The sequence below is a fragment of the Oryctolagus cuniculus genome, chromosome 4 (assembly GCF_964237555.1).
Source record: "Oryctolagus cuniculus chromosome 4, mOryCun1.1, whole genome shotgun sequence".
NCBI lineage: Eukaryota > Metazoa > Chordata > Mammalia > Lagomorpha > Leporidae > Oryctolagus > Oryctolagus cuniculus.
The window spans coordinates 113499503-113643681 of NC_091435.1; the positions used below are offsets into that span (position 1 = coordinate 113499503).

The 144179-nt window shown below is 37.1% G+C and overlaps 1 pseudogene; it reads right to left on the reverse strand.

Annotated features, from left to right (window-relative positions):
• Window positions 1-26638: 26638 nt before the first annotated feature.
• LOC127482815 (cAMP-regulated phosphoprotein 19 pseudogene) lies at window positions 26639-104360 on the reverse strand (annotated as a pseudogene).
• Window positions 104361-144179: the final 39819 nt, after the last annotated feature.

A 144179-nucleotide genomic window follows, 5' to 3' on the forward strand; every position in this document is an offset into this window, starting at 1 on the left:
GCCATTGGAGGGTGAACCAACGGCAAAGGAAGACCTTTCTCTCTGTCTCTCTCTCTCACTGTCCACTCTGCCTGTCAAAAAAAAAAAAAAAAATTGAGGAGTTGGGTAAATTGAGGAGTTGGGCAAGGCCATGGGAAGTATTCATTCATAAAAGGAGTGTGAATTCTATTATAGGCATATTATCAATATTAAATGAATCAATACAAATGAAATTATTTGTAAAAGTATATGACACTACAGGATATTAACCTTGTCTAAGAGGAAAAAGATCTCTAGTTCAGTTAAAATTGTTATTTTAAAAACACTGGCAAATCTGTCATGGTTAATAGTAAAATCATGGCATTTGATTAAAAGCCTTAATTTTTATTTAAGATATGCAAACTTTATGCATTTAATAAATGCCAATTTAGGGACACAGTGATTCTTCCAACCTGCACCCCCACCCTTCTTCCTCCTCCTTCTCATATTCCCATTCTTATTTTTTATTAAAGATCTACTTTCAACTAACTTTATACAAGTAAGATTAACTCTACACAAAGTAAAGAGTTCAACAAATAGTATTGAAAGCAAACAAACACACACACAAACTGCTCTTCAACAATTGATACAAGGGCTGTTCAAAGTCATCACATCTCAAAGTGTCAATTTCACTGCTATAGATTACTTTTTAGGTACTCTGTAAGTTACCACAGATAGAGGATAACAAATGGTATTTGTCTTTTTAGGACTGGCTTATTTTACTAAGTATAACGGCTTCTAGTTGCATCCATTTTATTGCAAATGACAGGATTTCATTATGTTTTTAGCCACGGTGGAGTATTCCATAGTGTACTGCAGGCGTACTCCTTCCGGATAGGTTAACGCCTGCGAGACCTCGGAGACACCAGACGCGTTTATCGGCTTTTCAGCTTTCACTTTATTTTTCAGCAGACTCGCGTTACATGTCGCGAACGCCCGCCCTGTTACCGGCATTCATTCACAACTCATTCATTCACAACTCCTTCATTCACCACTCCTGCTTACTACTCGCATTCATTCATAGCTCCCGCCTGTTACCGGCGTTCATTCATAACTCCCGCCTGTTTCCGGCGTTCATTCACAACTCCGCCTGTTACCGGCGTTCATTCATTCCTCCGTCTTTTACCAGCCTTCATTCATTCCTCCGTCTTTTACCAGCATTCATTCACTACCCCGTCTTTTACCAGCGTTCATTCACTACCCCCGCCCACCGTCCACCTATTTATATATATCATTCACGGAAAACATGTTACCAACTAAGTGTGGGAAACATGCAATAACAGGATGCTTAAAGTCAAAACAGGATCTTGCAATTAGCAACGGGCAGGGTGGAAAAAGCCCAGCACTAAACTTCTTGTGCTTGTACATGTCGGGAGGGTCACAGCTGGCCAGGCTGTCCCGTTCCCCGACAGTGTACATATACCATAATTTCTTTAACCAGTCTTCAGTTGACCAACATCTGGGTTGATTTCATATTTTAGCTATTTAGGTTGATTCCATGTCTTAGCTATTGTGAATTGAGCTGCAATAAATGTTGGGGGTACAGAAAAGATTGTGAAATTTTTGTGAAAATTTTTGATCAGTAAAATTCGGGCAATTATAACTGAATGTTGTATGTTATATCAATGTTAACATGTACTGTGTTCTGAATATTTGTGTCTCTCTCACATTCAGTTGCTGAAAGCTTAAGCCCTAGTGTGATGGTTTTAGGATTGAGGCCTTTGGGAGGTAACCAGGTTGTTTAGCTTGTGAAGATGGAGCTCACATGTTTGGGATTTGTGCCCTTTCAAAGAAACTTCCAGAGAGCTAGATGTCCCCTTCTGCCAAGTGAAGCCCGCATGGAGGAGCCGCAAGGAGCCAGAAACCAGCCTCCACCAGACTCCAAGTCAGCCTGGACCTTAGGATTCCCAGACTCCAGACATGTCTTTAAGCTACCTGGCTTATTGCTTGAATGCACTAAAACAGCATGACTATGTTTTCATTGTATAACAATGTTCATAAAATAGAAATTAGTTCAAAAAGTAGATTTTCTGTTTGTACAAAATTACAGAATAAAAAGCATAAGGCTGTGAAGAAAATGAGAAGCTCAGCTTTACACAAATTGATGTCTGTTAGATAAAATGAGAAGAACTATCTGGCTCAAAATATAATTTTTATTTGTTCATTTATTTTTATGTTTAAATAACCCTTTAATTTGAATATACAGTGCAAAAAATACAAATATTATTTACACACTATGAAGGGACTCAAAGAACTCTAGGGAAGAAAAAGCAAGAAGCTCCAAAATTATCACTATTAGTGCCTTATTCAAATATATCAAATACAAAACAAAGACATCAAAGAACTATTCTGTAGTCACTAGGTAACGAAGATACAGACCTACAATATAATTGGGTATGGACTTGTGGAGCATGATGAAACAACACGGAGGCAGTTGGATTGTAGGGTGACATACCGCTCTAGAGAAAAAAGTAGATAAAAAGAACTTATGGAACTATGGATTTATTGGTGAAGCCTATCTAAATTAAAAGAGAAAACAAGGAGTTTTTAAAAATTGTGTAAGTATGTAAAGTTGATTTTGTGTATTTAAGAACTTTTGTTTTATTCTAGGCTTGTTGTTCCTCACACTGATCTCTTTGCCATGTCAGTGTAAATAAATCAAAATTGGCAAAACTTGGTAGTTATCACTTACAAACTGGTTCCTGGATGAGCTTAGGGAAGTCACGTTCCTGAGTGACACCACAGAAGGCTGAGACAGTTGCGATTGGGAGAGCAAAGGAAAGACTCAAATAATCACTGATAGACCTTTCACTTGGCTTCTTTGAAATCACATGAATTTTAACTTTGCATTTTGATGCTAGCAAGTATTGTTGTAAATTCTCACATACATTGCTAAAAAATAAACTCGATAGGCAGGCGCCGTGGCTCAATAGGCTAACCCTCCGCCTGCAGCGCCCACACACCGGGTTCTAGTTCCAGTCAGGGCGCCAGTCCTGTTGCCCCTCTTCCAGGCCAGCTCTCTGCTGTGGCCTGGGAGTGCAGTGGAGGATGGCCCAGGTGCTTGGGCCCTGCACCCGCGTGGAAGACCAGGAGAAGCACCTGGCTCCTGGCTTTGGATCAACGTGGTGCGCTGGCCGCAGTGCACCAGCCTCAGTGGCCATTGGAGGGTGAACCAATGGAAAAGGAAGACCTTTCTCTCTGTCTCTCTCTTTCTCACTGTCCACTCTGCCTGTAAAAAATAAATAAATAAATAAATTCAGAATTTTATATTGTCCACTGTGGCAGGTGGGGAAAGACATTTTAAGCAAGATAAGACTAATTCTTAGCTATGAGTTTATGTTGAAAAACTTTCTTGTGTGTAACCCACTGACATTGTACTGGAGAGACATGTATCACTGAAGAGAGATAAGAAAGTGTCTGTCAGTCCATATTTTCATTTTAATTTAGTCTAAAAATAAGCAATTTTTTCAGCATTTATGCATTTTAAGATTTCTACTTAGGGAGAAATAGACACATCTTTGTCATCATGCATATATCAACCTGTTGGTAATTCTACTTTGAACTTTGGGAAGTTCAGATGATTTCTGCCCCTATATCTGTCTGCATCTAACACATTAGAGACATGTGGACAATAATCTCATGATTTTTCCATGTTTTTAATGGTTTCAGAAGATATATGTTTCAACAATTTCCCTTAGATTTACCCAAGATCTTCTAAAGTACCTCAGAAAATGAGGCTATGAATTAATCTCTCTCTTTCAAATTTTTTTGAGTTTGGACTTTTCCATCCCTAAAGTGACATTTCTGATATCTTCATATTATGGCTAATTTTGAGACCAAACTTGAAAATATGATTATTATAGGCTTTATTTCCAAAAATGTTGAATACTTTCTGAGCAGGGGATAAATTATCTTAAGAATCAATGCTGGAAAAAGAGAAATAATGAAGTATGAATCTCCTTTCTTTACCAACACAGAATAGCCAGATGTCATTACAGGGACTTTATCAAGAGTACTGGGATTTTTCTTCTAGTGAAATTTGGCTGCTACAACGAAGCAAACAACAAACAAACCTCTATGGTCTTGAATAGGTTGACAATCTTGGAAATTTTAAAAAGGAGCTCTTAAAATAGCCAGGCATTTGAAATATTATCAGTAGTACATACGCAGTAAATACAGGAAGTGGCTGAATTGAGAAAGATAGGTATTTTCAAATTATTGCCCAGTGCAGGAAAATGGCAGATCGGCCAAATTCTTTGAAAACTGGCCTTAATGTCAGAGAATGAACTTCAGAAATATTCAATTTGGTGATAGTATGTGACAGTATTATAGACATATGTAAGTACATCCTTTGTTCTTCTGCTCAAAGCTATAAGCAGATTTTACCTTTCCCTGGGCGCATAAATTACCATCCAGCATTATTTTCTGCATTTGCTAAAAGGATCAAGTATAATGGGAACATGGAGTGAGAATGCTTTTGTTTTTGGAAAAATCAAGGACTCAAGTTCCAGGCTGGTCAATTTAAGCCTTGTTATTGTCCAAAATTTCATAACATTCATTCATAGCTATAAAGTGGCCTTGTATTTTCTTTACTGTCTTTTTGTGTTTTTTTGTTTGTTTTTGTATTCTTGCTTCACTGTCAATGATCTTGACATTCAAGACTCAGCTATAAAAATATAGTGGAAAAATAAACAATGATAACAAAGCATAAATATTTTCTTTCTTGTAAAAAATGGGTTACTTGGTACCTTAAATACAAATGATCAGAAATCCTCTGTAGAAATGCAGAGACTTTTGGTCAGGTTAATTTGAAAATAAAATGCACCTGTAAATTGCATATAAATATGCTTAGAAAAAAACCTCTTAGAGAAAGCAATTATGTTACTTTTATATTTTTTAAAAAACTTTTTTTAATTTTCATTTTTATTGGAAAGGCAAACACATGCAAGCAAAGTGAGAGAGAGAGAGAGAGAGAGGAGAAAGAGTGAAAGATAGCTTTCATTCACTGGTTCACTTTCCAACTGTATTCAACAAGTCAGGCCAAAGACAAGAGCTTGGAACTCAAACCAGTTCTTCCATATGGGTGGCAGGGCCTCATCTACTTGAGCTATCACCTGTTGCCTCCCAGGGAACTTGCATTAGAGGCCAAGCTGGGACTTGAATCCAGGCACTCTGATATAGGTTGTCCCAAGTGGTATCTTAACAGGTCTGTCAAGCTCCTGCCTCTCACAGGGTATTTCTAAAAATTAATTTCTAGAAAATAAAAAGCCCAAAAGCAGTACAAATAGTGGGAATGATTACATTGTTCGCCATATATGTGGCAAGGCATTTGTTTGGAGTAAAATAATTTTTAATGACATAGCATTATATAAATAATGAAACCAATTTTCTTAAAGCAACAAGAAAATTTTGCAAGGAAAAATAATTTTCATTGCCATTTTAAAATTATATTCATCAGGATAGAGTGCATTTTTTAAAAAAAAATTTCATTTATTTATTTGAGAGGTAGAGCCACAAATGGTGAGAGGGAGAGACAAAGAAAAAGGTCTTCCATCTGCTGGTTCACTTCCCAAATGGTTGCAACAGCCGGAGCTGAGCCTATCTGAAACCAGAAGCCAGGATCCTCCTCTAGGTCTCCCACATGGGTGCAGGGGCCCAAGTTCTTGGGCCATCTTCCACTGCCTTCTCAGGCTATAGCAGAGAACTGGATTGGAAGAGGAGCAGCGAGGAATAGAACCGGCACCCTCACGGAATGCTGGCGTCGCTGGCAGAGGATTAACCTACTAAGCCACAGTGCCAGCCTCGTATATTCTATTTTATTTTGCTTGCTTTAAATTAGCTTTTTGGAGTAGATATTTGATAACTTTTCAATTAATTAAATTTAATAGCTTATTATTAAAATTTGGGACAGTTTACTTCCCGTCCATGGAAAATTACTCTGTGCTTAGAGTAGAGTTCAACACATAATTATAATTTTTTAAATTCAATTCAAAAATGAAAAGTGTGAGTATTTGCTCAGGATCCATTTTTCAATTTTTTTCACTTTTCTATTTTTTAGACATAAAATATCATCAATAATACTTGAAAAGTTTAAGCATAAATACTTTGAGTTAATTTTAGTGCTTCATAAGAGTTGCAAAATTCAGACAATATATCTCCTTATACCTTAATCTCATGTGGTCTTATGTCAATATCTTAACCATAGTAAGTTCATCAAAACTAGGAAATTAACCTTGGCACAATACCATTAACTGAAATACAGAACTGAACTAGGTTTTACCAGCTTTCCTAGTAATACTCCTTTTTAAAAAAAAAAAAAAACACACATTTATTTATTTAGTTGAGAGTCAGAATTACAGAGACAGGGAGAGAGAGAGAGAGAGAGAGAGAGAGAGAGAGAGATTCCATCTGCTGGTTTACTCCCTAGGTGGATGCAACGGCCAGGAGTGGACCAGGCTAAATCCAGGAGTCAGGAGCTTCATCCAGGTCTTCCATGTGGGCAAAAGGAGCCCAAACACTTTGTCCATCTTTTGTGCTTTCCCAGGCCATTAGCAGGGATCTGGATTGGAAGTGGATCAAGTGGGACTCAAGTCAGCGCCCATATGGGATGTCGGCATCACAGGTGGTAGCTTAATCTGCCAGGCCACAATGCCAGCCCTGCTTTTCTGTTCCAGGATCCAGTTCAGGATCTCACATTTAGTTGCTATATCTCATTAGTTCTTTTCCAATTTTTGATGGTGCTTTAGCTTTTCCCAGTCTTCCTTGACCTTGCCACTTTCAAAACTATTGGTCAGTTACTTTGTACACTGTGCCTCAATTTGGGGTTGTTCCTTTCTTTCCCCACATGCAGATGGAAGTTGTGCATTATTTGGAAGGATGCAGAGGTGAGATGCCTTTCTCAGTACATCATATCAGAAGACCTATGCTGGTGGGATATTTTTATACAGTGATGTTATACTTGATCCTTTGGCTGAGGTGATATCAGCTGGGGTTTTAGCTATAAATTTATTAATTTTCCCTGTGAAATTACTTTTTTTTGGAAAATACACTACCTGGGACTACAACTTAAACTGCTTAAACTTTTAACTCTAATTTTAGAATTTATCATTGTATGTCAAATATGAGAATGTTCAGGGAAATAGCCATCAGAGAAATGCAAATCAAAACCACAATGAGGTTTCAACCAGCCCAGTTAGAATGGTTTTCATACAGAAATCAACAAACAAATACTGCAGAAGATGTGGGGAAAAAGGTACAGTAATCTACTTTGGTGGGAATGTAAACTGGTAAAACCACTATGGAAGTCATTTTGGTGATAACTGAGAAATCCTACTATAGGCCTACCATGTGACCCAGCCATCCCACTCCTGGGTGTACTCAAGGGAAACGAAATCAACAAATAAAGGAATTATCTGCACCCCCATGTTTATTTCAGGTCAATTTATAAGAGCTAAGAGTTGGAATCAACTTAAATTTCTGTCAACTGAAGACTGGATGAACAAATTATGAGATACGTGCTCTATGGAATACTAGACAGCAGCAAAAAATAATACAAAAAATCCAGTAATTTCAAACAATATAGATGAATCTGGAAAACATTATACTTAGTGAAATAAGCCAGTCACAAAGGGACAAATACCATATGTGTTCTCCCTTATCTTTGATAACTAGTAGAGAACCTAAAAGGAAATCTGTAAAAGTGATGATGACACTTTGAGCAGCAATGACTTGAACAGCCCTTGTCTGGACTGCCAAGGAACTGCAGTTACTTGTTTTGTTGCTTAAGTGCAAATTTTGCCCTTTCAAGTTGATTCTTATTTCCTTTGGTCCTACAACGTGTTTCAGGACATGAAATCAATCAGTTCTCCACAAGCCTTGATTCCTTTTATTGCAAAATGATAGATACTTATGTATGAAGACAAGATCAAATTCAAAGTTCTAAAATTAACTTCATTAGGATATAACTTAGATCCACCAAAAGATTTTGTTTAAAACATGCAATTGAGGGGCCAGCGCTGTGGTGTAGCAGGTAAAGCCACTGCCTGTAGTGCCAACATCCCATATGGGCACCGGTTTGAGTCCTGGTTGCTCCACTTCTAATCCAGCTCTCTGCTATGGCCTAGGAAACAGTAGAAGACGGCCCAAGTCCTTGGGCTCCTGCACCCGCGTAGGAGACCTGGAAGAAGGTCCTGGCTCCTGGCTTTGGATCAGCTCAGCTCTGGTCATTGAGGCCGTTTGAGGAGTGAACCAGTGGATGGCAGACATCTCTTTGTCTCTGCCTCTGCCTCTCTCTGTAACTCTTCCTTTCAAATAAATAAATACATATTTTTTAAAAAGATGCAATTGAATCAGGTGTTTGCTTAATTATAAAATATTGACAAAAATATTGTCAAACTATTTTCTAATATGATGGTGCCATTTTATACTCCAACCAAAAATATGTTTTGACTTTTGTTTTTATATAAAATATTATTATACTTATTTTCTTAGCACATTATAAAGAGCAGTAGCATGATGGAAGATCGCTTATTTGTTAAAATGGTTTACTATTTGCTGTGCTACTTCAGGAAGATTTAATACAAGTGCATGAAGAATATGATTAGGAAGTTTGCTTATTTTTTAATCTGGCTTATATTCATATTCTGACTTTTATTTATAACTGAAAATTAATGAATTGTATTCCAAGGCCAAAAGTTGTGCAAACATTAAAAATAGATGGATTGTTTGACACAATTGTGGTAGTATTTGAAACTGCAAGAAATCTTCCATCTACTGGCACACTTGCCAAATGCCTGGGTAGGGGTGGGGCTGAAACCAGGAGCCTTGAACTCCATCTGGATCTCCTTGAGAGTAGCAGAGACACAAGTACTCCAGCCATTATAGACTGCCGCTCAGGTTTCTTATTAGGAGGAAGTTGGATTGGAGCAGGTGCTGGACTCAAACCAAGGGACTCTGATATGAGAAGTGTTTTAACCACTGTGCCAAACACCAGTCTGAGTATTAGGTTTTTCTATTTTTCAAAATCTCTCTAGTTAGCATTTCAATTTTTTATTTATCTGCTGTAAAATTCATTCCTTGTCATGTACAACTCTATGGATTTTGACAAACATATATAGTCATATATTCACGTTTATCATCATGATGACCAGCACTTTGAAAACTGCCATATGATGTCCTCTGATATTCAGACCTGACTCTACTCCCAGTCCCTAGCAATCAGTTATGCTTCCATCCTGATAGTTTTCTTCTGTTTTGTTCATATTTACAAATTTATTTCATTTATCTTTAAGAGACAGAAATTCCATCTACTTCCATTTATTTCCAAATACCCCCAATACCTGGGCCTGGCTGTAGTCAAAGCCAGAGCTGGGAACTTAGTCCAGGTTTCGCACATAGAAGGCAGAAACTCAAGTATTTTGGCCATCACTACTACTGCTTTCCAAGGTTATTGACAGGAAGCAAGAGTCAAGAGCTGGCGCCTAGGAGCAAGCCTAGGCACTACAACGTGCGTGGATTGTGGGCATTTTAATTGGTATGCTAACTGCCTTATCTCTGACTTTTATCTATGAAATCCATTTCATACTCATATGCAATTGGTTAGATAAGAATTGGTTCCTATGATTTTGTGTTGAAACTTTAAAAATTATTATTTCTAAATACTCAAATTTCACAGGCATAAGTTAAAATAAAAGTTGGGCAAGATCTCTTTATTTTTTGTTTTGTGACATATTAACCTTTGTTTTACTGCATGTGAGTACAAATGAAATTTGTTCAGTGAAGCATAGCTTCAGAAAATGAACTCATATTTGTGAAGTAGAACCAGAACACATGTTTCCTAGGCCAGAGTTGTCCAATGCTTTGATTGTTTTCAAATGGAGTCAAGTAGATTCGATCTTAGCTGTCCATGTGAAAAATAAAATAGACTAAAGATTAATCAAAATAAATGGCCTGAATATTGCTGGGTTAAAAAATGTCTATAGAATTTTAAAATCTACAATTTTGATGGTAGAGGAGAATCAGAGCAATAAGAGATGATCACTTTCTTCAGTTGGAGCCTTTTAGAAGATAACACATGAACACCAAATGACAGGAGGATGGGCTGGAAACTTTCTCATTATGGAAGATATGAAAAAGTTGTGCAAAAACACCCTCTTCATGCTGATTACTAATTCAGAGACTTCTGTTCTAATCAATTAAGTTCATTTTATATTTTGAATTTAATATAAGGTTTAGTGCTTTAAAACATAGACATTTAAAGTTGAACTTAATTTAGAATTTAATATGAAGTATTAAGTTTAAGTCATGTGGACTTACAGTATCCACCAGATTCTTTCTGAGGAATTCCACATATTAATTTGAGTTGATAATTTATGTCTTTATATCAATAAAGCAATGCTAATTCAGGAGTCAGTAATTTCATTTTCCTCTCTGAAACCATGTAAAGAAATTATTAAATATAAGGCATGGTACTGAGATGTCTTATTACAATGGAAAATATACTTTCTTTGGAAGAATAAAATAAATAAAAGGAAAACTTATGTTCCAAATTTCTACAAGGATATATTTTTGACAAATATTCTACACTATAGGATTACAACAAAAATCAATACAATTGTAAAGATTTGAATTTCTAAAATATAGCTAGAGAATTCTAAATCTTAAGATCCAAAGTACTAAAATTTGAGAAAGAAAATTTCTTTATGAAAAAGACAAAGTATCCAAAGGGAATAATGGAAAAACAATCTAGTTTTAAAATGATAGATGTGTGAAGCTGCAAAATCTTCTTACTGCTTGACTATTTTATTTATAATGAAATAGTATTCTAAGTGCAATAATATTATTGATTCATTTCAGACTTAATAGAATTACTGATGCAATTATACAGAAATTGATTTCTGAAACAATAGGGGGCAACAATATCAGCTGAGAAATAATGAATCCAATAATGGTTTGAATAGTTGCCCTACATTTATTTCCTCATCTGTGGGCTCTACTTCTCATGGGCAACACAGTTAAGCTAAATTTGCCTATTTCATGAAGAAAGAAGAAAACCCATTGAAGATCTTCCTAAGAATTGTTAAAATTTTCAAAAATCATCAAGCTTTACATATTTTTATTTTTTTTCTGCTGTATTTTGCTTTAAATAACCTAATACCCCATCCATATACTGATGGCTTTGTTTAAAATTATATAACCAGGTGTTTATACTGCCTATATATTCCTTATTTCATCTCCCTCATTATTATATCTACTATTATATTACTGAATGTGACTAAATATTATATGTAGCAATCATTTTTCTTTTTTTAAAGATTTATTTTATTTATTTGAAAGACAGAGTTACAGAGAGAGGTAGAGAGAGAGAGAGAGGTCTGCCATCGATGGTTCACTCCCCAGATGGCCGCTACAGCCAGAGCTGCACCGAAGCCAAGAGCCAGGAGCCTCCTCCTGGTCTCCCACGTGGAGTGCAGGGGCCCGAGGACTTGGGCCATCTTCCTGTAGGACCCCAAAAGCGGTGTCCTTTTGTGACGACCCCAGAAACACAGACTCCAGACCAGACGATGCAAAAGGCAGGAGGCAAATTTTATTTCATTTGCGCAAATGGGCCCTCTACTGCTGCAAGCACCGAGCAAGAGAGAGGAGCCCCGAACAATCATTTTACACAGTTTTTAAAGGGCAAAACCACAAAATTAACATACTATAGGGTGGCGTAAGTTTATTGGGCAACTACAAGGGGAGGAGGTCGTCGAGGAGGAGGAGAAACAGGGGGCTACGTGCCCTACGTGTCTAAGCTTGGATATGGGGAGGGGGTCCTTGAAGAGCAGAAAGGGGTGGCTATGTGCCCTACATGTCTCGCGGTTTCTTTGTTAAGCTTGAACAAGCACAGGGGAGGGGGCTTAGGTGCGTACCAGGATGTTCTGTCGCCCTTATCTCTGGGTAGTAGCCCTTATCTCTGGGTAGTAGCCCTTATCTCTGGGTAGTAGCTATCTGCTTTCTCTGTGAACTTAGTTTACTCCCCATTTCCCAGGACTGTTTTATTAAGGCCATTTTATGGCGACTCTCGGCCGCTCCTTTCATTCCACAGCTTTCCCAGGCCATAACAGAAAGCGGGATTGGAAGAGGAGCAGCTGGGACTTGAACCAACACCCATATGAGATGTAGACACTTCAGGCCAGGCATTAACCCGTTGCACCACAGCGCTGGATCCACAATCATTTTTCTTTATTTCTATTTCCTTGCATTCTTTTGTCCCTGTATAAATGTAATGTTACACAAGATTAAATTCAAATTATTTCAATTATTTTTGATGACTTAAATCTGAGGTGATTATCCCATTTTATAACTTCTTATAGAAATATTTATATGTACATGTCGAAAGGCAATCTCCTATAGTTGTTCTGAATGATTATTTAAGCTTTCTGCTGTTCAAGTTTTATTGTAAACCATGTTGTTTTAAAGAAAACTCACATGTATACTCCAGTAATACCTGGAACATTGCCTTTTTGTGGAATATATTCATGATACATGTCTCAGTTTCATATATCATGTTCTTCAGCACACTTTTCTGAGCTTAATCACATGTTTACCTGGTAACTATATTGGATGTTAATTTGAAAGTATTGTAGGTGTATGCTATTTAAAAATAGCATTATCCCATTTATATTTCTCTAAGCTACATCTATAGTATAAAAGTAAAATTGATATGATACTATTTATCTTCCTATTATGGATTGAATTGGATGAACTAATGACTTGTCTGCTTTCCTGAAGGACATAATATTTCTTATAGCAGGAAATTACACTTTCCTGATTTTTCAATAAGAAGAAACTGTCTAGCTTTTTGGGAAGTTAACAGGAAGGTAAACATAGAAATTGTGGATAATTTGTCCAAAAAAATTATGGATCCTAGAAATATCCTGAAAGTGATATTTAGCTGAACTAAACTCCCAGAGGTTACAAAATTATCTACAAAAGTGGAGGATGATTGAAGCAAAAAGTGAAGATATTATATTAATTTTATTAGATTTTGAATAAAATTAGAAAATCCTGATGGAATTTCAATGTGAAGAAAACATTTTATTTATTTATATGAGGGGAAATGTTATGATTAACACTCCAGTTTTGATCTTTAAAAACAAATCTTGCTTGGCAAAACAAGCCACATCAGGGGCTGTATTTACTTAGATCAAAATTTTATAATTAGATTTTGGGACAAGTGGGAAACTATATAAATGTTTTGATACAGTAAAGGAAATTAGGGTCAGTCTGTTAAAAATGTGAGGGAAATTTTTACATGTACAAACACCCTGGTTAAGTAAATGAAACAACATTCCTTGAAATAACTTTGTAGAAAATAACTATTTCTGCCTACATATTATGTGCTAGATCCTATGACTTCACCCTACCTCCATAATGATCTAACTGGTCTTTGGACTATGTAAATGATCAAAGACATTTACAAATAAATTATATGATTCTGTTACCTATATGCATAATTGGATAAATCACATTTTAAATTACTAAGATAGAGATATTAAAATTTGATCCTGTAAAAAAATAAATTGCATTTTCCATATATAAACTGATATATTTTAATGTTAGATTAATAATAATTAAGATTTTCATGTATTACATAATAGCTACTTCGTTAACTGTATTCTGAATTATCAAAATAAAAATAACCAGATTAAGATATGAGAGAAGTATTTTACAAATATTATCCATAAATTACCACTGTGATATGGCCTTGATTAAACAAGTTCAGAGTTGGTGAACTCAAGGGGCTTCCATAGCCTAGACAGCTCATGGCAAGAGCCTCAGGTGATTGCTGACATCATAAATAAGAGTGCCAATTGTTAAATCAACAACGGGAGTCACTGGGTACAGGTTCCCCACGTAGGATCTCTGTCCTTAATGTGTATTACTATGAAACTTAAAAACAACACTACTAGTCGAACAATACCCTATACCTTGTGCGGTCGTGTGAGTGCAGCCTGTTGAAATCTGTGGGCAGCCACAGGTAGTCGCTCCCTTTGTTTACACTTAAACATATGAATGGAGACTTCCTGGGCACAGACAATTGGGCTAGGGAGATTCCAGAAGAGGCAGGAAGAATGTAAACCTCTCACAAGAGATAATACAGATAATCAGTCACACCTGAAACCTGCATTTATCACCTAAGTGTTTTATTGTAACCTTAAAAGCCTTTTTGATATGTAAATCTTTTGTGCTCCTTCTTGTAAACAACTGGTCTTGTTTAAATACTACTGGATTTGTTCAATAAAGGAGCCTTGATCAGGACTTGTCTTGGCTCCATTCTTTGCATCCTTGTCCCCGCATTCCCACTCTCTGTTTTAGGAAACCCAGTTCATTGTGCTGCAGGCCGGCACAGAAATCCTTGCTTAGTGTATACTAAGCTGATCTTCAGTATAGGAAGGTAATTGAAAATGAAACTCGATGAAGGGCAGGATGGGAGAGGGAGTGGGGGAGGGGAGGGCCGCGGGAGGGAGGGAGGTTGGGAGGGGAGAAGCCACAACAATGCAAAAGTTGCACTTTGTAAATTCACATTTATTAAATAATAAAAAAGTAAAAAAAAACACAAATATTATCCATAAATTAGTTTCAAAAATTATTTGTAAAATAAAGGAAAACAATGAACATAGCTTGCCTGAGTTTTGGTTTTTACAAATGTATGCTACCTACTTGAATTTTCTTTAATGTAATTAGAACTTGAATTTCAGTCTTCCATGATGTTTTTCTTCACTATAAGAAGTATGGTTAGGCCAGCGCCTTGGCTCACTAGGCTAATCCTCCGCCTAGTAGCGTCAGCACGACGGGTTCTAGTCCCGGTTGGGGCGCCGGATTCTGTCCAGGTTGCACCTCTTCCAGGCCAGCTCTCTGCTGTGGCCAGGGAGTGCAGTGGAGGATGGCCCAAGTCCTTGGGCCCTGAACCCCATGGGAGACCAGGAGAAGCACCTGGCTCCTGCCATCGGATCAGCGCGGTATGCCGGCCACAGAGCGCCGGCCGCGGTGGCCATTGGAGGGTGAACCAATGGCAAAGGAAGATCTTTCTCTCTCTCTCTCTCTCTCTCTCTGCCTGTCAAAAAAAAAAAAATTAAAAAAAAAAAAAAGAAGTATGGTTAGATTTTAGTGAAGGCATTCCTAACGGTGAGTGCTTCAAGATACTCTGGTTAAAGAGTGTACACATTTTTGTTAGGTTAGACATTTTCCAAAGATAAAATCTATAATAGCCCAATCTGTGGATGCACCACTTTGTTTTTAAAAAATTCTACTGAGTGTATCCTTAGGAGTAGAATTACTGGGTCTTATGATAACTGGAATTATACATTTAACATTTTGAAGAACTGCGGCTTCACTCTTTTACAATCATAATAACAATGTGTGAAGGCTCCAGTTTTCCATATCTGCATCAATACTTGTGATTGTATTTAAAATTTTAAACATACTGATATGTAGTAATATTTGTTCTGATTTTGATTTCTTTTTGCCTAAAAATTAAAGTGACAGTTAATATTTTTTCACTTACAAATTTTATTTTCATTTTCCCTCTTCCTCTCTAACAATTGTTGCTGGGCAGGCCTGATGGCAATGAATTACTTAAGTGTTTGGTTATTTGAAGTAATCTTTATTTCTCTTCCAGTTTTGAAGGATAATTTTGTTGAATATAGGATTGCATGTTGGCTTCCCTCCTGCCCCAGCCTCACTTTTAAAACTTAATATTTAATTCCACAGTCTTCTTACATGTGTAGTTTTCTTGAAACTACACAATAATAACATTAATAAGAATTAATATATTATAATAAATATATTAATAATAATTATTATTACTTTTATAATTAGTTATTAATAATATTGTTATTATAACAATAAATATAATAATAATATCCTCTATAGGTAAGGTTTTGTTTTTCTTTTTTTCCCCTATGACTTCCTTCAAAATTTCCTCCTTATCCTTGGTTTTCTGAAATTTGAAGACGATTCTCCTGGAAGTGGTTGTTTTTGGTATTTTGCTTGCTTGGAGTTCTTAGATCTCTGGTTTGGTATCTGTTACTAATTTTGGAAAGTTTTTTTGCAATTTTTTCTTCAAAAATTTCTTCTCCATTTGCCTTGTTTTTTTTCCTTTTGGTGTTGCACAGATATATGTATTACACTTTTGAGTATGACCTACTATTCTTGAATGTCCTCTTTTCTCCTCCCGTCTCCTGCCCAACTCACCTCCTCACTCCTCTCCTCTCCTTTATACTCGTGTTTACCCTGAAGTCTGAGATGTTTCTACTGACCTACTTTGAAATCACTATATTCTTTCTTATTCTGTGCCCAGTCTTCCAATGATGTCTTCCAATTATGTTCTTTAATATTGTCTATTTTATCCACTATACTTAATTATGATAATTTAATTTGTTTGGTAATTCTTTCTTTTCTTTTCTTTTCTTTTCTTTTTTTTTTTTTTTGACAGAGTTAGACAATGAAAGAGAGAGACAGAGAGAGAAAGTTCCTCCTTCAGTTGAGTCACTCCCCAGATGGCTGCTATGGCTGGCGCTGCACAGATCCAAAGCCAGGAGCCAGGGTCTTCTTCCTGGTCTCCCATGGGCTGCAGGGCCCAAGCACTTGGGCCATCCTCCAATGCCTTCCCGGGCCACAGCAGAGAGCTGGACTGGAAGAGGAGCAACTGGGAATAGAACTCAGTGCCCATATGGGAAGCCGGTGCTGCAGGCAAAGGATTAACCAAGTGAGCCATGGCGCCGGCCCCATGTTGGGAATTCTAAAATCTGTCTCTTCTGATTCTACTTCTTTTTTGCTCTGTCTCTTCAAATTGTATTTTCTTTTTTAGCATGTGTTCTGCTTTCTGGTTGAAATCAGTTGTATCCAAGTAACAGGATTGGAGGTTAATTATTCTTCAGTGTTGGATTTTATGCTAATCTGATCAGAAGCTGGGCTGAGCTTTGTGTTGTGCTTCCTGTGGGTACCAGCAGTTTTAAAATCATCTTGTGCCCTCGTTTTGTATCCCCTTCTGAGTGTGGGATTCCTTCAGCACTCCTAGTCAGAGTATCTCATAACTCTGTTGAATGTACTCCTTTGTTATTATGCTGGTTATCTATTGGAGTGGTGGTAAACTATAGAGGAAGGGACATATCCTATAACAATTTGAACTTTGTGTGTCAGAACCATGTTTCTGGGCTCTTTTACAAGTGTTTCTTAGCCTTTAATTCTTTAGAAATAAAGAAACTCTAGAGGGGGTGTGAAGTGGGAGAAAACCCTTCAAGAGAAGGGTGTTACTAGGGATGATGTGCTGAGTGTTTTTTGCAAATATTAATTATATATAAATGTTAATGATTTCTTAAAAGTCAAATTATTGCAATTTCACAGGTGTAAGAATTTTTTGTGTATGTATTATAAATTTGGACACTATATCTCCTTTCTTCTCTAGGAATAATGTTAATGATTTTCCAAATTCATCTTTTCCACCTGATTTAGGTTAGAATCTGCCAATGAGATGAACTAATGTGATATATGGCAGACAGAGAAGAATAGAGGATTTTGCTTAAGAAGCTTTAGCTGCTGGAAAATTGTTGTCCTTAGTGTCATGGATCCAAATGGTCATTGAAACTGGTCATTTCACTGGTTCCTGAAACAATTTTGGGCAATTTCCTCCTTTAGTACCATACGCTGAAAATGTTGGTAGGAGTGTCATTATCTTTACCCCCTTGGCTAATGTCCAATGGGTTTGCTAGCATTCAGATCTTTACCTGCATTAAAGTCCTTCACACTTGAACAAATAAAGTAGGTTCTATTTTCATGACCAAACACTGTTTGAAAATATATTTTCCTTTAAATTAGGGCAGATATACATGGTAGAATCTAGATGTGTGTATACATTTTAAATAAACACAAAGAACCTGTGTAGGATCACCATACTTCCCACCATCCTATGCTTGTTGGCCAGAGTTACCGGAGAATCAGAGAAAGAAACAAAGCTGAAATAACAAATCAATAAAAATAAAATAAAATAAAATACTTCTTATATCGGTCTTTGACAAGCATTGTATGATCTGTCACCTCTTCTATGTCATATATACACAGCTAGTCAATTGATTAAATATCTAGGGAATTTTCGCAGAGAATTGAGTTAATACTAGTATATGTTATGTGTCGTGTAAGAAAAAATCTTTTAAAATAGTGAACTATAGGGGCTGGCATGGTGGCATAATAGGCTCAGTCTCTGCCTGCAGTGCCAGCATCCGATGTGGGCTCTGGTTCGTGTCCTGGTTGCTCCTCTTCCAATCCAGCTCTCAGCTTATGGCTTGGGAAGGCAGTAGAAGATGGTCTAAGTGCTTGAGCCCCTGCATCCACATGGAAGACCTGAAGGAAGCTCTTGGCTCCTGGCTTCAGATCAGCTCAGCTTGGGCAGCTGTGGCCATGCATGTGGAAAGTGAACAAGCAGATGGAAGACCTCTCTTTCTGTCTCTCCTTCTCTATGTGTGTGACTATACCTCTCAAATAAATAAATAAAATCTTTTAAAAAGTAGTTAACACTATGCCAGTCAACTGTAAACACTTAAAACAATAACACCTAGTAAAAATCAACTATGATTGCTGGTCTCTGTTTCCCCGGTGCCTTTTGACGGTGCTGAGAGGAGACTGACTTCACACTCACAGGTGCACCCAGAGGTGGTTAATGTGGGCTTTTGTAATAAGGAAATAATTCTTTGCATTGGAAAATTTAGAATTGTTTCTTGCTGAATACTAAATTGAGATATAATCTCTAGGAAATGCCTAAATTTCTTTGTGTGGCGATTCCATTAACAACTAAAGTAGTTCTCCCGGTTCTGAAGTCTTTCTTCATTCAGAGTGAAGACACACCAAGCAGCAGAGGTCACCATGACACAAAGGAAATTAAGAGGTTTGATTCCACAGAGAATTATTTTGGCTTTCTCTGTTTAGAAAATACGTATGCATACATTTCAAACTATCTGCAGCCAAAGAACCAGCGGACTTCCTTCTTGTCAGGCTTCATAGAAAACCAATCACCTTGATATGGTACCCACAGTATCTCCAACGCAATAGAGGAAGACTATGTGATGTGAGCAGTTTTTACTGACTTCTCTAAGGCATTTGCTTTTGCTGTTCATAAATTACCGCTACAAAACTTCAGGGATTTGGGGCCCACTGGTGACTACACAAAACGGTTTGCAATAACGAGGAATTGCACAGGAACCATGGCCATGTGAACATGGATTCAAGGGAGTTACAAATGGGACGCCTGAGGGTATGTTTTATTTTGTCTGCCTGACGATTATCTTACAGTCTAATGTTTTTTGTCTCCCCTGTGTACATGTATGCTGATGATATAGTATGATTTTTTTTTTTTTTTTTTTTTTTTTTTTTTTTTTGACAGGCAGAGTGGACAGTGAGAGAGAGAGACAGAGAGAAAGGTCTTCCTTTGCCGTTGGTTCACCCTCCAATGGCCGCCGCGGCTGGCGCGCTGCAGCCGGCGCACCGCGCTGATCCGATGGCAGGAGCCAGGAGCCAGGTGCTTTTCCTGGTCTCCCATGGGGTGCAGGGCCCAAGCACCTGGGCCATCCTCCACTGCACTCCCTGGCCACAGCAGAGGGCTGGCCTGGAAGAGGGGCAACCGGGACAGAATCCGGCGCCCTGACCGGGACTAGAACCCGGTGTGCCGGCGCCGCTAGGCGGAGGATTAGCCTAGTGAGCCGCGGCGCCGGCCCTGATATAGTATGATTTTACAGAAAACAGTGATGCCCTGGGGTAGCCCCAGCAGCTTGTAGTTCAAGTTACTGAGCTGTGTTTTTTCTCTAGAAAGTTGCCTCAAATGAAACCCGAAGCCAAAATTTCAGTCTTCTGTTTTATTTCCAGGTTTCATAAATTCAGCGTCTCATTAATGATTAACAACTAGGTAATGTTTCAGAATAAGCTGAGTAAGCTTTGGTTCTGGATTTTGACCTAACCTTACTTCAGATATTTAAAAAGCACACCTTTCTGTTTTTCAATGACTTTAAAAAGTCTCTGTCGGAAAGGATTGTGTTACTTAAATGTGATTACATCAGCCTTTCTTTTCTTTATGGTAGAGAAGGAGTTGGCTCCATGCCAGCCAGGGTATTTCATGGACAATTGTGACCCTGGTGCACCTGGTTTGACAGGTGTCTAGGTGTCTCTCAGAGGCTCTTAGTGGCTTGCATTATCTTGCAGCTGTGGAAGCTGACAGAGCCATTGTGATGTGAAAATCTAGGATCTTCAGAGGCAGAATGTATACTAACCCCTGCGACTCACACTAGTGTGCTGGTGTGTATTACTAAGTCAGAGGGGAAAACTGAGAAATTTATTTGCACCAAATGTGGACTTGAAAATCTGTCTCTGATCACTCCTCTAATTATCATAATATATAAACAGCACAATCAAGTACTTAAAGTAACAACTGCAATTGTGATTTTTCATAGAAGAAGGTAATGTATGACATTCCAAATCATGGAATGATACATGGAACAGTTATTTTAGTTATTTTTTATTTAAATTTAGTTATTTTATTATTTTTTCCCAGTAGAATAACTACAATGCAGGAAGTTGATATGACTTCCCAATTTTATAGAGCCTATTTAAATCAATTATTTATTTAAGCAAATATCTTGGTTTCATAGAGTAGAAATATAAGGTCCATATGATTTTTAGCTTCATTTCATTTCACTCTAGTAACTTTTAAATCATGTATAATAGGAATAAAAGATAAGGAATGAAATAAAATAGAGCACAAATATTTAAAGGAACAGTGCTTAGTCAACTGTCAATCATTTCTTTTGTTCTTGAAAATATTGAATTAATTGTTAGCATAAAGACAGAGCATCTTCATCATATTAAATTAAATGTACTACAGTAAATACATGTAAAAATATTTGGTCCTTCATTGAAACTCAGAACTATCTATTTATTTGTGTTGAATCTTTTTCCTCATGTGTGAATTTAATCATAATTTATAATTTCTCATGACAAAATAGAAAGACTAGATATAATAGTAATTCTAGTTTAGAATATTTATAATTCTTGAGTCAATCATAGAAATACACATTTTGCATGATTACCTACTTCTTGTCATTACAAATATGTTTATACAGAACTGATCCTTAAAATTACAATGAACACAGTACTGGTTTTGCTGCTTTTCTGCCTTTAGGCATGGGTTGAACAGGAAAATCATCAGCCTTGAGGAGCTGTGTTCAAGGCACCATCTACTGTAATTTGGGATTATAGAAAAGCAGTTTTGCAACTAGAGCCAAGATCCAGAAAAGATGCCTGAATAAATGTCAAAGATAAACAGAATGAAAGCATTTCCACTGAGATCTGGTACCAGACAGGGATGCCCACTCTCACCACTGCTATTCAATATAGTTCTGGAAGTTTTAGCCAGAGCTATTAGGCAAGAAAAAGAAATTAAAGGGATACAAATTGGGAAGGAAGAACTCAAACTATCCCTTTTTGCAGATGATATGATTCTTTATTTAGGGTATCCAAAGAACTCTACTAAGAGACTATTGGAACTCATAGCAGAGTTTGGCAAAGTAGCAGGATATAAAATCAATGCACAAAATTCAACAGCCTTTGTATACACAGTCAATGCCACAGCTGAGGAAGAACTTCTAAGATCAATCCCATTCACAATAGCTACAAAAACAATCAAATACCTTGGAATAAACTTAACCAAGGACGTTAAAAATATCTACGGTGAAAATTACAAAACCTTAAAGAAAGAAATAGAAGAGGATACCAAAAAAATGGAAAAATCTTCCATGCTCATGGATTGGAAGAATCAATATCATCAAAATGTCCATTCTTCCAAAATCAATTTGCAGATTCAATGTAATACCAATCAAAATACTGAAGACATTCTTCTCAGACCTGGAAAAAATGATGCTGAAATTCATATGGAGACACAGGAGACCTCGAATAGCTAAAGCAATCTTGTACAACAAAAACAAAGCCGGAGGCATCACAATACCAGATTTCAGGACATACTACAGGGCAGTTGTAATCAAAACAGCATGGTACTGGTACAGAAACAGATGGATAGACCAAAGGAACAGAATGGAAACACCAGAAATCAATCCAAACATCTACAGCCAACTTATATTTGATCAAGGATCTAAAACTAATCCCTGGAGTAAGGACAGTCTATTCAATTAATGGCGCTGGGAAAACTGGATTTCCACATGCAGAACCATGAAGCAAGACCCCTACCTTTCACCTTACACAAAAATTCAATCAACATGGATTAAAGACGTAAGTCTACGACCTGACACCATCAAATTATTAGAGAACATTGGAGAAACTCTACAAGATATAGGTACTGGCAAAGACTTCTTGGAAAATACCCCAGAAGCACAGGCAGTCAAAGCCAAAATTAACATTTGGGATTGCATCAAATTAAGAAGTTTCTGTACTTCAAAAGAAACAGTCAGGAAACTGAAGAGGCAACCAACAGCATGGGAAAAAATATTCGCAAACTATGCAACAGATAAAGGGTTGAAAACCAGAATCTACAAAGAAATCAAGAAACTCCACAACATCAAAACAAACAACCCACTTAAGAGATGGGCCAAGGACCTCAATAGACATTTTTCAAAAGAGCAAATCCAAATGGCCAACAGACACATGAAAAAATGTTCAAGATCACTAGCAATCAGGGCAATGAAAATCAAAACCACAATGAGGTTTCACCTCACCCAGGTTAGAAAGGCTCACATTTAGAAATCTACCACCAATAGATGATGGAGAGGATGTGGGGAAAAAGGGACACTAACCCAATGTTGGTGGAAATGCAAATTGGTTAAGCCACTACTGAAGTCAGTCTGGAGATTCCTCAGAAACCTGAATATAATGCTACCAAAGGGACAAATATCATATGTTCACCCTGACTGGCGACAACTAACTGAGCACCAAAGGGGAAACCTGTTGAAGTGAAATGGACACTATGAGAACAGTGACTTGATCAGCTCTTGTCCTGACTGTTGATGTACCTTGTAATACTTTATCCATTTTAGTATTTTCTCTTTGTTTTGTTCTAGTACTATTGGTTGAACTCTGTGATTAACATATAATTATTCTTAGGTGTTTAAATTTTAAGTGAAAAGTGATCCCTGTTAAATATAAGAGTGGGAATAAGAGAGGGAGGAGATGTACAATTTGGGACATGCTCAATCAGACTTGCCCCAAATGGTGCAGTTAGAATCATGCCAGGGGATCCCAATACAATCCCATCAAGGTGGTATGTACCAATGCCATCTCACTAGTCCAAGTGATCAATTTGAGTTCACAATTGATCACACTGACAGGTCTAAGAGTCAAAGGGATCACACAAACAAGTCTAGTGTCTGCTAATTCTAGCTGATAGATTCAAAAAGGGAGAGAACGATCCATCATGGGAAGTGGGATACACAGTAGACTCATAGAATGGCAGATGTCCTAAATAGCACTCTGGCCTCAGAATCAGCCCTTGAGGCATTCGGATATGGCTGAAGAGCCCATGAGAGTATTTTAGGCATGGAAAGCCAAGACACCCTGGAAAAAAAAATATAAGAAGACCTAAATGGAAGATCTCTGCGAGTGAGATTCCAGTGGAAAGATCAGGGCCATCAAAGAAGGAGGTACCTTTCTCTGAAGGGAGGAGAGAACTTCCACTTTCACTATGACCCTGTCAGAATAAGATCGAAGTTGGTTAACTCAAAAGGTTTCCATAGCCTTGGCAACTCATTACTAGAGCCTAGGGAGATTAATGACGCCATAAACAAGAGTGTTGAATTGTTAAGTCAACAACAGGAGTCACTGTGCACTTACTTCTCAAATGGGATCTGTCCTTAGTGTGTTGTCCAATGTGAAGTAATGCTATAACTAGTACTGAAACAGTATTTTACACTTTGTGTTTCTGTGTGGGTGCAAACTGATGAAATCTTTACTTAATATATACTGAATTGATCTTCTGTATATAAGATAATTGAAAATGAATCTTGATGTGAATGGAATGGGAGAGGGAGCGGGAGATGGGAGGGGTGTGAGTGGGAGGGAAATTAAGGGTGGGGGAAGCCATTGTAATCCATAAGCTGTACTTTGAAAATTTATATTTACTAAATAAAAAATAAATTAAAAAATGAAAAAAAGATAAACAGAAAAATAGTATAATAGTATATAAAAATAAAATAATAATAACATATAATTCATATAATATATAATAAAATAATATAAATAATAAAAAATAGCATAACCTCATGCTACCAATCCTCATTGTCATTCTACAGCATTACAACAATTCTTGGGAAGAGCTAAGAGTGGTAAATGCTGTTCTAATAGTCTCCTGAATTTCTAAGTACATAAACTGCATGTAAAATAAGTGACATCTTACTACTGTGACCTGGACATAATATTTAATTATTTTTGATATGAATAACCTTGTCATATAAAATATTCAAGCTATCATTAAGCCATTCCTCTCAACTGACCATACTTACATAACTTATTCACCAGAATAAGAATTGTTTTCAACAATTTGTTTAATTATATTTAAGCAATTATCAATTATTAGTAAAATGCAGGTTAAATCCTAAGATTAATTAGCAACTGATAAATTACACAACCAATGTCATTATTTTGTTATAAAATATAGCATTCAGTACAGCAAATTTCTTACAGAGAAAGGATATAGACACTTATGCTTCCACATAGATTGAACATCCCTATACCATTTGAATTAAAAAAAAAAGACATCCAGACTATAGGGGGAGACAGAAGGCCAAATATGAAAGCCTTTTACTGTAACATTCTCAAAGTTAATTGTGAAAGTAAAAAGTATCCACATTTAAAAAATTTATATAAATTATGTGAACTGTTATTTCTAGAAAAGTCAAAATGAAATGCTCTGCATAGGACCAAAGATAAACCTAAGCAGCATATCATATTTGCACAAGGCCACTGAATGTCATGGATATTAGAAACAAACAAAATTGTTAATTTTATGGCAGACTAAGTAGATTTTAGTTTGGTATTCTGTAAGCCCAAGATTGTAAACTCTTATCTACAGAGGCTGTGCAGACAGGGTTTTGTGTAGTAACTTTTGTGCTTCTGGTTGGCACATTAACTACTTTTTAATATGTGAAATTAATACAGACATTTGTGAAAGGTTGTGAAAAATTGTTGTATTTAGAAAAATGGCACAAAAGTGAATTTAAGTCAACGCACATGCATACGTCATTCATTCATTCACATCTTCAACAACAAAAGGTTTTCTACCATTATAGAACTGAATAAGAGTACTAGCTTCAATAGCACCTGCTAAGTACTGGAGTTACACCAGAATGGGCCAATATTGCCCAAGTAAAATTCTACTGTTAAGGCTGAAACAGGTTCAACGCCATTCAATTTCTTTTCTTTTTTCTTTTTTTTTTAACTTTCATTTAATGAATATAAATTTCCAAAGTACAGCTTATGGGTTACAATGGCTTCCCCCCATAACGTCCCTCCCACCCGCAACCCTCCCCTTTCCCACTCCCTCTCCCCTTCCATTCACATCAAGATTAATTTTCATTTCTCTTTATGTACAGAAGATCAGTTTAGCATACATTAAGTAAAGATTTCAACAGTTTGCACCCACATAGAAACACAAAGTGAAAAATACTGTTTGAGTACTAGTTATAGCATTAAATCTCAATGTACAGCACACTAAGGACAGAGATCCTACATGAGGAGTAAGTGCACAGTGACTCCTGTTGTTGACTTCACAAATTGACACTCTTGTTTATGACATCAGTAATCACCCTAGGCTCTTGTCATGAGCTGCCAAGGCTATGGAAGCCTTTTGAGTTCACTGACTGATCATATTTAGACAAGGCCATGGTCAAAGTGGAAGTTCTCTGCTCCCTTCACAGAAAGGTACCTCCTTCTTTGATGACCTGTTCTTTCCACTGGGATCTCACTCGCGGAGATCTTTCATTTCGTTTTTTTTTTTTTTTTTTTTTATCCCCAGAGTGTCTTGGCTTTCCATGCCTGAAATACTCTCATGGGCTTTTCAGCCGGATCCATATAAGGCCATTCAATTTCAACCACAGAAAAACAAATCTTTTGGAGTTCCCATTAGTTTTGTTTGAATTAAGTGATTTTTCTTAGAACTTGTGGTCTTAAGGTTTTACAAAATCCAAAAGGAAAATACAGAAAAAAATCAATACAACAGAGGTTATGTTAAATAAGAGTAACATACAAATCCATACTGAAGATGAAGTAAGTAAAGCCAAACCATTAAAATTGTGAAAATTGTTACTTGTTGGAACCTACACTAGGATTTAGGTAATATATACAATTATTTTCAAGTAGATGATGTTGCTCTAACGTGTCTTTTTCATCAGTTCACTGTTCAATCAAAAACTCTACACATGTATATTTCTTACTATTATTGCTGCACACAATACTCTAACTATTATTGCTGCACACACTACTCTAACTGCAAAGCTGTCAGTCTCAAATGACTTACAGAATGAAAGGAAATAAGTGGATAGATAGCATTGTAAGAAGAAATAATGAGAATTAGACGATTCGTGAGTTGGCTCTTTTAATCAGCCATCCCAGCTAGCTTGCTAGCAACAAGGGACGGCTTCCAGTGGGGAAGGTCCCGAGGAGTGCCAGTATGGTCACTAGTGACCTCCGTTTTATCCGGGGCTGCAGTAGACAGTTGCTTGTTCTTCATTTTGGCTTTTGCCAGGTTGTAATCCCCAAGAAAGAAAGTAATTTTGCCCTTTCTACAAACATTTCCTTAAGAAATCTGAACCTCCATGCTTTTGTCCCAGATGAGGATACCTTGTTTTTAATTTTGCTTCTTCAGCTTCCTCTGGACTAGTTACTTTATCTTCCTTTTCCTTCTGCTTCTCTGTTGAAGCTATCTCGTGGACTTCTGCAGACAAAGAGGAGACACCAGGAAAACACAGGATTAGTGGGTGGCAAAGGCTGCCAGGCGCCACCTTAGGACCACCCCACCCCCCAGGCCCGCCCTAGCTCTCCCGGCACCCGCTTGGGCCACCTTCCTTGTGTTGAATTTAAAGCACTGTTGAGAGCCGGCGCCGTGGCTCAATAGGCTAATCCTCCACCTTGCGGCGCCGGCACACCGGGTTCTAGTCCCGGTTGGGGCGCCGGATTCTGTCCCGGTTGCCCCTCTTCCAGGCCAGCTCTCTGCTATGGCCAGGGAGTGCAGTGGAGGATGGCCCAGGTGCTTGGGCCCTGCACCCCATGGGAGACCAGGAAAAGCACCTGGCTCCTGGCTCCTGCCAGGATCAGCGCGGTGCGCCGGCTGCAGCGGTGGCCATTGGAGGGTGAACCAGCGGCAAAGGAAGACCTTTCTCTCTGTCTCTCTCTCTCACTGTCCACTCTGCCTGTCAAAAAAAAAAAAAAAAAAAAAAAAAAAATAAAGCACTGTTGAACTGCAATTAATGGTAGCAGAGATATACTCTGTGTGTGTGTGTGTGTGCGTGTGCTTGTAGTAGCATCTAAATTTTAAATTGGCGAGCTTAAACATAATAGTTTGTCTCTAAAATTTGAATGAAATTGTACAATTTTTAAAATATATGCTGTTCTGTTGGTATGCCTTATGTATACTCCCATCAAAATCCCACTAATAAAAATGTAACTGATAAACTCATCTTTACCAAGGTGACAAATATTGTATATGTGAAATGTTGTTTTGTTATGAAGTACTTTCATGAACAGTAAAAAGAATGACAAATTTTGACATTTTGGAAATCTATGTATTGCTGAGGAATAGACCTTATGGGGAAGTTTTGCGTATATGCATGTGTATTCCCTGTATTTAAAAACGTATGGCAAAAGTAAATGTCAACAGCACTTCCTGTAACCAAGTCCAATCTCACTTGAAAATCAAGAAGCAAAATGACAAAAGATACTGGAATGCAGGATAGTGAAGGAAGATATGTTTATGTTTTTGCCTTCTTTTGCATCCCTTGTTTCTCTCTCCCTTGCCTGTACTGTGATTTGGTCTTGATTTTCAGCTTCCCTTCTTTCCAGGCTGCTTCTTAAACATTTTGTACTTTGCTGTCCTTATAAATTAGCTATGGATATTCCATTTGTCAGGAGTGCTCTTCTATTCTTGGGCCCTTATGGAAATCCATCCCATCCTTTAAGACCTGGTACTTTCTGTGCGAAAGCTTCCTCAATCAAATGACACTGAAAGCGCTATCATTCATATTTTCATAGTTATTTATTTTCATCAATTCAATCACAATTATATTATCTGGTAACATAAATTCACTGTGCCTTATTGCCTCTATTAGATTGTGATTCTGTTGAGGAATGGAGATGGCTGTGTATTGTAACTCATGCAGAATGCTCAACAGTGCTATACACACAGTCATTACTCAAGCATCCCTTGAAAGGTAAATGACATTGATTCAACATGAATATGTCAGCAAACTTCAGACTCTGAAGGCAGTATCACTTTAGGACTTTCGAGATAATGAAATCCTATACAGGAAGTCCTATTTCTTCTATATCCTCACACTGCAATGAAGAATGAATATTTTTCTCTATTAACATTTTTGTTAAAAATGCAATAAATAAATCTAATCTTCCAAAATGGCAAACAAATAAACAAACCTGGCATTGTCAGGGTATGATTTAATAGATACCTCCAACCTTAATTGCTGCTTTGTATTATGAGTTACAATTTGAAGTAAAATGTTGTTAGTGTCAGCTAAAATATATGATAAAATGTAGAACATCATAATGTTGAACAATTAAGCCCTTAGAAGAGTCTAAGTTCTGTTTATAGTTTCCATCTGTATTTTTGTTGTTGTTAAGCTAAGAAAGCAATGCAAAAACTATATTCATTTTTGAAATGGATAGAGCTTCTAGATTTTGGCAGCTCTAATTTGTCTTGTAAAATTTCAGTGACATTTAAGTGTTTTGGTTTTGATGTGTGATGTATTCTTGAAAATTCCTTTGAAATGTATCCAAAATGCTTTTTAATGATGTTGGCATTTGCTGAAACTTTGTATACTTGGTATCTATATGTGTACATGTTGAATTTTTCATAAGGATTGTATTTGTTAGCCAATCAAGTAACTTCAGGTTCTTAAACTATATTGTTTGTTTCTGTACGTTTCCACATGGTTGGATGGAGATTTAGCTGAGTTTGTGCAAATGGAGTACAGAAGAGCTTAATTAATTCCTTTAACAATTGAGCCACTCCTTTGAATATATGCATATGCTGCTCTACTAACAAAACTCATGAACAAATAGATCCATTATTCTCACCATATAAAAAAAAAAAAAACTTAAGAAGGATCAAAACCTGAATTTAAGACCTGAGACTATGAAGTTACTGGAAGAAAAACTCAAAAGACTCCAAGACATTGGTGTACGGGATGACATCTTGGACCCTCAAAGTACAGACAACAAAAGCAAAACTAAACAAAATGGACTATATCAAACTCAGAAGATTTTGTATAACAAAGGAAATATTCATTAGAGACATCTAACAGATTGTGAAAAATATTCGCAAACCAATTATCTGAAAAGGATTAATATCCCAAACATATCAACAACTTAAACACTTAAAACAGCACCAAAATAAAGTTGAGAAATGGGCAAAAGACTGCAATAGAAAGTTTGCAAAAGAAGAAATACGGAGGCTGGCACTGTGGCACAGCGGGTAAAGCTGCCACCTGCAACATCAGCATCCCATATGAGTGCTGATTTGAGTCCCAGCTGCTCCTCTTTTGATCCAAACCCATGCTAATGTGCCTAGGAAAGCAATAGAGGATGGCATGAGTACTTAGGCCTCTGCACCCAGGTGAGAGACCCAGAACAAGCTCCTGGCTTCGGACAGGCCTAGCTCTAGCCGTTGTGGCAATTTGGGGAGTGAACCAGCTAATGGAGGACCTCCATCTCTTCTTTATCTCACTGTCTCTCTGTAACTCTTTCATGTAAAATAAAAAAAAAAAATCTTTTAAAAAAGAAGAAATACAAATGGCCAATAAATATATGAAAAAAGGCTCAACATCACTAGCCAGCCATCAGGGAAATGCAAATCAAATTATAATCAGATATCACCTCACTCCTGAAAGAATTGCTAAAATCCAAAACTGAGCGAATAACAAAAGCTAGCAAGGATGTGGACAAAGGGGAATGCTTGTACACTGTTGGTGGGGATGTAAATTAGTGCAGCTACTATGGAAAACACAGTGGAGATTTCTTCAAAAATTAGAAATAGACTTGTCATATGATTTAACAATCCCACAACTGGGCACATACCCAAAATTCTTGAGTATGTTGTATCAAAGAGACACCTGCACCACCATGTTTATAGCAGCACTGTTCACCATAGCCAAAATTTGGAAGTATCCAAAGATGAATGGATAAAGAAAATGTGGTATATAAACACAATGGAATATTATTCAGCTTTAAAAGAAAGAATGAAATTCTACCATTTGTAGCAAAATGAAAGCTTTGGAGGATAATATGTTTAGTGAAATAAGCCCAACCTAAAAAGACAAATATCACATGTTCTCATTTATATGTGGGAGCTAAAATTCAAGACACAAATAAAAAAGAAAGAAAAAAAAAGCAATGCCTGGGTGTATCAATATTGCTGCAAATACATTTTTGTAAAACTTTGTTTTACACCTTTCTCAAACCAATGCTTAGGAATGTTATGCTGTAATAATTTTAAAGATCTGTGACAACTTTAAAATTTAGTATACATGGATGAAATGAAAACTGAGTAGTTATTGTTTATAGTCATTGTCTATATTCCCATTAAACGGGGGTCTTTTTGCTTTTACATCTTAAACTTCTTGTGTCCTATGTTGTGCTGTGCATTGTTTTGAGTTCTCAATATAAAATATATTTGACAAAGTGAATAGAAAAGTGAAATAAGAGCTACAGCCATCATCTACAATTTTTAAATGGACATGCAGTAATTATAAACACTTATTAATATAATGTGATATTTTCATACATATTATACATATAGTGTAATCAAATCAGGGTAATGATCATATCTATCACTCATACTTGTACTATTTATTTATGTTGATGACATTAAAATCTCTCTTTAAGCTATTTGGATATCAAATGCATTACTGTTAACTATATTCCCTGCAGAGAACTAATTATGAACCCGAGGCTCCAAAGGGAAAATGTATTAGGAGAATCTAGGCTTGGTGGGCTTTTAAAACAGTGAAGAGTGAAATATAGTTCTGAATAAATGGTTTACATTTTAGATTCAGTGTAATCAGAGCTTGTGGATGGTGATTAGAACATGCTAGATGCACTTGGTTTGAGATACAGCTGGAGTGTGTGTGTGTGTGTGTGTGTGTGTGTGATGCAGTATTGTGGGTATTGCTAGACTCTTAGATCAATATTGTGCAGGTGGAAGTTGTATGGGAAAGGGGAGAGGCTGAGATTTAGGATCAAGGATCATTCTTCTTAAGGGAGTGATAACTTTTAGTACAAACTCTTTACCCTAAAACACTATGCATTTAGCTGCTGCGAATATGATTTTCCCTTAGTGACACAGACTTTCCTTAAGCATCATGTTCAAACTTCCACTTTGACTATGACCTTGTCTAAATATGATCAGAGTCAGTGAACTCAAAAGGCCTCCATAGCCTTGGCAACTCATGACAAGAGCCTAGGATGATTACTAACGCCATAAACAAGAATGTCAATTTGTTAAGTCAACAACAGGAGTCACTGTGCGCTTACTCCTCATGTAGGATCTATGCCCTTAATGTGCTGTACACTGTGATTGAATGCTGTAACTAATACTCATACAATATTTTACACTTTGTGTTTCTGTGTGGGTAAAAACTGTTGTAAGCTTTACTTAATATATGCTAAATTGATCTTATGTATATAAAGATAATTGAAAATGAATCTTGATGTGAATGGAAGGGGAGAGGGAGCGGGAGAGGGGAGGGTTGCAGGTGGGAGGAAAGTGATGGGGGGGAAGCCATTGTAACCCATAAGCTGTACTTTGGAAATTTATATTCATTAAATAAAAGTTAAAAAAATTCTCAAAATAATTTTGTTATAATCATATTAACATCCTTTATTATTTAAATTTAATTTAAATTTTAATTGTTTCAATATAGTTCATAGATACAATTCTAAGAATATAATGCTGTCTCCTTTCTCCCTCCCTTCTCTGCTCTCTCATCCTCCCTCCCTCTGCCTTTCCCCACTCTCTCTACACTTCTCAGATAACATACCTATAATTTACATTTCAGTCAATGGCTTCATGCTCCTCTAAATAAAGACTTTATGAAGAAAAAGCAAAAGACCCTAGTTAAGTGGAAATATTGGCAGGGCTATAAATAATAATCAAATGGAAAAATAACTGTTTAACCCATTTGCACTCAATGACAAAGCAATCACAGATTATTAAACTATTGCAGTGTACCGTTCTTAACCATTACTTTGACAAAGTATGACACAAAGTTTTACAAAACTATACTTGCAGCAATACTAATACACATAGGAATTTTTTGTTGTTTTTTATTCCTTTTTAAATTTTAGCTCACACATATAAGGGGAGCATGTGGTATTTGTCTTCCTGTTGCCAGCTTATTTCACTCATCATGATGTCCTCCAGTTGCATCCATTTTGCTTCAAGTGGTACAATTCCATTTTTTATAGCTGAATAATTTTCCTCTGTGTATATATGACACATTTTCTTTATTCATTCACATGAATATTTTATTATTCTTAATTTATTTGGCCTGTAACTTAGAACATTGCTAAGATACTTATTTTCGCATTTTTTTCTGTTTAGAAAATTAATTGGAGAAGCTTTGGAAATGATGAGAATATATTAATTAAATAATTAAAATTAAGTAATGATATAATTAATCATATGGTTAACCTATTATATGGGTGAAATTGTGTCTCTTTCCATTTCAGTATTCATATGTTGGAGTTCTACAGTCCAGTAACTCAGGATGTGATCTAATGTGGAAATTGGGTCTTTACAGTGGTAATCAGGAGAAAATGAAATCAGAAGGCTAGATCCTAATCTCACGTGACATTAGACATCTACCTTCCAGAATGGTGATACTATGCATTTCTGTTTAGGCCTCTTAGCTAGTGGTGTTTTACTGTGGCAATCCTTATCAGGACTGGAACTAATGTATTCAGTGCCACTGTATTTTGGAGGTATTTGGTATTTGGTATTTGGAGGTATTTGGTGTACTTCCTTTGAATCTACTTATATACACATCTGTGGGTACACAAACATGCATTCAATTTTATAGGCAACTATCTGTGTTAACATTATAAATGAAGCATTTATCTATCATTTAATTAGCATCCCATACTGAGTTTCACCTAAGTTATGAAAGGGTATAAGAAGGGTTAACTCTAGATCAATTTGTGTCCTGCTGCTTTTCTAGATTCTGATCTGAAAATAATTCTGGCCATTGCTGGGACCTATCACCACATTGTATCAATAACCGCATCATAGTCTATTTATATGAAATGGAAAGAATCACATTTCTTAGGTGTGTCCAGTCCCAAGCTGTCTTCACAGATGTGCCACTTGTGCATGTGTTCAGGGCCCACCCTTTGTACAATTCCTCCTAGAACTCCATTCCTGGTTTAGTGCTATTGTTTTCCTGTCATGCAACTTTTCACTTTGCACTGGAACCAGCAAATTGCATAGTTTATTCTACCCAGTTCCTCACTGTAGTACTAAGACAATCAGTGGATTCTGCCTACTCTGGAATCCCCAAATTCACTTTTGCTGTTCCTTGTTGTTAGTGGCTTCTCTGAGTCTTCTAATGTTTCATTCTTCAGAAAATGCTTCAGATATTCTTTTTTTTTTTTTTTTTTTTTTGACAGGCAGAGTTAGACAGTGAGAGAGACAGAGAGAAACGAGAAACGTCTTCCTTCCCTTGGTTCACCCCTCAAATGGCCACTACGGCCTGCGCTGTGCCCATTTGAAGCCAGGAGCTAGGTGCTTCCTCCTGGTCTTCCATGTGGGTACAGGGCCCAAGCACTTGGGCCATCCTCCACTGCCTTACTGGGCCATAGCAGGGAGCTGGACTGGAAGAGGAGCAACCAGGACAGAATCTGGCGCCCCAACAGGGACTAGAATCTGGGGTGCTGGCGCCGCAGGTGGAGGATTAGCCAAGTTAGCCACAGCGCCAGCCCAGATATTCTTGATTATGTGGCTTCTTTTAAATAGCAATTTCTGCCCCAGTGTTTGCATTTTCCCTAGTGACTTACTCTAGCTATCTTTCCATGATTTGATAAAATGTTATCATGAGTAAGATTTTTTTAAAAAAAGATTCTACTGTCATAATAGCAGAGAGACATAGGCATAGTCTTCAGTTAATAAAATATAAGTAGTCAATTTACTTCTAGTCCTATTATTCTAAGACTTGTTGTACTTTGAATTTCTGCTAATAGGAAAATAACTTATTATGAATTAGAAATGTGAGCTATGTCTGCTTGAATTTTTCTAGTGGCAAGTAATAGAAAATTCAGCTAGTGACTCAAAATAGTTCATGAATGATCTTATATCATAAGAAAATCAGAGACAAGGAGTATCCGCACTTGCTAATGCAGTTGTTCAGGGGCCTTATTGCTGGTACAATGCATATTTTCCAGTCTGCCTTGTTCTGCTTGTCGGTGAGCTCCTCATGGTTACCTGGGAGCTGCAGCATATCCAGGTATCACAGGCAGACTTGATGGCCTATAATGAAGAAGAGAAGATTTTCCTCCTGCACTTCTCATTTTCTTGACCACCAATTCTTTCTTATGAGCCTCACAACAAATCCTTCCATTTCCATTGACTAGAATTATATCATATCCCCATGACTCAAATACTCACAGTTAGGATGAATGAAGCCATCATGACTGGCCTGCCAGATAGAATTCCTTCCGGGGGTCTTGGGAATCCTTCAGATTTACAGAGGTTATAGTAACCTAATAACAGAAGAGAATTTGGGTCTATTGGAAAAGAGAGAAATTGGGAATTACTATAAGTTAGACAACAAACAATGTCTACCACCCTTAAAATTGAATATATGTAAAATCTACAGTAGAGAATCAGCACTCATGTGCATGTATGTGTGTGTGATCAAGCCAGAGAGGTTTTGCTTTCTCCTTCCCATTAAAATGACTAAACTGTTTTAGCATCAGCCTGGTAGATTGGAGCATGCAGTATCATAATCAAGTAGTGAATAAACAGCTGGCAGTGTGTGGGATGTCCATACTTATTTCTGGATGTGATTCCTGTCCTGAGGCACTGCTAAAGCACTGGGTAATGATTGCTGAATGGCCATTCATCCGAAGGAACAAATAATATGTGAATCTGCCTGGGGATACAACCAGCTAAAATTGGTGGAGTCATGTAATATGCATTTAGCTTGGTCAAGAGAGGAAGCCAGTCATAAGCTCAGGCAGGGTGTAATTGGCTCAGGACAAAAGAATAGATGAGATGATAAGGATTCTGGATAATATCCCCAACTCAGCTGATGCTACTTTCCTTCTTGGCCACTGTGTGGTACCTTTCAGGTACTTCCTTTGTTACAACATAGCAGTTGCACTGATGGCATAACAGTATGATACCACAATACAAAATAAAAATAACAAAGAAAAAATCTAGGAACCATGAGAGCTAGGGAAAATGTTAGGTGCCAAGAATTTCATTTTCTCAGTGTGCATTGCAATGCAAGCACTGGAGAGGATAATAGCCCCCTAGTGGCAGAAAGATGGAATGTTTATACTAACTGACAAAATGCAGGAACTACTAGACGTCCTAATTAAAGTCAGAAGCAAGATTTATTAGCAGGAATTTATGAAAACTGGCTGGGTGGCTAGAAGCCTCTTTATTTCTCTTTGTATCTGATTTTCTCTTTTTCAAAACCATAGGGTAGAAAAAAAGTATTAGTTAAAAGTAAAATGTGTAATTGCCAGTCATGACAAACTAAGATAAATAAATTCCTGCAGTAAATGATACACAGTTTATAGGAGAGTATTCCTACTCAGCAATTAATGAAATTGACTTAAATATTAGACCTCTAAATCAAAGGTCTAGGAAATGGCCTGTGAATACTTTTATGAATACTTGTACAGTACCTAGAATCCAGAGGGGCCTTCTTATACTGGTGGTGTAGGGCAGCGGTAGGATAGCAGTTTTATTTTCAGAATCCATTCCAATGTCCATGCTATATTTTTTGGATCAGCAATGTAATGGAGCAAGCAGCATTAAGCTTTCTTGAAATCCAGAATATATAACATAAGGAAATGTGTTTAAACTTGGGTCTAAGCTTTGTCAAGATGGCAGAAGGGAAAATACACAGAGGGCAGAAGGTGATGTCCACCTCTGAAGCTGGCTTTTTCTGAGATCTTCACATGGCCTTTATGATAAATATCTACACTTGTGTTCCACTGAACAAGAATGTGCCTTTGATACTGACATTATTATTTTTATTTCAGAGATCATTGTTGTCTTGGCTTTTGCCAGTGGCAGATCATTTGTTGCCATATCCAACATGCTATCTCTGAGAATTTATTTTTAGCCTTCTCTGTATTACACTGGTTTCCTGTCTTATCATCTCTCTCTGAATGTAATGATCATATCCTAAACCTGTATTCATTGGGCTTTTTTTTTTTTTGTATATTTCACTTATGTATTCCAAACAGCATAATTTCGCTCTTCTGACTAGGTTTGTGATTTTTGAAAACGTGTACAAGATGTCACATCACTGACTAGAAGTTTTCCAGGTTCATTTTTCATTTCCTTTTAAGATTGCATATCTCCTAATTTCTGAATTTGGGCTATTTTATAAAAGTGACAGATCAAATATTAATGTTTCCAGAGGATCAGTCAAAATTTAGTGTCAGAGGTCATAGCTACTTTCCTGCTGGTAAAGAATCTCCCTAAAAATAGAATAAGAGATTTCAGCCATTTTAAAACATGAGAGCATGCATCTTCCACATGGTGGGAAAGTCAAGAGGGGTTGTGTTGGTGGTAATTCCTTGTATGTGCTTCTATTGTTGCTCTTACCATGCTGTAATAATATTGGAACTATTTGCTTACATGGCTAACTTCTTTCTAATTAGTCTGTGTCCAGAGGGAGAGTCCATATCCCATTCATTTTATCTTCTAGAAGCCCAAATCACACAAACACAGTACTGGTAGAAGAGTGGATGTTTAATGAATATGTACCGAATGCATGAAGAATACAGAAGAGATGCTTTGTCATTTTGTGCTCTGGAGGAGAGATTTTGGTAAGGGAAGTATCTCCTGGGACAAAGTCCCAGGTTGAAGCTTCAGGGCGAAGAGGCAAGAGAATGGGCTTAGCCAAGATTATTTCCCACCTGCTATGAAGCTGGTGTGGGGGACCCTCTATCATCCTGAATAGGTCAGAACCCCTGGGTAGTCACCTTCTTGACTTCCTGTTCTAAGCTGACACTCAGTTGGGAGTGAAACTGAGACCAGTTTCTACTTCAACTACTTGTCACCGAAGAGTTCTCAGTGTGCTGTAACAACTATCACAGACAGCAGCTCTTGTGTTGAACCCTTTGCTCTGAAGGCTCCGATAGCATTTACATTGCTACTCAGAGTTACAGTCTCACACTGTTCTCATAACAAAAATCCCTCAGGTAAAGGGGCTAATTAAATATACATGGGTTTTCCTTTTGCCAAAGGACAGCCAAATACCACTTCCTTCACATTTGCTTAAGGACAAGAGTATTTCAGTTTCAAAAAGGAATGTGTTTTGTTCTAAAATAAAATGTGGCACCTATGAAATCATATAAGATGTAATTTAAGGAAAACCAGCTCGGTATTATAACAGGATTTTCTTATCAAGCTCTCTCCAGATGCTGCAGCTGTCACTTAGGCCATGCCAATGTCTGGTGTCATGCCAGTTTGATGCAAGTTGGTTCCACTTGTCACCCCTTCAATTTCCCAGATGGCCTCAATTTTAAAGGGCATATTAGCATTATCATAGCCATCTTAAAGATGTGTCTTGGCTTGACTTTAAGCCCGTTTTGTTTCTAAGCCACAAAGTATAATGAAATACCACTGAGATAAAAAGGATTTTATTGTCTATATATGACATCAAATGCTCTAATCTTTGACCAGAGAAATTGAAGATTTTTAAAAAGGTTGTTCTATGAGATACACTGCAGTGTAGCATCAAAGAGAAAGAGAGATGCTTTTAGAACATACTGGTTTAAATAACAGGTAGGGGGGTGCTTTCCCTTGCACATTTTGAAAAACCCCATGCCTGTTTTGTGCACAGAAATAGTCTGTAAAAGACTACAGAACTGTGCGACAAAAATAGAAAATTCTGAAGACATAAATGCAGTCCAAATTAAATTATTAAACAGTAAAATTACTTGATCTGTCAATTATTAATAGCAAATCTCTAGCTTGCTTAAAATACAGATGTTTACCTCAGCACTTTCAGATGCCTTCCGTTTGGAAGATGTTTTGTTGCCTTAATATTATAACATCCAATTTTGTGATAAGGATGTTTGCTTCAGATGAAAGGAAGTCTCCAAGAGACTATTAATTGGCAATAACATTATCTGGCACTCTAAGTCGTGTTCTCTATGTTTGCTTAGAAATTTAGAACTTTAGTTTTTCTTATACACAGAATGGGAATAATGATATCTCCTTCGTGGGTTTGCAGTGAAGCCCAATGGTAGGTAATAGTTTAACAACACGCAGAGGACTTGGTACTCCATAGTTACTGGACTTGCTCTTGTTATAAGAAACACACGAATATGCCTTTTGGAAATATATGATAGGAAAACTTGTTTACAATTGGTTGCATGGATCCAGTTAATTGGGAGAGTTAATCTAAATTTATTTAAAACTCATTAGGACTCTGAATTGTATTATGTAGAGACAGCCAACCTTTGCCTCGCTAGAGGACAAAAGAGGGCTGTGTGTATTTCCTGTAATACAATCAAAGTGAAGTTTTGAGCTGGAAAATCTTCAGATCTATTAGTCCCCAGTCCACCATTAGAACAGAATAGGTCCTCAATCTGCTGCGTGTATAATTGTGCACTGCCCTCATTTGGTCTTGGAACAGAGAATGGCACCATTTCTCAAAAGGACGGAGCAAGGCAGAGGGTTGTTTGGTCAGATAGCGAAATAAATTTTTACGTATTAAATAATTAGTTTTGCAAGAGACATTAAATTACTTTTGCACAATTGAGTTGTGTGTCTAGATCTGTGTTTTATAAAGATGATGCCTTCAGCTGCACCATGCATGCATGCATGTACTGAAGCAAAGAGAAACACACAGGGGAGGAAAGAAAGTACAAAAAGCAGTTTGAAGGATAAATTGTTGGCACGTACTTTCCACATTCTTCATAGAGAAAAATGGCAGAAGATGGCGATGGTGGTTAAAAGATTTTTTTTTCTGAATGTCGATTTGAATTCTAGTTTTACTATTACTGCCTGTGGAAACTTGGGCAAGTTACCTGAATTCTCTATAATCATGACTCAGCTTCTCTTCTTCATGTTTAAAGCATTGGTAAGGATATCATAGGATTCCTGTGATGACTAAATTCATAGATTTAAATGTATTGAAATCATGAAATGTTTCTTGAATACTCTAACATAAATTGCATAAGAATATCATTTTAGGTGATTGACACTGCCTTTCTTGTCTTAGGAGGGAGAAGAGTAGTTTACATTTTAAATTGGTGCAGAATCAATCTAAATTGCTTACAGTTCTTAAAACATTGTAACAATCCTTTTTTTCTATTTGCAATTTGAGATCTATATTTAAATCATATGATAGTGATTGGTGCTTGGTACAGTGGTTAAAACAATTTGAAATACTTTTATCTCATATTGAAGTGCCTGGGTTTCAGTCCCACCGCCTATTTAAATCCAGTTTCCTGCAATGCACACTCTGGAAGGCAGGAGGTGATGGCTAAAGTATGTGGGTCCCTGTCACCCACATGGAAGGCCTGAATTGAGTTCTGGGCTTCTGACTTTGGACTGACCTGACCCCAGCTGTTGAAGGCATTTGGGAATGGATGGATGATCTCTCACTCCTCTCTCTCTTTCCATCTCTTGTTCTTGCTCTTGTCCTGTATGGATTTCAAAACAAAGTAAAAATAAATAAATTTTAATTATTTTTATTTATGAAAGCAGTAGATTATACGTATTCACATTATGAATCTTGGCAACCCCACAAAGAGAAATTCAACTTTTCCATGTATCCATTTGATAGTTCTGGTCCCGTGGAATTGTTAGCTGGTTAAACAGGAGTACAGTATGTGAAGGTTCCTAAGGAATGAGTACTGCTGTACTCATCTTTATGCCTTGATTTTCACTGTAAGGGAAGAAAGGGTGAAATGCTTAGACAAAAACCTTACCAAATTTGATACAGAGTTACTTTTCAAATAGAGTGGAGCAAGAGTTCCTCCAAGCCATAGGCTCTGTCTGGGCAACTCACGTTTGGAGGGTTCAGCCAGATGGATTATTTTCTTCCATTGGATGTGATTGCTCCAACATGAGCCACCCTAATGTTTAGCATCGTTGTTAGTTTTCACTCTGCTTGTAACCAGCAGTGAGATCTTGCACAGGTCTTGGCTTTCATATTAGGATGTTGTAGACAATAATGCCTTCCTTATTTCATTTCTAAGGTTATTTTGTAAGAACAAAATATTTTGTGAAGCCCTACAAATATCTAGAATTTTAGCCCTATGTCAACTTCTTACCACCAGAGGTCAGAATTGTGGTAAAATCATCTGCTTTCTTCACAAGAACATAACTGCTTGGCGCAAGGCAAAATCAGCAACTTGCAAGCTGATCTTAGTTGAACTTTTTGATCCTTTTATTTATTTATTTTAAACCTATCTCACTCTTATCTTGACATCTGTTAAAAGAAGGTGAGAATATCCACCTTCTGAGGAATGTATAGAGAATTATCTCATTCAGGTATCTGAAAGTGATAAGGAATGAGTTCTCTGTCACGTCTCATTTCAGATGCTTTCTTTATAGAACGATTTTCCACATTCACAAATGCTGATGCCCAAACTGCTTAGATGTATTTGTGGGCTTAATGGGAATGCTCTTAGGATCAGAATGGGGGTTAATATCCACAGTGTTTCCTAGCTATTATGATTATTAATTTTACAGTGCACAACTGTTCATAGCGACTTTACTTATAATATCCCTGAACTGTGGTCAGTCCCGATATTCTTTAAAGAGTGGATGGTCAAACTATGCTTTAGCCTTTTCATGGAATATTGCTTGGTAATTTATAGCAATCAAACTACTGATGTAGGCAACGAGGTGGATGAGTCTCTAGGAAATTATAGGTTGAAATAATCCAGTCTCAAAGGTTTCATATTGTTTTGATTGCTTGATTCTATTTATACAACATTTTGAAATGATAAAATTTTAGAAAAAGAGTATCCACCTACCTTTGATGGTGTTCAGAGACTCTTCAGGGGGAAGGGAGGAACTGGATGGAAGTGGACGTGGTTATAAAGAAGCACAATTGGAGATTCTTCTGGTGTTGGAAGTGTTCACTCTATTGATTGAGTGGTAGACCCCAGATTTGCACACATGTCAAATTGTATAGAACTTAATACACATGAATTCAAATAGAAGTTGGGAATTTGAATAAGACCACTAACTTGTACCAATGTCAATATTCTGGTTGTACTATTATATTGCAAGGATACTTCAAAAAGTTAATATAAAATGGAATTAAAAGATAAATTGGTTTTGGTACAAAAATTTTTGAAATCCACACATAGTTTTTCCATAACACACACTTTCAATGAACTTTTTTTCTTTTTCTTTTTATTAATTTAAAGATAACAGATTTCATGTATTTCGTAGATACAGTTTTAAAAAGATAACCATACTTCTTTCCCTCCTCCTCTCCCTCCTCCTCTCCCTCCCAAAGTCCCCTCCTTCATTCACCTCATTTCCTTTCATTTATTTTTACAAAAACATAATTTTAATCCACTCTATAATCACCAAATTAGTTCATCACTAACCATAACATATAAAAAGTAGGAAGACTACAGCTCCACAGGAGTATAAACAAGGGCTAATAACAACAATCATGTCACAAAGTACCTATCATGCTTAGCTATTTTGATAAGCATCTTCTCTGTTTCATATATCCAGGCTGGCTTTTGAAAAATGTCCTTTCTTGAGTAGTCTAATTCTTCTATAAATAGAAAAGATGTAATAGACTCATTTGTTTATGTTTTCATTTTATTTTTACATATTCAAAGTTCTAATTACAAAACAACAGTTCAATAATGACAAATGGGATTCTGTCCCAGGCCAATTTCCATTGGCAACCATTTTCAACTCATCTACCTGTTAATTTTTATGGAAAATATTACTGTTAAAATGACTTCTATTGTAATCAGATTTTCTTTTTTACTTGATTTGCTTGGCAAATCACAGTCTAGTTTTCTGCAAACCTGAACCTATTTGATAATCATTTCTTCCAGTTTTTCTTTCTCCTGATGATAACCCAGAAACTACTGTCTGGCCTGCAACCAAGTTGTCTCCCAAGTTTTTGTTATGTGCTCTTGGTGATTTTGTTTATCTCCCTTCTTGTATTGGTCCTTGGTTTTTTGATTCCCATGTCTTCCTCATTATTGATTTTCTCTAACTTCTCTAGTTGATGAGTGAAATTTCAGTGCTCTCTTTGTTTTTGCATTCTATCCTTAAAACTGCTAAACCACTTGTTTGTAACAACTAGTGTATGTGCTACTATGATCATTTGTGTGGAAATGGAGAGAAAGAACTAGACATGTCAGTTACAGAAATAATATCTTTCTTGCAATAGGTTATTGATTTGATAATGATAGTAACTATGGTATTCATTTGAGTCTTTATATTGTACCCAAACTGCTCAGTGGATGGGTCCTCTTGTCAAAGCTCTGTAACTTATATTTGTTATGATTTTCCATTTTGACATGATAGTTGCTATATTCTACGTTATTTGTAACTCATCTTGGTTAGTTAAAAGGACTTCTAGAATTTTTGTGTGGTAATACATTGTAGGTGTAGCTACAAAGAAAACATCTGATAGCAAGCAAAAAGAAGGCATAAAGATCTATTTTTGTGAATATCCGTTATGTTTACAGAACTCAAAACTTAAAATGACAACTCTTAATCAAAAAGAGAAGCATTTTTGCTAAGCAATGATAAATCTATCTATAATCTAAAGAATTAATTTTTGCAAAAAGTTGCAATAGTGAATATTATTCTATTGTTTCCATGTCATAGCTTTGGTGCAATTAGAAAATATCAGATTAAGAAATATGAGGGCATAGTCACTAACAATGTAGTGTTTTCTCTTAAATATGTTAAATGCTATTGCAATTTTTAAAATATTTATTTTATTTATTTGAAAGGCAGAGTTAAAAAGAGAGAGAGGGAGAGACAGGGAGAGAGAGAGAGAGAGATCTTCCATAAACTAGTTTACTTCCTAAATGGCCGCAATATCTGGCAGGGCGAGGCTGAGGTCAGGAGCCAAGAGATCCTTCCTGGTCCCCCACATTGGGGCAGGGACCCAAGGACTTGAGTCATCTTCTGCTGATTTCCCAGGCACACTAGCATGGACCTGGATCAGAAGTGGAGCAGCCAGGACTCAAGCCAGTGTGCAAATGGGATGCTACACCACAGCATCAGCCCCAACATTGGAAGATTTTTCTCAGGAATATTACTAGATGCACAGTGTGTAGAGAAAGCCACACCATGAGAGCTGTCTGAATAGTTTCCTTGTATTATTTTTTTCTTTAAATTCTTGTGTAGCTTAGAACAGTCTGACATGTGGAAAGGAATGGATTAAAAACATTTTACCTTTGGGGAAGTTGTTGTGGTGTAGCAGCTTAAGGCACTACTTGGGGAGCCCATATCACATGTTCAAATGTTGGTTCAAATGGGGAGCAGTGCACACAGCAGACTCATAGAATAACAATTGCTTTCAGTAACACTCTGACCTCAAAATCAGCCCTTAAGTCTGATTCAACCCTGGATGGCTGAAAAGCCCATGACAGCATTTAAAGCTCAGAAAGCCAAGACATTGTGGCAAAAAAATGTCCTACATGAAGGATCTCTGTGAGTGAGACCCCAGTGGAAAGAAATGGTCATCAAAGAAGGAGGTACCTTTCTCTAAAGTGAGGAGAGAACTTCCACTTTGCTTATGGCCTTGTCTAAATACTGACAGAGTTTGTGGATTCAAAAGGCTTCCATCGCCTTGGCAGCTCATGGCAAGAGCCTTAAGTGGTCATGGACATCATACATAAGAGTGTTAATCATTTAAAAAAAAAATGGGAGTCACTGTGTGCTAACTCCCGGTGCAGGATCTCTGTCCTCAATGAGTTGTATTATGAGAGTTTACTGTAAAACTAGCTCTCAGTTTTTTGTTTTTGTTTTTTTTTTTTTGTGAGTGCATGCATGTGTGAATTACTGAAATCTTTATTTAGTATGGAGTTGCCATTCTGTGTACAAAGTTAATTGAAAATAACTCTTAATGGAGAATGGAACTGGAAGGGGCAAGGGAGGAGGAGAAGGAGGGGTGGGAGTGTAGGTGGGAGGGCAAATATTGTGGGAAGACTATTTTCCTAAAATTGTGCTTATTAAAGTTGTAATCTTTAAAAAAATTAATTAATTAAAAATGCTGATTCAAATCCTGGAAACATTGTTTTCAATTCAGCCTCCTGCTAATGCATCCTGGGAGGAAGAAGATGATGACTCAAGTGCCTGGGCACCTGCCATCCACATGGGACCTCCTGCTGGAGTTCCAGACTTCTGGCTTCAGCCTTTCCAGCCTCAAATGTTGTGGGCATCAAAGAGTGAATGAGAAGAAGGAAGATCTGTCTTTCTCCTTTTTTTATTTAGTAAATTTAAATTTCCAAAGTACAGTTAATGGATTACAATGGCTTCCCCCACCCTTAATTTCCCTCCCACTCACACCCCTCCCATCTCCTGCTCCCTCTCCCATTCCATTCACATCAAGATTCATTTTCAATTATCTTTATATACAAAAGATCAGTTCAGTATATATTAAGTAAAGATTTCATCAGTTTGCACCCACACAGAAACACAAAGTGTAAAATACTGTTTCAGTAGTAGTTATAGCATTACTTCACATTGGACAACACATTAAGGACAGATCCCACATGAGAAGTAAGTACACAGTGACTCCTGTTGTTGACTTACCAATTCGACACTCTTGTTTATGGCGTCAGTAATCTCCCTAAGCTCTAGTCATGAGTTGCCAAGGCTATGGAAGCCTTTTGAGTTAACTGACTTCGATCTTATTCTGACAGGGTCATAGTGAAAGTGGAAGTTCTCTCCTCCCTTCAGAGAATGGTACCTCCTTCTTTGATGGCCCTGTTCTTTCCACTGGGATCTCACTCACAGAGATCTTTCATTTAGGTGTTTTTTTTTTTTTTTTTTTTTTTTTTTTTTTTGCCAGGGTGTCTTGGCTTTCCATGCCTAAAATACTCTCATGGGCTCTTCAGCCATATCTGAATGCCCTAAGGGCTGATTCTGAGGCCAGAGTGCTGTTCAGGACATCTGCCATTCTATGAGTCTGCTGTGTATCCTGCTTCCCATGATGAATCGTTCTCTCCCTTTTTGAATCTATCATTTAGTATTAGCAGACACTAGTCTTGTTTGTGTGATCCTTTTTACTCTTAGACCCATCAGTGTGATTAATTGTAAACTGAAATTGATCACTTGGACTAGTGAGATGGCAGTGGTACATGCCACCTTGATGGGATTGTATTGGGATCCCCTGGCATGATTCTAACTCCACCATTTGGGGCAAGTCTGATTGAGCATGTCCCAAATTGTACATCTCCTCCCTCTCTTATTCCCACTGTTATATTTAACAGGGATCACTTTCCAGTTAAATTTAAACACCTAAGAATAATTGTGTGTTAATTACAGAGTTCAACCAATAGTACTAGAACAAAACAAAGAAAAACTAAAATCGATAAAGTATTACATTGTACATCTTTGTCCTTCTTTGTCACTCTACCTTTCAAGTAGATGACAATCAACAAAAACAAACGTTTTAAAATAATTAAAATATTTTCATTTTTATTTTAAAAATAATCTTCCCATGATACAAAGTAGCAAAGAAATACTGCCAATATTCTTAGCATAAGAATAAAAATGGAAAGGTGGTCGCTGAATGCAGTCTCACAGCCTGAGGCTTTCATCAATGCAATTAAATAAATTTTTGTTGAAGTCTTACTGCATATGCCTCATTTTTTATTTTCTTAAACTTTTATTTAATAAATATAAATTTCCAAAATACAACTTTTGGATTATAGTGACTTTTCCCCCCATAACCTCCCTCCCACCTGCAACCATCCCATCTCCCACTCTCTCTCCCATCCCATTCTTCATCAAGATTCATTTTCAATTATCTTTATATACAGAAGATCAACTTGGTATATACTAAGTAAAGATTTCATATATTTTATATATAGAACTTTGTTATGTTCTCTACAACAAGAATCACCCATATGATAAGAAAAAATTCTCCACTCTCAAGATGGCTACAATCTAGTGTTGCTGACCAAATGTACACAGTCACAACAAAACAGAAGGCAAAGCTCCATGGTACAGAACTTAGCAAGTATTAGGGCTGCATAGCGATGAGAAAGTTAAATGTTAACCAGGGAGCTTCAGAAAACCTCCAAGGCAAGAAAGATTTAGTGCTTTCAGTGAGTGGTAGCAGGTCATTCACAAGGGAAAGGATGAAGCTTATGAAATGTCTCACATTTACATGACTTTTCAGCCTCCACAGTTCTGAAAGATTGCTTTTACACTATAATTACACTATAATTATTATTATTGTCCATTTTAAAGAAAAGGAATGTGAAGTGTTAGAACGCCTGAATGACTTTATTAAGGTTATAATTGTTACAAGTGGTTAGAGATAGCATAGTTGAAAAACGATTCCCAAATCTAATCTGATGATGGTTTTAAATATAATCTGCTCTTACTATGTTATGGTTGGCAAAGACCTAGAAATGTCAGTCTCACCAAATGTGATTTTGTGTGCAGGAGCAGAGTGTTTCTTTGATTATAAAGTATCCCTGCAATGATTCTTTAAAAATATTTGCTACAGTGATGGTTTATAAGACTGCTTCCAAACCTTCCATGTCATCAGGTAGATTCAGAAGGATATTTTAAGAGTACACATTCCAGCACCAATCATCACTATACATCCCCATCTATTTTATTTGAGAAACTATTTCTAGTGGCAAAAGATCAGTATTTTTAATTGCTTCTCTAGGAGCTAGAATCATCTGCTAGAAATGGAATAGACCATTCAAAAAAGTAAAATGAGAAATATAATTATTTTCATCATCCATTTCCAATATAAAATTTTGTATCACATCACCTCTACATATAACTAATGAAACTTTTTGATGAAACCTTAGGTGACAATGTCACAAGATTTAAAACTGGAAATATCTGATTAGTTACCGCTTTCAGCTAAGAATGCACACACTCATATCTCAATGATTTTTACTGAAGAATTCTGTCAGGTCCAGGAAGATTCTTCAGTTATTTGACTCTTGGTATATCTCATGAAAACTCTTTATTTGTAAATACAGGACCTGTCTGATTTAAGAAGGAAAAACAACTATGACAACATTTATGTAATGCATATTTTTAAAAGCAAATTTTTCTTCTTGCGTATAGTGCAGTTGATTTACCCACCTACATAAATTATAGAAATGATAAGAAAAATTTTGAAGTCACTGGAAATAAAAAAGATATAGAATAAATGACTTCAGAATAAATTATAACAGGAAGTAGCAAGCAAGCAACCCACCACTAACCACATGCTTCCCTCTGATTTAAAATGCATCAGGCATGGATTCAGTCTCAGTCTGGGAACTGTATCATCCAATCAAAACACTTGCATGATATTAACTGAGTGATTTCTTTTCTCTAGGCCTCTTTCCCATGGCTCAAAATATGGATTACATAGTTTCATAAATTGTAATAAGTGATTTAGTGATTTGATATGCAGATAATGAGATGGTAATGATGATGATGTCTGAGACTCAAGATTACCCAGAGTGCCTTAATAAAAATGCAAACACAAAACCTCCCATCAGACAGGTGCAAAACGGATCTGTATATGGAGATGGTATATGAAAAATGGTGTAATTCTGTAACTTCTTAACTATTTCTTTACAAGTATGATTGGTTGATGTTTACTAATATTGAATGATAAACATTTATTTGAAAAAGTAATTTTAAAACTCTTGATCACACTCTGAAGACATGGCTGATGCTATTCCAGACTATGATAAACGACACTTATTCCATTTCTCACTTTGTCATTTTTCTTTGTGATCTTTGATAAATTATTTTGCTTTATTTCAAAAATGTTTTTATTTATTTCATAGGCAAAGAGACTTAGGGATACAGACAGACAGAGAGCCTCAGGGATCCCAAATACTTGAGGCATCAATGCTGTTTCCCTGGATCTGCATTGTCAGGAAGCTAGAGTCAGGAGCTGGAGCCAAGAATCAAACCCAGGCACTTTGATATCCAATGGGGATTTTTCAACTGGCATTTTAGCTATAAGTCCCATCCTGATATTACCCATACTCACTAATGTAGCAGGGTTATCTGGATTATTTATCATTGAATTTAGAGAAATAGCTCTCATTACCCGATCCATAGTAAGAATTCAAGCTAGCATTCATCATATATTTATTTCAAACTCTATAATATTCATTTCCATCTTTATTAAATGTCACTTGGAGTGAGTATAATTTTTTATGTTGGTGTATAATCCCACATGATTATTCTCCTTACTTACTATTATAAACTGAGTTGGGTTATCCTGAAGCATAGATGTTGAAATCTTAAATCTTAACCCTCAGTATCTCAGAATGTGACAATATTTTGAGATGGAGTTTTTAAACAGGGGAGTGAGTTAAAATGTGGTCATTTTTGTAAGCCATAATCCACTATGACTGGTTGCCTCATTTAAAAAAAAAGCATATTTGAGCATGGACACATTCAGAGGGAAACCCATGTGTTGATACAGGGATTAGTCATCTACAAACCAAGGAGAGAGGCCTTGAACAGACCTTTGTCTCATAGCCCTCAGAATAAACCAACTGTGAAGGAACCTTGACGTCAGAGTTTTACTCTTCACAAATATGAGGAAATTAATTTTTGTTGTTTAAGGCACTGAGTCTGTTGTACTTTGTTAATGCAGCTACAGTAGAGATCCAGTTAGACAAGCTGTTTGAGTGCTAAGTTTTGCAAGGCTTAGCTTAGACATTGCAGCAAGCTGTGTACTCATCCTCTCCTTTTCCCATGTGATGTAGCATCCTGGATTCCATGGGCATAAAGGTGCTCTTTGATGGACAAGACCTTCAAGGCTTCCACAACAGTTGTGAAGTACCAGGGAACTCTCACTCCGAGGGCAAAGGTTGTGCATGTAGTCTGCCCACAGTTATGCTCCAGGAATTTAGGCTTGTAATTAAGGCGATCATTTCCCTCCCTTCCTGGCTCAGAGATTAACCAAAAAGTTGAGCACATTATCTAAGCTATGAAGATATTTTCAAATACGCACTGGATATAAAGAGCCTTTATTGACTGGCGCCACGGCTCACTAGGCTAATCCTCTGCCTTGCGGCTCTGGCACACCGGGTTCTAGTCCCGGTCGGGGCGCCGGATTCTGTCCCGGATGCCCCTCTTCCAGGCCAGCTCTCTGCTGTGGCCAGGGAGTACAGTGGAGGATGGCCCAAGTACTTGGGCCCTGCACCCCATGGGAGACCAGGAGAAGTACCTGGCTCCTGCCATCAGATCAGCGCAGTGCGCCGGCCACGGAGGCCATTGAAGGGTGAACCAACGGCGAAGGAAGACCTTTCTCTCTGTCTCGCTCTCTCACTATCCACTCTGCCTGTCAAAAAAAAAAAAAAAAAAAGCCTTTATTTATCTGACTCTGGAGTTGAGTCAGATAAATAAAGGCTCAAGATCTTTTTGCACAGAGGTAGGCCAGTCTCACAAAAGAAGCAACAGTGACAGATAAGACAAAGAGACTCGAATATATTCATATTTCCACAAATTAAGCTTCAATCCTACTCTTCTAGGATTGGTTATTTTAAGCAAGATATATGTCATCATATTCATGAAAAACACAACTAATACAGGGTATACACAATTTTTGGGAAAAAAAAGAGATACTAACATTCCAAAATACAAGATGCTATTTTCTCATTTTACATAGTAATTTACTTTTAGTTTTGCATATATTATTAAATTCATATAGATAACATATATTTGTTGTAAAATAAGTTCATACATTAAGCAAATAAAGTAAAATGTGATGGCTCATTCTTTATATCTCCCCTCATTCCCTATGGTAAGCATGATTTTCCTTTAGTGTGTAACCTTTAAGAAGTTATTTGTCTACATATGTATAGATCTGTTCTATATACATACAAACAATGAAAATTTTAGAATCATTTTCTTATTTTTTAAGATTTTTGCACAAATTTATGCATATTTATGGGGTACCATGTGAGATTTTGATTCATGTATACATTGTGTAATCTTCAAATCATGGCAATAATATATCCTCAAACATTCATCATTTATATGTATAAGGTGAAAATATCCAAAATCCTGTCTTCTGGCAATTTTATTTTATTTTATTTTATTTTAACTTTTATTTAATGAATATAAATTTCCAAAGTACAGAATATTGATTACAATGGCTTCCCCCCCATAACGTCCCTCCAACCCGCAACCCTCCCCTTATCCACTCCCTCTCCCCTTCCATTCACATCAAATTCATTTTCGATTCTCTCCATATACAGAAGATCAGTTTAGCATACATTAAGTAAAGATTTCAACAGTTTGCTCCCACACAGAAACATAAAGTGAAAAATACTGTTTGAGTACTAGTTATAGCATTAAATCTCAATGTACAGCACACTAAGGCCAAAGATCCTACATGAGGAGTAAGTGCACAGTGACTCCTGTTGTTGACTTAACAAATTGACACTCTTGTTTATGGCTTCAGTAACCACCCTAGGCTCTTGTCATGAGCTGCCAAGGCTATGGAAGCCCCCTGAGTTCACTGACTCTGATCATATTTAGACAAGGCCATGGTCAAAGTGGAAGTTCTCTCCTCCCTTCAGAGAAAGGTACCTCCTTCTTTGATGACCCATTCTTTCCACTGGGATCTCACTCATGGAGATCTTTCATTTAGGTTTTTTTTTTTTTTTTTTTTTTTTTTTTTCCCCCAGAGTGTCTTGGCTTTCCATGCCTGAAATACTCTCATGGGCATTTCAGCCGGATCCGCATGCCTTAAGGGCTGATTATGAGGCCAGAGTGCTGTTAGGACATTTGCCATTCTATGGGTCTGCTGTGTATCTCACTTCCCATGTTGGATCATTCTCTCCCTTTTTGATTCTATCAGCTAGTATTTGCAGACACTATTCTTGTTTATGTGATCCCTTTGGTTCTCAGTCCTATCATTACAATCAATTGTGAACAGAAATTGATCACTGGGACTAGTGAGATGGCATTGGTACATGCCACCTCGATGGGATTGAATTGGAATCCCCTGGCATGTTTCTAACTCTACCATTTGAGGTAAGTCAGATTGAGCATGTCCCGAATTGCACATCTCTTCCCTCTCTTATTCCCACTCTTATATTTAACAGCAATCACTTTTCAGTTAAGTTTCAGCACTTAAGAAGAATTGTGTATTGATTACAGTATTCAACCAAAAGTATTAAGTAGAACAAACAAAAAAAATACTAAGAGGGATAACATATTAAGCTGCTCATCAATAGTCAGCGTGAGGGCTGATCAAGTCACCGTTTCTCATAGTGTTCATTTCACTTTAACAGGTTTCCTTTTTGGTGCTCAGTTAGTTGTCACCTATCAAGGAGAACAAGTGGTATTTGTCCCTTTGGGATTGGCTTATTTCACTCAACATAATGTTTTCCAAATTCCTAACAGGGATCACTTTTCAGTTAAAATTTAAACACCTAAGAATAATTGTGTGTTAATTACAGAGTTCAACTAATGGTACTAGAACAAAAAAAAAATACTAAAATGGATAAAGTATTACATTGTACATCAACCGTCAGGACAAGAGCTGATCAAGTCACTGTTTCTCATAGTGTCCATTTCACTTCAACAAGTTTCCCCTTTGGTGCTCAGTTAGTTATCACCAATCAGGGACTGGCAATTTTAAAAGTGTATTATAATTATGTAAAGATACCCTATTGTGCAACATAACAGCAAAAATATAAATCTTACCTAAGTTTCACTTAGCACTCATTGGCCAAGATTTTCCCATTCCTCTCATATTTCCCATTGCTTCCTCAATCCTCCATTAACCTCTGGTAACCACCATTCTATTCCCAACTTCCATGAGATCAAAGTGTTAGATTCTGCACTTAAATTATATCGTGTAATACTTGTCTTTTTGTGCCTGGCTAATTTATAATTTATTTTTATTTTTATTTATTTAATTTTAAGCACTCATTTATTTATTTGAAAGAGTTACAGAGATAGAGAAAGAGGGAGAGATAGAGAGAGACAGACAGAGAGAGAGAGAGAGAGAGAGCTTCCATCTGCTGGTTCACTTCCCAAATGGCCACAATGGTAGAAGCTGGGCCCATGTGGGTGCAGGGGCCCAAGTATTTAGGCCATCCTGCTTCCCAGGTGCATTAGAGGGGAGCTGGCTTGGAAGTGGAGCAGCCAGAACTCAAACTAGCACCCAAATGAGATACCAGCACTAGCCCTGTATTTCTCTTGACTTCATGTTTTCTGGTTCTATCCATGTTGTAGCAAATGACAATATTTCATAATTTTATGGCCAACTAGTCCATTGTGCATATATTACACATTTTATTGATGCATTCATTGGATGATTAACACTGAGGTTGTCTCCATATCTTGGTTATTGGGAATAGTGGATGAGAGCACTCTGTCCATGCCTTGTCACTTTACTACTCAAATAAATAAGTTAAAGGTCCAGTTCAAGCCCTAGCTGCTCCGACTTTGAACCGACTTTCCTGCTTATGTGACTAGAAAGTAGACTATGGCATAAGTACTTGGGCTTTTGCCACCCATGTGATAGGCCACATGGAGTTTCTGCCTTCTGGGTTTCTGACCTGCTTGCTGTGTTCATTTGGGGAGCACTCTAGCAGATGGGAGATCTTTGATTCTCTCCATCAATCTGCCTTTTAAATAAATAAAATCCTTGAAATGTAATTAAGTTAAAAATTTTAAATAAGCTAAAAAATTAAAAATACTGCATCAAATTTGGTATCATCTAAAGGTCATTGATCATTGACAAAGGTGCAAATATCATGCATTGGCAATACCAATCTTTCCAATAAATGGTGTTAGGATAATTGGATATCCAAATACAGAACAATGAACCGGATGCATACTTCTCATCCTATACAAAAATCAACTAACATGATCAAAATTTAACACCTAAACTATGAAGCTACTAGAAGAAACTTCAGGAAATTGGAATATTCAACGATTTTTTAAAAAATAAGAGTCCAAAAGCTCAGGAAGCAGACGACATCACAAATAAGACTACCTCAAACTAAAAAGCTTCTGCACTGCAAAGAAAACAGTCACCAAAGTGACAACCTTTGACAAAATGACAACAACAATGTTTACAAAGTACACAGATGAGAAGGAGTTAATATCCAGAATATACAAGTGGCTCTGAGAGTGGATATTTAGCCTAAGGGTTGATATACACATCCCACATCAGAGTACCTGAGGCCGGTTCCTGACTCTGATGCTGCCTTCAGCTTCCCATCAGTGAAGAATCTAGGAGGCAATAATGATGGCACAAGAAAATGAGTCCTGACCACCCATGTGGGAGAGTTCATCCATTTTACTGAAAATTTCAGAATTTTATTTTTTGTTTGGCTGAATACTATTCGATTTTCTTTACCCATTCATCAGTTGATGGACATCTAGGTTGATTCCATTACGATGGTGCTCTGAATTGGGCTTTAATAAACATGGGAGTGCAGGTGTCTCTTTCATCTGCTGACCACATTTCCTTGGGATGTGCTGCTAGTAGTGATGGAACTGTGTCAATTAAATTCTCTCCCTTTTTAATTCTATCAGTTAGTATTAGCAGACACTAGTCTTGTTTATGTGATCCCTTTGACTCTTAGACCTATCATTATGATGAATTGTGAACAGAAATTGATCACTTAGACTAGCGAGATGGCAGTGGTACATGCCACCTTGATGGGATTGTATTGGAATCCTCTGGTGTGTTTCTAACTCTACCATTTGGGGCAAGTCAGCTTGAGCATGTCCCAAATTGTACATCTCCTCCTTCTCTTATTCTCACTCTTATATTTAACAGAGATCACTTTTCAGTTAAATTTAAACACCTAAGAATAATTGTGTGTTAATTACAGAGTTCAACCAAAAGTATTAAGTAGAACAAAAGAAAATACTAAAAGCGATAAAGTAATAAGTAGTACATCAACAGTTAGTACAGGGCTGGTCAAGTCACTTTTTCTCGTAGTGTCCATTTCACTTTAACAGGTTTCCTTTTTGGTGCTCAGTTAGTTGTCACCAATCAGGGAGAACATATGATATTTGTCCTTTTGGGACTGGCTTAGTTTACTCAGCATGATGTTTTCCAGATTCCTCCATTTTGTTGCAAATGACTGGGTTTCATTGTTTTTACCGCTGTATAGTATTCTATAGAGTACATGTTCCATAACTTCTTTATCCAGTCTACTGTTGATGGCATTTATGTTGATTCCAGGTCTTGGCTATTGTGAATTGAGCTGCAATAAACATTAAGGTGCAGACAGGGGGGAGAGAACTTCCACTTTGACTATGACCTTGTCTAAATAAGATCAAAGTCAATGTACTCAAAAAGCTTCCATAGCCTTGGCAACTCATGAAAAGTGCCTAGGGAGATTGCTGACGCCTTAAACAAGAGTGTCAATTTGTTAAGTCAACAACACGAGTCACTGTGCACTTACTCCTCATGTAGGATCCCTGTCCTTAATGTGTAGTTCAATATGAATTTATGCTATAACTAGTACTCAAACAATATTTTACACTTTATGTTCTGTGTGGGTGCAAACTGTTGAAATCTTTACTTAATATATACTAAATTGATCATCTGTATATAAAAAAAATTAACCACTGCATGGTAATTTATTTAACCACAATTAGTCCATTCACAAGTGCATAGAACAATCACTAGATTTAGTTGCAAAAGATTCCTTGTATTTTAATGATGGCTAGGCTTCTCGAATAAAATCTTCTTGATCAATCGCTTGATTAGGAAAGCAGTTGTTTCTTTTATGATTGAAAAGAAAACCACTGTTTCTTTCTAACTCAGAATACTTTCTGTATGCATGAAGAAAGTAAATACAATTAAAAACTTTGTTCCCAGAAAATTTATCCATCATGTCAGGAAATCATTGTGGCATATTCCTGTAATTACATAATCATTTATATTTTCAGTCTCTATTAAAACATTTTATTATGTTTTATTATTCAGTTTGAATGTATCTTATAATTGAATTCTAGTGGGAGATAGAATTTAAATACAAAACCTTAAGGAAGACATCCCTCATTATGAGGTAGGTACTCATATAAGAGTACTTCAGAAAGTTTTAGGAAAATGCATACTATAAAAAATTACACAAAGATTTAAATGTTTTTGCACCAAAATACTCTTTTAATTCCATTTTTTCCACAAACTTTTAAAAGTACCCTTGTAAAAACCCTGTGCACTTTTATTTTAGTAATAAATGCAATTTTATAGTTGTGTACAAGACCAGGTAAGAAAAATATGCTGTGTATGATGTTTTTAAAAGGTAACCAGATGTAATTCATCTGGTTATTTAGGTTGACTATGCTTTCAGAATTTGATCATTATCATTTAATATCATATTGGGATGTTTTCAAAGCTGCTGTGCCAGGCATAGATTGTTCTCTTTGAACTTGATGCATGTCAAAAGAACTTTGTAGTTAAATATAGACTTGGGATTTCATGGCTAAAATATGCCTGCTGGAACAAAAATAAAAGTTTGCAGAGACTAATCATTTTCCTTTCAGAGTTTAGAAACACCAATCTATTACCACTGTGAACTTTTTCTGTCCTCTCTCTCTGTGCCTCTTTCATTTTATAACACATTACCTATTAAACTTTTTGCACTGCATACATTGCAATCACATTACTGAACTTGAGAAACTAATTGACTCAACATCTTGAAGCTTGCTATTTAAATATGTGGGGAAACTCATTATAGAGAAGATGAAGTGAAAATTATTGAAAGTGGATTTTACTATTGCTTTTGTAAGCACATTCAAACTTAGGAGATGCTTTCTTAAAATATTCTGTGACTAAGGGATGTAAATAATATTGAGATTAATTAAGAAAACAAATGGTAGTTATTGCAACTTTGGGAAAATCATATGTGTGGAAGTATTTTGAATTCTAATTAATTTTGAGGAATTTAAGGAGTAGAAATCAATAAAGGCTGTATTCAATGAACAGTTATAAAAGGATACTGAGGCTCATTCTGATCATATCTCTGAGCCAAACTGACAAACCACGCCGTTGAATGGGAAGCATCCTGAGGTAAATGAAGTGTAAAAGTTGATGTTAAGCACGTCTGTTTTATGTTTCCAAACTATATAAATTAGAACAAAATATTCTAATTTTCTATTCTTCCATTTTGTTACCTGAGGAGTTTTCCTATGACTATTTCCTTTCTTCTGGAGAGTATTAGATAATATATCTGTAGACAAGACATAAATAAATTGCTAAGGGCAGTGCCAAGCTAAGAGAAGATGCTTACAAAATTCTAGCTATTTTACTACTTTTATCTATGCAGCATCCTGATAGTTATTTACGTACAGTTGCTACAAGTTTCGATCATTTTTTTAATGAAAGATATTTTGGATGGACAATTTGGACCTATGTCTCTATTTTTTTTACCTGACCATGGCTATGGAACAAATAATGGTTTTCCATGGTCATGGTTCTTGAAGTTTCCAGCATGTAAGTGTATATCTGTGTATGTGTGTGTGCAAAATCCCCAAATGACTCCAACTTCCATACTCTTTCCTCCCTATTCTCCATTAGAAGCAATTATTCAGCTCCTCCAATCATAAAAATCAGGATATTTTAACTTTGTTTTCTTTTGGCTCAATGTTGATTATATTTAAAGGCATAAGTTTTCATAGATGAGGAAGGTATCATTTCAAATTTGTTAATCTTTGAAATGGAAATTTCACACAAAGCATCTTGAAGATTTATTGTCATCACAAAACAATATCTTTTATCAGATGGACACATATGAAATGACATGAATATTGACTAATAATCTTCACCCAAGCTCAGCTTGAATTTGTTTGCCTGTTTCCTTCCTGAGGAAGCTGCAGTACATGCTTCCTAATTATTTGTGAATTTTCCAATTTTTTGATACTTTCATGCTGCTTTTTCTCACAGCCTCTGACAGCTGTTTTTTCAGGGATTATTTTAAGACATGGCAAACATGAGAGAGTGGAAGAAGGAAATTTATATCAGAGCTTGAGTGTAAGATTTTGATATAATTGAAGGAACTCTTATTTGGACTATAATCTCAAAGGCCCTAAAACACATGGATGAACTCTGGCTGACGTCATCTTTCCTCTTCCTATTCTGTCACAGTTACCAGTCAGTTAGATTCATGTTGTCATAAGGGTGAGGGCCCGAATAAAGCAGCTGACATTCAAAGTACTTCTCCATGATTCAATTGTAGGGAAGGAGAGGTTATTGGGATATTTTTATTCTGTTCAATCTGTGATCACATTTATTTTTATTTTTATTTTTTAACTTTTATTTAATAAATATAAATGTCCAAAATACAACTTTTGGATTATAGCGGCTTTTTTTCCCCCCTAACCTCCCTCCCAACCATAGCCATCCCATATCCCACTCCCTCTCCCATCCCATTCACATCAAGATTCATTTTTAATTTTCTTTATATACAGAAGGTCAATTTAGTATATACAAAGTAAAGATTTCAACAGTTTTCACCCACACAGAAACACAAAGTGTAAAATACTGTTTGAGTACTTGTTACAGCATTAATTCACATTGTACAACACATTAAGGACAGAGATCCTACATGGGGAGTAAGTGCACAGTGACTCCTGTTGTTGATTTAACAATTGACACTCTTATTTATGGTGTCAGTAATCACCTGAGGCTCTCTTTATGAGTTGCCAAGGCTATGGAAGCCTATTGAGTTTGCCAGCTCCGATCTTATTTAGACAAGGTCATAGTCAAAGTGGAAGTTCTCACTTCAGAGAAAGGTACCTCCTTCTTTGATGGCCCATTCTTTCCACTGGGATCTCATTCACAGAGGTCTTTCATTTAGGTATTTTATTTTATTTATTTATTTATTTTTGCCAGAGTGTCTTGGCTTTCCATGCCTAAAATACTCTCATAGGCTCTTCAGCCAGATCCGAATGTCTTAAGGGCTGATTCTGAGGCCAGAGTGAGGACATCTGCCATTCTATGATTCAGCTGTGTATCCCGTTTCCCATGTTGGATTGTTTTCTCCTTTTTTATTCTATCAGTTAGTATTAGCAGACACTAGCTTTGTGTATGTTATCCCTTTGAATCTGGAAAACATCATGCTGAGTGAATTAAGCCAGTCCCAAAGGGACAAATATCATATGTTCTACCTGATCGGTGACAACTAACTGAGCACCTAAAAGGAAACCAGGTGAAGTGAAATGAAAACTATGAAAAACAACGACTTGATCAGCCCTTGTCCTGACTGTCGAGGAACAACTTACTACTTTATTCCTTTTAGTATTTTTTTGTTCTGCTTAATACTATTGGTTGAACTCTTTAATTAATACATAATTATTCTTAGGTGTTTAACTGAAAAGTGATCCCTGTAAAATATAAGAGTGGGAATAAGAGAGGGAAGAGATGTACGGTTTGGCACATGCTCAATCTGACTTGCCCCTAATGGTAGAGTTAGAAATGTGCCAGGGGATTCAATCCCATCAAGGTGGCATGTACCAATGCCATCTCACTAGTCAAAGTGATCAGTTTCAGTTCATAATTGATCAAAAAGATAGGATTAAGTGTCAAAGGGATCATAAACAAGACTAGTGTGATCACATTTAACAAAATTTTGGTTAAGACTCTGTTGCAACCATTTCCTGAGTTTTTTTTTTAACTTTTATTTAATTAATATAAATTTCCAAAGTACGGCTTATGGATTACAATGGCTTCCCCCCATAACGTCCCTCCCACCCGCAACCCTCCCCTTTCCCATTCCCTCTCCCCTTCCATTCACATCAAGATTCATTTTCGATTCTCTTTATATACAGAAGATCAGTTTAGCATACATTAAGTAAAGATTTCAACAGTTTGCTCCCACACAGAAACATAAAGTGAAAAATAATAGATGATTTTTTAAATGATGATGAAATCACATCAGACCTATTGTCATGTTTAATCCCAGCGAGAGTCAAGTTGGGAATTGCTAATTTCTTCTTCTTTTTTTTTTTAACAGAAGATCAATTTAGTATACATTAAGTAAAGATTTCAACAGTTTGCACCCCCATAGAAACACAAAGTGAAATACACTGTTTGAGTACTCGTTATAGCATTAAGCCTCAATGTTCAGCACATTAAGGACAGAGATCCTACATGAGGAGTAAGTGCACAGTAACTCCTGTTGTTGACTTTACCAATTGACACTCCTGTCTATGGCATCAGTAATCTCCCTATGCTCCAGTCATGAGTTTCCAAGGCTATGGAAGCCCTCTGAGTTCTCTGACTCTTATCTTGTTTAGACAAGGTCATAGTCAAAGTGGAGGTTCTCTCCTCCCTTCAGAGAAAGGTACCTCCTTCTTTGAAGACCTGTTCTTTCCACTGGGATCTCACTCACAGAGATTTTTTTTTTTTTTTTTTTTTTTTTTTTTGCCAGAGTGTCTTGGCTTTCCATGCCTGAAATACTCTCATGGGCTTTTCAGCCAGATCGGAATGCCTTTAGGGCTGAGTTTTAAAAAGATAATCTAAGTACAAAATTAAGAATTCCATAGGATTTAAAAAATTATTTAAGACCCTTTTCATTCTCTACAATTATCAGCATTCCAATCACCTATGTAAGATGAGTCTTTAAAAAGTTCATGGAAAAGGAATATAAAGAAAATGCATGGATTTCAAAAGTTTTTACAACCAAATATATTCTCTTGTATCTTATTTATTTATTTGAGTATGAGACAGAGAGAGAGAGAGAGAAGGAGAGAGGTTCCATCCCCTCCCTAAATGCGAAATGGCAGGAACTGGACTGAGGCAAAGGCAGGGACCCAGCAACTCAATTTTGGTCCTCCATGTTGCTGGCAGGGACACAACTACTTCAGTTTTCGCCACTGACTTCCAGAATGTGCATTAGCACAAAACTGGAATCGAAAGCTAAGCCAGGACTGGAACCCAGGCACTCTGATACCGGACACATGGGTTCTGATTAACATTTTAATTGCTTTTCTAAACAGCTTCCTTCATCCTTGTATTCTTAAAATATTTATTTATTTATTTGAAAGTCAGAGTTACCCAGACACAGAAGGAAAGGCAGAGAGAGAGAGAGAGAGAGAAAAGTCTTCCATCTGCTGGTTCATTCTCAAATTAGCTGCAATGGCTGGAGCTGCGCCAATCCAAAGCTATGAGCCAAGAGCTTCCTCTGGGTCTCCCGCATGGGAGCAGGGGCCCAAGAACTTGGGCCATCTTCTACTGCTTTCCCAGGCCATAGAAGAGAGCTGAATCAGAAGTGGAGCAGCCGGGACTTGAACCAACACCCATATGGGATGCCGGCACTGAAGGCTGAGGCTTTACCTGCTACGCCACAGTGTTGGCCCAATCCTTGTATTTTAATTTCAGTCTTCACAACCTTTTTGAAGTCCTCGTGTATACATGAGAATAAACAAATGAAAGCAATGCAGCTTTCAGTATAGCAATATACAGCAGTCTTTGGGAACAACTACATATAGCGTGATTTTGAGAATAAAGCACTTTCAATGGTTTTATTATTTTTATTAAAGGATTTAAACAACAACAGAAAAGTTTTAAGGTAACTAAAAGAAGAAGAAATTTTCAACTGTGTTCTGTGCTCTTAAGCTGTATTTCCTTCTTTTGCATTATGTATGTATTAAAAAATGCTAGGGGCTGGCGCTGTGGCATAGTGGTAAAGCCACCGCTTGCAGAGTCAGCATCCCATATGGGCATGGGTTCAAGTCCCAGCTGCTCCACTTCCCATCCAGCTCTCTGCTATGGCCTGGGAAAGCAGAAGATGGCCCATGTGCTTGGACCTTTGCCCCCTGTGGAATACCCAGAAGAAACTCCTGGATCCTGGATTCTGGTTTCATTAAGGCCATTTGGGGAGTGAACCAATGGATGGAAGTACTCTCTCATTTTCCCTACCTCTGCCTCTCTGTAATGCTGCCTTTCAAATAAATGAATAAATCTTAAAAATGAAAAAAGAAAGGCTTTATCATTGTAAATCATCTTAAACCAGGGACTGTTTTGAATCCTCTAGCACTCTTATTAAGTTGGCATTTTTATGCCAATTTTACAGATAAGGGAGATTTGAACAAATGAGTTGGTTTCTTGTAGGTTGGTTAGTTATAATGTGCTTAATCAGAGTCAAGCTTGATCACTCTTTTGGTATCCATATAGAAAACCAAATAGTAATTGTTCATTTAATGAATGAGTACATGAATGGATTTACAAGAATGATTTTTCAATTTATCAGTTTTCAACAATATGCTATTGATGTTTTGGTATATAATTATTTGTTTTAGTTTATCCCATTCACAAAGCTTAACTGACTTGTGTAACCTTAGTTTACCACTTTCCATGAAGATTAATACCATTATAATGGCACATGTCTTGGCTAATAAAGAAATGACCTACAATTATTCATTATTAAATACGTATGTGCAAGTTCCAGACCTATCCAAAAAATGATACCTTTGACTAATTAACTTTGATTTATGATCTCTTCAGGAAATGACTATGAGTGGGCAGATATTTGCATCATTATGCTTCTCCACATTGTACTGAAATGGAAATAAGTTTGTGTTTAATTGCTCACACATGTCACTTCTCTTCTGTTATAAAATTAAAATGTTATGGGTGTAATTCAATCAAATTTGAAGGACTTGCCATCTAAAGCACTGATAAAAACATAATCATATATTTCTGATTATATTATGCTAAAAGTTTAATCAATTGCTTACTTAAGAACACAGAGAAGTTTTTAGGTATTGTCTATTTTATTGTTATTTATTTATTTATAAAGTTTATTTATTAGAAGGGCAAAGAGAGAGAGAGACAGAGACAGAGATTTATCTTCCTTCCACCGGATTTATTCACCAAAAGCCTGAAGCAATCAAGGCTGGGCCATGTTGAAGCCAGGAGCCAAAAAGTGAATCCGGGTTTCCAAGTGGGTGGCAGGGACCCAAGTCCTTGACTAATCAACGGTTTACCTCTGAGGGTGCACATTAGCAAATATCTGGAATTGAAGCAGAGCTGAGACTTGAACCCTTGCACTCCCATAGTGGGTGAAGGCAACCCAAGAAGTATCTAAACCTCTATACCAAACACTTATCCTTTTGTTTTTATTAGCAGTATTTTAAGTAACCTGATTGTATGAAGAATATTTTCAGGACTACTTGGTAATTAAACCTCTGAACCTACAGGAATTCTTAATTTTATTTTCAGATGGATAGGAGGTAATCCAAATCTGTAACAATCACTTTTCATTCTTGTATTGAGGAGCCCTGGAAATCTGTCAGATTTTCCTGGAAGTCATCACTTCAATAGGAGAACTGGTAGCAAAATGTGAAGAAGAGTAAATAGCTGTCAAATGCAGGCTTTTTATGCCATTGACATATACACCAGTTTTGTTTACATGCTTTTTCTAGAATAGACAGTGATTTTATTTGTCATAATAAAAGTCAAATCTTTGTAAGAACACTGTCAAAGATACTCTTACAATTTGAGAACCACTACTATTTTCTTTGAATTTTGCTTATTAAATTTCATAGGGTATAATTCAAGATAGAGTCGCCTTCTAGACTTGATTGCATTGCAATGAGTTATCATAAAGTTCCATAAACAATAACACAAAATGATGAACATTTGTATTGGAGGCAATATGTTCTGGGTTTTAATGCCAGTATTTCTATTTACTAGCTGTAAAAACTTGGCCAGTTTTCCATCTCTCTGAACCTCAATTGCTTTATCTATAAAATAAGATATAGATAATGTTTATATTGCAGAGTTATAAGAAACAAAAGGTAAAATAACATCTACTTAGCATTTATTATTGTTTTGCCAGTAGGTGCTTCACATAAACTACCATTTTTCTGGTCCTAAAACAATATTGTTCAATAAGAATTACAACCCACATCATATTTCAAGATAAAATAAATCACCCATGTTTCTATGGTTAATCTGATTGATAAGCAAGAGTGTCTCCTGTGATTCAAATTTAGGGTTGTCATCTTGGTTTAAAAATCTATGCCCTATACTAACAGCATCATACCAGGCTGTTTATATCACATGAGCAAATACTTAATGGATGATAGGCACTCATCAAATGTCAAATATAAGTGGATTTCTTATATTAAATGAAAAATTTACCTTCCCTTTTAATATCACTTCTTTAACTTCAATTAAAAAGTGAAATCAAAGGGATACATTTTGTATGAGTGCAAAAATGAAGAGTGTGTATGAGTGTGTGTCTGTGTGTGTGTTTAAGTACTTTCAGTATATGACCTACACTGCATTCAAGTGAAAGCACTGAGCATTTTTCTTTGACTAAATTTCATACTCTGAAGTAACAAACCAACAGGGGGCATAAGAGCACTATTACTAACTGTCATTGATGCTTATCTGTTCCCTAACAGTTTTCATCTGACATTCCTAAGACACTTAAAATATCATTATAGTTAGGTGTAGCATTTGCAATTGCTTTACTGGAATTACATGCTAAAATTTAGTGTATTGATAAAGTGCTGTAACTCTTTGCAATGCTAATGAATCAAGCTTTTTGATTAGCATGGTATGTGTAGGGGAAAAAGTTAAGATTGAGTATTCAAATGAAAGTAATTAAAATGAACACAGAGCTGAAAATGAAATTGTGACACACATAAATGACCCTATTATCATACGATAACAGAATGCTGTTCAGGCATTTTTCCTGTAACTGAGTGGACTACTTGTTAATTGTCTCTTTGCTCTTCCACTTTCCACTAGAAACACTTTTGTGCCTGCTATTTTTAAGAGAAAAAATTTAAAGGCAGGATTCCAAAAATGTTTGGGGGTATATCTTTAGAATGCACGACCATGCAAAGAAATTCAATAGTAAACCATTCGTTTTATTTGTCTAATGTCAAATACAGAATTACCTGTCTTGTTACTGACCAATGCACAAGCCATGAAGGAGTGAGAAGGAAGTTTGTACCTGATTTGTTCCATGACTCTTATAAAGAACCTCAAGAGTCATCAAAAACTTCAGGTAAGCTTTAGGAATATAATTTTATCATGGGATTTCCCCAAAACTTTTGAAAAAGAGCACTAGTTTTCTTAAGAATGGAAGCACAAGAAGTATGTATTCTTTTCCTTGTTGGTGAAGAAGTGCAACACAAAATGAATTGACAAATGTGTTGGTTAAAAGAGGACAGGCAGCTGGCACCATGGCTCACTAGGCTAATCCTCCGCCTTGCAGTGCCGGCACACCGGGTTCTAGTCCCAGTCGGGGCGCCGGATTCTGTCCCGGTTACCCCTCTTCCAGGCCAGCTCTCTGCTGTGGCCAGGGAGTGCAGTGGAGGATGGCCCAAGTCCTTGGGCCCTGCACCCACATGGGAGACCAGGAGAAGCACCTGGCTCCTGGCTTTGGATCAGCGCAGTGCGCCTGCCGCAGCGCGCCTGCCGTGGCAGGCATTGGAAGGTGAACCAACGGCAAAGGAAGACCTTTCTCTCTGTCTCTCTCTCTCACTGTCCACTCTGCCTGTCAAAAAAAAAAAAAAAAAGGGGGGGGGGGGACAGGTAACCTGCAACCTGTACTGTGCACTTAATTTTGATTCTTAAAGTCACCACAGCCCTTCTACTAGAGGTGACTTTCTTGATGGTCATACTGAAGATTTCTTTATCTGGTGTGGCATTATGATGAAGATTGCCCAGCAAGTTAAATTAATTCCATCTCTTTCTCATATTTTTCTGGGACTGCCATAAAATTCAGATCCAAATGTGCATTTTTTAAACATAATGACTACTGCATGTTTATAGAATTTAGTTGTAAGAAATGTTTCTATGTCATAGGAGGAAAGAGAATTGTCTGCAAATTTTCGCTTGGGATAAATCAGCTTTGTTGATGTCTTTGGGAATTTTATAATAAGTTTAAGACAGGTTTTGTATAGAATCTCACCTTCACTTGACTTAAAATGGGCACAACTTATAGACATAAATCTATTCACACGATTTTTTGGACTGGCTATGGGATAGGCTTGTTTCAGATGGAGTAAGTGATGAAGCAGGTGACTCTTCTTTCTGTTGTTTTTCTGTGAATAGCTTTCTTTCCTTTATTTCTGCATGACTTCATTGTTTAGCCTTGAAGACAATTTCTCTATCTTTTCTCTCTCAGTTCACATCCACTTCACTTGAAATCCCTATTCTAGTCATATCAGAATTTAGATGTCTGAGAACTCAACTAAAGAAAAACTATAATAAATTTATCAGTCAAACTTCTAATTTGCCAGAAGACACTAATTATTGTGATCAGAAAGTCTAAATTAATTTCCACATCTCTGAACTTTGTAGATTTTTTTCTCAGGTTTAAATGATTACATGAAGTCTTCATTACAACCATGCCCTTGAAAGCTATGCTCTGGATTTGTTTTGTCAATGGTAATAATAGATTGTCTCTAATCCACCCTTTATTGTCTAGTTCCTCTTTGACCGATAGAACTCATTTGGTCTGTAGCCATGGAATTGAGTGTAGTTAACTGGTCCATATGGCAATTGAACTTGTAATCTTGACTTCATTAACACCACGCTAAAACCAGCTGAGCTAACAAGCCAAGAAAATCAAATTAGACACTATACAGAGATTCTGGCTAATTACATTTTCCTCTTTTGGGCTCTTCATTATAGCTACTTTCACCGATTAACCATCTCTTAAATGGTGATGATTGAGTCTATAGAGTTATTGTTCATTTTGCTCCTTAAGCTGAGCTTGCAGAATGGAAAGAGCAAAGACATGAGCATATATCAGCAAAATTATTGTACCTAATATTCTTTGTCAGAGGTTGAAGCAACACATTTCAAACATCTCAAGAGAAAACCTGAATTTTGTGGGCCAAGGGATGATGGAAATGGTTTTGGCAGCTCTTTGATCTATTTTCCGTGCATCTCCTCTTCTGTCTATTAATCTCATTTCTGCCTTTCGTTTGTGCCTTACAATGTATGTAGTGCTTTCATGTCAACCTTGGATCACAGATGAAACCTTACCCCTGTCATGCTTGATAACCAGGCATCCCAGCATTACATCTACAGCTCAAATCTATTGTTCCCAGAAATATGACATTCAATGTTTCATGGCCCAACAACAACAATCTGTCTGTGATTCTTGATAATTAATCCAGTATTCTACTCATTAGGCAGCAGAATGAACAGGACCTCATTCTTTCTTTGCCTAAATTGTCAGGCATGGATAATAATAGTTTTGCTAAATTTAATCCATTTTAATTAACATTTTGACATGTATGCATTTGTAAATTCCCTAGGCATTTACTAGATTAATGTTTTATGATGAATGATCATGCCAACAAATATTGTGGCTGAAATGTTTAAATAGGTTGGAGCTTAGAATGCATTGTTGGTATTGCATTGCAATGTAATATTTACCATTCTGGTTTTTGAGGTTGAGAGGAATTTATGATCATAGGTTTGTGAAATGTCTTTTAATATAACCTTCCTTTTTGGTTGTATTTCTCTGTGGATTATGACAATTTATTAGAATGAAACAAATACTGAATATCATAGCATATTATTATATGCCATCCTAATATTCAAGCTCTGGACAAAGATGTTTTTATATCTTATTTATTAATTAAATAGTAAACATTAAATTTATTTTGTGAGGGACAAATCCAGATATTTTGTGTTTTCTTGAGATACATTTAAACCATCCACTTTGACTTCTTTATACACATCAAAAACAAGAAAAGGATGAAGAAGACGAAGATGAAGATGAAGAAGAAGAAAGAATAGTTAGAGGAGCAGAAGAAAGGAAGGAAGGAAGGAAGGAAGGAAGGAAGGAAGGAAGGAAGGAAGGAAGGAAAGAAGGGAACAAGAAAGGAAATAAGGAAGGGGCACAGAGAGGGAAGGATGTGCAAAGCAATTTATCTGAGCCAAGGGTAGAGCCCGTGTTTCCAAGTGTTATGGGTTAAATTGTATTCCCCTCCCTCACTAATTTTTATGTTGAATCTTTAATCCCTAATTTGACTGTAGTTGAAGATACATTTTTGGAGAGTATAATTAAGATTAAATGAAGTAAAAATGGTGGAGATCTAATCTGGTAGGATAAGTGTTTTTATAAGACCTTTGGAAGAAAGAACTTCTGTGGACACATTAAGAAGACAGCTCAAAATAATAAAAAAATACTTCACAAGAAACCAACCCCATTGACACATGGATCTTGTACTTCTAGGCAAGACTTCCAAAATTATGGGGAAATGTGTCTTTAAGTTATCCAGTACAGGATGCATATTGCTATGTTAACTAGAGCAAATATACCAACTTTCAGCTCAAAGTTCTTCTATTATGCTGTATTGTTAACAAAATGTACCCTTTTAAGCTATGACACATGTCATTCAATAGATGTCACAGGAGCTGACCTCTTCAAAGCTTAGTAAAATTAATTTTAAAGTCAAATAGTCATGCTGATGGGTTGTTTGACAGTGACTGAATCTCTCCCCAGTCCTCAATCTGGCACAAGGCATTAGTAAAGAGTTGATATTAAACTGCCTTTGGGACTTTCTTTTTTCCTCTTTTTCACCTTTTCAAAAGCACTCTCAAAAATAATTGTCATTTTATAGCCTAATCTCAAGGAATCCCTGTATACTTTATCCCTGGTCAATTGGCAATAAGATCTGGAGTCAAGATTACTGCATAATTTGACTGAAGAAAAATATTTGTAAGAATTTAGTAAAATTCTGTATTAAGTATAATATAGTTGAGAGCAAATAATTTAATGTTAGAAAAATTAGTGGCATATATTCTATATTGTTCTTGTTTTTGTAGATTCTAAATACAATTAAGGCAGAAGAGAGAGGGAGTTTATTAATGAAATTTTTCTGTATTACTTATCTGGTTTGGTGAAAGTAATGCCCAGCTTCCATAAGTCACACCTTAGTCTTTTTTTTTTAAGTGTGGGAATTTTGTTTAACTTTTATTTAATGAATATAAATTTCCAAAGTACAGCTTATGGATTACAATGGCTCCACCCCCCCATAACTTCCCTCCCACCCGCAACCCTCCCCTCTCCCTCTCCCTTTCCTCTTCCATTCACATCGAGATTCATTTTCAATTCTCTTTAGATACAGAAGATCAGTTTAGCATACATTAAGTAAAGATTTAATCAGTTTGCACCCACACAGAAACATAAAGTGAAAAATACTGTTTGAGTACTAGTTATAGCATTAATTCACATTGAACTACACATTTAGGACAGAGATCCTACATGAGGAGTAAGTGCACAGTGATTCCTGTTGTTGAGTTAACAAATTGACACTCTTTTTTATGGCGTCAGTAATCACCTTAGGCTCTTGTCATGAGTTGCCAAGGCTATAGAAGCCTATTGAGTTTTCCAGCTCTGATCTTATTTAGACAAGGTCATAGTCAAAGTGGAAGTTCTCTTCTCCCTTCAGAGAAAGGTACCTCCTTCTTTGATGGCCTGTTCTTTCCACCGGGACTGGGACCTCACTCACAGAGATCTTTCATTTAGTTTTTTTTTTTTTTTCCAGAGTGTCTTGGTTTTCCATGCCTGAAATACTCTCATGGGCTCGTCAGCTGGATTCGAATGCCTTAAGGGCTGATTCTGAGGCCAGAGTGCTGTTTAGGACATCTGCCATCCTATGAGTCTACTGTGTATCCCACTTCCCATGTTGGATTGTTCTCTCCTTTTTTTTTTATTCTATAGGTTAGTATTTTCAGACACTAGTCTTGTTTATGTGATCCCTTTGACTCTTAGACCTATCATGATCAATCGTGAACAGAAATTGATCACTTGTACTTGTGAGATGGCATTGGTACATGCCACCATGATGGGATTGAATTGGAATCCCCTGGCATGTTTCTAACTCTACCATTTTGTCAAGTCTGATTGAGCATGTCCCAAATTGTACATCTCTTCACTCTCTTATTCCCACTCTTATATTTTACAGGGATCACTTTTCAGTTAAGTTTCAACACTTAAGAATAAGTGTGTATTAATTACAGAATTCAACCAATAGTATTAAGTAGAACAACCAAAAAATTGCTAAAAGGGATAAAGTATTAAGTTGTTCCTCGACAGTCAGGGCAAGGGCTGATCAAGCCACCATTTCTCATAGTGTCCATTTCACTTTAACAGGTTTCCTTTTTGGTGCTCGGTTGGTTGTCACTGATCAGGGAGAACATATGATATTTGTCCTTTTGGGACTGTCTTAGTTTACTCAGCATGATGTTTTCCAGATTCCTCCATTTTGTTGCAAATGACTGGATTTCATTGTTTTTCATTGCTATATAGTATTCTATAGAGTACATGTCCCATAACTTCTTTATCCAGTCTACTGTTGATGGGCATTTAGGTTGATTCCAGGTCTTAGCTTTTGTGAATTGAGCCGCAATAAACATTACAGTGCAGACCACTTTTTTATTTGCCAATTTAATTTCCTTTGGGTAAATTCCAAGGAGTGTGATGGCTGGGTTGTATGGTAGGGTTATATTCAGGTTTCTGAGGAATCTCCAAACTGTCTTCCATAGTGGCTTAGCCAGTTTGCATCCCCACCAACAGTGGGTTAGTGTTCCTTTTTCCCCACATCCTCGCCAGCATCTGTTGTTGGTAGATTTCTGTATGTGAGCCATTCTAACCCCTTAGTCTTTAAGAACTTATTTAGAAGTATTAAAATTATAGTAAAACCACAAATCCTAATATTCTGATCCTAATATCCCATGTTTGCCTGCCCTTGAAATTTTCTCAAGCCTTCAGTGATCTACACTAGGAAAATCACACCAAAAAATGTGATTAATTTCATTTGATGCTGTCAGCAGGTATTTGAGTTACAGACAGGTAAAATCATACTGATTTTTCACCTTGTAGAAGACACCAAATCTACTTCTAAAATTAGCCATTTTCTGAATGCTCTTTCCTGAAGACTTAACAAGGTTGCTTCCTTGTCTTTTAGGCTTTAGCTCAAATGGTACCTCTCCAATTAGGTGAATTAACTTACCTAAATCTAAACAACACTGTTTATATTCATGACCCTATATATTCAAAGGATTGGGCACTACTTATAGTCAACCTGTCTATATTTTTACATGAACTGTTGTCATATATGAGATAACTTCAAAACGTCTGTGAAAATGGAATTAAAGATTTATTTTGCTGCAAAAGTTATAATTCATGTATCTGAGAGTTTTTGGAGATTCATGGAGCATATATGCTATGAAGAATCTGCATGGATCACAAATTTCTGGGCACCAAAATCAATATATCTTAATTTTTATTTTTCCATGAACTTTTGAAGTATCCCTATAATTATATCACAGATGAATAGAAGGGAACATCATATTTACTAGACAGTTAATCAATAAGTGTTAGACTAACTGAACAGTTATTTAGCTACACATAGAAAATTACAGGCTGTATACTGTATATCAACTTTCAGTGTCTACATCTGTGTCTTCACCATCACCTCCATCACCCTGACTGTCTTTCACAGTAGACATGTTTGGAAGGATCAGATTTGCATTCTCTCTGAATGCCTTCTAATATCTTTTCCTGTAAGGTGTGCATTCAACTTCCAGTTCTTCTCTTGCATGTATAACTATTGCTTAAAAAAGCTGACCATCATCTCTAATTCTAGTGATTCTTTCAATTTAAGAGTCACGCCATTCCTAAAAAAGCCAGCTACACATAGAAAATTACAGGCTGTATACTGTATATCAACTTTCAGTGTCTACATCTGTGTCTTCACCATCACCTCCATCACCCTGACTGTCTTTCACAGTAGACATGTTTGGAAGGATCAGATTTGCATTCTCTCTGAATGCCTTCTAATATCTTTTCCTGTAAGGTGTGCATTCAACTTCCAGTTCTTCTCTTGCATGTATAACTATTGCTTAAAAAAGCTGACCATCATCTCTAATTCTAGTGATTGTTTCAATTTAAGAGTCACGCCATTCCTAAAAAAGCCAACAAAAAATTAGAAAAAACGACTCCAGGATAGACTGAGATAGTTGCTGATGAATAGATATTTTCCATTTCTGTGTTCTGTAATCTGGTGTTGCTGTGAATTTGGCTTATGGGTTTATTCACATAGTTCATTCATTATCCAGACATTTGTTGAATGCTTTCTATGTGTCAGCTACTTAACCAGAAACTAGAAATGTTTTGCCTAAGAAATACACACAGTCATTGCTCTCAGGAGATTGCTGACAGTTGAAGAGACATAAGTACATATAAGCACAAATAAATACCTATTTACAAAATATCCAGTACCATACAACAAACAAACAAACTGAGTTGATTAATAAGACATGAAGCTGAAAACCACTTAAGGAAGTTAGAAAGAGGTCTAAGATGAGTGAACCTTAATTCAAAGTTAGAAAAATGAAAATAAATTGGTAGAAGTACTACAGGCCTCAGAACATTTAGGGGAAATATATATCTATATCTCTATCTATCTATCTATCTATCTATATAGACAGGCAGAGTTAGACAGTGAGAGAGAGAGACAGAGAGAGAGAGAGAAAGGTCTTCCTTTTTCCGTTGGTTCACCCCCCAAGTGGCCGCTATGGCTTGCGCGTTGCAGCCAGCGCATTGCACCGATCGGAAGCCAGGAGCCAGGTGCTTCCTCCTGGTCTCCCATTAGGGTGCAGCGTCCAAGCACTTGGGCCATCCTCCACTGCACTCCCGGGCCACAGCAGAGAGCTGGACTGGAAGAGGAGCAACCGGGACAGAATCTGGCGCCCTGACTGGGACTACAAGCCAGGGTGCCGGTGCCGCAGGCGGAGGATTAGCCTAGTGAGCCGTGGCGTCGGCCCTAGGGGGAATGTATATTGTGAACAAATTATGTACTTCAGAAGTTTTGTAAAAATAAATGTATGTTTTAAGCCCATTCCCCATGAACTTTCTGAAGTACCCTTGTATTTATGGCAGTAGTAAAACTTGAGACAATTATTTTTCTCCACTCCTTTATTTTTGGTATGTATCACCCTGAATTCTATTTTGGAAACCAACCAACAAAGTGTGATGGTCTTTGTGCTGTGGCCATGTTTTCTTCTTAGGGTTTTCTTCAGAATCAAATACTGAGTCAAAGTGGTATTCATTTTCCAACAGTCTGTCTTACAACTTGCACACTAGAAACTGGATTCAATTGTAAATCTGACAACACAGTGCAGTGTTCTGTGAACTCCAAACTGCCTTTGAGAGTACAAGGGAGTTCTGGATAGTCTAATCACTTTTCTACAAGGCACCTGTGATTTTGCTCATTTGCCTCTGAGGAAGCCCCTGAAGAGGCAAAGAGGAACATAAGGCTCTCAGTAGCTGGAGGTGGTCAGCTGCTGGTTTGTACTTGTTTTTGCCTTATTCATCGTTTTGCTAGAGGAGCTCTAAATTGGTTAGCCAAAAGGATTCCTGAAATGCTTTATTCTATTTTTCTCTTGGAATCTATTTGATCTTGAAACAGATATCTGTATGTGTAAAGATTATTTGGAGACTAAATTATGCTCCAGAAGGAGGCTCCAATATTTAAATGCTAAAAGACTTTAGGGCCAAAAGGCCCTGCTCCTGCAATAGGGTTCTGTGTAACTTGATTCCTTTATCAGGGCTATACTGAAGTAATTCTTGGTGATAATGTTCAGGGTGATATTAAAGTAGAGATGAAGATTCTCAGTTCTAGTGATAGTGTAACAAAATGTATATATAAATACATATGAATATATGCACACGTATATAAATATGTATGCACCCATGTGTAACAACACATACATACTGCATAGCATTTCGGTGTATGATGGATATGACTGGATATGATGTGACAAGACTTTAACATTTGGTGATATTGTGGTTGTCTTTTTATTTTTTTAAAGATTTATTTATTTATTTGAAAGTCAGAGTTACACAGAGAGAGGAGAGGCAGAGAGAGAGAGGTCTTCCATCCGATGTTTCCCTCCCCAGTCGACTGCAAACTACCGGAATTGTGCTGATCCGAAGCCAGGAGCCAGAAGCTTCTTCCAGGTCTGCCACATGGGTGCAGGGGCCCAAGGACTTGAACCATCTTCTACTGCTTTCCCAAGCCATAGCAGAGAGCTGGATTGGAAGTGGAGCAGTTGGGACTAGAACCGGTGCCCATTTGGGATGCCAGCACTTCAGGCCATGGTGTTAACCCACTGAGCTACAGCTCTGGCCCCTTGTGGTTGTCTTAATTTATGTTAGCATGCATATCCTACACCATTCGTGTAATGACAAAAATCTCCTAATGAAACATTTCTCAGAACATATTCTCATCTCAAGTGATGCATGGCTGTGTACAATATTCACACAGGTGAGTATCCTTAAGGGCTACTTCGATGCACCCCACTGGATACCTGAGATCCCAGATAGTACCAAACCCTATATTATAATTCATATACATGTATACATAACTACAATGAGGACTGGCATATAAACTAGTATAACAATTATAAGAATATACATACCATAGGAGTGAACATTTTGGCACAGGTGTTAAGACACCATGCGTGATGCCTGCATCCCACAGTAGACTGACTGGTTTGGAGTCCTGGTTCTGCTCCTAATTCTAGTTTCCTGTTAAAGGTCACTCTGGGAGGCAGCAGGTGACGGCGCAAATCCTTGAGTCCTTGCCATACTCATAGGAGATCTGCACTGAGCTCTTCTACCTTCAGTCTGGCCCAACCCTAGCTGTATGTTTGTGTATATGTGTGTGTATAAAGAATTTTTTAAAAGATTTATTTGTTTATTTGAAATCAGAGTTACACAGAGAAAGAAGGAGAGGAAGAGAGAGAGTGGTCTTCCATCTGTTGGCTCACTCCGCAGTTGGCTGCAATGGCCAGAGTTGTGCCAATCTGAAGCCAGGAGCCAGGAGTCTCTTCCGGGTCTCCCACATGGGTGCATGGGCCCAATGCCCTGGGCCATCTTCCACTGCTGTCCCAGGCCATAGCAGAGAGCTGGATCGGAATTGGAGCAGCTAAGACTAGAACAGGTGCCCATATGGGATCCCGGCGCTGCAGGTGATGGCTTTACCCATTATGCCACAGTGCCGGCCCCTAAAGTAGCTTTTTTAAAAAATATTTCAGATAATTTCAATATTCATATCATTTTATTGATGTTTTTACTTCTTGAAATACACATTCTGAAAATGCAATTTAAAAGGAAAAAATTAAAGTCATTAAAATATTCTCCACTTTCTTATGATAGCATAATCTTGGAAGTCGTCCAAATGTCCCACAAATGTAACTTTGGTTGAGTTTAATCTTTGTAATATCTTGTATGCCATAAATTTTGGCAAATAAAAACAAAATTGGAAGACATTTAAGCTAAAATGGAAAGTTTTGAGGATGAAGAAACAATTACATAATTTTCCATTTTCTTCTAAGTCACTGTTCTCTACATGTCCCACAGAAGCCTTAAACACAAATTGCACGGGGCCAAATTTCCACCATAACATTACTTTCCATTTCTGTGTTTCATATCTTGTTGCAGTTTACCCCTGTAAAATCCCAGTTGAGAATCTAGAAACCTCAGCTTTATCCTTGAAGTTTTCCTGTTTGACAAAACCTAAGCCTCCTCTTACTGCACCTAACCTGGCTCCATGGCATCATGACTTGACACCTGATGCATGAACCTGATTGTCTCATATTTTCACCTTTGGGTTTTCCCTTCTGTAACAAAAATCTTCCACTAAAATATGATGAGATTCTGTCCATGTTCTGCTTAGAAGTATTGACTGCCTTTTAGTATAAGTGAGATAAAACTTCACCTCTCTTCTACTAGACAAATGGTAAAATATATGAATTTTTATATTTTACCTCCAAGTATCTACTGCCAATTTTAAGATTTGAAAGTTTGGGCATTGAGTAACAATGATAAAGTGTTTGTCAAGTGACAGTCAAAGAATTATCTGAACCCTATGTTTATAGCAACTTAATTCACAATAGCTAAAATATGGAATTGACTAAAATGTCTATCAACTGATGACTGGATAAGAAATTGTGGTATGTATACAGGATGGAATACCACTCAGTCATAAACAAGAGTGAAATCTTGTTTTGTACAAGAAAATGGATGCTACTGGAGACCATTATGTTTAGTGAAATAAGTCAGTTCCAAAAAAAGGCAAACATCACATGTCTTCTTTGATTTGTGGTGACAAATACATAGAGTACAGAAAAAATTTAATGCCTATGTGTGAAATTGACATTTTGAGATTTGATGATTGCTTATAACCCTTGTCTATACTCTTGAGGAATGATTATTTTTCTATTTACTACTTGTTGAACTATTTAGTTAGTGGAGAATTAACCTTGTCATTATAAAATAAGTTGAAAGTATGTCATTGCAATAATTCAAAGAATAATAAGGGAGGGTGAGAATGCGGCATATATGAAAGGTAGGGTGGGAAATAACATTATGTTTTTAAAAATGTATATATGAAATATGTGAGATTTGTTGCCTTTATATAAATAAACAAAAAAGGAGCATTTTGTCTGTGCTCAGTTCATCAGAACATCTACTAAAGTTGGAAGAAAAGAATTAAAAAAAATTAAGATCAGATGCAACACCAAAGATTTCACCTGCTGATATCTATGTAGAAAGTTTTGAGAGCCTACTCCATGTCACGCTGTTTTGAAATACAGAGTTATCAAATATTACATGTGTGTGAATTCATTTGAATTAGCATGGAGAAAGGTACAAAAGATATACATTAGATTATTAACACAGAATGCAGAAGATTATTTTTAATTTATTTACTGGGTGAATGGTTATGGTAAATCTTCTATGATTTAAAATTATAGCATTACATTTATTTAGTATGAAAAAATTTTAAAGAATTAGGTCCTGGATGGTAAGGAAGTATACAACTGACAATTTTTGGTTTTGGGTTAAGAGTGATTGATAAGAGGAATTTTTTTCTTGTATTTTAGAATGCTCATTTCAATTCTCTGGGACAGGAAAGAATAGAAAGATTTAGGGCAGATAGTTGATCATGTAGAAAGTACATTTAGCTCAAAAATAATTTCAATTATGGTATTTTTAATCTATTAAATAATAGATACCTCTTATAGTAAACAGATTAATAACAAAATTATACTTGTTTGGAATTCATATATATCTTACATTGAAGAAGAGAGTAATTTTAAGTAGTCTGTACTGTTTTTATTTGAGAGACAGATAAACAAAGAGACAAAGAAAGAAACAAAGAGGCCGGTGCCGCGGCTCAATAGGCTAATCCTCCATCTGCGGTGCCAGCACCTGGGGTTCTAGTCCAGGTAGGGGTGCTGGATTCTGTCCCGGTTGCTCCTCTTCCAGTCCAGCTCTCTGCTGTGGCCTGGGAGTGCAATGGAGGATGGCCCAAGTACTTGGGCCCTGCACCTGCATGGGAGACCAGGAGAAGCACCTGGCTCCTGGCTTTGGATCAGTGCGGTGTGCTGGGCCCAGCAGCCATTGGAGGGCGAACCAACGGAAAAGGAAGACCTTTCTCTCTGTCTCTCTCTCTCTCTCACTGTCTACTCCGCCTATCCAAAAAAAAAAAAAAAAAAAAAAAAAGAAAGAGTGAGGTCCCATTCACTAATTAAGTCCCTAAATGACTACAATGGCCAGGGTTGCATTGTGCTGAAGCCAGGAATTGGGTATGCCTTCTAGACCTTCTACATGGGGGGCAGAAACCCAATTACTCCAGCCATCACTGTGACCCCTAGGATGTACATTAGCAGGAAGCTGGATCTAGGTGTATAACTTAAATATTCCACCATAGATGAGAGTACCTTAACTAGTATCTTAACCAGCAGGACAAAGGACAACTGACTCCAGTTCTTTTTCTTTATTCTTGATATAAGAGACAAAGTACTGAGAGATTTGCCTTGTCAGCATTAGGCACAGGGAGCTGGATGTAAAAGACTGAGCGCAAGCAATTATAATCTCAACAACCTTCAGTCCTCCTTGAAGTGACAAAAAGAATAAAAGACTTTTTAGCTTGTACCTAAATTCACATAAACAGAGATCAAACATCTGTTCCTAGGGAGGCTACAAGCAAGAATTGATTGGATGCACAATTATCATTTGAATCTGCATAAGAATTAACACATTTAATCAATAGGTATCGAATAAGTAATTCCTACATGGTCTTCTAGAGGAGAAATATGTTGGTGGCATATTCCTTTAGAAAGGTTAAGTATTGTCTTTCTCAGTCACTTTCAAGAACAATTAAAACTTTAATTAACAGAATTCTACTTTATTTGGCAAGAATTTTAAGCATCCATTTAGGAAAATTATTCCATTTACCAGTTATTGCTGGGCCTGTTTGGCAAGCATCATGGAGAAAGTAAAATTACTTTTAGATGGATGCATCATTCAACTTTTGGATATTTTCACTCTATAACTTTCTGTTTGCTTCAGTGATTTTTGCTCTTTTCATGGCCTAAAATATATTGTATACGAATTGAGATACAAAATGCGTAAGTGATTTGAAATGAATTTTCATCATCATTCTCATTCTTTGGTAGTTATAATTCTGTTTTGCACCATTCCTGAACATTATATCATTCTTGATCTTTCAGTCCTTTGATATTTTACACTTTATTCTTTATTATTTGAGAGGTAGGAAGACAGAAAGAAAAAAGAGAGAGAGAAAGACACAGACAGACAATAAGAGACTTTCCATTGGCCAATTCACTCAAATGCTTGAGGCTAGGCTAAGCCAGAGCCAGGTGCTAGGAAGTCAATCTAGTCTGCCACATGAGTGGCAGTGACCCATTTATGTGAACCATCACCTACTGCTTCCCAAGACACATTAACACAAAGTTTGAATTGGAGGGGGAGCTGGGACATGAACCCAGGCACTCTGATATGCGACCCAGGAATCTTTTTTTTTTTTTTTTTTCAGTGAGAGAGAGAGAGACAGAGAGAAAGGTCTTCCTTTGCTGTTGGTTCACCCTCCAATGGCCACTGCGGCTGGTGTGCTGTGGCCGGCGCACTGCGCTGATTTGAAGCCAGGAGCCAGGTGTTTTTCCTGGTCTCCCATGCGGGTGCATGTCCCAAGGATCTGGGCCATCCTCCACTGCACTCCCAGGCCACAGCAGAGAGCTGGACTGGAAGAGGGGCAACCAGGACAGAATCCGGTGCCCCGACCGGGACTAGAACCTGGTGTGCCGGCACCGCAAGGCGGAGGATTAGCCTATTGAGCTACAGCGCTGGCCACAACCCAGGAATCTTAACCAGTGTTTTTAGCCCTAGGGCAAATGTCCAACCCCTTTGACATTTAAATAAGACTAATAGGAATGAACTAAAAGCTGAAATCAGTAAATAGAAAATAAATTTATAGGACTGGAAAAATGTATCCATAGAGTTGAAGGTTGCATAATAGATCACTTATCAGTTTACATGGCTTCTCAAAAGACTTTTCAATACCACCCCTCCACACACACTATATGATTTTCTTTATACTGCTTCTCTACACTGTACTATTTGAATCAGTTGAGATACAGCAAAGTGTGTTTTCCCCAGGGAATACTTTCCTCTCTTCAGCACTCCCATGTAGGCTGGGTAGCTCTCTTGTTTTCCACAATGTAGGTCACCTGTGCTGGCTTATCATTTCTGTCCTGCCATGTCCAGTGATACTGGTTTACATTCTGTTTTTCTTGCAAAGATGAATTCACAATTTTTCTAACTGTACATATATGAAATATTTATAAAGAAACAATTACTCAGACATAATTTATTTGCTTCCTATATATTTACCCCTTTCATTGTTCTTCATTCCTTTTTGCATTGCTAGTATGGTTTTCCTTCTCTATGAAGATTTCCTTTTGTTAGATAGGAAGTTAGAAAGTAGCCTATATGTGTCTGAGAGGGGCCGGAGGAAGCCATCTATAGAAGCCCACTTTGGAAGCAGCCCAGCATCTACACTTCAAAGTCCTGCCCAGGCTGGTCCCAGCCCTTCCCCCATGGGAAATCTCTCTCCTCAGCACCAAATAGGTTCCCTGGCCTGGTAACACTGAGCAATAAAACTTTACATCCCTTCTCAAAGGCAGGCACCTTTGGTGTCAGCATGGCTCCCCCTGCCTGATAAATCCTTTGTCCTGGAGGAGAAGGGGGAGGGGGTAAAAAGAGACCCCCTTAAAAATCGGAGCCTAAACAAAGACTGAGCTCAGCTCTCTGCTCTCCTCTGAGACACTGCCTGGCCTGCCAGGTGTGTTCTCTCCATTTAACCAGGTAACCTCACTTTCCCACAGTCTGAGTGACTGGGCACTCTCTCTGTCCCTTCTGTTCTGACGAATGCCCTGTCCCAAATAAAACCTTGCTACTTTGCTCTCTGTCTCATGCCTGAAATCTTGCTTGCGCGAAGAACCCCACGACTTCTCTCTGGTGACACTTTATGCTGTGTCTTTAGTATCTTTTAGAAAACATGACAACACGCTTTCTAAGGTCATGTTTGCATTAGCATTTCAACTTGCTTTGACTTTTAAAGAACGTTTTAGTTGGACATATAATGTGAGGCTAGTAGTCCATCTACCTAACCCCCACCCTCAGCGCATCCAAAGCATCAGTCTGTTCTCATCTGGTTTTCACCTTTTCTGTTGCAAAGCTAGCTTTCAGTCTTGTTGCTATCCCTTTGACTGTAGTGTGTCTTGTTTGTCTCACTATTAATAAGGTAAAAAAAGAAAAAGACAAAGTGATAGGGAAAGTGGGAGATGAGGGAGCAAGCACATAGCCCCTGCATTCTTAGGCAGGCTTGTTCCCTTGACACATATTCTGCTCCATCCCACAGTCTGCACAGAGGAAGGCCCACCGAGTTTGAAAAGCCCAAGCCAGCAGCTAGTCCAGCTACATCCCAGCTCATGGCCCTTACCTGGTGAATGCTATATAAACCCAGCCAGTAACTAAACTCTTGCTCTCTGCCACGTGTTTGCTCTGTGTGCACACTGGCAGTCAGCCACCTCTGCAAACTTATTTCCCTTGAATAAATTAATTTTTGGTTGCAAGTTCCTACCATGTATCTTCTCTGTTCTGCCTTACAGCAGAGACTGAGAGAGAAAGGTTTGGGGGTATCTTCCAGCCCTTGGTTCACTCCCCAGTTACCTTGGAGAGGCCAGGCTGAAGCCAGGAGCCAGGAACTGCATTTATGTTTCCCACATGAGCGGCAGTTGGGTCACTAGTCATTGCCTCCCAGAAAGCGGGATTGGAAGTGTGGAGTATCTGGTACTAGAACCAGGAACTGACAGATAAAGACTTAAACCTCAGCCATTCTACCACATTGCCCAAAAGAGAGATAAAATCAGAATTTATCCCCTGCCTTAAAATCTCATTTCTGTCTCTCACCCTATTGTCTTCACGCCCTCCCCACCCCGCATTTTTCCCAGATTCAGAAGTGGGTGGGCCAAACTTGAAAGACCAGCATGGAGGAGCTCACCTCCACCTACTGCCCCCACCTCCACCCCCACCCCCACTTAAGATACAAAAAGGCCCAGCCCCTGGGGTCCGGGCCTCGCCACCTATTCAGTGTAAATGCATGCTGGCAATTGGTCAGCTCTCTTGAGACCTCTGTCGTGTGTTCTGTCTGTGCACACTCACAGTTGGTCGACTTCTGCGAGTTTATTTTTTCCAGATAAATTCAGTCTGGCTGTGAGTTGCACCCTGTCTTCTCTCAGTTCTGCGCCTCTTTTTCTTACAGGAACTCTAATATAGAATGAAGGCATCCCAGTCTCAGTGCCACAATGTCTTGTCTGTATTTATAAGATTTTAATAAACTAAACATTTTTCCTGGTCAGTTGTATTACGACTTTCCTACACACTTCTCTTTATATTTACACTGCTCAGGGTTTCAGAACTGGAATTTTCTCTTTGGTTTAGAATTTAGAGGTCATTGTTCTGCCAACACTATCCTTGACCTGTTCTTTCTTTTTAGAGAAAGTTTACAGTCTTTGTATACCACCTATTCTTTTTTTTCCTCTTCATGTTCAAATCACTATATTCCATAAATTTATGTAGTCAGACTCACTAATCTTTATAGCTTTCTCAAATCTATTCAGTTCTTAAGCCTAATTATTATTTTTTTGAGTTCTAATTTTATTTTGCTCTATTTTGTTGATTATAGTTATCTGGCAAAAATTTCCATCCAATATATTTTCCAAATTGTAGTTATTTTGATGTTTATGAATGATAATTTCAACATCTTTATAATCTATTTCTTTTAGTACTATTCCTAGGTATGCCTTTAAACTTTTACCTAAATTCTAGACATTTTTTTTGAAAAATTGGAGACTCTAAAGATAAGATCTCTATGCACAGAGTACTCCACTCTATGCTAATAACTGTCTCCATCTATTTTCCCACTCCTCTTGTGGGTTTCAAACTGAGAGCAGGTTTTCCCTCATTGTTAGGATTTGGACTGCAATCTTTGAATCCTAAGCAATGCACTAAGGCAGTCATGTTCTGTCCTTCAGTTATTCTCCCCCTATATTTTCATCTTCTTGTGCAACTTAGTTCAGAAATGCCTTGTGGAGAAAACCAATGCCCTAAGTTAAGCTTACTTCCCTGAATCTACCTTGTCTCTGGGGTTTGTGATTTCAAATCCAGACTACCCATGTGTCACGTGTTGCAAACTTCAGTTGTTCTCTTTTGGGCTCTGTGAGTTGCGTAATGCTCTGTTGTTCCCTCTTTATAGAAACTTCCTGTTTGGCTCTCGATCCCACACTCTCTTCTCATAATTAATGAATATTCTGAGGGGAAAGTTAGGCAGACAGGAAAATGGAGAACATCTCAGTGAACTTCATTTTAAACCATACTTGCTTTAGTAATTTCTGAAGTATTTTTCATATTTTTGAAATATTTTTTTCATTTCTCTTTAATGAATATTCATTAAGTACAAACTGTTTCATCATGCAGAAGGTGATACTCTCTATTACTAACATAAAATGTAATTTTTTTATATTTTGCTTATTTCATCAGTACTTTTGGCTTATTGAAGAAATTGATAAACTATGGTTTATTTTTTTTTTTCCTATTTGTCTGTGGATGGATACTTGGATTGGAACATAACCATACAATTCATATGGAACACAAAAGATAAACCAGATTTCAGAAAAGAACAGAGATGTATCATACATTTTGACTTCAAAATAGCTGATAACATTAGAGTGATCAAAACAGTTTGTTCTGGAATAAAGACAGATACATAGATCAACAGAATAAAATGAAGAACCAAGAAATAAATCCATGACTTTGAAAAGAGTAACATGAATGCACAATGGGAAAGAATAACCTCTTCAACAAACAGTGTTCAGAAAACTGGATATACAAATATACGCAAATAAAATTGGACCCTTATATTAACCACACAGAAAAATAAACTCAGAATGAATTAAAGACCTTGACTTTAATATATCTAGAAAAAATAGCCTCCATAAAAAAGGGGGAAACTTTTCTTGTCATCAGTATTGACAATTATTTTTTTCTTATATAAAAGCAAAAACAGTCAACATTAGTAAAATAGACAAGTGGACCAACATCAAGCTAAAACCTTTTTTCACAGCAAAGGAAGCAATCAACAGAATGTAAAGGCAACCAAAATAGTTGGTGAAAGTATTTGGTGAATAATATATAAATATATAACACACTATAAGGAGTTAATTTCTAAATTCCATTAGCAACTTCTATAATTGAAAAGCAGAAAGAATGAATAACATAATTAACACATGCATAAAGGAGTGTGCAGACATTTCTTCAAAGAAGACCTAAGAATAGACAAAAGGTAAATGCAATGATGCTCAACATCACTAATCACCATTTTTCAGGAAGAAAATAATATATATAATGTTCCTAAATCAGATTCTCAAAAGTAACATAACAAAGAATAGGAGAATACATAATCATATTGAAATATATGTACAAAATATTAAAATACAGTTTAAAGTTTGCAAGATAGGATAATTTGCCTGTGAAAATTAGGTACAAATACATGCATAGGAAATAAAATGTACCACAAGTATTAAAAGTGGTTTTCTCTGGTTGAATTTAGCCTTTTTTGTTTTTGCTTACATGTAGTCTTCAATTTCTGTGCAGTAAGAGCCAAAACAATATGAGTTTTCAAATGTGTTAAGATTAGCAACCATTAGCAAAGAAATCTGGTTGTAAATTAATAATAACAAACACAGGTTGCTGATCCTCATATCAGTAACTTGAAAGTCTCATTCCACTGCTAACTATGCTATTTATCTTCTGCAGATATAAAACACTCTCTCCCTCATGGTTTTGTGTTTAGCATTTACTAGATTTGTTCTTCTTATTTTATTAAATCATGCTTCACTACCCAGAAACATCTTTATCTTTCAAGTCTTCTCAGTATCTGGACTCTAATAAATCCTTAATATGTGTTGTTTGCCTCAGTGGAGAAATGAAGGTGCCATTCTTTCAACAACTGGATATCGATACATAGGTGGAATTGAGTTGACAGAGAAGAGTGAAAAGGACATTTCAGAGCAAGAGAAAACTTGAGTCATTTAGGATTGATGCTTAATATTCAAGCCACAGGGAATAGAAGGACTTTTTTTAGGAGAATCTGTGTGAAGAAAAAAATTTGAAGAAGAGTTTGATATAGGGAATAGAGGCCAAAAAGAAAGCATGGAATTCCAGAAAAATTTGGGCATATCTGAAATGCCCTCTCTGACTGGTAAACATCATTGAGAAAAGAAAAATGTGAGTAACCTTCTTTGGAAATAATTCAAGGCAAAATGAGTCATTTTCTCACATTCCAACTTTAAATCCCATGGGTTTATATCGTTAACTTTCAGGTTTTTAACAGGTCTTTTTTTATATCTGGCAGTGTTTTTAGTATCTCATATATTACAAACAGCTAATATCCATCTATACATACATATACCCACACATTCTCTCCCTCCACACAAACACATAAGCCTTGTTATGTGGCAGAAGGCAATTTCATTTAATGATGGCAATGATGGATTGTTACATATTTTCCATCGATTGCTTCAATACCTGCTCATAATCCTACAATATTAAAAAGAATCCCTTAACATTTACTCTCGATGCTCTTTAGAAAGCAAATATATTTCTGCTCCTGAATAAAACACTGAATCTTAAAGATTTAGATAAATTACATTGACTGCTGCCAATGGTGTCCCCTGCAGTGAATTAAAAAACACATTTAGCGTGAAAACAAGGACCAGATGTTATTTTTACAGTCATTGTTCAAATTGCTCCAGTGAGCTGCATTTTCCCTAGTGCTCTTTTGACTTCTCATAGAGAGCATGACTTATGGGGTTTTTATGTCTATGAAAGGATAGACAAGGCAGCACTGGTGATGATAATTTACCTCATAATTATATTGTGAACTATCTTTTTCAGGTTAAGCAAAGCAACAAACTACAAAGATCCAGCCTACTTGGGAGCCCTAGATTAGCAACATTCTTTCCCTAACACTATGGCACAGAGCCATGAGTATTTGCTTGACATATTAGCAAAGAGAGAATCCTTGCATCGTGCTGCTTTACATTCCATTACATTCCATTTAGGCTAAGTGATGAGACAGAGAAGTCTCAGGGAAACCCATTCCATCTCTTTAAGGTTAATCTAGGATATGTTAAAGAGCAAAGAGTGTCTGAATGGAGCAGAATGGAGAATCTGATGAACATTTCTCTGTAACACCAAAGTAGCACAGACAGATGGTATTAAGCTGTTATGTATAGTGTGACCTAAATAGTCACACCTTTACCACGTAAAGCTGGTCTTGGAACATCAATGAGCATGGATAGAGAAAGACTTTCAATTAATATTTAATAAGTAAAGGATTTAAAAATGATTTTTTTTAGAATCTTCTGATTGTTAGACATGAAGTAGATTGTTTCATGAAAAATTAGAAGATAAAATAGTTAATGAAAAGAACCTGCAGAGTATTCTTTAGATTTAGATACACTAGGAATTGAATTATAATTCTGCCATCTACTTGCTGCTGGACTTCAGAAGCTGGTTGATTCCAGAAATCTCCAAGTTTTATTTTCTCATTTATAAGCTTTGTGTAAAAACACATTCCTTGTAGGAGTGTTGTGAGGATGGACGAAGGGACATCCTATTGCAATCTAAATAAACGTGTCTCTTGGTGTTTGCCTATTTTCTTCCTCTCAAAACAATCTTTTGATAAGAGCTTCTCCCCACTGTTTCCTTTGGTGGAATATCTGTTGCTTGCCTGTGAGGCAGCCCCGACTGCTCCAGAGAGGTTGTGCTCACTCCTTCTGAACTTCTAGCATCCTCAGTGTAGGAACATTGCTGGACTATGTAGTCCTGGGGGTCAGGAGCTGTTAGAACTTTACTCTCATTTTCTCCAGAGCCAAACACAATGTCTCCCTCACAGTGGGTGCTTCTTATGCATTGCGCCCTGATTGATTGATGACTGATGAAATAAATGAAGTGTTCATCTAAAACATTAGTAGTTCAAAAGGTTCTCATATATATTTTTGCAAGGTAGGGGAGATTTTTTTTTTTTTAATTCTAAAGACTAGCAGTTGTTACTAGCTTTTGAGTACCTAGCATGTAATGAGTGGATCATATAATATATACACATTTTATACACACACATGGATGTATATAACACAATTTTCAAAGCTAAATATTATTATCTTCTGATTACAGATGAATGCTTAGAGCAATTACTTGCAATTAATGTACACTAATAACCATGCTATATCTCAAAACCCATGTCTTCCTTTCACATTCCTAACTGAAATGAAAACTTCAAAAGATGCTGTGATTTGATTTAGGACACTAATTCAAGAACAGAACAAAAACTAGAACTTCGTTCTCCTTAAAAGCAAGCAATCAATAGATGAAAGAATGAAGAGAGTGAACAGCTTCCATTTTTACTCTAACCTGGAAGGACAACCTGGAGGCACACAATACAGAAAGCTAATGACCTGCCAGGAGAACACATTCCCAGAGATCTATATCCCTACCAATGAATGTGGTTCACAATGTACATTGTTTAGGCTTGGTCCTACTCCAAAAAGTAAAGTTCTTTGAACTAAATATAGGAAAAATAGAGAATCAGCCTCAAATTCCTCATTACTCAAGACACAGATGGAGGAGCGGTCATGAGATTTTCAGAGGCCTTTCCAGGGGCTAATTAGTTCTGAATTTGCGCTGTGGTGCTGTGAGCCAAGAGCAAACATTCATTCCTACCAAGATGCATACACTGAGGAAGGACAACCACACCATCTTTTGCTTAGATGGTTGCAATAGCCTCCAAGCATGGTGTTCTGCTGCCGGTACTCTTGCCGTTTTAGAATCATTTTCCCACAGGAAGCCAGAGTGTTATTTTAGCATTGTAAGTAATTAGATGCTGTCAGTCTTTCTACTTAAATTCTCCAAGGGCTTCCTTTTGTACACAATATCTTGTTTAACATCCCTGCATATTCTTTATTGTGCTTCTCTCTTCAGACTCCTAACTCGCTAGTCTAGAGTCAAGATTTTCTCATGTTGCAGATATAGCATCTGTGATTGTCTTCATCTAGAAGATTCTTCTACACTTCAGCTGGCTCATCTTCCTTGATATCTCAACTTGAGTAGTTGGAAGACTACTATGGAAGACCTTTTCTGATTTTTTTTTTTCAAAATAGGAATTTGCTCATTTTATTCTCATGTAGAACTGCACAATTTGTTTCCTAGCATTTATAAACATGTGCAATAATATTTATTTCACACTCTACTTTCCTTAGAGCTTCCTTTTAACTGAAAATCTAAAAGCAAACCAAAATACTAAGTAACTATTTTATGATAAATCAGTAATTCAATAAAGCAATATCCTGGAATAAGGAAAGATTTTGTTTACATGAGGTTTGCTTTTCTAGATTTTTGATAGAGCTATTAAAATCACCAAGAGCCAGGCTGAATTGACATCAATGTACATCTTTTCATCTCCTTTCTAAGTATCTAATGTCACAGCAACAAGGCTAAAGGATATAGAGAGCCATTTTTAAAAGTTGATTAAGGCCATAATAAAACTGCAATTTATTTCATCAACAAAGTGATGCCCCAATAGGCATTATTTAGCAGTTCTAAACCCAGTAAAACACCAGAAATTTATCAAAGGGATTCAAACATCATGCTAAAAAAAAGATGAATGAAACAGAACACAACATCAAAATTGAAAAATTATTTTGCAGGATTTCATTTTATTTACTCATTGATGAAGCTGTAAACCAAACATGCATTTTGTCCTATTTTCTATATGTCCCCTGAGTATTTTTTAGCACACTGGAAGTATTGTTCACTGAATATATACAAAGATATCATTTGTCCTTAACATCTATTAACTAATTTAACATGTTCAACAACATATTAAGCTTTGATGTATTTTCTCATGTGTTAAAGTGGTCTCAGAGAACATATAGTTTCACAAATTTTGATTTATAAAGCTAGCATTTCCTCCCTGGACCAAATGTCCTCAAATACCATGATTTCTTCATTTTATTTCTTTAGTAAATCTCATGTTGAAATATAAGTTATTATCACTAACTTCAAAATATAATGGGGTGATTTGTGCAGCAGCCTGTTAAGCCATTGCTTATAATACCACCATCCCATAAAAGTACCAGTTCAAGTCCCAGATGTCCCATTTACCATCCAGCTCCATGCTAATGCACCTGGGAAAGCAGCAGAGGATGGCTTGAGTTCATGGGCCCCCTTCCACTCACATGGGGTACTCACATGGAGTTCCAGTCTCCTGACTTTAGCTTGACCCAGCCCTGGCGATTGAAGCCATTAGGGGAGTGAATCAGAAGATGGAAAATGTCTCTCTGTCTCTCTCCTTCTCTATATAACTCTGTATTAAATTTAAATAAATAAATCTTTAAAAAAAGAAGTATGTGTATATATATATGAGAATTTATTGTTTTTTGAGGAAAATTTGAGCAGACATAAAAATTGTGCATATTTACTGGGCATCATGTGATGATTGCATGCATGTATATATTGCATGAAGTTAATTCAATCTGGGTAAATAGATCTGCTTTGTGACATTGTCTCTTTCTTAATAAGAAGTGGAGAATGTATACTTCATCCTATTATGCAATCATTTATCAAACAAATGTTAACAGAAAACAACTAAATTGGTGATATATAATAGAGATGCATGCCACAATAGGCTTAAAATGCTTGCAATTTACTAGAACACATTCAATCTTCTATAAGAAGGCAAAATAGCACTTAGCACATGGATTTGCAAATCACGTCCTATGAGAATACTTTTAAAAATTCATGGAAAAGTGGAATGAAAGAGAAATGTATTTTAGTGAAAAAATTTAAAATCTATAACATATAGCTTTTTGAAATAACCTTGGCCATACTAGCAGACTTTGGTTAAGCACTAGTTTAAGGAAACTGCTTGGCCCAAAATCTGATCCCCTTGCTTTTCTCATATGGTTACACTTTTAATTTTTTATTTTAGTATCTAATTAGGTTTTTTTAAACAGATTCAATGTGCTTTGTAGATACGATTGTAAGGACATAATGATATTCCCTTTCTCCCTTTCTTTCTCTTCCTCTCCCTCACCCACACTCCACCCTTCTCTCTCTCTCTCTCTCTCTCTCTCTCTCTGTCTTAGTTGAGCACATGCTCAGTCGGACTTACCCCTAAGGGTAGAGTTAGAAACATGACAGGGAATTCCAATTCAATCCCATCAAGGTTGCATGTACCAATGCCATCTCACTAGTCAAAGTGATCAGTTTCAGTTCATAATTGATCATAATGATAGGATTAAGAATCAAAGGGATCATATAAACAAGACTAGTGTCTGCTAATACTAACTGATAGAATTAAAAGGAGAGAACAGTACAACATGGGAAGCAGGATACACAGCAGACTCATAGAATGGCAGATGTCCTAAACAGCACTCTGGCCTCAGAATCAGCCCTTAAGGCATTCGGATCTGGCTGAAGAGCCTATGAGAGTATTTTAGGTATGGAAAGCCAAGACACTCTGGCAAAAAAAAAAAAAAAAAAAAGACCTAAATGAAAGATCTCTGTGAGTGAGATCCCAGTGGAAAGAACGGGCCATCAAAGAAGGAGGTACCTTTCTCTGAAGGGAGAAGAGAACTTCCACTTTGACTATGACCTTGTCTAAATAAGATCGGAGTTGGTGAGCTCAAGAGGCTTCCATTGCCTTGGCAACTCATGAAGAGAGCTTCACGTGACTACTGATGCCATAAATAAGAGTGTGAATTGTTAAATCAACAACGGGAGTCACTGTGCACTTACTTTCCATGTAGGATCTCTGTGTTTAATGTGTTGTACTATGTGAATTAACGATATAACTAGTACTCAGACAGTACTTTGTGTGTCTTTGTGGGTGCAATCTGTTGAAATCTTTACTTAGTATACACTAAATTGATCTTTTGTGTATAAAGAAAATTGAAAATGAATCTTGATGTGAATGGGATGGGAGAGGGAGTGGGAGATGGGATGGTTGTGGGTGGGAAGATGGTTATGGGGGGAAAAAGCCGCTATAATCCAAACGTTGTACTTTGGAAATTTATATTTATTAAATAAAAGTTAAAAAGGAAATAAAATATGAAATTATATAATTAAAATAAAATAAATTAATTTATAAAAACATCTCTGATGTTCTCTAATATTTGATGTTATTGGGTCTTTCATTAGATAGGTAAGATTGGTTAAATAACTGATCCTTGGTGATCAACTCAACTCAACTCAACATTTGGCCTCCTTTTTGTTCAGTTTCCAATCTCCAGAAGCAGAAGAGCAGGGCTGAAAGTCCAACTTTCTAAGCAACTACTGGTTCCCTGGATAAATAATTCTCACTGTGAGGCTGTCTTTGAGCTTTATCCATCAAGTTCTCATTAGGCTAAAATAAAAGACTCTACTTCAGAAATTCCAAGGGAGCTGTGTGACAGGAAATGAGAACAGAGAACAAACATATATAGCTATGTGTGATAAAATCACCAGGTGATTTCTCTATTGCTTCAGAGTTCTTAGGGCCTAAACCTGGAGCCTGGGTCCATTGCTCAATGAGTTTATGCCTAATGGAAGGACAAATGAGATGTAATTTGAGGAATAAAGTACAACATGCATTACCGGAGGTAGATAATTTATATATTTTTCAAGTTCCCATGATTAAAATAGTAAGTAAATGTTCAGCAATATATGTATATATATAATATTTATTTAGTAATTTGGAGAAAGAAGCTGAATCCAGCCTGCACCAGGGCAAAGAATTAACAGGAAGGCATGTGAAAAAGTGGATAGAGTGACTAGGAACCTCTCTTTCAAGAATATGACTGGAAAGGAAGGAGAGAGTGGTAGCTAGAGAGGCGCAATCACAGCTGAAAAGGGAATCATTAACCCAAACCATGGGAGTGAAAAAGACAATGTCAGTTAGTTTTGAACAAAATGTTTATTTTGAAAATTTTCAGAAGTTAGTTCACTTCAAGATTAACACTTCGATTAAAGGAGTACTTAGACTCCAAATGAGTGGTTTATTCTGAGATTAATTTTGTTAAACCTTACTTCATTTTGACATCAACATGAACTGAAATATCATGCCTTTGGTTTCTTTCTGTGAGAATATAATTGGAGATTTCTTTTTTCGTAGAAATCTGGGAACTCCTATGATCATGTCAATAAGTTACCTGACACAAACTTTGGTATTATAGCAATCAATAAATATTTTTCTAGTGTCTATCTCCATCCTTGAATCTCACTGATAAAATAGACTAAACTGATCATCTTTTTTTTTTCTTTTTTTTCTTTCTTTTTGATAGGCAGAGTTAGACAGTGAGAGAAAGAGAGACAGAGAGAAAGGTCTTCTTTTTTCCGTTGGTTCACCCCCACAATGACCACTATGGCCCACGCTTTGCGGCCGGTGCGCTTCACCAATCTGAAGCCAGGAGCCAGGTGCCTCCTCCTGGTCTCCCATGCAGGTGCAGGGCCCAAGGACCTGGGCCATCCTCCACTTCACTCCCGGGCCACAGCAGAGAGCTGGACTGGAAGAGGAGCAACCGGGACAGAACCCGGCGCCCCCACCGGGACTAGAACCCCGGATGCTGGTGCCGCAGGAGGAGGATTAGCCTAGTGAGCTGCTGTGCCAGCCCTGATCATCTCTAAAGTGTATAAATTTTATTATTTTATTTTCAAAGTATGCCTAAGTACAAAAGAAGGTATCAGTGATAATAGAAGCAAATTAAAATAATTCACCTGTAGGAGCAGGAGAGGCTCCCACTATATCTGCTGATTTGGGATTGTTGATTGGAATTCACTGTGATCTACATCCTATTTCTACAAACACTAAGCATTTGTGAGTTAATGAATAGAAAAATACTGGTTATGTTTATGCCAATTATTTTATCTTCTATGTTATATATAAGGTTTAATCCTGGGCCATCATTATTGTACAATATGTTTATCAACTAACAGACACATGTGCATTCATTTATAAGAAATTAAAATTATGAGTTTCTCCAAGAAATATGTAATTAGTAGTTACCTCTGCTGTGAGAATACTACCCATAGTTCTAAGTCAACATGCAATATATTATTATTTTTGAACTTTCACTTTTCTATATGTTATTACAAGCATCTTGCATACCAGATCAGTGATGGTCACTGTGTATTATTATAAAGTTAATGCATCGTAGGATCATTCTGATTTGTGCTGTACATCATCCTAGGCAGAATTGTAAGCTTTGTGCTTGCAGCTGCTCTCAATCTGTCATCATAAATGATAAATGAGCAAGGGAGTCTTATTTTCTAATGTACATTATTGTCACTACAGGAATGCAAGACCAGCATATCTTGGCTTACACACAAGACCCTTTATAAAAATAAGAACTTTATTAAAAAAAAAACAAGGAATCTTACACTTCTAACTAAATAAGTAATAGTCTAAATATGTTAAAGGTTTGAATCAATAACATTGTAAATTAAGATAAAACTATATTTTTCTATATACATATGAATTTAATTATTTCAATTATTTTTATTTCTAATATTCTTGGTCCTTGAACTAGAACTGGTGTAATTTTTCAAGTAAATGCTTTTGAACATTTGTCAGCAAATGTGAAATACATAAATATTGGATGACAATTCCCCATAGTTCTACATCTCTGCATGCCGTATGAATTAGATGTTAATTTCTATTTGTTCTCATCTATTTTTTTAAGGATTTTTGTTTAGTGGAAGATAAAGATGTCTTCTTCCAGAGCCAATTACAGATTTGGCTACAGTTTTGGGATAAAGAGATATTGTCTCTCTCCAAAGCAAATGTTAGGGATGCGTGTTGCCAACAATGTCTCCCTCTGGAGCACAGGGCAAGTACGTTACTGCCTATTATAAAAATTAGGGATTTCCTAAGCTCTGGAGTCCTTTCTTTTGATTCAATTCACTGAGTGTACAAAGATATTGTTGAATCTATCAGTATTGTTCCTGAGGATAAACAGATATAAAAAGATGGAAATATATTGAAGTTCATGCTGTTTGTTGTGCCATGAGGATTTAATTTCTTATTTTTGAACTGGACTCTCATTTGTTATGACAGTTTTTTGCAATGAAATTTAATTAGGTGAACTTATTAGTATACAGGTGGGATAAAATCAAAACACTTCATAGTTTCTGACAAAAAGTGTCAGAAAATAAAAAGTGTTCTGAGGATTTTAATGGAAAATTTTTTTTTCTTAAGAAATCAAATGCAACAAAGACAAATAAGTGAAATATATACTGATTTATGCTTACTTTAGTCCATTGATTATATAAAAATGTATTTGCCAATAAGTTTGTGTGATATAAATGTTATATGGCTAATACAGAAACAGCATCAACATTATCATGAGTGGATTAGAAAATGTTAAAATATTTATTTAGAAGCAAGAACTAGCATGCATGCATATGTGTATATAGAATTAATTAATGTTAGCAATTGCTGTTTCAAAGACATGCAAACAATGCTTAGAATTGATGTTGGTAAATAAATTATCTTTAAGTTTACATGCAGAGAAATTCATTCCGGGTGCTTTTGAAATGAAGTTAACCAGAGTAGGTCTTAGTCTAGGGATCTGAAATTCCATATCATCATTTTATTTTAATGAACTAATTGTGCTTTCCTTAAGAATGGTTATAATGACTTAATTGGCATTTTATATAATACACCGCTTTGTTCATTGACCCATTATTTACTTGTACCTTCTTCCAATCTCACTTTCCTATTTTCAGTGGGTTCTAAATTTTATTCTAGTAATTCCACTGTCCTTATGTAAGCATGAATTTCAACAAGCCATGGCAATTCTATTTCCCTTGCAAATACTCTATCTATGCTCTGTCTAGAAATGGTAATTTGATAAAATATTATTTTATTTTTTAAATATTTATTTGAGAGAGAGGGAGACACACACATACAGAGAGAGAGAGAGAGAGAGAGATATTTTTATCCAGTGGTTCACTACCCAAATGGATGCAAAAGCAAGGGGTGGGCCAGACTAAAAGCAGATGCCTGGAGGTTTATCTAGGTCTGCTATGTGGGTCCAGAGGCCCAAGTTCCTGGGCCATCTTCCACTGCTTTCTCAGGCACATTATCAGGGAGCTGGATCACAATTGGACCAGCTGGGACTCAAATGGACCCATATGGGATGCTGGGATCGCAGATGGCTGCTTAATCCACTATGCCATGACACTAGCCCCCATAAATTTTTTATTTATTAGAGGGGGGGAAGGTCTTTCATATGCTGACTCATCTCCCACATGCCTGCAACAGCCAGGGCTGCACCAGTCAGAAGCTGGGAGCTAGGATCTCTACTGACATCTCTCACATGGTTTGCAAGACCCCAAGTACTTTGACCATCATCTGTTGCTTTCCTAGAGTGTATAAGCAGGAAGCTCGATTGGAAACAGAGCAGCCAGGACTAGAACCAACATATTTCAAGCAGATGATTAATCATTGTGCTATGCTGGCACCAGGTAGTCCTCTTTTTATCTCCCCTTATAATCTGAGTTTAATAGGCACAGCAGCTTCAATGGTTGTTGTCTTGAAGATACTATAGCAGTTCCTCCATGAAATCTGTATTGGTTTGTTATAGCTAAAATTTCCTTGTTGTCTAACAAAACCTTTCTAATTACCTTGACTGTCAGCCTTGAGACAAAACATTTGTGAGCGTGAAGAGAGAATATGGAGCATCTATGTTAACTACATCAGAGATGATATGATAAGTGAAGAAGATAAGACAATTAAGAAATAAGTTGATTATTTATATATCAACTTCTGCAAAATCAATTATCCATTACTTAATGTTTATTCTGTGCTAGAATCCAGGTTAGGCAATTATGTGTTATCTCTCTTATTCAGCCAGAGTATTCCTCATTCAAAAAAATATGATTTCATCACCCTTGCTTGGAATCCTCTAATAGCTTCCCACTGAGCTTAGTTTTAAATCAAAGCAATTTTTCATAGCTATAAAGTCTTACATGCCTGGACTGTGTCTAACACTTTGATCTCAACTTCTCCCACATTCTTTCTTGCTCCCTAAACCGCAGTCTCATTGCCCCAAGCTCCAACTTTGAGGATTTTATACTTACTTCTCCTTTTGCAGAAAACTTTTCGCCAAAATTTCTACAGTGTGGAGTTCTCATCATCTAGCTCTCTGTTCAGTTACCATCTCCTCAGGGAGGCCAAGGCCTTTTCTCTTGTCAAGTCTTCTTGTTAAAATTCTTGCATTTAGATCAGAAGTCTCTGCAATTTTTCTTTTGGCACTCACAGTTTCAAAGTCACCTTATTACTCTGGTTAGTAGTTCTGTCTTAATGTATTGGTCTGAGTTAATCTCTTTGCTTTTTTTCCCTGAGTTCAGTTCTGCATGTATCGGGATTTTTCTCAATAGTATTTCTATGTGCTTTTCAGAATATATAATTTCTTCTAAAGTTCCCAGACCATAGTTTAGTTGATAGATCGAATTATGTCTTCCCTCCTTTACTTTTCAATACTAAAGAATGATGAAGAAAGCTTAAATATGATATTGCATATGTAAATATTTTTAACCTTAGAAATATTTTATGATCAAGCTCATAAGACTATATATACACACATATATATGTCTAAGGCTATATGTTTAATATGATTCTATTAAATGTCTCAATAATAAAAACCTTTCCTTCAGACACTCAAAATTAAGTTATTTTATATTTGGACTATGAATTTTACAGTTGTAAAAATATTTTCTCAAATTTTTAACTTTATGGCTAAGGAAAACATGAGAGCATTCTTTACCATTAAATATGAAAAAATTAATTATTTTATTTATATAGAGAGTTCATTTTCATAACAGCTTTGTAATATTCCTTAGAATCCTTGTTTTTTAAGTTTTGTTTTATTAATCACCCTGTTTCTGAGATCCAATAGTTACCTTCATGGTTTATTCTTTGCTTACCAACATATATCCACAAAGAATATATGGAGGAAACCTTTCTAGATGATGCTGGAACTCAACATTCCTTGGCTTTTTCTCACTTGAACACAGTAGGACATGAAATCCTAGAGACAAATTATTCTCTTTCCTTGAGGACTCATGGTTTTCAACAATACATGACAAGCTTTGCAGGTACTAGCTTTTTTCTTTGAATATTTTTAAAGATTTCTCTTTATTCTTAATGGTATAGAAAGCAGTGGATTATTTTAGTTGTGCATCTTTGCTATCACTTGCTAAAATTTCTCAATGTGAAAATTTGTCATTTTCTTCCAAAAAGTGTTGATTTCTTATATCTAATTTCTATATCTTCTCATTCTAGAAGTTATTTACAATTTTAAAACTATTTATTTGAGAGGCAAGACACACACAGAGAGACACACACAAAGACAGAGATGAGAGAAAGAGAGAGAGAGTGATTGAGAGAATCACCATCTACTGTTTCACTCCTCAAACTCTTGCATTGGCATAGAGGAGGAGAGGCAAAGCTGTGACCTTGTGATTCAATCCAGTTTTCCCACATGAGTTACAAAAATCCCATTATTTTAGCTATCACCATTGCTTACCAGAGTCCACATCAGCAGAAAACTGGAATTAGCAGCGAGAGCTGGTTATCAAACTTTGGTACTCTGATGTGGGTCATGGGCATCTTAACCAACATCTTAACTGTTAGGCTAAACACTTGCCCTAAAAGATATTTTTGATAGATGTTCACAATTCTGAACTGATTTTCTGCCTCGTTTTCTTTCTCATTTCTCATTTTTTCTTTAAGTTTGTCAATTTTATCATGTTCTTTCAATTTCACATCAAACAAATTAAGCATCATATTTTAGTTGTCAAGAATTCTCATTTGGATATCTCTTCATTTTTCAAATTATTCATTTACATTTTATTTGAAAGGTGGAAAGACACTGAGAGAGACAGAGACACTCACTAGTTGCTGGTTCACACTCCAAATGCCCACAGCAGCCAAGGCTGGGCCAGTAGGAAGTTAAGTTAAGACGCTGGAACTTCCAATACTTGAATCATCATCTATTAACCTCTCAGGATGCACATTCATAGGAAGCTAGAATTAAAAGTGGAACTAGGATCCAAAACCTAGGCACTCTGACATGGAACGTAGATGTCCATAGCCAAATGGATTTCCAAATACTCACTATTTTTATTTTTAAAAGTAGCCAATTATTATTTTGTAGGTGGATAATATTTTAAAGGAATGTCTCTGAAGATCTTATTTTGAATCCGTCTAAGTTCTTTTTTTTCAGGGTATTTCATTTCCTTTGGGTTCATATTGGTTCTTATTTTTTGAGGATTTTAACATCCTTCAATTTCCTATAATGTGTTTGTTTAACAAGTGTGGCTTTGTTATTTCCACCTGCCTTTGCTGGCCTTTTAAGAAATGTTTGTCTCTACGCTGATTCTATCAGATGGTACCTGTACTTCAGGCAGACACTATTTTCTATCTCCTCCCAGTTAACAAAAGTAGAAGGCTTTCAAGTGGACCTGAAGCTTCTGTCTGTAAGTAAAAGATTTTCATGAAAATTACACTAATTTGGTATAACTGAATTTCTCAGGCTTCAGTCAAGGCTCCTATACTATCTTTAAGAGTGGATTGGATAGAGAAAGCTTTGGGAGGCCACGAAAAAAATGTTAAGAACAGACACCACAGAAATAAAAAGAATCATCAGAAACTACTATAACGAACCGTATGGCAACAAAATGGGAAACCTAGAAGAAATGGGTAGATTCCTGGACACATACAACCCAGTTAAATTAGACAATGAAGACATAAAAAAATCTCAACAGACACATTAACAAAACAGAAATTGAGTCAGTAATAGAGACCCTACCAACAATGAAAATCCAGGACCAGATGTCTTCCCCACTGAATTCTACCATACATTAAAAGAACTAACTTCAATTCTTATCAAGTTATTCAAAACAAAAGAAAAGGAGGGAATCCTCCCAAATTGTTTCTATGAAGAATCACTTTAAAGCATCACTTTAATTCCCAAACCCAGAAAAACAACAGAGAAAGAGAACAACAGATCAATTTCCCTAATGAACATAGGCACAAAAATCCTCAACAAAATTCTGGTGAATCGAATCCAGTAACACATCAGAAAGATCATTCACCTGGATAAGTGAAATTTATCTCTGGTACACAGGGATGGTTCAACATTCAGAAATCAATGTGATACATCACATTAACAAACTGAAGAACAAAAATCATGTGATTATCTCAATAGATGCAGAGAAAGCATTTGATAAAATACAACACCCTTTCATGATGAAAACTAAGCAAATTGGGTTTAGAAGGAACATTCCTCAACACAATCAAGGCAATTTATGACAAACCCCTGGCTAGCATCCTATTGAATGGGGAAAATTTGGAAGCATACCCGCTAGATCTGGAACCAGATACAGATGCCCACTCTCAACATTGCTATTCAATATAGTCCTGGAAGTTTTAGCCAGATGATTGGGCAAGAAAAAGAAATCAAAGAGATTCAGATTGGGAAAAATGAAGTCAAACTATCCCTATTTGAAGGTGACATGATTCTATATAAAGGGGATCTGAAAGACTCCAGCAAGAGACTATCTAAACTCATAGAAGAGTTTGGTAAAGCAGCAGGATATAAAGTCAGTACACAAAAATCGACATCCTTTGTATACACAGACAATGCCACTGCTGAGAAAGAACTTCTAAGATCAATCCCATTCACAATAGCTACAGGAAAATCAAATACCTTAGAATAAATTTAACCAAGAATGTCAAAGATCTCTATGATGAGAAACAAAACATTAAAGAAAGAAAGAAAAGAAGATACAAAGAAAATTTAAAAACTTCCATGTTCATGGATTGGAAGAATCAATATTATTAACATGTCCTTTCTTCTAAAAGCAATTTGCAGATTCAGTGCAATACCAATCAAAATACCAAAGACATTCTTCTCAGATCTAGAAAAAATGATACTGAAATTCATTTGGAAACACCGGATATCTCAAATAGCTAAAGCGATCTTATACAACAAAAACAAAGCTGGATGCATCACAACACCAGATTTCAAGACATACTAAAGGCAGTTGTAATCAAAACAGTGTGATACTGGCACAAAAACAGATGGATAGACCAACAGAACAGAACAGAAACACCAGAAATCAATCCATGCATCTACAACCAACTTATATTTGATCAAGGAGCTAAAATCAATTCCTGGAGTCCTGACAGTCTCTTCAACAAATGGTGCTGGGAAAACTGAATTTCCACATGCATAAGTAAGAAGAAGAACTCCTACCTTACACTTTACAGAAAAATCCATTCAAAATGGATTAAAGACCTAACTCAATGACTTGATACCATCAACTTATTAGAGAGTATTGGGGAAACCGTGCAAGAAACTGGCACAAGAAGAGTTCCTCGAAAAGACCCCAGAGGCACAGGCAATAAAAGCCAAAATTAACAAAAGGAATTATATCAATTGAGAAGCTTCTTTACTGCAAATTAAATAGTCAGGAAAGTGAAGAAGCAGCTGACAGAATGGGAGAAATCATTCGCAAACTATGCAACTGATAAAGGATTATATAAAGAGATCTAGAAACTCAACAATTACAAAACAAACCACCCAGTTAAGAAATGGACGAAGGACTTGGACATTTTTCAAAAAAGGAAATCCAAATGGCCAACAGACACATGGAAAAAAGTGCTCAGGATCACTAACATTCAGGGAAATGCAAAGCAAAACCACAATAAAGTTTCACCTCACCCTAGTTAGAATGGCTTTCATACAGAAATCGAAAAACAAATGCTGGTGAGGAAGTGGGGAAAAATCCATCATTAGTGGGAATGTAAATTGTTAGAACCACTATGGATGACAGTTGGAGCTACTTCAGAAATCTGAATATAGTCCTACCATTTGACCCAAGCAACCCACTCCTGGGAATTTACCCAAGGAAAATGAAATCACCAAATAAAAGAGTTACCTGTACCCCCCATGTTGATTGCAGCTCAATTCACAATAGCTAAGACAGGGAATCAATCTAAATGCCCATCGACTGCAGACTGGATAAAGAAATTATGGGATATATATATACTCTATGAATACTACAAAGCAGTTAAAAAAAAAGAAATCCGGTCATTTGCAGCAAAATGGATGAATCTGGAAAACAAAAACTTAAAAATAAGTGGTGCCAGCATCCCATATGGGCCCCGGGTTCTAGTCCCGGTTGCTCCTCTTCCAATCCAGCTCTCTGCTGTGGCCTGGGAAGGCAGTGGAGGGTGGCCCAGGTGCTTGGGCCCCTGCACCCGCATGGGAGACCAGGAAGAAGCACCTGGCTCCTGGCTTCGGATCGGCACAGCGCCGGCCATTGCAGCCGTTTGGGGGGTGAACCAACGGAAGGAAGACCTTTATCTCTGTCTCTCTCTCTCTCACTGTCTATGACTCTACCTGTTAAATAAATTTAAAAAAGTAAAAAAATAAAAATAGATTACTGGTCAGGTATTTTGTGGAATACCCCTCAACGGAGCTTGGCTGATACTTTTTTCATGGTCAGAACTAGGTTATAGGGGCTGGTGCTGTGGTGCAGTAGGTTAATCCTCTGCCTGCAGTGCTGGCATCCCATATGAGCACCGGTTCTAGTCCCAGCTGCTCCTCTTCCAATCCAGCTCCCTGCTATAGTCTGGGATGGCATTGGAGGATGTTCCAAGTGCTTGGGCCCCTGCACCTGCATGGGAGATCAGGAGGAAGCACCTGGCTCCTGGCTTTGGATCAGCACAGCTTGGGACATTGCAGCCATCTAGGGTGTGAACCAACGGAAGACCTTTCTCTCTGTCTCTTCCTCTCACTGTCTGTAACTCTACCTCTCAAATAAATAAAAATCTTAAAAAAAAAAAAGAACTCAGTTATAGTGTGTGTGTGTATGTGTGTGTGTGTGCATGTATGTATTTTGAGGAAGAACAGAGAGGTGAAGAGCCATTCTCTTCACGTGTCCAGAACACATGCTATGAATGTTACTCACTAGTGATACTAACCTTGATTACCTGGTATAGGTGGTGATTGTCAGGTTTCTCTTTTGTAAAGTTGCTCTACTTTTTCTCTTTTTTAATATAGAAATTTTGGGATCCTCTTATGCATAGTCCTGCCCACTTAAATCTTGAAGAAGTTTGCTCTGTCTCCTTTGGAGCGATTTATCATTTTAAAGATGTCCATCCACTTCCATTTCTACTTTTTATGTCTGTTTTCCCATGCATTATTTTTATTTTTTCTCTTTGGGTACTTTTTAAATTGTCTCCTTAAGTTTATGTATTAGTAGTTTGGCTTTTCTGTTCGTGTAGGCTAGGTTCTTCGTGGTTTATCTTGTTTGTGAACCATGGAGATTCCTAGATAGAAAAACATTATTTTGTTTATACTTTCTTGGTTTCATTTCCTCCTGGGATTTCAATGATATGTATCCCAGATTGCTTGACATTGTTCGACAAGTAATTTTGGATATGCTTCTTTTCAAGACTTTTTTCTCATTTTATGTCAAGTATCTCTATCAAGTATCATTCCAATTTGCTAATACCTTGTTTATTATATCAATATATTCTCAGTTATGGCTAGATAAATTTTCATTCTAGTTATTTTTATCAATTCTAGAATTATTAATGTTTTCGAACTCCTGTGTGTCTCTTGAAATTTCCAATATTTCATTATAAAAAAGTCTTTCTGTGGCATTTTTAAAAATACATTTGTCATACTTATTTTAAAATTCTCATTTCCTAAGTCCACTATTTGTGTATTCTCTGAATCAATGAATATTTACCGATTTCTTATTCATGACTATGTATCATATTTTCTAATTTCTTTGCATGTGTAATAATCTTTGTTGAATATACTAGTTTCAGTTTTGTGATTTCTATATTTTGTTACTTTCCTCTGAAAATTGTGTCTTGTTTTACATGATCTCATTACCTTGAGACTATCTTTCAAGCCTTCTAGTATTGGTCCAGGGTACTTAGTAGTAGTGTTACTGGAACATGAAGAAAATCTGGGTTCTTGTTTCAGATAGAAGAACTTCCATGTGGACAATGACAGCAAGCAAAGTAAGATTTATTTAAGCGAGAAGTCTCCTGCCACAGCAGTTGGGGTTGGGGGAACTCCAAGGGAGGAGTTGCTTGGGAAACTTGCCAGAGCTTGCTTGGTCTTTTATACACAAAGTGGCTATCTAGATTTAGCCAGTAAGGGGAGAAAAGAAGAAGAAGAAGAAGAAAAAAAAAAAAAACAAAAAACCAGCAGCTAACAATCAGATGCTTAGGATAACAACCAATCAGAGATAAGGATAAAATGTGCTGGAATGAGGACTGTGCCACGGCTCACTAGACTAATCCTCCGCCTGCGGCCCTGGCACCCCAGAGTTCTAGTCCTGGTTGGGGAGCCAGATTCTGTCCTGGTTGCTCCTCTTCCAGTCCAGCTCTCTGCTGTGGCCCGGGAGTGCAGTGGAGGATGGCCCAAGTACTTGGACCCTACATGGGAGACCAGGAGGAGGCACCTGGCTCCTGGCTTCGGATCGGCACAGCACGCCAGCCATAGCGGTCATTTAGGGGGTGAACCAATGGAAGGAAGACCTTTCTCTCTGTCTCTCTGTTTCTCACTGTGTAACTCTGCCTGTCAAAAAAAAAATGTTGTGGAATGAGAAGGCCATGCCAAGATGGCCGCTGGCAAGTGAGCATCAGTTACTCTGGAACGGCTTTGGAAACCACCTGGGAAACCACCTGGCAACGGAGCCTGCCTGGCAACAGGCTGTGATTGGTTAGGTCATAAACTGCCCCTTGACTGGATTGGCTGCTTTGGCTATATAAGCTGCTGTACCAACTGAAATAAATGAGTCTGCGGGTTGCTCACTTCTAGCCTGCTTTCACCCGACTCCCGGGGTCTGTGTGGTGACTCTGTGCCTCTTGCGCCCACCATGCTCCTCCTCTCAGAACAAATCCACAGCAACAACAAAACCCACTAGAGGGGTTGGGGATTGGTAAACATGTCTAGCCTGCTTATGATCAGAATAAACTAAATATTGTGATAGGCAGCCTTTGAGAGAAGGCAAGCTTGTCCATTCTTAAAGGGACACTGCCCCCTTGTTTTTTTTTTTAACTTTTATTTAATGAATATAAATTTCCAAAGTACAGCTTATGGATCACAATGGCCTCCTCCCCATAACATCCCTCCCACCTGCAACCCTCCCCTTTCCCACTCCCTCTCCCCTTCCATTCACATCAAGATTCATTTTCATTTCTCTTTATATACAGAAGATCAGTTTAGCATACATTAAGTAAAGATTTCAACAGTTTGCTCCCACACAGAAACATAAAGTGAAAAATACTGTTTGAGTACTATTTATAGCATTAAATCGCAATGTACAGCACACTAAGGACAGAGATCCTACATGAGGAGTAAGTGCACAGTGACTCCTGTTGTTGACTTAACAAATTGACACTCCTGTTTATGGCATCAGTAATCACCCTAGGCTCTTGTCATGAACTGCCAAGGCTATGGAAGCCTTTTGAGTTCACTGACTGATCATATTTAGACAAGGCCATGGTCAAAGTGGAGGTTCTTTCCTCCCTTCAGAGAAAGGTACCTCCTTCTTTGATGACCCATTCTTTCCACTGGGATCTCACTCACAGAGATCTTTCATTTAGGTTTTTTTTTTTTTTCTTGCCACAATGTCTTGGCTTTCCATGCCTGAAATACTCTCATGGGCTTTTCAGCCAGATCCGCATGCCTTAAGGGCTGATTCTGAGGCCAGAGTGCTGTTTAGGACATCTGCCATTCTATGGGTCTGCTGTGTATCTCACTTCCCATGGTGGATCATTCTCTCCCTTTTTGATTCTATCAGCTAGTATTTGCAGACACCATTCTTGTTTATGTGATCCCTTTGGTTCTTAGTCCTATCATTATGATCAGTTGTGAACAGAAATTGATCACTGGAACTAGTGAGATGGCATTGGTACATGCCACCTTGATGTCACTGCCCCTTTTTGACTCTGACCAGGGACTTGACCTATCTTCCTGATTGCCTAACTCCCCATATTGGGACATAATATTTTTCTGGGCAATTTTTTTCATGAAACTGACTCGAATCAGATTGTACGCCTTTTCTAACAATTGTGAGCTACCTACCAATATATCTTCCACCTCTTGTTTTCTCAAGAGCTCCTTGGAGACTTGCTCTATAATGGACATTTCCGTACTGGAGCCCGAGAAGATACACTCAAACATTCAAGAGGTACACTTAACCCTCTGTAATTTCCTCTTAGATTTTTCACCCTCTATTTCTGTACATTCTTGCAGTCATCAATTCTGGACTCTTGATTCCTCAATTCAGTAAATTAGTGATGTCTTGTTCATGTAGTGGTAATGATGTGGGGTAAGTCAGATAACTAGAGTAAGTTCATGAGCTGGGAGCCAAACCTCCCCAGCTACATGGACTCTGTGTAATATTATCCACCAATTTGTCAATGAGATGGACTCTTCACTAGGAAGTACTTTCACTTATCCTGCACCTGGGGGCGGTACATGTAAACACTTCCCTTTCAAGCTCATAAAAAGCTGGATGAAGCAAAAACTCTCCTCTCTTCAGGTGGACCCAGAGAAAGTAGGGTATGAATGTCTCTCTCCTTACCCTTCCTGGCCCACACTCCTTAAATAAAGCCCACATGTGAGCATGTATTTTCCTCACTTTGTAAAAAAAGTTATCATTTTGCATGTCATGTTAGGAACTGTACTTGGAACGCTTCTATAAATAAAAAGCAAGAATCTGGGATACAAATATAGGCCCAGCTTAGCCCACAATGTAGCAAAAATAAAATTGCAAATGTTGATTATACCTATCACGGCTCTCTTTTCTTAATGGTCAAATTCTCTGTAATTTCTGCCTTCTTTCAGTAACTCTTCATTGGCTCTAATAGTTACCATGCCCTGCAAGTTATTAGTAAAAAATATATGATTTGCACAGAGACAAAGTGAATCACCTGTGCTAATGTCTTTAGGAATCAACATTTAATTTAATTGTTACATGTTTTGTCCCATGCAATTATTGATTTCAGCATAATTCTTTAGGAATCCCAAATCTATTTGACCAAATTTTAAAATAGTAATTTAAAATGTTACTTAAAAATACATACACATACAGACAAAAACACATTTACTCATAAAGACACAAAACATTAATTCATGGCATAGTGGGTAAAACCACTGCCTGCAGTTCGGCATCCCTTATGGGTGCCTGTTTGAGTCCTCGCTTCTCCACTTCCAATCCAGCTCTCTGCTATGGCCTGGGAAAACAGTAGAAGATAGCCCAAGTCCTTGGGACTCTGCACCCATGTGGGAGAACTGGAAGAATCTCCAGGCTCCTGGCTTCGGATCCGTGCAGCTCTGGCTGTTGCAGCCCTCTGAGGAGTGATCCAGGAGGTAGAAGACCCCTCTCTCTCTCTCTCTGCCTCTGCCTCTCTGTAAAGCTGCCTTTCAAATAAATAAATAAAAATCCAAAAAACCCCACTTATATAAAAACATATTAATCCCTTCTTGATAAACTTGTTCTTTACTATTCAGGATGAATTTTATCCTCTAATCACTACCAAGTTAAAACTGTGAATTTAATCTTTAGCTAGGTGAACTAATTTTCGTTCAATAGTGTAAATCTAAAGCAAAATTCAGAAAAAAAATTGGCATCATGATGATGTTACAGAGCACAACTATTATGCATTATTTCTTATTTTTAAATCCTTACTTGTTTTCTTTTCAACAAATATGAATGTAAATAAGAAAATTATATCACAGGAGCCAAAATAAGATGGTAGCCGATGGAAACTTTCCAGCAATTGTCTTCCCTACAGGGACACAAATTTGAACAGCTATTCAAACACCAAATCATTTTTACAATAGTTAAGAAAGGCAGGCAAGCTGACTTGCCCCAAATGGTAGAGTTAGAAACATACCAGGGGACTCCAATTCAATCCCATCAAGGTGGCATGTACCAATGCCATCTCACTAGTCCAAGTGATCAACTTCAGTTCACAATTGATCATAATGAAAGGACTAAGAGTCAAAGGAAGCACATAAACAAGTCTAGTACCTGCTAATACTAACTGATAGAATAAATAAAGGGGAGAGTGATCCAACATGGGAAGCGAGATATTCAGCAGACTCATAGAATGGTGGATGTCCTAAACAGCACTCTGGCCTCAGAATCCGCCCTTAAGGCATGCGGATCTGGCTGAAAAGCCCATGAGAGTATTTCAGGCATGGAAAGCCAAGACACTCTGGCAAAAAAAAAAAAAAAAAAAAAAAAAAACCAAACAAAAAAAAAACAAACCCTAAATGAAAGATCTCTGTGAGTGAGATCCCAGTGGAAAGAACAGGTCTTCAAAGAAGGAGGTACCTTTCTCTGAAGGGAGGAGAGAACCTCCACTTTGACTATGATCTTGTCTGAACAAGATAAGAGTCGGAGAACTCAAGGGGCTTCCATAGCCTTGGAAACTCATGACTGGTGCATAGGGAGATTACTGATGCCATAAACAGGAGTGTCAATTTGTTAAGTCAACAACAGGAGTCACTGTGCACTTACTCCTCATGTAGGATCTCTGTCCTTAATGTGCTGTACATTGAGGCTTAATGCTATAACGAGTATTCAAACAGTATATTTCACTTTGTGTTTCTATGGGGGTGCAAACTGTTGAAATCTCTACTTAATGTATACTAAACTGATCTTCTGTAAAAAAAAAAAAAAAAAGAAGAAGAAGAAGAAATTATCAATTCCCAACTTGACTCTCACTGGGATTAAACATGACAATAGGTCTGATCTGATTTCATCATCATTTAAAAAATCATCTATTATTTTTCACTTTATGTATGTGTGGGAGCAAACTGTTGAAATCTTTACTTAATGTATGCTAAACTGATCTTCTGTATATAAAGAGAATCGAAATGAATCCTCATGTGAATGGAAGGGGAGAGGGAGTGGGAAAGGGGAGGGATGCGGGTGGGAGAGACATTATGGGGGGGAAGCCATTGTAATCCATAAGCCGTACTTTGGAAATTTATATTCATTAAATAAAAGTTAAAAAAAAAAAGAAAGGCAGGCAAGAGATAACAATGTCTTCTTTTAGCATAATAATAAGAAAAGATGCATTAAAGAAGGCAAGAAGGAAATTCTCATGTCACCTCCTTCCAACTCCAAACAGTGCTGCATGGAGTCAGATGTCTTCCACTTGATTAAGAGTGAGGAAATTAAGTTCATTCCTTGGATTTTAAACTTGTTGTGAGAACTGACAAGCAGAGCTTGCAAGTGTAGTCTTTCCTACAAGACTGCTGGGCTAATAACCCATGTGGCACTCCTTAGGCAACCAAGTTAGAGTTTCCGAAAATTGGAGTGTCCATAGGCTGGCCTAAGTTTGCAGTGGTGGTTGTATACTGCCGAGTAGGAACACAGTCTCATCAGTCCTGTGAGAAAAGGAGCCAGTAATGTGACCCAATACACGCAATATAATATTATGCTTTCATTTAGATCAAGATTTTGTGAGGAGTCAGATGGGTCAATCAGCAGGTAGGTTGGTCCCAGCGGAAAATGAGGAAAGGGGAGCCCCTCTAAAAAGGTGCAAAATGCTTCCTTCCTCCAAAAGTTATCTTTATCAAGAGCACAGTGCCTGTTCTGGTGCCTGTTCCACTCCTTGGGTGCTTCTGCTCTTATCATAAGAATGGCAAGGGAGTGGTGATTCAACCCTTCTGAGTTTCTAGTTTACTGTGAAAAACAGAAGTCACCAATCCCACTCTTCTAATTTTTCTTTTTTTGTCTTATCATTAGCAAGCTATACAGGACAGGCAAGAATACAAGCCTGGACTTGTGATGGATTTTATCCGTGCCTTATAACTGCTTTTAGCTACTGTTCTGTTTTCCCCCTCCAAAAACTGTGCTTCAAAGACTCAGACCCTCACAGTTCAGGGGGTCTGCCTCTCTTGGAGCTCCCCTCCTGGTCACCGTAGCAGAAGGCTTCTGAATTAAATCAATCTCTATCTCTCTGCCTTGTCCCCATGGAAATTCTTCTTTCATGTGAGACAAAGAAAAGAGGTCATCTTTCTCTGCATTTCACTCGTAACAATATCACACACTACATCACATAATCTAAGTAATATTGTCAAAGATTGTATTGTAATAGTCTGTTTTTATCAGCTATTAATCTTACTTTCTCCACAATATAATTTCTTTTAAAATAGTATTAATATGATTTTCATATAATTTTTTTTAAAATTGAAGCCAATTATATCATTCTTTTTATTTTTTTGGGGGGGCTAAATACAAAGATATTTTATTTTGCACAGGTGAAATGTGAGTATAACAACATAAGTTATTTTTCCTTCAATTATCAAAAAGTTACATTATTACACTTTCAAGTATTTCCATTTTAACTTCCTTTTCAATTTCTCCTTCTGAATCTTGTACAGGCATCTCTACACCTTATAAAAATGATCTTCTTAACATTATTGCATTGCTATCATGTTAACAATTTGTTACAGCAACAGCAATTTCTTTAATAGTGTTGTCCAAATTGTTAATATTTCTTTTTTTGTTTTTTTTTTTAACTTTTATTTAGTAAATATAAATTTCCACGGTACAGTTTATGCATTACAATGGATTTTTTAAAGATTTATTTATTTATTTGAAAAGCAGAGTTACAGAGAGGCAGAGGCAGAGAGAGAAAGAGAGAAAGAGAGAGAAGTCTTCCATCTGCTGGTTCACTCTCCAGATGGCCACAATGGTCAGAGCTTTGCTGATCCGAAGTCAGGAGCCAGTAGCTTCCTCTGGGTCTCCCACGCAGGTGCAGGGGTCCAAGGACTTGGGGCATCCTCCATTGCATTCCAGGCCATAAGAGAGAGATGGGCCAGAAGTGGAGCAGCCGGGACTTGAACCACCACCCTTGCAGGATGCCACAGTGCTGGCATCACTATATCATTTCTTATTATAATCTGAAAATTTACAACTTCTTCAAATTCCTATGGTGAAATAATAATCACCAAATTATCTTCCTAGGAGATGAGGCTCTCTGAAAAGTATGTATATCACAAGGGCAGAGACCTCATGGTGTGTATAAATGCCTTTATAAAATAGAAAATTAGCTAGCTTCTTTTTATCATGTGAGAAAACAGCAAGAAGGCAGCATTTATGAAATAAGATATGACATAGACCCACATCAGAATTTGTCTAGGTGTTGGGTTTCCAGTCATCAGAAATCTAAGAAATGATTTCTGTTTCTATTATATAATGTTAAAGTAGCCAGGTAGATATTAGCCTATTTGTGTAAGAGAGGCTGAAAAAAAATGAGAATTTGTTAAAGGCGTTGAATTTTTGTGCAATTACACCTTAAAGTACTTGCTTTTGTTCTACAGCCCTGTTGCATGAGTCTCAGCCCTTCAGGTAGGAATTTTCTCTGCCTTGCACCAAGGGAGCTATACAGGTCTGCTAACATTTTGCTGATAACATCCTGGGAGAATTGGGAGTAATTCCACATCCAGAAATCACCTACCCATACTTTTCCAGAAGAGGGAGGAAGAGAAAAAGAAACAGGGTGCAAACTGTTAAAATCTTTACTTAGTATATACTAAGTTGATCTTCAATACATAAATATAGTTAAAAATAAATCTTAATGAAGGGTGTTATGCGAGAGGGAGTGGGAAATGGGATGGATCCAGATGGAAGGGAGGTTATGGGGGGAAAAACCACTATAATCCAAAAGTTGTACTTTTGAAATTTGTATTTATTAAATAAAAGTTTTAAAAAAAGAAACAGGGAATCATACTCATGTCTATAGAAGCTCCAATCTGGATGTAGACTGTGCTTTCAGTCTTTTCTGAGATGCCTTCTTGGTCTATCAGGTGTATTCCTCCTCATTAAACTTTACTATCTCGCTTACCAGGACTCTCTGTCTCACGTCTGAATTCTTTCATGGGCAAAGACAAGAATACCTGAGCAGCCCATCTCTGGTAACATTAAGTACCCAGTGTATGAAGATTCATTGTAGAGGCTTGGGTGGACACTCCCCTTGTTGCCACTCAAACATACTTCTCTTGCATGTTTACATTAGTAAAATTCCTAAAACACAACAGGGCATGAGCAGCTGAAACATCTTAGCACTCACTTAGATCTCCCTTCCTCCACTGCTCACCTCTCTAGCCTTTCACCATGTTCATCTCCAACATCTTTTACTCAAGGACTATTTATTTCCCTACATAAGTTAACAGATTTTAGTAATATTTATACTGATTAATTATATCATTATGAACAATAGCGTTCTTCTAGACAATACTGTAGACCAATTATTTTATTTTATTTTTTAAAAGATTTATTTATTTAAAAGATAGACTTACAGAGAGGCAGAGAGAGAGAGAGAGAGAGAGAGAGAGAGAGAGAGATCTTCCATCTGCTGGTTCACTCCCCAAATGGCCACAATAGCTGGAGCTGGGCTGATTCAATGCCAGGAGCCAGGAATTTCTGCATCTCCCACTTAGATGCAGGGGCCTATGAACTTGGACCATCTTCCATTGCTTTCCCAGGCCATAGCAGAGAGCTGGGTCAGAAGTGGAGCACCTATACGGGATGCTGGCATGCAGGTGGTGGCTTTACCTACTACTCCACAGCGCCAGCTACTTTAAACACAACTTAAGTTGATTCATTAAATGCTTTTAATTTGAAAATACTCTTAAAAATAATTGCATTAAGTGACTATCAATAAAGTTTTAGTATTTATTGTTTTTCTTTTAAATATACTTTTATTAACATAAAGAGAAGATATTTCATGTATTTCAAAGACATAATTCTAAGAACATAAGGATATTTCCCTCCCTCACATCCTCCATCCTTCCTTCCTTTTCCTTTTAATTTTTAAGACAACATACTTTTTTCAATTTATTTATTTATTTATTTGAAAGTCATAGTTACACAGAGAGAGGAGAGGCAGAGAGAGAGAGAGGTCTTCCATCCAATGGTTCACTCCCCAATTGGCCACAATGACCAGAGCTGCAGCGGTCTGAAGCCAGGAGCCAGGAGCTTCTTCCGGGTCTCCCAAGTGTGCACAGAGGCCCAAGGACTTGGGCCATCTTCCGCTGCTTTCCCAGGCCATAGCAGAGAGCTGGATCAGAAGAGGAGTATCTGGTACTTGAATTGTCACCCATATGGGATGCTGGCACTGCAGGTGGTGGCTTTACCTACTGTGCCAGTTCTGGCCAAGACAACGCACTTTCAATTCACTTTATAATCATTGGCTTGATACTCCTCTAAATACAGAGTTCAGCAAATAAAAGGCAGAAAGTCTACTGGTCCACAGAAATAAAGCCAAGGGCTGTAAATAATAATCAAATCATAAGATGTCAATTTCACTCTTATACATTCAGTTTTTATTTTTGGTATACTACATATATGCAGTGTACATATATGTAGTTGTACTACATATCAGAGAAAACATGATATTTTTGGTTTGGGATCTGGCTTATTTCACTAAGCATCAATTTTGTTACAAAATTTAGGATTTGATTCATTTTTATAGTTGAGTGGAATTCCATAATGTATATACACCACGTCTTCTTTCCAACTTTATTTTGAATATCAGTGTTTAAAGGTTTATTTGAAAATACAGCATCATTTTGGAATTTTCTTTCCAATTCTATTTATCTGTATTGATGTTATCACTTTAACTTTTCTAATAGATATTTGTGACATTTATGTAAAGCATACAACGTAAGAATTTGATGTACACTTATGTAATTATGATTCACATTTATGTAATCTGTCAACAAAATTTATTGAACATATGTTAAATGCACAAAGTCAGTATAAATTAATAGACAATGCACAAATTTTTCTTCTACCAGAGAAGATAAAATCAAATTAAGGGTAAAACTATATTTATGGGAAGAGAGAGAGGGTCTGAAAAGGCATGACTAAAAAATAGGTCACACTCTATTTTTCTGTAAAGCATCCTAGTTTAAAAATAGTTCCAATAAAGGATTACTTGAATGAGGTGAGTTTTGAATGTTTGTGATGGATAGTAGGCATGAAATTGGTGAAGAAGAGAAAATGTCAATCTTTTTCTCAGGATTCTATTTTTTACTGTGGAGCTTAGCATGAGATAGATCTCATGCAGGCAAGGTCTAAGTACCTTTTATCCCCACCCCACCTCCGAATCTATCTTATCAAATAAGTTTGAAATAATTCCTAGCAGGCCACTTGCAGCAGCCCAAGAATTTCCTCTCATCAGTTGAAAGTAATTGGAAACAGGATGAGTTCTGGACTATGAATAGGGTCCTGACGGTCTGATTTTCAATCCCGTTTCAAATCAGGTTGAATGAACATGTACTGATTGAGGTTTTATTGGCCACTGATATATATATATATATATATATATATATATATATAAAATATATTATTTTTAAACACCTAGCTACAGCTGGAGAAACATTTTCAACTTTGACTTTCTTTTGTGTATGTGTGAAACACTGCATCCAGTTTCCTTTCAAAAAGAATCAAAGCATCAAATTTATTTGTATTTATCCTGATACTCTGTAGCCTTTTCAGTCCATGGTGGTAAACTATACTTTATTCAACTATTTCTATTACATTTTAAATGTTTATTTAATTTGGGGATGTTTATTTTACGGAGACTAGCAGGTAGAAACACTATCAAGAAGTGGTTAGAATAGCCTATATATGCTTCCATTAAAAGAGTTAAATTTTTCTCTGTCAGTTCTTTAGAGATATGGTTGGATGTCACGATTAAAGTAGCTACCTCAGCAGGAAACAATACTTTTCTTTTTTTAATACTACATTCTAAAACACGACAAAAGAGTTTTCCTCCAGAAATCCTGGAGATGAAAGACAGTTAAAAGTCACATTTTCCTTATAAAAAAAAATTCATTAGTGTCTCTCTCAATGTGACTGACTGGATACCCTTACTGATGAAAAGAAATACATGTTGGGTAAGATGACATTATGCTGGTAGCAGGAATCTACAGAGACCCATTGGATGGGAAGTAGGAAGTGAATAAAAAATGAAGAAGGTGAGCTCATGAAACCTGCCTCTGTCTCAAAAGTTTCTTCCATTTTCTGAGATGAACTTCATATTTATCTGGTCTAAAACTGATTTTTGTTCTTGCGATCCACTTTGATGTCCTCATGAGTAACGGAAGATGAAGTCTAGAATCTACTTAAGGGGAAAGTAATATAGGCTCCTTGTGTAAAGCTTTTGCTTTACATATCTGGTATAAGACACTGCTAAATAGTTGCTATATATCTACCATGATCATTTAAAATCATAATCTTGCTGACTCAAAAACTTTTTATCTGAAGTAGTGCCTACAAGGTTTTGAAACCCCACTGAGAGAATTCATTTTAAAGTAAATTTTCTTCACTCTTCTAGAATATGAACAGAGAAGATTGGAAGTACCACTATGCAATCTGCAAAACCAACAGAATCTTTCCTGGAGGACTGCAACTTTAATACAGGTATTCTATGACTTCCATAGGTGCAGAGTCAAAGAACAATGGTAATAATTCAGGTTATACCAAAGGGCAAAAATGAGAGCTAGAAAAAAATCATAGAAAATGTAATTGGATTTTGGAGTTATCAGGCATAAGATATAGGATTGTTTAATGATATGATAAACTTTTAGATAAGGAAATACAAAGGATATTAGAAGAAATGTAATCTAGAAACAAAAGAGCATAAATTATAATGAAGAAGATCTAAGAAATAATCAAATAACAAATTTATTAATTTAAATATGATAATTGAAGTTAGAAACTAGAAAGTAAATATTAAGTAGCAGATTTGTTTTTGTAGTGCGACAGAAAAACAGTGCTCTGGAAGATGTATCTAAAGAAATTATTTGGAATAAAAACTGCAGTGTTAGGAAAAAGAAAACATGAAAAGGAAGTTACGAGACTTGGAGAAGTTCTGCCAGACTTTCTAACCAGAGAAAATAGACTGATAAAGATTCAGAACGTGCAGCACATATAATGGCTATTGACTTCCCAGAATTCGTGTAAATCATCAATCCTCAAATCCTTGCGAACTTGGTGAATTCCAAGCAGAGTAACAAAACACAGTCTACACCTAGATACATAACACTAAAACCTCATCATTGAAAGAGAGAGAGAGAGAGAAAGAGAGAGATGTGTGTGAGACAGGGGAGATTCCAAAGAGAAGCAATTAGGCTGAATGACAACAAACAGAAAACATAGGAGTCCGAAGACCTTAGAAAAATTACCACTCATGTTCTTAGAGTAGATACAATATAGTTCTGTTTTCAGAAGCAAAATGTTTCCGGAAGGAGAGTAACATAAGACACTTAAACAGACAAAAACAGAGCTTTCACGCCTAATGTATACTACTTAAAGATTTAAAGTTCTCAAGGTAAATTTTCTTAAGGTGATGATAAGAGGTGTAAGAAAACAATACAAAAAAATATTTTTAAAAAGTGATTAACTGGGGGCCTGGGCTGTGGCGCAGCAGGTTAAAGCCCTGGCCTGAAGTGCCGGCATCCCATATGGATGCTGGTTCTAGTCCTGGCTGCTCTTCTTCTGATCCAGCTCTCTGCTATTGCCTGGGATAGCAGTGGAAGATGGTCAAGGTCCTTGGGCCCCTGCACCCACATGGGAGACCTGGAAGAAGCTCCTAGTTCCTGCCTTCGGATCAGCGCAGTTCCAGCCTTTGTAGTCATCTGGGGAGTGAACCAGCCGATAGAAGACCTCTCTCTTTCTACCTCTCTCTGTAACTCTTTCAAATAAATAAAATAAATTTATTAAAAAAGTGATTAACTGAAACTGACATGACCTGTAAAATGCAAAAATGGAGTTCAGTTTACATGTCTAATACTTCTGTGGCAATATATTAGGCATAGATATGAGCACTTTGTAAATATCTGTAAAATTGAATAACCTATTAGTTTTTTGAGGGATACATTATTATTATCTGTGTTGCTGATAAAACATGAAGAAATAACAAAGCTGATACATGTTACAATGTCTCAAGCAACAGAGCAGCAGCTCAAGTTATGAATATAGCCAGTTTTGGGGACAGCCCTGTGGTGCAGTAGGTTAACCCTACGCCTGTAGTGCTGGCATCCCATATGGGCGCAGGTTCTAGTCCAGGCTGCTCCTCTTCCAATCCAGCTCTCTGCTATGGCCTGGGAAAGCAGTAGAAAATAGCCCACATGCTTGGGCCCCTCCCTGCACCTGCGTAGGAGATCCGGAAGAAGCTCCTGGCTCCTGGCTTCAGGCTGGTGAAACTCCTGCTGTTGCGGCCATTTAGGGAGCGAACCAGCAGAAGGAAGACCTCTCTCTCTCTCTCTCTCTCTCTCTCTCTGCCTCTCACTGTCTGTAACTCTACCTCTCAAATAAATAAATAAATAAAACTTTAAAAAAAAGAAAATAGCCAGTCCATCTTCAGTATCTGCATTCTTATGCACTATACTTGACATTTTTATAATTTGTGGAGTACAAAGCAGTTTCTAACAAAACTTTTGAGGATAGCCACAAGTGAGATAATAAACTAATATTTACATCTATGCATTCTCATTTGAATTTTTTAAAGAAGCAAAAGCATTACTATTTAATTTACATGATGTCTCTAAATTAAATATCAACCCACCATATCCATAGCAGGACTCATAATGTAATTTTTCATTAAATTTCTCATCTGTAGTGATTCTCAAATCTCTCTAAATGCTTACTTCAGGTGTAGAATAATCAGATATAATCATTTAACATGAAAGTGTCACTTTTATTAGCTTCCGTTTAAAATCAAGCCATTGATTTGATGGGATGACTCAACTGATTATATGTTCAGTGTCTGAAGCAGTTTCACTGAGCTCTGGTTACCCACAGGCCCAAGTCAGGTGAGACAGCACACTCTGACACAACTTACATGAAGCAGGTTTACCATTTATAGATAAGCAGCAAGGGGCAGTCACTGCCTGGGATTCATAGTAAGCTGGTCCACGAATGTTCAAGGCAGCTGCCCAGGCTGGTTGGCATGTCATTGCCGAGTCCTGGAAGGCAGACCACTCTGAGTTCTATAGCTCCAGTACAACATGACACATTGGGCTTTTCCAGTGTCCTGTTTCTGGGGGACTTGAGGGAACTGGAGCAGGGATTGCACTGTTATGATCCATCTTATCCTGTCGTAGGACATTCCCTTCAGAGCACATTCTATATTTACCATGAATTACAATCGAGGAAAGAGAACTGCGTCTGTCCAAGGCTGCCCAGAAAAATGTCCTGCAGTTTCAAAACCATTTGCTGAGCCTCTAATTATATCTAGATATTATACTCGCTTCCTTCTTACAAAATTATAACAAATTACTTCATTCATCTTTCACAGGCAACAATATGGAACCTCCTGGAAATGATTTATTTGATTTGAGAGTGCACGATTTTACATGGCGAGGGTGGGGGTAGGATTTGATCCTAATTCTTTGGAACCCAAGACCACACAGTGTTGTGTATTTGCTCTTGTATTATGAAGATGAGAAACATTTGGGTTGGTGTTTAGATTGTTTTTGAAAGAAATTTTCAGTTGAATTATGGTGCCTGGGGGTTATTCTGTTTTTAAGTTCCAAATTCAAAAGGTGTTTTGGTATTTACAAAACTAATTGGTTATTGATTCATTAATCAAAATAAAAGTAGACACAAAATTCCAAAACTATTGATGCTGTGTCTGCTTTCTATGAAGGAAGTTTCTTTTTTCTTTTTTTTTTTTTTTTTTGACAGAGTGGACAGTGAGAGAGAGAGACAGAGAGAAAGGTCTTCCTTTGCCATTGGTTCATCCTCCAATGGCTGCCGTGGCCGGCGCACCGCGCTGATCCGATGGCAGGAGCCAGGTACTTCTCCTGGTCTCCCATGCGGGTGCAGGGCCCAAGCACTTGGGCCATCCTCCACTGCACTCCTGGGCCATAGCAGAGAGCTGGCCTGGAAGAGGGGCAACCGGGACAGAATCCGGCGCCCCGACCAGGACTAGAACCTGGTGTGCCGGTGCCACAAGGTGGAGGATTAGCCTAGTGAGCCATGGCGCTGGCCGGAAGTTTCTTAATTACTAGTTCTGTTCTTAGTGCAAGAGCATCATGACACCTTTTCACCCTTCTTAAAATCAAACTAACTACTTCAACATGATATAGTTTTCAACAAACAACCAGTGCACATGACCTACTTAGATCTATTCTCTACCTTCCTGCATCAAAAATATTTACATTATTTAAATATTTTAAATACATTAATAGTTCATCAAGCAGTTAATTCTCCTTAATTGCCAATACTGCAAAAATGGAGACATGTATCTAATTCCCTACCAACCCCCTTCAGTTGAAAGTGTTTCTGTTTGTTTATTTATTTTGTTTAAGTCTAATGGGTTGAAAGTGAGCTACTGAGATCATAGGTCTTCATATAATACGGGTAGTATGCATTTACCCTGCCTAGTCTATGGTTCTTTGTTGGTCGTCAAGGCCTTTACTTTTTGTAAAATCTACCTCCTATCTTAAACAAGGTAATGGTTTAGAGACCTGTTTCAGAGAAAAAAAAATTGAAAAGTAAAACCATCACAGTGCAGATGAGCAAAGACATCCCAGTGTTGGATTTGAGAGATAGGGCAGCTATCCCATGGCAGAGAGGGATGCAGCTAGGCTGTGCTTGGGAAGGAAGACTGCAAGGAGGAAGGGTATATTCAAAGAGTTTTTTCCTGAATCCCTGATACTGCTCTGTTATATGAAAAACCTTACGAAGTCCTAGTGCTCCAGTATATGGAATTCATGGTCTCAAAATCTGTGGTTATTAGGATGTTTCTCTCCTCCTGGGAGAAATGTTCAAGAAAAGGTATTTCTTTCTTTTCTTTTTTAAAAAATAAATATATAGGAAATCTAAAGCCCAAAGTGGCAAGCAATATTTCCTTGAACACTGAGGGTGTTCTTGGTCACATTTAAGAGTAAATCTGTGGGAATATATCAAGCAAATATATAAAGAGTAAACAGAGATACACATTTTCCAATTGCAAATTGTGATCTTATGGTTCTATTATTGCTATTATTATTATTCAATTTTAAATTTTTATTTATTTTTAATCTGCCTGAAAGGCAGAGTGAGCAAGAAAGAGAGAGAGAGATCATGCATCCATTGAGTCACCACCCAAATGCCCACAGGAGCCAGGGCTGAGCCAGGCCAAAGCCCAGGAGCCAGGAAATTCATCAGTATCTCCTATGTGGGTGGCAGGAGCCCAAGCACTGAGCTCTCATCTGCTGCCTCCCAGAATGCATTAGCTGGAAGTTGGTACAGAAGTAGATTAACTGGAACTGAAACCAGGCACTGTGACATGGGATGTTGATGTCCCAGGTGGCAGCTTAGCTTGCTGCACTACAATGCCCACCTCAGTGGTTCTATTTTTGTATCAATCATTAACTTTACCAGGTCATAGTTGACCTCAGGATGGAATTTTTTTTTTTTTTTTTTGACAGGCAGAGTTAGTGAGAGAGAGAGAGAGAGACAGACAGAGAGAAAGGTCTTCCTTGGCCGTTGGTTCACCCTCCAGTGGCCACCGCGGCCGGCGCTGCGCTGATCCGAAGCCAGGAGCCAGGTGCTTCCTTCTGGTCTCTCATGCGGGTGCAGGGCCCAAGAACTTGGGGCCATCCTCCACTGCCTTCCCGGGCCAGAGCAGAGAGCTGGACTGGAAGAGGTACAACCGGGACAGAATCTGGAGCCCCAACTGGGACTAGAACCCGGTGTGCTGGCGCCCCAGGTGGAGGATTAGCCTAGTGAGCCTTGGCGCTGGCCTCTTTTTTCTTTCTTTCTTTTTTTTTTTTTTTTTTTTTGAAGGATTTATTTATTTATCTGAAGGGCAGGGTTACGGGGCAGGGTGGGGGGGAGATCTTCCAACCACTGGTTCACTTTCCAAATGGCTACAATGGGTGGGACTGGGCCAGGCAGTAGTCAGGACCCTGGGTCACCATCTGCTTCTCCCATGAGTGTACAAGGACCCAACGACCTGGACCATTTTCCTCTGCTTTACCATGAACATTAGTAGGGAGCTGGATTTGAAGTGAAAAGGCCAGGACTCAAATCAGTGCTCAGATGGGATGCTGGCATCCTGGGCAGTGGCTTAATCTCAACACTGGCCCCAGGATACAATTTTCTGAGCATGGGAAGTTTCAAATGGTCTGACTTTTGTGTGATCTTTAAATACTTAGGACCTATACTATTACTTAAAATCTATACAGCTCATGTTATAATATGAGTATTGCACTACACAGACTTGAAAAATTTGAATCAGAGTTTGAAGGGACCTAACTTTTGTCAAAAGCTTTCTAAGAAAGTCTGATATTAGAGAGGTGTTGGAAAAAGACATACTGCATTTCATTTTCCTGGATTCAAATTTTATCAATATATCAAGTTGGATCATCACAAAGCAAAGTAAATGACCTGTGTTATATCTGACACCCACAGATATGCCTTCAATGAATTATGATTTAATGTGATTCTCTCAGTTTGGATAACTCTGTCAAAGCTGCCTGAGGCTGATTAGATTGTACTCCCCCACAGGTATTGAAACAGCAGGTGAGTTAAGAATCTTGTTCTCCTGAAGGGAGTGTGCTGAACTAGATACTCAACGGCTTTTTTGCATAGTAAGGGATGCATTAGAAATTTGATCTGGATTCTGTAATAATCATTTTGAATGTCATTTTCTCTGTGTATCTGTGAATACCCATTTGAAAACATGTTGCTTAAAATTTTATCTATCACTTTTCCCTGTGATATTTAGTTTAATAATATAAATGCTATACCAGTAGTGAAACATGATATTTTGGTTGGTTAGTGCTTATTTAGTTATTTTTAATTTTACAATTTATTTTATTTGTTTATTTGAGAGACAGAGGCAGAGTGATAAGCAGAAAGAGCTGCTGTCTGCTGGATCACTCACCAAATGCTCGTAAGAGCTGGAGCTGGGACAGGCTGGAACAGGGTACTGGGAAGTTAATCCTTGATCCTCTTGTGGGTGACAAGGACCAAAATACCTGCACCATCACCTGCTGCCTCTTAGAGTGTGCCAGAGCAGGAAGCTGGAATTCGAAGAATAGTTGGAAGTTGAGCCCAGGCGCGCTGATGTGGGATGTGAATATCACCACTGGTGTCTTAACCACTAGGACAAATGCCCATCTCTACAAAGTTATTTTTAGATGTGGCCTATAATTACAATCATACTGATGATTCTTATGGGCTTTGCAATATATAATCCATTTTGACTGCAATCAATGGTTATATGAGAAAATATACAAATGCTGAATTCTTTGTGATTAGTACTTTGGAGGAAAAGAGAGAAATAAATATGAACATTTTCTGAGATTAACAGAACTATAACTATTCTTGAAGAAGAATTTCAGCTGAAATTTTTTTTTTGACAGGCAGAGTGGACAGTGAGAGAGAGAGAGAGAGAGAGAGAGAGAGAAAGGTGTTCCTTTACCTTTGGTTCACCCTCCAATGGCCAACGCGGCAGGTGCACCGCGCCGATCCGAAGGCAGGAGCCAGATGCTTCTCCTGGTCTCCCATGCGGGTGCAGGGCCCAAGGACTTGGGCCATCCTCCACTGCACTCCCGGGCCACAGCAGAGAGCTGAACTGGAAGGGGGCAACCGGGACAGAATCCGGTGCCCCGACTGGTACTAGAACCCGGTGTGCTGGCGCCGCAGGCAGAGGATTAGCCTATTGAGCTCGGAACTGGCTTCAGCTGAAATATTAATCTACAACATTGAGAGAGAATGGGGAAGAAGGAAAAGAATGAGCATTTAAGAAAGAAAAGAGAAGTAAGGAAGGGAGGGAGGGAGGGAGTAAAGGAAGGAGGGAATGGAAGGGAGAGAAAGAGAAAGAAAGAAAAAGGGTGATTATATATTGTTCTCATACTAGCAAGAAAGAATTAGACAAAACACCATAAAGTCAAAGCGAAACTTCATACCTTCTAACAAATTTTGATGATATGGCAATAAAATATATAAATTTAGGAATGCAGAGCTAGACAAATGGAAGTTTTGCTATAGCACACAAACTATGCTGGATTATGTTTAAAAGACAGAGAGCGCTGGTATTTCGGGGGGACTTTCTGTTAGGCTATAATTTACCAATAGTGTGTTTCAAAACTCCATACTCAAGGGTCATTTGGAAAAAAACTTTTTAAATATCTGCATACCTCCTCATCATACATCTGTACTCATCCCGTTTTCATACAAGAAGTAGAAAAATACATTTAATACCTCTAGAGGGGAACCCTGGTACCTATATTTGAAATATCACCCTTAAATAATTCTGGTGAGTATGGTTCATGGACTGTGGTTTGAGAAATGAAAATTTTCATTTTACAGTAGTTGGGAAAAGAATTACATTTTAAAGTTCCCAACTATAGTTAGAGAAAAACACATATATTATATTATGTGTGACAAGGTTAAATATCACTTTATAAGATAGCTTCGAAGGCATATTATTCAGACTGGTCCAGGAAGCAGGGAATGACACCTATATGTGGGCATTAATTCTAGCATATTTTGGCTATATGATCCTCATTGCATCATTTAAATTTGTTGAACTTCAACTTGTATTTAATAAAATGAGGATACTAGCACTCAAAGCACAACACTATTGTGAGCACTGTAGAAAATGAGGAATAAGAAAATGCTTTGGAACATTATTAGTGTCATTTTCTTCCGAATTTTAATCCAATTATTGCTAGTTGTCATTATCTCTAATGTGCAAATCACTTCACGTATTTTAAAATGTTATAAATTAGTGGACATATGTAGAAAAGTTTTCAGTTTTTATGATAATTATTCAGTGAACACACAGAAAATTCAATTTTAGATGAAAACAAAATCTTTGATACAACAGAGATTATTTAAAGTATAAAGTAAAGCAGAAATATTTAATGTCATAATACATCATTAATCTCAAAATCTTATAAAATCACTAAAGTTAAAATTCTGTAATATGACTTGACTTTAAAAATATTACTAGCAGCACAAGGGCTTTGAAAGGGTTTGCTTTTCCTTGAAGTAAATCAAATGGAATTTAATATCTCATCCTTGTGAGACAGACTGTTAATATAAAAAAATTTGCTGTGGACAGGGAAAAAAAGATTCTGGTCACATAACTACATCATATAGAAATGAGTCTCCAGTGTCAGTACAAGCAGCATTTTGACAGACAAAAATAATGCACAAAAAGATATTGTCACATTTGAACATCACCTGGATGTCAAAAAGACTCCAACTGAGGAATTCGTGGATATTGCAATAGATTCCAAACATTTTGCCACACAAGTTGACTTTGTGATGGTTACAGTAAGAATTTTTAATTTGGTAGTAAGTGTGATGTTTTATCAGATTCCTGACAAACTTTTGGCTCTTTGAGGTACACATGGGCATTAGAATATTAGCAGAAATTCAAAAGTATTTTACACAAAGTGATAGCTTTATTGGGTGCTATTGATTTTAGTATTAATTTAGCATAAGATAACTATTTAGCAAATACACGTAGTTTGGTTCCACTCTGTTATCTTTTCAAGAAAGATACTGTAAAGTAAAGGAGAGTTATCTTAATCTCACTAGTTGACGTGAAGGGGCCCAAGTGAGTGCCTTTATTCACTGGTGTGGAGTCACCAGTAACCCACTTGATAACTTTGTGAAGATTATATAAAATGCCCTTCTTTCAAACAGGTAGTGCTCAATATGCAAGATTTACCAAATGCACTACAGGCTGAAATTTATTGTCATCTTTTCCCCATGATGAAGTGTCCTTGCCCAGGTCTCAGCCTACACAACAAAACCATGCTGTGAGGCACAGTGGAAAGTGTCACTGACCTGATTCCTCTGCTGCTGAGTTGTCTCAGGGTTTAGAATATCCCATGTGGATACTGGGCAGAGCAAATGCTCTGTTGGACCTGACTTTTCATAAGCTTCCTGCTGCACAGCTGCCAGTGCCTACAGCTGCCTTGGCCTATAGCATCCCTTGTGAGGTCTCTGGAACATTTGTGTGTTGGGGAGATCAAAGCTGTGGATCCATAACAGCTGGAGGGCTATTTTACTAAAATATGCATTCCCATAGCTCATTAGTATGGGCAGATTTTAACTAGGCAAAAAAAAAATACACATTTTAGGTTTATTTCCCTCCCGATTATAACTCTTACCCATTGAAGTAATTTAATTTTTGTATTTGTCTATTTTCAATGTTAAGTTGCTGTGAAGGTGGACAGTTCACACACAAATGCTAAATTATTGAGGACAGTATTGAATGATACATACATATTTCAGTCGTAAGATTGAAGTATGTTAAATTTTGCCATGTATATGGGCCAAAAGACTAGGGAGGCACCTTGTGAAGTCCAGTTGGCTCAACTCATTCCAAAGAAAGGACTGGTTCTGGGTTGCTTCTGGGAGACAGTCTGGGAGTGTATTTCTAGATTTGGTATCCTTGGACCATGTCAGATAGTTTACACTGAAAATGTAATTGATGAAAAGGTTGAAAATCGATTATGCTATTCTGGTTTGGCTGCTGGAGAAGCTGGAGAGAGATTAGCGGATCAACCAAGACATTGCTTCATGCCTATGTAGCCATTTGCCACTAAAAAGCTTCACTGGGATCAAAGTTCAGGCGAGCATCCTTGATGGGCAAAAGTCCCCAGCTCTGTCACACATCACTGGTAGAGGAGTGAGCACTGTCTATACAATGCCACTGGGAGAGACAATAAGAGGCTTGAGCCTAGCATCTTAGGAACTATGCCCCATGCACTTTTTTTTTGATTATTTCAATCTATAAATATTTGTTGTAATAAATCATAATCAGGAGCATAATAGCTTTATAGAAATTCATGAGTCTTTCTTGTGAATGGTAGGTCACCTAACAGTATTCAGGGCCCCAAAGGGTGATCTTCAATACTTCTGAAATGGAAAGAAGATATTTTCCATTTAATCTGTATTTGAAGAAATGTAATGTAATGTATTGGAGTGAAATGGACATTTTGAGATTCACTAATTGTTTACAGTACTTGTGTCTTCTTTTAAGGAACAGTGTTTTTTCTTTCTGCATATTATTTGTTGAACTATTTTATGAAGTAACAATTGTTAAGTGAACTGAAAGTAGATCTTTGTAAAAATTAAGAGTGGGAATGGTAGAGGGAGGATGAAGAAAGGTTGGAGTGTGTGAGGGATAAAAGGAAGGGTGGGAACTATCAATATGTTCCTAAATCTGTATATATGAAAATACATGAAACTTGAAAAGCAAGACATGAAAATGAAAATCAATAAAATATCATGCTTTCTTGGCAAAAAAAAAGCAACAATTACAGCAGTTACAGTTAGTATTGACAATAATATGAGTCAATATAAATTCTGATAAATTTTGACCTAAAGTTCTACTTAATTTGCTTTCAGCAAGTTATTTTGTGAATATTTGGAACTAACATTGATTTAATGACTTATATCCATGGTTAAGCATTTATTTCACTATTACTTGTAATATAAAATTTAGGAGCAATCTAAATATCTCTTTTATTTTAAAGATTTTATTTATTTATTTGAGAGGTGGAGTTACAGACAGTGAGAGGAAAAGACAGAGAGGAAGGTCTTCTGTCCATTGGTACACACCCCAAATGGCTGTAACTGCTGGAGCTGTGCCGATTCAAAGCTAGGAAGCAGCTGCTTCTTCCTGGTCTCCCATATGGGTGCAGGGGCTCAAGGACTTGGGCCATCTTCTACTGCTTTCCCAGGCCATAGCAGAGAGCTGGATTGGAAGAGGAGCAGCCGGGACTAGAACAGGTACCCATATGGGATGCCAGCACCACAGGCGGAGGATTAACCTATTGTGCCTCCGTGCCAGCCCATAAGTATCTCTTAATAAAAAAATGATAAACCATGGTAGATTGAACTACTGAAATATCAGGTTGATGTTAAATATAAAGTTTCATACATAGACAATGAATATGCAGATCTTAGGTAAAAAGAACAAGCCTCATAACAAGTTGTCCATTTCAACTTTTTATGCTTAAAATATATATTTGTGTTTTTATGTATTCTTATATAAGTGAATTCACATTCATTTGCTCACACAGAAACATGCGGGTATATGCAAATATAATTAAGATACAAAGAGGACAATATTATCAGTGGTTGCCACTGAGAGAAAAATAGAACAGAGGATTTTGCATTTCCTCTATTTTATATAGTTGATTTTTATTTAATTTATTTTTAATTTCATCTACATTTTTATTTACTTATTTTTACTTTGTATTAGAGAACTGTATAGTACAGTAACATTATCTACAGTTTCCCTACTGTGCAATAGAATCCCAGAACTTATTCCTATCTAGCTACAAGTTAGTACCCATCAGTCAACTTTTCCTATTCCTCTTTCCTGTTTCCTTCCCAGCCTTTGATAACCATCAATATATTTTCAATCTCTATGAGATCACCTATTATCTAGATTCTACATGCAAGTGAGATTATGTGATATTTGTCTTTCTGTGCTTGGATTATCCCACTTAACATAATGCCATCTATTTCTATCCGTGTAGTTGCAAATGACAAGATTTCATCTTTTTGTGGTTGAATAATATTCCATTGGGTATAAGCACCATATTTTCTTTATCCATTAACTGGTGGATAGGCACTCAGGTTGTTTACTTTTTTTGCCTATTGTGAATAGTATTGCAATAGACACAGAAGCGCACATGTCACCATGACAGATAGATTTCATTTCCCTTGGTTATAATACCCAGGAGTGGGATTTCTGGATCATATGATACTTCTGGATCATGTGATACTTCTATTTTTAACTTTTTTGAAGAACTTCATAATGTTTTCTATAGTGGCTGTGGTAATTGACATTCCCAACAATGGTTTGTCACATCCTTGTTAATACTTGCTATGGTTTTCTATTTGATAATAGCAAGTCTTAATAGAGTGAGGTGATACCTAATTGTGCCTTTCATTTGCATTTCCCTGGAGATTAGTGATGTTGGGCATTTTTTCATGAATGGGTTGACTTTTTGTATTTCTTCCCTTGAGAAGTGTCTACTTATATTTATGGTCAATTTTAAAATTGAATTTTTTTATATCAAGATGTTTCAGTTCCTTATATATTCTGGATATTTATCTCCTTGTCAGGTATCTATAACTTGTAAATACTTTTGTCTATTCTGTAGGTTGTCTTTTGACCATGTTGATTATTTCTTTTATTCTGCAGATCTTAGTTTGATAAGATCTCATAGCCTACTTTCACTTTTATATAATTTGCTTTTGGTTTATGATCTAGAAAATCCTTGATCATTCCAATGTCCTGAAGTGTCTTTATCTCTCTCTATTTTTTTTTCCTCAAGTAATCTCAAAGTTTTGGCTCTCATATTTAGGTTCTTAATTGATTTTTGTGTGAGATAAGGCTTTGGTTTTGAACTTTAAGATGTGAATTTTCAATTTTTTCTAGAATCACTTTTTTTAAAAATGCTATACCTTTTCCGGTATATGTTCTCAGTATATATATCTTTGAGGGCAAGCCTTTTGCTTTTCCCTCAGTCAATATGGTGTTAGCTGTTTGACTTGTTATATATATGGCCTGAATTATGAATGTTCCTTCTCTACCTAGTTGGTTTAAATTTTTATCATATGAGAGGATGTTGAATTTTATCAAAAGTCGTTTCTACATGTATTGAGATGATCATATGATTTTCATCCTTCATTCTGTTGATGTGCTTCTTCACTAATATTAATTTCCTTAAGTTGAACCATTTTTGCATCCCTGAAATGAACTCCACTTAATCAGGTTGAATGACCTTCTTAATGCACTGTTGGATTCAACTTGATCATATTTGTTGATGATTTTTTAATCAATTTTAGTCTACAACATTGACTTGTAACTTTTTATTGTGGGTTCTTGCCTTGTTTATATTAAGGTAATACTGGCCTGATAGAGTTAGTTTGGAAGAATCTCCTCTATTTTTTGAAGTAATTCAAGGATGATTAATTTTAATTGTTATTAAAATACTTGTTGGATTTCTGGGGCTGGGCTGTGGCTCACTTGGTTAATCCTCTGCCTACAGCACCTGCATCCCATGTGGGCACCGGGTTCTGGTCCCACTTGCTCCTCTTCTAATCCAGCTCTCTGCTGTGTCCAGGGAACGCAGTGGAGGATGGCCCATGTGCTTGGGCCCTGCACCCGCATGGGAGACCAGGAGGAAGCATCTGGCTCCTGGCTTCGGATCGGTGCAGCTCTGGCCGTAGCAGCCATTTGGGGAGTGAACCAACGGAAGGAAGACCTTTCTCTCTGTCACTCTCTCACCATCTAACTCTATCTGTCAAATAAATAAAAAAAAATTGTTGGATTTCAGCAGTAAATCCATCAGATATTGGATTTATCTTTGATGACATATTTTTTATTACTGATTCAACCTCCTTGCTCATTATTACTTTGTTTAATTATTCTATTTTCTCATGATTTAACCATGGTAATGAGTATGTATCCAAGAATTTTTTTCATTTTTTTTTTTTTTTTGGTTACCAATTTAGTTGCCATTAGTTGCTCATAGCATTTTCTAACAATCCATTACATTTCTGTATTGTAATGTCTGGTTTCATCTCTGATGCTATATAATTGAATATTCTCTCTTTCTCTTGGCTTTCTAGCAAAGAGTTTATTAATTTTATCTTTTCAGAGAGCTTATACCTCATTCGTTTGATGTTTTTGTAACTTTTAGTCTCTAGTTCAATTATCTATGCTCTCATCTTACTTTTTCTTTCCTTCTACCAATATATTAGTTAAATTAGTGCATGTATAATTTTGAAATTTAAATATTTAAATTAAAATAAGGGCTTTTTTTGGAGGGAATGGTCACTGAAAGGAGTTCACCTTGGTTTTTTTTTTTTTTTTTAGTTTTTAAATATTCTTTATTTATTTGAATGACAGAGCTACAGAGAAAGACAAAGAGACAACACAGAGAGATTTTCATTCTGCTGATTTACTCCTCAAGTGGCCAAAATAGCTGGGGCTGGGCCAGAAAAAAAGCCAGGAGCTTGGAACTACATTCAAGTCTCCCACATGGGTGTCAGGAATCCAAACAGTTGGACCATCTCTCACTGCTTTTTGAGGTATATCAGCAGGGACCTAGATCAGAAATGGAGTACCTGGGACTCGAAATCTAAGGCATGAGCAGCATCTCTTCTGCTATCTTAGAAAAGTCGATTTTTCTTTATACTTTAGTTGGTTCTCTTGCAAAATGATGGACTTGGATTAGTAGACCTTTTATAAACCTTCTAGATTTAATTTTCTGTGATTCCCTAATCTTCATTTCCAGAAGAGTTCATGAATCTTGCACTGTAACTAAATGTATGCACATGCAAATTGCTGGTTAAAATTGGAACCCGCATTCAAAATAATGCCAGATGTAATGCTGCCCTAAAGGTGCTTGGCTTCATGAAGAGTTGGGATGATGCTGTCTCTCTTGGTGCTGAGGCCATATAACCTATTTGCATGAGGTATAAAGCTAGGTGCTCTCTCCTGTCAAATTTTTGCTATGTAACCACATAGTGAATATTCATCGGATAATGAAGAGAACAGCAGAGAGTAATAAATAAGATGCCTTGAGACTATCAGAAATGGAACATGGTGAAATAGTCTTGCCATTGAGTCTCAGGGTGGAATTTTTCTCAAGGCCTAGTTATACTGATGTTCTGCTGTCTATGAAACACCCCATTGTTTTTATAATTCACTATTCTATTTGCTTAGGCTACTTCAATTTTTATTTTGGTCACATGCAGTGAAAAGAATCTTGTCCAATGCATAATTTCTTTTCCTGTTTATTTCTACTTCACTGTCTATGCTTAAGGCGATTTCATAAGTCACTTTTGTAAGAGCACAGAGTAAAGTGTTAAGTTCATTTATTAAAAGTGCTGGTGACAACACAGCACATATTTCAGAAACATCTGTCACTCATAATATAGATGATTTTACTTTTTTGTCCAAGTAACAGACATTGATGGTATAGTTGTAGGTACTCTGACTCCTGGCATAGACTTTAGCTTGGTGCAGAAGGAGGTTTGAGCTCTTGTTGAAACTGTGTAGATGTAAGCTTTTTGTGACCATGTACAAAGCTAAATTTGAGGAATTTGTCAAATGAGGCTGAAGATTGATCTTTCTCTGTAAGAGGTATTGGATTCACTTATTGCTTCAATGATTTTGCTTTTTCTCTGGGGAAAGAAGTAGACATTCTTTTTTGAATGCTTTTGAGTTCAAATTTGAATGTTTTTGTATTAGGAAGCACAATGATCAAAATCTTGCTAGCATTAAGAAAATGAGAGCTATAGTTCTTTAAATTGAGATCATTAAAATAAAATTACATTGTCAGCCTTTATATAACATTTGAAAGATTCTATAATTAAAATAATGCCCTCATTTAAAACATGGACTAATAACTCACAAAGAGACATTATTGCCTATTCAAATACTGCAAAATGTAAACAAATTTCCACTAGAATGCCCACACAATGAAAAAGAAATTGCTTTTATTATTTTGGATACTGCTAAGTAATTAATAATATGATTTAATTGGATAATTTAAAGTTGTTAACATTATGGATGTCAAAACAGTCTAAATCAAATAAAAATATATCTTTATATATTATAAATTTCAAGTCCATTGATAGTAATTTTAAATATGTATGTACTATAAAGTGATAATTACTAGGTGTATATATTTGCACTAATTAAAATAGATACCTGGTTATTGAATCTTATTTATGTTTAAATACAACAGTGCTAATTCATGTGCCTGGATACACACACACACACACACACACACATATGTTTTATATATTATTATATATGGTGTGTATATATATATATAAATAGTGTGCATAGACATCATTATTATTACATATAAATTTTTTTTTTATTCTGGTAGCCAGAATAGATTTACTTCAGTGAAAGCTTATATGGACTTTAGTTTTCTGATTTCTATATTGGGGGTAATAGTAGTTCCCTCAGTTTATGATGAGAGTTAAACTGAACCAGAAATACAAAGTTCTCTTAATTTTGTATTGTTGATTACAGTGAGGCAAATCTACTTATTAAATTGTTATTTTAATTTTGATGTTCTAATCTTGCTCAGACCACATATAATGGGAAATTGAAACTACTATTTTGACAAGTGAAGTAAAGTGTATAATTTGTGCCACCAATTTTGGATATGGCCTATGTGGTATAGCATTATCTTGTGTTATCTCAGAGCCACTAGATCAAGTATTCCAGATGAAGATCTTAGGTAGAGCTCTTAATGACAGAAATGTGGAAAAATAAACAATAGTCAATTCAAGAAAATGTGACTGTGGATGAATGTGTTAGTTTATCTGGTTCATCTTGGTTCTTAGTAGGCAGTAGTCTAGAAAATTGTTCTTACCTCATTAACTAAACTGCTGGGAATTAAAAATGGATGTCATCTAGTCTAATTTGATCAAAGGAAAGATCTGCTCTCCATTACTTTACATATTATATAAATTTAGCGGAATATGCATGCTTAGTTGGTCTATATAGATACATGGGGGATTGTTATTTATTTATTTTTTTGGCCAAGTGTAAAATAAAAAAGCATTTCTACAGTGAGTAAATTTCACACGTTGGTGAATCATTGGTGAGATGTTAGAGAGGATGATGCTTCCTTAATGAGTTTAACAAGTCAATCTTTTTATAAGCTATCACATTGCCCATTCATCCTACTGATATTTAAAATATACCGTTTCAGAACATTTTCTCTAAATGAGTGATCACAAAAAACTCCTCAATATGAGAGCTATTTATATGAATTTCCTGGAGAATCACTTTTATGTATTTGTAAATCTAAATATCTAGATCACAAAAACAATCACCAAAGACTTACAGTTAACCAAAAGTAAAAATATGCTACTGAATTTCAAAACCTTAATCATGAGACATATTCACAAAGTCAGAAATATGTCTGAAAATTTCCTAATAGTAATGAAACCTGGTACTTTCACTCTATGTAAAGGTTAAAAATGTCTTAGAGACTCAAGTGGTGTTTTTTAATTACCAATTATGTGTAACAATTATGTGTAGAAAAATACTAATTAATAAGTTTACTCAAAAATTGGGAGCATAACATAGTGATGCTGAACATAGACATGCTGGGCAGGAAAACTATATAAGAAAATCAGGAAAACTAATTGCTTAGCAATTTGACATATTTTGATTTAGAGAATAATTACATTTTAATCAGAAATCAATTTTTCATTGTAAAACAAATGTCCCCAGGCCTCACAGTCTTGATGCTATAAGTAGTTCATAAATATCTAGATCGGATTTTCCCAGTTTGATACCCACTTCTACCACAAACGTGCACACAAGGCTTGTCTTTTAATTCAACTTTTTTCAAACTAACATGACTAAAGTTGTGGTAGAGACCTCCCCAGAGCCAGACAGAAAAAAGAAACTTACCCAGGAAATGGAATGTGGCCATTACCTGCTTGGCTAGGAATGCTTCAACTGTAGTTACTACCTGCACATACATTATCATTTCAGATTCTGCTTGCTAGTTCAGAGCAATGGTGTTAACCCTTGCCAGATTGCATATGGCTCAGTAAGAGTGTGAAAAACAATATAATCAGTAACTGTGTACCCATACACAGTGTTGTATCAATTCCTGTGGCTGCCTTGTACCATTAGAATATCCAATCAAAAGTATGCATATAACCATTTAAGGGAGACAGAGAAGCTGAAACTATATATAAAGAAATACGCCTCTTTGTTCTAGCCCAGGCTTTGGGATAAAAAATGCCACCTGAATCTTATGCTGGAATAAATATTAAAAGACAAATTCCTGTTAAGAGGCTCTGGTGTCTTGTCTCTATACAAAAATCCCACTACAACCCAAGTGAGGAGTCACTCTGGTTTGATACCCATCGTAGACTTCTGCTTGCACAATTGTTCTACACATTTCTAGACTCCTTTTGGATGCTTTTTGTCATTTGTCATAGAACAGCGTTCTGCACTGGGCCATTCCCATTGCTCTTCCCAGTATGGTCCTCACTCTACTCTTATGTAGACCACAGCACAAAGTCTCGTGTAACCACGCAGTCATGATGCCAAGTCTATACTTTTTCTGCTACTGTAAGATGGATCATGGGATATTTACTTTCTATTGCTTCCACTCTTCCTCAGAACTCTGTTGCTTATTGTAACTCTCAAAAGTGGGTAAAGAGAGGAAACATCCTTGTTTTTGGTCTCTATTGTTCTATGGTTCTGGGTTGTATCAGGGACCACTCTTGTAACTTGTGTATACTGCTTTCCTCTCCATAGTTTACATAACCACCATCCTGCAACTGGAAAACTTGTCAACTCCCTTCCAGCTCTTAGTTCTATTCCTGATTCAGACTTATCAAACCTCCATTATGATTTTATGAGTATGTCATTTGGCATAGAGGGCACAAATGCTCACTTCACTTGCAAATTAGTTTCTGTTTGTCCTTCATCTTTACCACCCAGTGGAAATTTATGAAGGATTCTTGTGCATTTCTGATACTTACACATTGATAAATGAATACATGTTCTTTACTCAGATACTTATAATATATGTATTGTGTTCGCTGTTTAGGGACAGGGAGGAAGTATATATATAACCTAACAGTTAATTTATCCCAGTCCAAAATCAGGGCAGTCAAAGTAGAATAATTGGTCATTTTATGAACTGTATATCTTGGGATAGTAGCTCCACACAAAAATTAAAAGTGATTATATAGATGTTGACTTTGATAGTTTAAGAGTTATCTATTCTCTAGGAATTCCCACCAACTTTAAGGTGCAATGAGCATTTTTTTTTTTATTTTCTAAGACACTATTTCTCAGACTTCAACATTTGAACTCCTTTTGTTAAGTGTGTTGCATTGATTTCTTTACTGAGCTTTTAACTTGAGAAGTTTTTCACCTGCATTCCCATGTTTATTGCAGCAAAATTCACCATAGCACAGATACATATCAAACCTAGTTGTCCTTCAACTGATGATAACTGGATAAAGGAAATGTGGTATACATATATGCAATGGAATATTACTGTCATAAAAAAAGAATTGAAGCCTGACATATGCAATACAATTGATGGAACTACAGATCGTTATGCTAAAAGGAATAAGACACAGAAAGATAAATATCACATGCTTTATCTTGTATGTGGAGGTTAATATAGAGTATTAAAACCGCATGGATATCATATTATTTTCATATAGATAGTTATAAGTATCCATATCACCTTAGATTTTACCATCTAATGGTAAAATACCCTTCTTTTGTTAATCTATGGTGATTATCATGTACTCTCTCCACACTTTGTGATATTAATATATCTGATTTTAAGAAAAATAGCATATATGTGTATGTTTGTAGTATCTACATATGAAGTTTAATGTGGCAAGATGTTAAAAATCATTGAATCCTGGGGCCAGCACTGTGGCACAGCAGGTTAACGCCCTGGCCTGAAGTGCTGGCATCCCATATGGGTGCCAGTTCTAGTCCCGGCTGCTCCACTTCTGATCCAGCTCTCTGCTCTAGCCTGGGAAAGCAGTGGAAGACGGTACAGATCCTTGGGCCCCTGCACCTGTGTAGGAGACCTGGAAGAAGCTCCTGGCTCCTGGCTTTGAATTGGCACAGCTCTGGCCATTGGGACCATCTGGGGAGTGAACCAGCATATGCAAGACTTCTCTCTCTGTCTCTACGTCTCTGTAACTCTGTCTTCCAAGTAAATTAAATAAATCTTTAAAAAAATCATTGAATCCTAAAATAAAACTAAAATTTAAAAAGAAGTTTCAGTTTTATACAATTATTGTGAAGATAATTTAAGTAATTTCCTTACCCTGTGTAGCTAAATGTCCTGTTAATAACATTTTATTTTAATATAATAAAATTTTCACAATAAGAAAATATTCTAAGAACTAAATTCCATCCTTTATTCAAATTTCCTCAGGTTTTTTTCTAAGACCTTTTTCTCTACCAGGCTATCATTACATTTGGTTGTTAGATTTAATTGGGTTTTTCTTTGTTGTGTGGTTATGCTAGTTTCTGGGATTTTCCAGATTCTTAGCAACCTTAATAATTGTGAGTTTACTAGTCACATACCTTATAGAATGTCCCTAAATTGGAATTGGCTTGACATTTTTTTCACAGTTAGAATAAGGTTGTATTTTTTTGGAAAGATACTAAAAAATTGAAATTTTGGGGCCAGAATTGTGGCATAAAATTTAAGCCTCTTCCTGCAGTGCTGGCATCCCATATGCATGCCCTTTCAAGTCCCAGTTGCTCCACTACTCATCCAGCTTCCTGCTAATGTGCCTGGGAAAGCAGCGGAAGATGGAAAAGGTGCTTGGGCCACTGCACCCACATGGGAGAGCCAGAAGGAGCTCTTGGCTCCTGGCTTTGGCATGGCCCAGCTCCAGCCTTTGCAACCATTTGGGGAGTGAACCATCTGACAGAATATCTCTCCCCCACCCTTTTCTCTCTCTCTCTCTCTCTCTCCCCCTTTCTCTCTTTCTTTGCTTCCCTCTCTGTTTCTGCCCCTCAAATAAATAAATAAATCTTTAAAAGAAAAGGAAAAAAATACATTCTTATCAGATCAAATAAAAGAATCAAGAGATATGCTCTATATCCATAAGGGTATATTACATGATTAACTTGATATTCTTATGTACAGTAGATTTGTTTCTCCCAATTTTTAAATCATTTGATCTTATGAATGTAGAATTATACCTATTTATTTTATCTTATGAGTTAGTGTCCAAGATTACTGTATTAGTTACTCGAATCTTTGTTCCAGGTCTTGCCATAGGGACATCTTTGGTTTTATTCATGTCTCTTTGATACTCACATTGTGTCTGTGTGAATGTATGTACTCTGTTCTTACACCCTCTTAACTTTCTGTTACTATGTTATACTACATACTTTCCCAGTTTTAGAATCAACCATTTTCTTCAAGAAGCCTTGATTATTTTCATTGGAGAATGTTATTGAAACCAACATCTTCAATACTAAATGTGCTTTTTGCAAGCAGGATGTGTTTCCTTCTAGATCCTTTCACTTGACAAGAGTGTGAAATTAGCTGTGTAAACTAACTTGCACATATACACGTGTGTATATATATACACACATACATATACATATATATACATATACACACACACACACACACACATATATATATACACAGCAGAATGAACAATCTTTAATCTGGAAATCAAAAATCTGAAATACTCAAAGATCCAAAACTTTCTGAGCCCTGATTTGATGCACAAGAGAAAAATTCAGACAGCTGACCTCAGGCGATAGGTAGCAAGCAAAACATAGATGCACTAAAAATATTATATAATCTTATATTCAGGCTATGTATATGGCATGCATGTGAAACATAAATGAATTTTACATTTAGATGTGGGTCTGCTCCTGTAGATGTCTCATTACTTATATGCAAATATTCTAAAACAAGTGTAAGAATGAAAACGACAGAGAATGTAGTGTGAGAATCACAGCAGAGGTATGCAATTGAAACAGGCCTGGGAAGCTTCATGCTATGCTTGACTTATTCTATTAAAATGGAGAATGAGACTATTGCTCTGCTAATATAATACCTGCACATTCCTCTAATGTTGCTGAAATGCTACAGCACTGTCTTTTACTGACAGTCATTAATGACTCTAATAAATAGGAGACCTTAGTTCAAATAAACACATTATTCCAAATGACAGAAGTGTAGCATGACTAATTAATGCATTTGCTAATATTTGTTCCCTATTTATGAGAACATTACCCTGAGTTAAAACTAATTGCCTATACACAAACCTCAGAAAATACACCATATCTCTAAGCCCAGGTATTCCATGTTATACTTCATATAATGATGACTTTTCTGTTTATTTTAAAGAGCTGATACATAAGTACTTCTTCTGAAGCCCAAATCACAGACATAATTATTTAAAAATCATGCTGTAAAATAAGAATTTTCTCTTCTAAATTTGAAAGCAAGGTTCAAAATGCTCTTCTACTATTTGAAGATTTAGTTACTTGTTTATTTAAGAGGTAGAGTCACGCACACACACACAAACACACACACAGAGGGTGAGAGAGAAAGAGAGACAGAGAGAGAGAGAGAGAGAATCTTCCATCTTCTGATTGACTCGTCGAATGGTCTGGGTTAGGCTAAAGTCTGGAGACAGGAAATCCATTCAGGTCTCCACAAGGGTGGCAGAAGCCTAAGTACTTGGGCCTTCTTTGGCTGTATTTCAGTACTTATTAGTAAGGGGAAATCTATGTTCCTGCTACAATTCTTTATTAAATATGGATGATATGAGACATAGAGATGGCTTTGACCCTTGACAATGTTTACTCAAAATCCGAGTTGAAAGAGTTCTTTGGATCCTGGAATAGAAGATGGCTAAATTATTTCAATTTCACAAAATACATGAAGTTATTTGTATCTCCTAATAACTTAGTCCCTTAATTGGCAGCAAGTGTTAAGAGGGTTTTGCTTTATGATGTCATGTATTTGGCTATCTGTTTTGAAATACAACAAGGTTTTGCATTTTAAATCATAGTCTTCATCTGTGCTATGAAATCGCACATATATATATATATATATATATATATTGACAGGCAGAGTGGACAGTGTGAGAGAGAGAGAGACAGAGAGAAAGGTCTTCCTTTGCTGTTGATTCACCCTCCAATGGCCATCACGGCCGGCGCGCTGTGGCCACGCTGATCCGATGGCAGGAGCCAGGTGCTTCTCCTGGTCTCCCATGGGGTGCAGGGCCCAAGTACTTGGGCCATCCTCCACTGAACTCCCTGGCCACAGCAGAGAGCTGGCCTGGAAGAGGGGCAACCGGGACAGAATCCGGCGCCCTGACCGGGACTAGAACCCGGTGTGCCGGCACCGCAAGGCAGAGGATTAGCCTAGTGAGCCGCGGTGCCGGCCTATGAATTCGCACATATATATTTTAAAGCTCATGCATTTGTGTATCAACACAAAGTAGAAGATGAGTAGTTTCAACAATATAATAAGAAAACTGCTATATTTAAGGTAAATTGATAGACTTTTCTATTTCACAGTAGAAAACATCACAATATTCTTATAATTCAAATATTAAATAGGGAGAAACATATAAGAGTTAGAAATCCTAGAAAATCTTAACATTAGTGAGTTAGGTCACAGTGTGTGTTTTTTTTTTTTTTGGAAATCCGGAAGAAGCAAGACATGTAGATATAGAAAAATTATTAAAATACATTATTCATATTCTAATGGTCCCTTTTTATTTCTTTTATTTTCTCTCCCCAACCCTGTTACAAAATCTTGAGGTGGGTAAACTCCCTTCATTCAAACAGGCCCCAGAGATAGTGAAGGATCAAAATCAGTCTTTTTTTTTTTTTTTTTTTTTTTTTTTTGACAGGCAGAGTGGACAGTGAGAGAGAGAGACAGAGAGAGAAAGGTCTTCCTTTTGCCGTTGGTTCACCCTCCAATGGCCGCCGCTGCAGCCGGCGCACCGCGCTGATCCTGGCAGGAGCCAGGAGCCAGGTGCTTTTCCTGGTCTCCCATGGGGTGCAGGGCCCAAGCACCTGGGCCATCCTCCACTGCACTCCCTGGCCATAGCAGAGAGCTGGCCTGGAAGAGGGGCAACCGGGACAGAATCCGGCGCCCCAACCGGGACTAGAACCCGGTGTGCCGGCGCCGCAAGGTGGAGGATTAGCTTATTGAGCCACGGCGCCGGCTCCAAAATCAGTCTTTAATGCCAGCAGGCTCGGTGGGAATCATTTCCTGAGACTGAGCATCTAAACTCAGGTTCCTTACAATATTCATAGGTTCATGAGCATCATGCCTTACCTGTTTCAGCACTGGTGGGTTTAAATTGCAGCTTACATGACTTAGCACCACTTCAAGGGAACTGGTCTACGCGACTTAAGACCACATGCTCAATTGTTGGTGGGTCTACTACGTCTATAAAACAGATACCTGGGGCAGATTTATAGGACAGATTTATGACTGAAGTTACAGAAAACAGAGCTTAGGACATCTCCCCTCTCTGGACAAGATAACCATGGTCAGCTGCTTCTCCAGATAATTGCAAGATTTGTGTCAGGGATCTGCTTGCCTTTCTTTGTCTCTGGTTGCAGCCTTATTTCCCTTACAACCCCTCCTCCACCAAATGGCCAATTCTTTAAAAATATCTTTTTGGAAGGCAAATAATTCTAGTATCTAAGGTGACCCTGGAAAATGAGGAAGGTGACTGGCTCGCACCAAGTGCAAAGTGTGGTAATAAGAAGAGCAAAAATGAAAACCAGATTGAGATATGATCAGTGAATTCTGAACAGTGGGTGCATTAGAAAATTTCCATTGTAAGTTACTTTAAAATGAAAATAATAGCATCCCTTTTTGAGTTCAGAATTTCTTGAAATTTTCCTTTCATCAGTGTTACTCCATGTAGTTTTATTTGAGCCCTACACTGCTGCTTCTCATAATGTAATATCTTATCACTTTGTGTTGTGCTCCAAGATTTACAAGTGAGATCTTGACCTCAGAGTTGCACTGTGAGAAAATTGGTCAAGGCTGCAGAATCCGAGGCAAAGTCTCGATTCAACCACATCTGAAGGGACAGAAACTAATAGACAATTTCATTAAGCCCAAGGTTCTCAACTTCATGGCATAGCAAAACGCCCTCTGGGGCTTGTAAAATAGAATGCTTGTTAAAATAGTCTAAACCCAGAGTTTATGATTGAGTAGGTTTGGGGAGGGGTTTGAATAACGCCATTTGTCACAGGTTCCCAGGTAATGTTGATGTACTGGTCTTTGACTCACACTTTGAAGACCACAAAGCCTTTTTAGGGCTGTCCAGTCAGTAACAGAGTGAAGGTGTCCACGTGATTTTCCCTAGGGAGAAAAAACAACCGTACTTCTGCATATATGATAGATGTATGCCACTCTTTCTATTACTCAATAAGGGTTCTGTGTTCAATCTCTATTTTTTTCAGAGAGAGAGAAAGAGAGAGAGAGAAAAGAAAAAGAAAGGAAGAAAGGAAGAAAGGAAGAAAGAAAGAAAGAAAGAAACGAAGGAAGGAAGGAAGGAAGGAAGGAAAGAGAAAGGAAGGAAGGTAGTTTTTATTTTCCTTTTAGAAAAAACTATGTTTTTAGTATATTTTTGGGGAGGGACATTCATTCACTCTTAGAATCCTGACTTAGATATGTTTAAGTTAAATTAGTAACACTTGTTTTGTTAAGTGTAAATGTCATGAATAGATTTTTTTTAGTATTTATTTAGATTTTCATTTTGCAATTTTTTACTTGGGAATATTGTTCCATTAATTATACTATCACAGGCTTTTTGGCATAAATGGAAACAACAACCATGGATCATAAGGCTGTATGAGTATAAATGTGATATGTACAAGTATAAAATTAATGTGTTCATATGATATTTATATATATTACAACACAGATTATACATATATAAAATCATAATTGTAAGTATAAAATATGTGCAAAATCATAATTTTGGGGTGACTTAAATGATTTTTTAAGTATTTATTTGAGAAGCAGAGAGAGAGAGGGAGGGAGAGGGAGGGAGAGGGAGGGAGAAAGAGGGAGAGAGAGAGAGAGAGATATTTCACCTGCTGGTGCACTCACCATAAACCTGCAACAGCCAGGGCTGGGCCAAGGCTGAAGGCAGGAGATGAGAACTCTAAGTTTCCCATGTGAATGGCAGGCATTCTTTGTCTCTGGTTGCAGCCATTCCTGCTGCCTCCTGGTGTGTGCACTGGAATCAGGAGCCAGAGTCTGATCCAGGTACTCCCATAGTGCCCTACAGAATATGGGCATCTTATCTCCTGAACTATACACCTGCTCCAGATTTTTTATGATGATTTTGCTTAGGCATAACATTCAAACTTCTAGGAGATTTGATTCTATTTAAGAATGTTTAGTCATGTTCATTTTATGTTTTAGGGAAATTTTACCAAAATTGATAGAGGAAATATTTATCTTCTTTTCAGGCCATAAAGTATTTAATAAATTAATGTTATGTCAGCAAAGTAAGTGTGGAATTTTAAAGGATGAGAACCTTTATTTATTCTATCGGTTAGTGTTAGCAGGTACTAGACTTGCTTATGTGCTCCCTTTGACTCTTAGTCCTTTCATTATGATCAATTGCGAACTGAAATTGATCACTTGGACTAGTGAGATGGCATTGGTACATGCCACCTTGATGGGATTAAATTGGAGTCCCCTGGTATGTTTCTAACTCTACCATTTGGGGCAAGTCAGCTTGAGCATGTCCCAAATTATATATCTCTTCCCTCTCTTATTCCTACTCTTATGTTTAACAGGGATCACATTTCAGTTAAATTTCAACACTTAAGAATAACTGTGTATTAATTACAGAATTAAACCAGTCATATTAAGTAGAACAGACAAAAAAACTACTAAGAGGGATAATGTATTAAGTTGTTCATTAACAGTCAGGGCTATGCTGATCAAGTCACCATTTCCCATAGTGTCCCTTTCACTTCAACAGGTTTCCTTTTTGGTGTTCAGTCAGTTGTCATCGATCAGGGAGAACATATGGTATTTGTCCCTTTGGGACTGGCTTATTTCACTCAGCATGATGTGTTCCAGATTCCTCCATTTTGTTGCAAATGACTGGATTTCGTTGTTTCTTACTGCGGTATAGTATTCTAAAGAGTACATATCCCATAATTTCTTTATCCAGTCTACCGTTGATGGGCATTTAGGTTGGTTCCAGGTCTTAGCTATTGTGAATTGTGCTGCAATAAACATTAGGCTGCAGACCGCTTTTTTGTTTGCCAATTTAAATTCCTTTGGGTAAATTCCAAGGAGTGGGATGGCTGGGTCGAACGGTAGGGTTATCTTCAGGTTTCTGAGGAATCTCCAGACTGACTTCCATAGTGGCTTGACCAGTTTGCATTCCCACCAACAGTGGGTTAGTGTCCCTTTTCCCCCACATCCTCGCCAGCATCTGTTGTTGGTAGATTTCTGAATGTGAGCCATTCTAACCGGGGTGAGGTGGAACCTCATTGTGGTTTTGATTTGCATTTCTCTGATTGCTAATGACCTTGAACATTTTTTCATGTGCCTGTTGGCCATTTGGATTTCCTCTTTTGAAAAATGTCTATTGAGGTCCTTGGCCCATCTCTTAATTGGGTTGTTGGTTTTGTTTTTGTGGAGTTTCTTGATCTCTTTGTAGATTCTGGTTATTAACCCTTTATCTGTTGCATAGTTTGCAAATATTTTTTCCCATTCTGACGGTTGTCTCTTCACTCTCCTGACTGTTTCTTTTGCAGTACAGAAACTTCTCAATTTGATGCAATCCCAATAGTTGATTTTGGCTTTGACTGCCTATTCCTCCCGGGTCTTTTCCAGCAAGTTTTTGCCTGTGCCAATATCTTGAAGGGTTTCTCCAATGTTCTCTAGTAACTTGATGGTGTCAGGTCGTAGATTTAGGTCTTTAATCCATGTTGAGTGGATTTTTGTGTAAGGTGTAAGGTAGGGGTCTTGCTTCATGATTCTGCACGTGGAAATCCAATTTTCCCAGCACCATTTATTGAATAGACTGTCCTTGCTCCAGGAATTAGTTTTAGATCCTTGATCAAATATAAGTTGGCTGTAGATGTTTGGGTTGATTTCTGGTATTTCAATTCTGTTCCATTGGTCTATCCTTCTGTTTCTGTACCAGTACCATGCTGTTTTGATTACAACTGCCCTGTAGTATGTCCTGAAATCTGGTATTGTGATGGGGAGAGTGATCCAACATGGGAAGTGAGATACTCAGCAGACTCATAGAATGGCAGATGCCCTAAATAGCACTCTGGCCTCAGAATCAGCCCTAAAGGCATTCAGATCTGGCTGAAAAGCCCATGAGAGTATTTCAGGCATGGAAAGCCAAGACACTCTGGCAAAAGATCTCTGTGAGTGAGATCTCAGTGGAAAGAACAGGTCTTCAAAGAAGGAGGTACCTTTCTCTGAAGGGAGGAGAGAACCTCCACTTTGACTATGACCTTGTCTAAACAAGATAAGAGTCGGAGAACTCAAGGGGCTTCCATAGCCTTGGAAACTCATGACTGGAGCATAGGGAGATTACTGATGCCATAGACAGGAGTGTCAATTGGTAAAGTCAACAACAGGAGTCACTGTGCACTTATTCCTCATGTAGGATCTCTGTCCTTAATGTGCTGTGCATTGAGGCTTAATGCTATAACGAGTACTCAAACAGTATATTTCACTTTGTGTTTCTATGGGGGTGCAAACTGTTGAAATCTTTACTTAATGCATACTAAACTGATCCTCTGTAAAAAAAAAAAAAAAGAAAAGAAAAGAAAAGAAAAGAAACTATCAACTCCCAACTTGACTCTCACTGGGATTAAACATGACAATAGGTCTGATCTGATTTCATCATCATTAAAAAAAATCATCTATTATTTTTCACTTTATGTTTCTGTGTGGGAGCAAACTGTTGAAATCCTTTCTTAATGTATACTAAGCTGATCTTCTGTATATTAAGATAATTGAAAATGAATCTTGATGTGAATGGAAGGGGAGAGGGAGTGGTAAAGGGGAGGGTTGTGGGTGGGAGGGACGTTATGGGGGGAAGCCATAGTAATCCATTATTCGTACTTTGGAAACGTATATTCATTAAATAAAAGTTAAAAAAAAAATAAAGGATGAGAACCAATCAACGAAGACAATTGGCAAAGTCTGTCAGTTTTCCCTCTGATTTTATATATATATATATATATATATATATATATTTACAGGCAGAGTGGACAGTGAGAAAGAGACAGAGAGAAAGGTCTTCCTTTTCCGTTGGTTCATCCCCCAGTGGCCCTTGAGGCTGGCGTGCTGTGGCAGGCGTACCATGCTGATCCGAAGCCAGAAGCCAGGTGCTTCTGGTCTCCCATGCGGGCGCAGGGCCCAAGCACTTGGGCCATCCTCCACTGCCTTCCCGGGCCACAGCAGAGAGCTGGCCTGGAAGAGGAGCAACTGGGACAGAATCCGGCACCCCGACCGGGACTAGAACCCGGTGCGATGGCGCCGCAGGTGGAGGATTAGCATAGTGAGCCGTGGCGCTGGCCCCTCTGATTATATTTTCAAAAACTAGTGACAACAGTGGGTTCTTACCTGCTTGGTGGACAATGTTCAATATTTGAACTCTTTCAAAGGTCTGTTCAAAGCTGGATATCTTTCTTTGTTTTAAAAGTGGAAAACAAAATTTTCATGAATCGACTTTCTTGGACAAAAACTTGTCAACGTTGCTCAGCCTTTGGCTGAGTTATCTCCCCTTTTGGTACATTTTTATGACTTTTTTTTAAAGATTTATTTATTTATTTGAAAGTCAGAGTTACACAGAGAGAGGAGAGGCAGAGAGAGAGAGAGAGAGAGAGAGAGAGAGAGAGAGAGAGGTCTTCCATCCTTTGGTTCACTCCCCAATTGGCTGCAACGGCCGGAACTGCGCTGATCTGAAGCCAAGAGCCAGGAGACTCCCCCTGGCTTCCCACGTCAGTACAGGGGCCCAAGGACTTGAGCCATCTTCTACTGCTTTCCCAGGCTGTAGCAGAGAGCTGGATCAGAAGAGGAGCAGCTGGGACTAGAACCGGTACCCATATAGGATGCGTGCCCTTCAGGCCAGGGTGTTAACCTGCTGTACCACAGTGCCGGCTCCTAAAATGATTGTTAATAATAATAATAATAATAAAAACTGATACATAACTCTTTCTTTCTTATTTGGGGTGCTGAAAAACAAAGCTCTTCTGTTATCTAACACATGAATTAGAGAAAAAGGAACAAAGCACATTCTTATGCTATCATGCAAGATAAAAAGACTGCATTTTGTATTTGCTCATTCTTTTATAATAAATCATCTTGGGCTCATGGGATGATTTAAGCCTTACATTTTGCTATCTT